Consider the following 144,179-nt stretch of genomic DNA (forward strand, 5'->3'; position numbering starts at 1 on the left):
GTCTCTGAGTACTTTTGCAGGAAAAATGAAACCCTGTCCTGGCCCCGCTGCCATTTGTGGGTTTGGAGAGCCCTGTATGGATGCATCTTAAACCTGTTAATCAGGGCTGTGACTTGGAATTAACAACATAAAGATTTTATTTTTTTTAACAGGGTGCAGAAATAGCAATAAAAAATGTAAAATATGTGTGTGAAAATCAGAAAACTTACACAAAGTAAAAAAGTGTAATTTGTTCTGATAGAATGAAAAGCTGCATTTTTTTCAGGCAAAGCAGGGTGTGTTGTCCTGGGATATTGCCACGTCTGGGATGAGTTGTCAGCACAAGGCTAAATGCCTTGATTTCCTGGCGAGACATTTCTTGGCTGTTGTATTTGAGTTTAAACTAATTCTTGTCTTTTTCAACATGCAGCTGTTCTATGTCTCTGACTAGGAGGTAAAAATAGTACTCTACATTTGTGAAACACTTTTATCACAGCCCCCGAACAGATTCTTGTAACACAGCTTGTGAGGCAGGTGTTACCATTACCATTTTACAGTCAAGACCACTGAGACTCAGATTTCCGAACATGTTTATAACATCCCAGTTTCATAGCTGAGAAGAAAATCCTGAAATGGCAGTCTTTCATCTCTAATTCAGCATACCAGCCCCAAAGTCTCCTCTCTGCCCAATCTGAATTCACTTTTCGGTGTCACAGGTAGAAGAATAGTTGCTGCTTTATTTCCTCTAGGTGGTACTTTGCATGTTCTTTTTAACCTACATAAACTTTTTAAATCCCACTTTCCACTGCTTCATTTAGGATGCAGTAGAAAGCTTTATCAGTATCAAGACCTGATCCCCCCAGGCAGGGTTGTAGTGGAGCTGCGAAACTACTGTGGAATTTGAGGCCATGTCACACCTAGGAAGATTCAAGTTCATAGTCATCGTGAGCCTGACAGAATTGGAAATTTTGATCTTGTCCAGCACAACTCCCACCTTCACCTTAGAACCTTCTGAAATTTAGGATTAAAAATAGTCTTTACATATCTTCTGGTCTTTTTTTTTTCTTTTCCGTTTTTTACTTCTTCGTAACTCTTAGGTTTATTAACTGTCTCCTCCTGGTGACCGATCTTGCATCTTTCAGTTTGTGGGATGAGAAGGTGACTGGCTGAGGACCATATATTCCATAACCGTATGATTCTTCCGGGACAGGAAGCAGCCTGATCTCATGTGGTTACAAAATGGAAGGTCCCACTGCCCAGACATCTGACTTCAAAGAAGTTTTATAAATTTTTATGTGGGCTAGAGACTGATATTCCAGTGAAGGATAAAGATCAGTTCCTTAATCTTTGTGAGACAAATTTTGACTTGATTACAAATCTTAGGTAGAGGCTGGAGCATAGCTGTGCTCCTGCAGAAACACATTTCCTTTGCTTTTGTTACAGAGGAGATTAATCTGCTGTAGCCCTTTACCTCATATTTTACTTTCCTCCAAGCTTCAGGTTAACTGAAGGCCAGTTCACGGGGTGAGGAGGGGTAAAGAGTTCAGTCACAGTTCTGACCTTTTTTAGCGCTCCTTCCTAACATTCGGCTCCTCTTCCTATTTCTGTGTATAGAAAGAAGAAAAAACCCTGTTATTTCCCCCTTAATGTTGTATACGGGTAGCCATGAAAGTCTTTCTACTTTCTTACCTCCCTGTCAGAGACTGTACTTTTGGATCATAGTCTTCATCTTTTTATGAGAGCATCAATTGGTGCACTAGTTACATTCCGGTGTTTCTTATTTTGGAAAAATATGCTATGAATTACTTTAGGACAAATTAAAAATTTGATTTTGTGAGATATCAAAGAACCAAAGCTGTTAGTAATTGCACAGGCAGAGAATGTGCTCCTCTCAGGAAGAAGCCAGGTGCAGGCACTTCGTACCTTTTTGATACTCATTTCCAAAGAAAACATTAGATTTAAAAAACGGATTAAAACCTGGATTTAAAACTGGATTAAGTCTCCTCTCCCAACTGCTTTCAAATCTCATTGTAGTAAAGGCTATTTCCTGAGTATTCTGACTTCAGACAGGAATAGAGATGAACGCCAGTATCAAGACAAATTTAGAATATTGTTCAATATTCTTTGTAGTGTAAGGGGATGTTGAACAGTGTATTCTGGTTATCCATTAGACATTATATCTCCCAGTAACATGTCAGAAACTGAGGTTTCATTTACTCAAGCAAATCACACACAAATTCTCAAATGTGTGTGAGTAGTTGAAAATCTGTTGGACTTTTATGAACTTGCAAAATAATTTGCTTTTTGGTTGATCAAACTGGAGGAATATCAGATCCAGTTTTTTAAGGTAGAGCTGTAAGTGCCCAATACATGCTTTTAATTCAGGATTGTGGACTGCATGTTTAATTTTCTTCCTTTTCAGAATGTTCTCCGGTACTCCGACATTCCTCAGAGGTAAAATTCATTGCATTTGAATGATTGTCCCAGTCTCCATACCTCTCTCCTTGAAGATGTGCTGCCAGTGAGACCATGATACTGCTGATTTTATTGTCACATCTGTAAACAATTTTCAACATAACACAAAGTATTATTTTAAAGTAACATTTTTCAGTTTTCTATTTGGAATTTGCTTGTAGGGCATACCCTGAAACTGCCCCCACAGCCGGATCTAGTGCGCTACCACCAGACCAATGTGAACAGCTTCATTTTAGTTAGAAAAACCTTTGTACAAAGATGAAAACATTGATTAATAGTTTTTTCTTTCAACTAGCACAGACTAGCCCAGACTCAATACAAATATATATATACTAATGTGCAGAAATAGCATATAACAAACTTTGCCACAGTCTTATCACAATAAAAATATTTATATGCTTGATGAGTCATATAAAGATAATAAGCAGTAATTTCTCTCAGGTTGAAAGCAACACAGTATATAAATCTACTGTGTAACTGGAGTGTGTTTTATTAAAGGCAGGCACTAAAGGAGTGATGTGTTGGCTGCCCTTCGTGCTGTGCACATTCCCAAATAGTGAGCTCAGGACTTTGGAGTGTGCAGTTCTTTCCACAGAAATTCAAAAGCCGTCAAAGCGCTTGCATTTCTTCAAGTAAAAGATGAGCCATCTTAGGGTAACTTCATTTATTTGTCTCAGTGTTTTTTTGTTTGGCTGGGGAGAGACTGTGATAAGTAATGTCAAACCTTGTCCATTTAAGGTAAGATTTTTGGTTATATTGTTAGCTAAGATAAGGAATGTAACAGTGACAGGTGTTTTTAAAATGTAGGTTGCTTTCTTCAGGGGAGATATGGAAGTATAGAAGAATCAGGTATTTTCAGATAGAAGAAGCTGCACTGAAATTGTAGCAATTGCGTAGATAAGGAGCAGAACATTTTTGTCTTAATGCCCTTTATTCACAGCTCCGTCGTTAGGCCATATTTTTATCTCACTTGCATTAGTGTAAACGCAGAGCAACTCTGTTGTCTTTGGCAGCGTCACAGTTTTTACTTGTATCGCTAAGGTCAGATTTAATTGTCCGTTTCATATCTGCTCTTTCAAAAAATAAATATTGATTTAAAATATTTGCTTGACAGTATTTAATGGAACATCTGGTGAGTAGCTATGATAAAGCCCTGGAACAAAACTTAATTTCAAGTGATCTATTTATAAGTTTCAAATGATTTATTTATAACTCTTACAGAAATTTTCTTCCTTTATTTTGTGCTTTTTTTCAAACTTAGAGAAACATACTCTTTAAATTCTCTAGCATTTATTTGAGAAACAAGATGCAACTAAATTAAGAATTAAGACAGTTGTTTTGTAAAATCTCTTTGTTAACATTTTTCTATATTTTTTACTTTCACTTTTTAAAAGCAAAAGTCAGGAAAGAACTGTTCAGTGCTGTGCCAGTGTAGTGCCAGTACCAGAAAGAGAAATCTGAAGCAGGAAGTGAGAACACATATGTTAAACATACAATCAAGTCTAAAGAATTTTTCTTTTTCATGAAAATCTTTGTTTTCAGGGGTCCTATTTACATCTGAAAATACTGTGTATGAACAGTGTACAGTGCCTTGCTGAGATTATGTAATTAAAAAACAAAGACTGAAATGAAAATGTTTCATAATGTTCTCTATGGTGACACATATTTCAGGAATTACTTTTAGCATTTGTTTATGTGATGAGTCAGGGACATTCCCTTATTTCTTACCCAGGTTTGTCACATGGCATTGTGGAAGAAAAAAAAATACTAAAATATGCAAATATTATTTTAAAACAACATTAAGAGGTGTGGTAGTCTGAAACTACTTATACTACTGTTTTTATTATTACCCTTTCATGTGACAGTATCCCTGTGAATAATGTCTCTTTATTCTTTCCTCTACAGAAGCATTTAAGATATTTTTTAAATGTTTGGTTTGTCTGCAAGTCTGTTTGGGAGGGCTTGTGTGCATAGATTAAAAACAGGTGCAAATATTTCCTGTGGAACTGTTTTGAGAATATGTAGTAAATGCAAAAGCCTGCTCCTTTCCAGTGAAAATAACTTTGTTAGCATTTGAGATGTCTGTTGGGTATGGTGATACCTAAAATGTGAGCTTCCTAAATACAAGTGTTTGCATTTCAGGCCTCCAGTTTACAGTGCTCAGAGGCAGAATACTTTACCAGAAATGTTGGTAGTGTTTTCAAAACTTGCAGAGGTTACTCTTTACCTCTGACATACTCTTGTGAGCTATGGCTAAGGAGAAGACATCTAACAGGACTCAGTCCTGCAGCTGTGTAATCTTAGGTCTGTCAATTACTGCTTGATAAAGTTTTTTTTTTAATATAAAAAAGATTTTGAAGGAAGATCCATGGAGTAATCTGCTTCATTTTGGCAGACTGGGCAATTTTATTTATGTTTTATGATCAATTTAATTCCCCCTCCATTGTTTGGTACAACAGGGCACAAGGAATGTTGGAGCTGTGGAAGGACCACTCAAGGCAGAAGAGAAAAATAAATCTGCAGATATTTCAAAACAAAAAGAACAATGCCTTGTACCATGTGATGTTCAAGCTAAAATTTTACGAGGGGAAAAACATTACATGTGCAGTATGTATTCATAAAGAATACTCTCAACGACAAGCTATGCAATGCCGTGCTATGTAATCCTTCGCTGTGCTATGCTATGCTGTGCTAATTTACTTTTTAGTCTTCTTGAGCACATGTGACAGCCTTTGACCCAGCTGCTCAGGCTGGGTATTGGTCAAAAGAAGGGTGCAGCGTAAACAGCCGAGGTGCCAAAGGTGAGCACGTGCGACAGCTTTTGACCCAACTGGTCAAAAGAAGGGTGCAGTGTAGGTAGCTGAGGTGCCAAAGGTAAAGTATAATCTTGCTAGTCTCTCTTTATAATCACTGGAGGCAAATCCAAGCAGCAGCTCAGCCCAGCTAAGTCTGTGCTGTCCTCTGAATGTCTGTAGCTCTCTCCATTGGAGAGGAAGAGGGGGTGTCTGTCCCTCATTTAGGCAGCATAGTTAGATGCTTGAAATTAACTGGGAGGAAATCTATACTTCAGCCTGCCTTTATAGAAGATGTCTATATAGAAGATGTGTTGGTATTCTTTGTTTGCTGCCTTCACAAACTACCCAGCAATTGATGTAAACAGCCTCAGGATATTTTGTCAAAAGTCTTGTCTTTCCCATATAACTTTTAATATGTATTATTAATTGACATTAATAATGTCAAGCTTACTTTTTGTATTTTTAGTATCAGGGCAAAATCCAGAACCGTGAGTATGAGTAGCGAAGCAAATGATTGAAATGTAGGATGACAGGAAACCTAATGTATCTATCTTTTACCATTTACATTTGTATTTCTATAGTAACTATTAACTGGTTATCCAAGTAGCCCAAGGATAAGATGAAATTCTCCTTTGTAGAGGCAAATCAGAAGAATCGTCATGTCTTCACTGCAACCAGTGAGTCTGAGGTTCCAAGCATCTTTGGATTTAATCTGTGGTCTCAGTACTATTTAGGTCTCACTTTTAGGCATCCTGAAGTTAAATACCTTTAGTATTCTCTTAGGCATCATAAATAAGCATGCCACTTATTCAGTAAAGAATGCTTCTAAATTTATGTTAACAAAGTGGATGAACATATTTCTTTTAAAGGAAATTTGCAAAACTCTCTTGTTGAATATGCAAGAAGTACAAAAAAAATGATAAGAAACATGATGGATGATCAACAGTCTTCTTTGGATTACCTTTCTAATCAGGTACATTTTTTATTTATCATATGGATTTTTATTTATTTAGCACTACAGTTATTGTCTAACTGGAGAAAATTAAGCATTTATAGTGCTATTGAAAACAGTAGAATTAGGGTCCCTAGTACTGTCCTTTGTACTTTAGGTAGGGTATGAGTGTGATTTCTACAAGGAGTGATTAGCACCACCTGGTACTTAATTTAGTGGCACACATGACAGTAAGACAAGTGATAGCCCATTCCTCCAGTTTGCTGTATGTAATCCTGTTCTATTTGTGCAAATAACATGTATTATATTACCATTAAACTTGATAGCATTTTACAAACACCATGCACTCAGCAGAGACGAAAAGCCTTAATCAAACTGAAGGACTTTTCTTGAATTAAATTGGATTGTGCCTAAAAATGATGCATGCAAAAATAAAAACTCAGACCCATTCATATATTACAGTTATGACTCACTAACACATCACAAAAATGAACTTCAGATTATAATTATCTAGGAGTCAAAGAGAAAATCTTTAGAATTCAAAATTTCTCATTGCAATCTATTTAAAGATCTTTTATTTGAACTTGCAGGTGAATGAACTCATGAGCAGACTACTTCTTTTGAATTCACAAGTTTTAAGAAAGCATTTAGATCCACTTCCTTACAAAGCAGTTCAATCTCATGGTAAGTTTTTTTCCCCTTTAGTCTTGCTATTTTTGCTTTTTATCTCTGTGCATATCTTGACAGAGAACTAATTAAAAGCAAAGGTAAGCAATGATGACATTTACAGCATTTATTATGTGTTAGTATGCACACACAAACTTTGGAAAATTTGTAACTGTTTAAAAATCTCATCGAAAACAGTTCTTTAAATAACTTGCAAACTGATAATTCTAGGCATCATATTTAGCAACCTGTTGATTTTTATACAAAATAGCTAATATGATCATCAGTTCATAAATATTCTGATGTTTCTAAATACTACTTTCTTTTGTAATAAAATAAAGTGTACTCGGCATTTGCAAAATCCTTCTTCAAATGGGATGGAATCCACCTGTACGCTGAACTATCTTTCAGTTAATCTTTGCAGTGTCCATCTCAACTAAAGGAAATGTTACCTCTAAGCAGTCCTATTGGCATTAGAAACTGCTTGCTTGAATATGTTTAACAGGGATCTGACTTAACACTTGGAAGCAAAGGATTTTTTGTATATACGAATGATGTAAAGGCTTTTACAACTTTAAATATGAGTATTTTCAAGAAGCAGTCATCCTTCTCTAGATTAAATGTCTTTTTACTCAGTAAGAGTATTACCCAAATAAGAATAAGATCTATAAAATAAGACCCAGATATACAATCTTTATGTTCTATATAGTGTCAGTTAAGATCAGAAAGAACCTTCTCTAATTCCTATTTATTCCCATTCCTATTTATGCTTCTTTCTGACCCTAATGGAGTTGAGAGAATTTTCATTTATAAGGTAAATTCATGATAAAATATGATTTAAAAATTTTCGTGACAACAAAGTGCAGTTTGAAATCATTCATGCATTCCTAATAAAATGTATCCTCTCTGTGCTTAACCTGTATTTGTTTTTTTTCCAAATACTTTGCTAACAAACATCATCAAATACTTTGTTCTCTAGGATTGGATTGCACTGATATTAAAGATACTGTAGGTTCAGTTTCAAAAACTCCAAGTGGTCTGTACATTATCCATCCAGAAGGATCAAATTATCCTTTTGAGGTAATAAATTTATCTCACATAATAGTAAAAATTTGCTTGAGAATATGCATTATAGTATATTTAACAGATCTAAAGTATTTTCCTTGACTATTTCTCCACAGATGAATAAAAAGTGTGTTGTCATCCAAATGTGTCTGCTTTTATTATAATTGTGAAGACTTTCCCAGTTTCTGCCAAGAAATTTGTAGAAATTAACTAAATTTATAATTTTTCTTTATATATAACAAAGGATGAATCCCTTTATCCCCAGCCAGTTGGAACCCTACAAAATACTACAAAAAAGAGCTCGAACTCATTATGAAAAAGCTTCAGAAGTATGTTAGGACCTGAAAAGAAAAAAAGAGCTTGGTTCTGCAGTCCCCCAACAGAGGAGTCTGTTATACTGTTTGCATAGTATAGGGAGCTTGGGGAAAAGATCTGTAGCTCATCAGTAACTTCCTTCAAGATAAAGGATAGGCAAAGGCCAATGCAAGCATTCACAGAACAATCATATTAATAGTTTGAAGAAAATGCTGTCTGCCTCACCCGCAGCTGAACCATAGCACAAATGCATTTGTTTCAGAATTTCTTCTGGATTGAGGAGCTTGTCTCTGATAGAGGGGGTCCTGCTGAGAAAGTATTCATACCTCATACAAATTACTTTTACTGAGAGACAGTCTGACTAATCTATGAGAAAAGTGATTTCTTGGTCCACTTGTAGCTTTTAGCAGATATATCTGAAATGATAAGGTTCCTTTCACTTCAAAAGTATTTTTGACACTTTTCCACATTTAAAGTTACTGCCAGTGTCTAAAGACCTGGGAATCAGTTATGAATGGAAAGGTTCCTTAAGGAGAACAAGAAACAAAAGGAAAAGTCATAATAATTTGATTAAAACCATAGAGTAATAGTAAATAATGAGAAGAAACTTCTGCATGCATAAGAGCGTCTCACTTCTTGTCTGATAGATGTTACACAGAACTGAAAAGTCAATGCCAAAAAGTTCTCAGAGAACAATACCTAAAAGATGTGTTCCATAAAGAATGTTACTTTAAGAAAACTGTTTAGTGCAAATCCTTCCATGTTTGAAGCACAAAAAGAGTACAAGAAAAATGGTAGATGAACAAAAGAATCAAGACATTAATACACATACAATAAATCACAATGCATTTTAAGAGGCTGATAGCCAAGAGTTTGGGAAGGTTTGAAAACTAGCTAAATAACAAAAATACACAGAGGCAGAATACTGCAGCAGGAAACTAAAAAAACAGAAAAGAAGGCCAGCATGAAGTAATTTATTTCAATGAGTACCCTTTCAACAGCAAAAAATAAGCTGCCCCTTAAGTGTAATTGTAACTAAAATTTTAGCCTTTAGAATTATTTGCATAAAGGTATCAGATGAATTAAGACAGCTATTTAGAAAATTTGATCCTGTCTTCATGTTTTCATGTTTGAAACCTCATGTTTTCAAAAGTGAGCTCAGATTTGGATGCCTAACTTGTGCTAATTTAAACCTGAATTCCAGGAGCTCTAAGAATATCTATTTTCAGCCAGAGCTGCAGATTCTCATTATCTCCGAAAATTAGTCCCAAATGGGCTTCTCTGTGAGCATTCAAACATGAGGCAATTAAAACCAATTTTAACTTCTGGAAAACTGAATTATGATCATTTTCTGATACATTTTTGATGAGTAAATGTAAATCAATGATTTTTCACAGTAGGTCGGAGAAACTAAATGATTGTTTGGAAATATGCTGCTTTATGCATGCTAAAGATGGAAAGGGAAGAAATATTCAGTAGAGACATCCTTATGCCCATTTCATTTAAATTGTGCCTGGCACAATCACATTCCTCGTACCTTGCATGATACGGGATATACAGCAAGCTGTAACGTTGATAAAATACTATGAAGCTTTCAGAAAAAAAAAACATTGCATCATTTCCAGCACATAAGGGATTAAGAAACTATACAGCAATGACATACCTACTCATATTCTTACTTGGCTGCTGTATGTTTAGTGCCAGATCAAAGTAATTGGCTGATAACCTTTCATGTACAGCCAAATCTGATCCTTTCAAGAGGTATCAAACTCCCATTGATTTATATTGGATCAGAGTTGGATATTGTGACCAAGTTGGCTCTTGTCTGTATTTCTTACTCACGCTGAGAGGAGTAGCCAAGCATGCAATCATCTTCTCAAGACCGTGGATGAGACAATGGGATTGTTTTTAATGTGTTTTAGGTATTTGTATCTAAGTATTCATTTTGGAATCATATGTATTTCTTTTTATTTCAGTTCCACCCTCCTTGGGTGACTGAAATTACCACATGATTCTCCTGGGATAAAGCCCATCATCTTCCAGTTGTTCTTTCAGGCACATGATGTTTTCTATCATTCATTCAGATACTTGTGCTGCAAGGGCTGTTCAAAGCATCCATGACATTGAGTTATTTGAGGATCCAAGATTCCCCAGGTTGTATTACATCACATTGCAGCTCCATACTGGTTGAGGAAATCTCCAACTCAAACAGTCTAACAAGAACGTATAAGAAAGTAATGCAGCTTCATAGTTCAGTTACTTTTCTTTGGGATTTTTGTTAAAATATTTGAAAGGTATATTGTCTAGCAAAACTCTGAATAGTCCACTTTGTTTTATTTAAAATGTTATTTTCTTTATTACAGCCGCTTCAAGAATGCTCTAATCTATGTCTGTTTTAGGTTTTGTGTGACATGGATTTTCAAGGAGGTGGATGGACTGTGATTCAGAAAAGAACAGATGGAATCATTGAATTTCAGAGAACATGGTCTGAATATCTGGATGGATTTGGTGACCTATCTGGTATTACTTTTAAATATTCTAAATGTTTTGGACCCAAGGATTCTGCTGTCTGTATATGAGCTACATTCCCACTAAATTGTGTGGGATTTTTAGTATTACAGAGACTAGAGGGGAAAGATCCTGTTTCTTAAAAAACTGTTATTTATACTTAGAGTTTCTTTTTCACCAAATCAATTGCTTGATCTTCTCAATAATGATTATTGCCCTAGTGGAATCTTTAGCCATGCCCCAGCCTCAGACTCTTTCTCACAAGATACGTTAAAAAGGTTGCAATATTTTCTTTCTGAAATAATTGAGAAATTATATTGCCTCCAATTTTTCAGATTTAAAAAAGCCTTAGTTGCTTTTGATCACACTTACAAATTATTTTGTTCAAGCAGAACAAATCAGTGATACTTCACCACAGGGGATACAAAGTTATAAACAGAATTGAAATATCTCAGTAGCTAATATCAACACGACTGTCGTTTTATTTTTTTCACTGCCACCTTTCATCCAGCGAGTCCAAAGACAGTTGCTTTTTCAGGAATTTATCTGGGATTGCAATGAAAGCACACAACTTTCAAGCTATACAGGCAAGCACAGTTCATATGGGGCAGTCTTATGGAAAAAAGTGTGATTTATAGAGGCAGCAAGTCTTGAGCAGAGGGTTTGAGTTTTGTTGCATTTCATACAATGATAACATTAATCATTTGTCAGTATTGCCTTTAGGAGTGCTCTGTTTAGTCAAATGGAGAGCACATCCAATTTTCGTACCCTTCCATGTTATACTGAAGATGGACACTCGAAAGTTACCATGTGGACAATTTTCTAAAATGCTCACAGGGAAAAATGGTGCACACATGAGAATTCTGTCCATGGATTTTACCAGTGAAGTAGGGAGACTTCTCTTTACTTTTATTAATATTCCAAAGGACCATATGCCTGTCAGACAAGTTTTATTGCACTTGGTTCAGGAAGTAAAGGAGGAAAACTAGAAGAAACCATTTTCTTTTACAAATTCTTTCTCTAGAAGTTTATTGACTATACATAATATTTCTGTTGTAGGGGAATTTTGGCTTGGACTGAGGAAGATTTTTCATATAGTAAATCAAAAAACAACTAGTTTCAGTCTTCATGTGGATTTGGAATCTGAAAACGACAAGCGTGCTTATGCATCATATGATGGATTTTGGATAGATGATGAAGCATGTTCTTTTAAAATCCATTTAGGGCGTTATTCAGGAAATGCTGGTAAGATCCACCTTCTTAGTATTTTAAAAGTAACTACTCCCTTTCTTAAGGTGAAAAAAAGCATTCAAAAAGTAATATTTAATTAGAATAATTTTAAAAATGATAGTTTCTAATCTGTTTTCTCTATTTATATGGTATTTTTGTGCATAATGAATGCTTATGCAGGTAAATGATTAATGATGTAGTGACTGGTTATGCCAACATCAAACTGTATATAGTTGGAAATCACTCTGTCCTATTACTTCAAGGTCTTCAATGGAATAATAATTGAATGAACACTCCTTTAATACAGAAATTGTAATAGATTCAAGTTCAGAGAATATATATATAATATATATATGAGGTTGTATGTATGTGTTTGTGTGTATCTATCTAGTGGTCCAATTCTTTAGATGTCCATTACCTCATCCCCAATTTGCTGATGTCAGTGGAAGTCATCTTGATGTTACTGCTTTGCTTAGTTCAGGGATGCTCAGATAGTGATGTACCAAGGGCAGAATAAGAAACTGATCAGAACAAATGAGGTCTACAGCATGCAACAGTTACTGGCTGATATATGAACACTGTCTCCCATAACATCCTCATAGGCAAGATCAGCAAGCGTGGGCTAGATGAGTGGACCATGAGGTGGATTGAGAACTGGCCGAATGGCAGAGCTCAAAGGGTTGTGGTCAGTGGCACAAAGTCCAGCTGGAGACCTGTAGCTAGTGATGTCCCCCAGGGGTCAGGACGGGGTCCAATCCTGTTCAACTTACTCACCAGTGACCTCGATGAAGGCACAGAGTGCACCCTCAGCATGTTTGCTGATGATACAAAACTGGGAGGAGTGGCTGATACACCAGAGGGCTGTGCTGCCATTCCGAGGGACCACAACAGGCTGGAGAGATGGGCAGAGAGGAACCTCATGGCGTTCCACAAAGGCAAGTGCAGGCTCCTGCACCTCGGGAGGAATAACCCCATGCACCAGTACAGGCTGGCGGCTGACCTGCTGGAAAGCAGCTCTGCAGAGAAGGACCTGGGGGACAACAAACCCTTGTGGCCAAGAAGGCCAGTGGTATGCTGGGGCGCATTAGGAAGAGCATTGCCAGCAGGTTGAGGGGGGTAATCCTCCCCCTTTACTCAGCCCTGGTGAGACACACCTGGAATATTGTGTCCAGTTCTGGGCTCCCCAATACAAGAGAGATATGGAGCTACTGGAGCAAGTCCAGCAAAGGGCTACTAACATGATTAAGGGACTGGAGCATCTCTCATGTGAAGAAAGGCTGAGAGAGCTGGGCCTGTTTAGCCTGGAGAAGAGAAGACTGAGGGGTGATCTTACAGGAAGCTCCATCTGAATATACAGAAAAACTTCTTTACTGTGAGGGTGACTGAGCACTGGAACAGGTTGCCCAGAGAGGTTGTGGAGTCTCCACCCTTGGAGATTTTCAAAAGCCTTCTGGACACGATCCTGGGTGGCATACTCTGGGTGACCCTGCTTGAGCAGGGGGGTTGAACTAGGTGATCTCCAGAGGTCCCTTCCAACCTCAACCATTCTGTGTGATTCTGTGAAAAACAGAGTATTAAATTACAGCTGCAGACCTTCTGTGTTAATGTATAGGTATACTACTAGCTATACTAAATGTGTAAAGATTCTTGTTAACCATCGCACCATGTCTTACCGCTCTTTTCTAATTTTTTGCTTCATGTATATTAGTATGAAAGAATGTTCACCTATTGCCACAGTGCTGGTGCCTTTTTCTAATTGTGTTTGTAAGAAACATTATTTCTTTGCTAAGATAACAGAATGAGTAATCACTGACCTCTGTGTTTTAACAATTCAGTTTTATTCAGTACTCATTCTGGGGCTTTGGGCAAATCACTGGAATATATGAAGTTAACTATGCTTTCTGTTTCCTTATCTTTTCTTCCACTGTCTTTGAGGACAGAAGGCTTTACCTTCATAGGTAGTGTGTATCATTAAAAATGACATTAAAATAAAGATGTTTCATCAAATTTCAACTTCTTCTATACTTCTTAGTATTCTGTACTTTTTCTTTCTTATATCTTCAACACATTACCAACTTAATATTTGGTGATGTCTTGAAGAGCCTTTGAGAAATCTAGCTTCCTAATAAATTCAGAGGAAAAGGTTGCAAGGTATGCGGTAAGAAAGAAATGTGTTTTTGCACAAATGACTCTTTTATTGTCATTCTGTTTTATCTGTTGTACTTAGGTGATGCATTCAGAGGATACAGAAAAGAAGATAATCAGAATTCAATGCCTTTCAGCACATTTGATGTTGATAATGATGGATGCAGGCCAATGTGCACTATTAAAGAACAGCCTGTAAAAAGCTGCAGTAACTTCAGTGATAAAACTGGATGGTGGTTCAACCAGTGTGGCCTTGCAAATCTTAATGGTGTTCATCGCTACACAGGTAGATTTCTTGCGACTGGGATTCACTGGGATACATGGACAATGAACAATAAACCAGTCAAAATTAAATCAGTTTCAATGAAAATTCGGAGAACCTATAATCCATATTTCAATTAACCTATGAAATAGAAAGATATCTCCTGCCATTATGTGGGATAATGTATCAGGGTAACATAAATGCCTATCATTTTCAGTTAAATAGTTCACTCTTAAAACTTTATTAGCTATTTCCGTAACATAGTTATTCATTTCCATTATGGAATGTCAGTTTAGATGTTTGTAGTTTCCCACTTGAGTGAGAAGGGCACAAGAATAGAATTTTGGAATAAGGATGAAGCTTAGAGTGTTTATCAACTTTTATTCAGCTGCTTCTTAGGCAGTCTCAGAGCCACTGGAAAAAGTGTAAGAAACGCATCACTTGATTTCATACTACAAAAGGAGAGTAATGTTGGCTTTTGAACATATTTTTTCTATGCTATCTGCACATCTGAATTGCCAAGAAATTGCAGCAATTTTTTTTAAAGTCATATACCTGCTGTTTCTGTCATTATATTTTGGAAAAATACCTTTTCTTCACCTTAGCTTAATTTTCCAGAACAAGCACTTCTTTCTATACTCCTTCTCAGACCAGATACACTGACTTACGTTAGTACATATGTAAGGTTCTGTATATTCTCAGGACCTGATTTTTAAACAACGTATGTATTTATATACAAAAACTATGGTCTATTTTGTACTTAGGTTTCACAATCAACATGTTTCATAATCAGTTTTTTGCTGTACCATTAAGATTTATCTTTTACGCAGTTCACCAACAATGAACACGTTTTCAAAGAAAATGTGTAAACATTTCATATAACCTTTGGAGTTTTAATTTTTGGAACTATGGGCCTGATCTTGTGTCCTTCATTCTGACTGGCATTCACTTTGTGAATGTTCATGTAATGAATAAAAGACTGAATTTGTACAAATCCATTTTAAATTAAGTAGTGTGAATTGTTTGAATTTCTCTCAGTAAAACTGGGATAATATCAACAGAAATGTGAATGTGCTCAGTACAGCAGTGTTTCTAGAACTGGTATCCCTTCTGTAGGAGTTATGCATGGCTATTTCTTTTCTCTGCTTCAGTTTCCGTAGATCTGCTCTGTAGCAACGTGGAATTAAATGTGTTAAAAACTCTATAGGTTTCTTCTTCATCGTCTCACACTTTGTATAAGCATTAGGATAGTGAGCATAAATCATCATTAGCTCAGAATTACTACGTTTTAGAACTTCTTTCCAAAGATACATAAAACTACAGGAGGAAGGATAGTATGTATACCCTCTTTGTCCCTCTCTCTCTCCAAGCATATTAAGAATGCAATCCCTTTCTAACAGCAACATGGACCCAGCAGCCTGGTAAAGGTAGATACTAAAAGGAAAGAGCTTCTGCATTAGAGCAGAAAAAAAGCATTAGAGCAGTATGTGGCTCTTTAAAGACAATTAACTCTGGCTGCGAGCCTGGATGTGGTCACTGTGTCAGGGCTATTATGTCAGAAGGAGTCCCTTGCAGTGGAAAGTACAAGTGGCTAGATTTGATGGAAATTTAGTGGTAGTGATGAAAGCCTGAGTCCTTGATGGTGGGACTGGTGCTCTGACAACCAGGTCCAAACCTGTGAGCAGAAAAAGATGAGTCTCAGTAGGGAATCTGGATGTTGAGTTTAGAGCTAGAGACTACTGACACTCTGAGGGTCCTTCTGAGTTCATTAGAATCCCTGTTTAAAAATGAAGGTGGTAAATGAAAACTGTAGATGTGTCCTGGCAGATCTTACCATGTTTAACAATCAGATTTAATTTCTCCTTTGTCAACATTAGTTAGATTAGCTGGCAGTAACAAGTCCCAGAGGAGAAGGGCTTGAAAGCTTGAAGAATTATTCTTGCAAACAGACATTGGATCTTGAATCCAAGTCAAAAGTGTAAACCTATACAAGGAATGAATTCAATTCTAGATATTAGTATTTGGGGGCCAGGGGAATGCTTATTGTTCCTTAGAAGATGAAAATGCTTCCAAGACTATTTGCAGAGACTCTTTTGAATTGAATAGATAGGCTTTAATACCATTACGCACGGTTCTATTAGCAAGGTCACAGGTAGACACTGTGTTCTCCATGGCTTAGAGTTCCGTTGCTTTGTGCTAAAGCTAAAGCGAATCCATTTTGCCTCAATCTGGACTTATGTCTTAATTGTGCTGTAAGATTTGAATCTACAATAAAGTGCAAATAGGATGAAGTCCAAATTGCAAATGCTACTCGGTTTTTACTCTTTTAAATCATTCAGGTATGATTTTTTGAGATGCTGTTTTTAAGAAAGATGGACACTGCTCTATTCCTTTGTGAGATTAGAAACCATGTGTGAAAATAGAGATTGTTATTAATTTCTCCTCTTGTATTTGCCATTTTATCTACCTGTCATTATCACACTTAATGCTCCTATGACATCTACAAGTAATTAGAGAACAATTTATAGTATTTAATGGATTTAATTCTTTTCATGGAGTCTAGCAAGTGAGAGAATCTGAATAAGGTTTCTATAAGAAATTCTTAATCATGGGAATCTCATAGTCTGTCACTGAGTATGTTGAAGTGTGAGTATTGATATAATCTGTTTTTGTTTTAAATTCGAGTGTATGCAGAGAAAAGCAGAATGCTACAAATTCGCTGGCAGATTGCCTGGTGCAAACAGCCATTTTAATTTGGAGACAGATTTAATCTGAAATACAGCAATGAAAATAGGATGTTTTCCATGTGATAGATGGCTGCTGTCTTCAAAGGTTCATTCCATTTCCTCTCTTTGAATAAGACAACTGTGAAACAAATAATGTTTTAGTTAAACAGAGAGAATATTTAAGGGCATTAAACTGATTCCAGGGGCTTGTGTTTAATATGTACAGCTGATGGTTCCAAACCATACATAAGATGTTTGTGATCATATGTTTAGGTCTAATAATCTGGTAGTTGTTGCCCATACAGACTTATTTCAACTAAATAAAAAGGAACATGTAGGGTGTAACATATTTAGAGAAACTGACTGAATGTTCCAAATAAAAAGTAGCTTGCTTAAACTACACTTAATATCTATTCCAGGAATGATAGCTCAGACTATGAAAAATTGTCTTTAAAGGACATGTAATCTCTAATGTTATGAAACAGCATTTCTTTCTTTTGTTTTCTTTTTCCAAGAGCATGTCTTCAATTTGTAAATCTCGGTTTGATGAACTCAAATGTTTTGACCCAATTTATGATGCTACAGTAATATAAATAAATGACAACATGGTTTCCATGGCCTGAGTACTACTGACGTGGCATTGCAGGGTTCAGTGTATTAGACATCTGGAAATAACAAAACAGTACAACCAAAGGCATTTTACTTTCCGCTTAGAAAGACCTTAATTGGATAGTTAAAGATCCGCCAAACTACTCAGATTACTTGCTTCTTTCTTTGACTAAATTCTGAGATTTATTTAAAACTTTATAATCAACCATGTTTCATTAACAAGAATAAACATTTTCATTTTATTACTGGTCTCTGTTATAGAACATATTTATAAAAAATACACTAACTGTATTGATGCTTCATTACAAAATACATAGTGCAGCTTACGTGCATTTTACAGTTGTAAGTAGGAAACTGATTCATAGCTTGACTCTCCATTTTAGTTGTTTGCATGCAGAAATTCACACAAGTCTTCTCAATTATTAAGGATGGCTAACATGATGTGTAATTAATAGGTAATTATTTAAACTACCATCTCAAGAATTGTAGCTTGAAATTTATTATACTGGATGTTGTGCAAAATTTGTTTGACACAATCCTTGCCTTGAAGATGCTGCAACCTGAAACACGTGATATCAAGAAATTCTGATGCATGCCACTAGTGGATTAAACCAGCACACAGCTCCACTGCCAGTGTACGATCCTATATGAAGTACAAAGCTATATGAAGAAGTTTATGAGAATAAAGCAGTATATTCTCTTTCCCTCCTCCCCCTGTCCCTGATACATAAAGGTGATTTACATTCAGGTTCTCCCCTTTGTTTTTTGTTTTTAATGTCCAAGTCCAATATTCTTTTCGTGAAGGCGGTGAGTATCTGTTACATATAGCTCATAATGTAAATGCCCAATTCTGTAACAATAGCTTCATGTGGAAACTGTTCAGAGACTAGCCTGTGTCAGTTTTCCTGTTTACTTGAAAGTATACAAATTAAGCCCATAGCTAGGCTAATAAGCATGAGCTCTCATTTTCCCCTACCTAAGGTTGGTGGATGACCCAATTAAATAAAACCAGTACTGACTTGTCCTGATCTTCTGATAAAATAGCAATCTTGTTTTGCACCAGTCATCCAGTAATACCAGTCCCAAAAGATACTGTCTTTATCAGCCTTCACCTTTAATAGGAACCTGGGCAAAAGCTAGTAGCTCCCTGTTAATCCTGTGGTCAGATGATGTTGCTGGGTCTGTTTAAGGGACTGGATTCCATTCAGACTGATACAAAGCCAGGAGAAAAAGTTCATGCCCTTTAGATGATCTGTGTGTGTGTGTGTGTGGACACGACACTGTATAATATTGATCCTTTAACAGACATTTTCTGGGAATCTTCACTATAGCCTTTCACTCTCTCCTTGTTCTAGCTACCTACTGCATTTTGTCATGGTGCACGTAAAGAACTTATAGACAGAAGTATTCATTATATGGGGCTATAAAACAAGGTAAAGTTCATAGATTCATAGAACAATTTAGGTTAGACAGGGCCTTTGGAGCTCCTCTAGTCCAACTCCCTGCTAGCAGCAGGTCTAATTAGATCAGTTTGCTCAGAGACTTGGCTATTCAAATCTCGAACACCTCCAAGGATGATCTCACAACCTCTCTGGGCAACGTGTTTCGGTATTAGACCACCCTCATGGTGAATCTTTTTTTCCTAACATCTTACTGGAATTTCCCATGTTCCAACTTGTGTCTGTTGCCTCTCGTCCTATCGCTGTAAAGAGTCCAGCTCTATCTTCTTGTGTATGTCAAACTGCGTTAAGTGATCCCTAACTCTGTATTCCTCTACCGTGGGTACGGCTTCACTCCCTCAGACTCTGCTAGTAAGTTTGGGGGACCAGGGAAGCCTGAGGACAAGCCTTACCAGTGAAAATTGAGGCAAAAAAGGCACTGAGTACTTCAGCCTCTTCCATGTCCCTTGTCACTAGGTCCCCTGTCCTCTTGAGCAATGGGCCTACCTTCTCCTCACCTTTTCTTTTGCTGCCAATGTACTTATAAAAAGCTTTGCGATTGCCCTTTATCTCCCTAGCCAGTTTCAACTCCAGCTGAGTTTTGGCTTTCCTAACTCCACTCCTACATGGGCAGGCAATGTCTTTTTGTTCCCACAAATAGCCTGCCACTGCTTCCACCTTCCGAGTACTTCTTTTCTGTGTCTGAGCTCGGTCAGGAACTCCATGTATGTCCACGCTGGCTTTCTGCCATGCTTCCTTGACGTTCTGTACTTTGGAATGGGTAAGCACATATATGCATTTTGGGACATTTATCTATATTCTAAAGCTCTTTGAAGAAAAGAATTCTGATTGTGAACTTTTAGTAGCAATTAGTGTAACAGAGTGGGAGCCACTGGGGGCCTAAGGGTATTACTACATTTCGCCTATAAGAACTCTACTTTTCTAAGAACTGATTACTCCCCTTTCTGGAGAAAAATCTGACTGGAAAGTATATAATAAGTCTACGATTAAAAAAAATCCACAAGTTCATTGCAGTGCCATTATTTGTTACAAAAGTGGTGACATCATCCAGATTACAGAACTATAGGCCAGCAGCAAACAATGACATCATTTTCATTTGCAAAGTCAAGTTTCAGCAACAAGTCTCTAGTGCATAGGGAAATACATATGAACTCTTCCTGTAATTATAGTAAATAGAATGACTTTGCCAAGAATGAAACAAGAGGATAGGATTGTTATTTTCAAACTCAAAAGCCTTAGAACTTGATCTTCACATAGTTTTATTTTTTCCATAATTCCAAAGTTCAGAGGTGACAAAAAAGTAATGTGGCAATGGCAAAAAATGAGCACACATCATAAAATACATCCATCCTGCTCAAGTTAGGCCCCTAGATAAGTACCAAAATTGCAATGTGGTGAATTTTGTTCCGAATATCTGCCTAAATCAGGAACTTCAGGTAGGATTCAGTATCCACAGTGTAGGCCCAGACACACTTGAAATTCAGCTACTTAGTCCTGAGCCAAATGGCAGTGATTCATTTCTTCTGTCCTGTTTCAATTTCCCATAAAAGCATTGGAGATCCACATTTTTAAATCCTCCAGAGAAATTTCCAGTGCTTTACTCCCTTCAGTAACTATAACAGAAAAAGAAATTTTAGTGCCTTCATCCACTCAGGATCATAACTTCTCCCCTCTTGTGAGGATATGTTTGGATTTTATTACAAATGACAACAGCAATGGCAATATGTGCTCCCTCTTTGAATAAAGGCCTGCAATTTCAGTGTCTACAATACTTGGACATAAAGTAGGGATTACCTCAGTTTCCGAGAGTTTAAATCAAGTCACTTGTACCTAGAAGGTGACCTTGGCTGTAAGTTCTTGTTGAATCTGGACCACTCAACAGTTGTGAATGCACAAGATGAGAGGGAGACCAGGCAGGCAGGCTTGCTCCTTGGAGTACAAATGAAGTTTATTTTAGACAGGCACTGGACAGAAAAACAGAGACAAACCTAAGAAAAGAACACACCTCACACCTGAATGCTCTGTTTTATGTGCTCTTTTCCAGGCTGCTGACACTCGTATTCCTGATGACAATGTGTAACGGCTGGCTTCCACATTGGGAATAGAGATTGCTTTCAGTCAGAAACTAGCCTAGTAGATAGGACATGGCTCTGCTGGACTTCTGGCTGAAGAGTTCCTAAAATCAGATGTTCCATTTCATGGATGACTGCTCTGACCACAGACCTGTTGGGCAGAAGATAGTCACCACCGTGGTCAGCCATGCCACAACAAAAATGCTTGAATGAATCTCTTAAAAAACGATAGGAAATGACAGTTTCTGAGCTGGATACTGAACTACAACATAGGTTGATTTTGAGAATGTAGTTCTAAACCACAAAAGGTGATTTCACTCCCAGTGATAGACACCATTAGGTTTTGTAACACCGTACCTTAAACTGAAGGCAGTGAACTGGAATGATGTATTTCTTTCCTACAGAGGAAAATGAAAATTGGCTTCTGATGATAAGAAGAGAGTATTACTAGTCCAAGTCTAGTAATGATTCAGTAACCGAGTCACTGTTCAAAACTTAGGAGAGATTTAGGGGCATAAAAAGTTTCAGTATATAACATTCTTATGGCAGCAGGTGAAATTTCACACAAGTGAGTTCATAAATGGGTAGAAGGGATAATTACAGAATTCTCATAGATGAGAGAGATTCAGGAGTAAAACAGTAAAGATGAACTTGGAAGGACAAAAAATATACCTGTGGTAGAATACGTGAAAAAAGAAAAGAGAACATTGCCAATCTTCCTTGCTTACAGATGGTTTTGAAACTTGAAGAGACTCCAGTGCATAAAGCAGAAACTTCAAACATATACAGCAGATATTTAGAAAAAAATGTGCAGAGGCTCTGCACCTCTCTAATTGCCCTGACAAACTGCTTCCAACTCCTCTGATAAAAATGAGACTGATGTGATGAACGAGGTAAAAATGCATTGCTCACTGCTAGCATTTTCCTAGCCAAAGCCAAGATATGAGCACTATGAAAGAAACAACCAGTGTGCCACAGGACACAGACATTATTTTTGAGAAATGAGGCTACTTGCACATTGACTCTGTAGCTCTGAATGGTTAGAAATGCAACACAATCCCACACAGTTGCATTTTGAAGGATAGATGACATCTGCTTTAAATGCTAGATGTTGCAAACTAGACTGTAAGCATAATACACAAATGTTTAATAACATCCTCCAGCTTTGGCAGGATTATTTCCATAGCAGAAGGCATGTTCCAATTGCAGATAAAGTGCACGACACTTTCCTTCTAATTGTTTTTGAAAACCTACGAGGACACTCCAATAAAAGAAGTTGTGAATGAAGAAAATAGAACAGAATACAACTTTTTTTGGCTTGATCAGTTGTAGCATTATATTTAAAAGCAATTTTCAGCAGAAACATGGTAAAGAATAACTTTTCAAACGCATCACTACTAAGAAACCTACCAGAGAGTTCATGGGACCAAGAAATAATGTAGACAGAAATGGTGTGCCTGCATCTTGTACATTGTGTGTAGTTCTGGCCACTCCACATTCAAAAGGTTACACTAGGATAAGAAGTACAAAAAAAAAATGACAACGATGACTGAAATGTTAACTCTCTATGTTAGAAAACAGAGGATATAAGAGGGAGATCCATGATATTTACTGTTATTTATTAATGCTTATTATGTTAATATTTATTAATGTTAATGTCCAATTTGTTAATGGCATGGAGAAGATGAATCTTTGCTCATTGCTTCTTGTAACAGTGTTAAGTGGCTCCCAGTGGAATCTGCAGGCAGCTGCCTTAATGCAGAGGAAATCCTTTTCATATAGTATGTGATTAAATTGTAGGACTCATTGCCATCAGGTATTTTGGAGGCCAAAAACACAAGTATGTTCAAGAACGGACAAGACACAATCACGATTCTTTAAGCACTGTTAAATGTAATGCAGACTCCAAAGGTATGATCCATTTCCTAAACATTAGACTTCCAGAAAGTGAAGAGGTATAAGAGAGAAGTCACTCTTTAACTGCCCTCATCTTACATCATTTTCTGAAGCCTCTGAAACACCCACTGCAAGCCATGGTCTTGGGGTCTGCTGCAGAGCGACACGCTTGCAGTGGGGGAAAGATCTCTTTTTAACAAAGAAGAATCAAATTCTGAAAGAGAAGTAGATAGCATTATTTCCAAGCACTTCTTTCTTTTTCAGGAATAAGTGAAAATCTTGATCTGAACGTACCAAGAATAAGTAAGATATAGCAGACCCAACATGCACTGCGAGGGAGAAGAGAGAAGAAGAGAAAACCAATAGCTTTTTTACTCTGAAACAAATGAAGGTATGGAGAAGGGCAAGGACAACTGTGCACACTGAGCAATTTACAATGAAATGCAAAGGAAAGAAACCAAAGCAGCCAAATCACCACATGCTGTGGCTTGACTGAAAGAGAGAATTGTTGTGAAGGCTACGGTGGAAAGTCCTCTTCTGATGGGAGAAAAAATAGAGCCACTGTGCTAAGCTGGTGTTCAGCATTGAGAGGGGACTGCAGTAGGTAAGGAAGTTTTGGTGTTTGGATCCTTCTCCTTGTGGGCAAAAAGAATGAATTCACTGAAAAGAAGTGAGACAAAATAAACACATATTCATTCTGTGTAAGGAAGTGGAGCCATGTAGGGTGACATGACTTCTTTGCTCAGAACGATGCTCTAACCAGTGTAGGAAATGGTAAGATAGTGCTCTTTCGAGCAGCTGCTCCCCCAGGATGAACAACAATAGGTAGCATTTTTGAAACTTAGCTTTAATTAGGCTAGTAGGAAATAGGACGATTTGGAAAACATTGCAGATGAGAAGATGCAGGAGAGAGAAATGAGCCAATACTTTCCACAGGTAAAGGTCAGAAAACCAGCCTCAACATAAATTAGCCAATACATAACTTTTTTTTAACTTGCATACATTAGGACAGGATAGTATTACGTATAGCTCATGGCTTCATACAGATCAAGAATATTTTGTGTTAGTGATGAGTCAGTAAAATTGGGATGCTGCATCAGAGCAGCGTTCCTCCAGCACTGCACTGTGCTTATGCAGAGGTTTCCATCCGCAGGTACCCTGAAATCTTCTTTGCAACTTACTTTCTGAATTTGCATACAATATCCAGGCCTAACAAATAACTATTTGAGCTGCTGACCTCATCAATGGAAAAAAAGAGGTTTGAACTCTCATACGCTGGAACTTTTAACTTCGGGAAAGTAGTTACTCCCCTTCTCATCAATGCAGAGAGAAAAACATGCACATCAAGAGGCTGAGTCAGATCTTAAATGGATTTGAACTGCCCTGTGGAGATGTTTGCTTGTCTCTGTCGATCGTGTATGGAGCCAAGGGAGCCTGTGCTTCTTACCTGAACTCCTCAGGTCAGTGCCTAGGCCTGGTTAGGATGAATTAGGGTCCTGGTGCCTGGATACCTCTGGTTCATTTGCCTACACACAGGCATCGGTGCCATCCAAAAGAGAAGCCTGCTAGACAAACACCGAGTTGGCTTGCATGCATTTATTTTCCGCGTGTTTTTCTCCATTGCCTAAGTTTTTCCCCAGGCTTAGAAGTCTTTTTTTTTTTTTTTTTTTTTTTTTTTTTTTTTTTGGTAAAGGACTGTCCTTGGCAGGTGGCTTGCAGACAAGGCTATATAACAAAAACAAGACCTCAGAAGCAATTACCAGGCTCAGCTTTCAGGCCAGCAAAGCTTTGTTACAAACACCATGCAAAGCCTAGGAGTTTTTTCCAGGTACACCCCTTTCTTCTCTGTCAGCTAAGGAGAACTGCCAAAAAACTAAATTTCACTCGATTTAGAATGGGAAGAATGTCGCAGCACGGAAGATCTGCCTGTTTTGACCCAGGGCTTTAGGGATGGAGTCAAAGCAAGAGGTCGGTCAGGCTCAGGCACAGAGGGGCCACCCAGCACCGGCCCCGCTCCACAGAGCACGCACTGCTACGGCTCTGCCCGACTGCATTTCGGCAAACGCCAGCAGTATTCCCTCGCCGCAGGCCCGGGCCGCGCCGCCTCACCGCACCGGCCCAGCGCGGCGGCCGGGGCAGCCCAGGGCCCCGCTGCACCGCCTCCCGCGAGGGCGGCCCCGGCCTCCGGGCCTCGGCCGGGCTTCCCCTGCCGCCGGGGCCCGGCGCTCCGGACGCTGCGGCGCGCAGCGCGCCCGGCAGGGGGCAGCAGAGCCGCGGCGTGGAGCCCCGGCGGCGCTTGGCGGCGCTCGGCGGCGCTCGGCTTGGGTCAGCGCGGCTCGGCTCTCCTCGGCTCTCCTCGGCTCTCCTCGGCTCTGCTCAGCGGCGGGGCTCGGCTGGGTTCGGCGGGGCTCGGCTGGGTTCGGCGGGGCTCGGCTGGGTTCGGCGGGGCTCGGCTCAGCTCGGCACTCCTCGGCGCGGCTCGGCTCCGCCCCGCGGCCCTGCTGCGGCAGGGGTGTTTGCTGTCCGCTTTCCAAGAAGTGTTTTTTGTTTTTTCGCCCTCAGCCAGCCTGGCACATATTATCCTCTTGCTTGGATATAAATTGTCCTTATATCCCTTCATTGCATCAGCCGCGGAACAATACCGTGGAGGTTATCGTTTCCGCAGAAACCGACGGGCAGCCCGTGCCGGCGGTGCGCCGTGCTCCCTGCGTAGCCGGGGCTGGGCTCGGCGCCGCTGCCTTTCCGTGCGCGCACGGAGCTGCCCCAGAGCAGGCCGCGGTTACCGGCGCGTCAGGGCGCTGTGGTTTTTACGCGTTTCTGTTTTTGTTGTATGTTTTTATGTTTTTAAATTTACTCTGCACTGTGCCCATGGATTGCTTTAAAGAGATACTTGATATTTAGTGCCAAGGGGAGAGGGCCTCACTGCAGTAAATCCTCACTGGTAATAACTGCACTGGATGTGCTCTGTATGTGATACAATGCGGGTACAGAACATTAATAAAACAGAGTATAGAAATGTCAGTGCACTGGTCGTTTCCGGGGTGTTCGGACTGTGCCCACCCGAACCGCTGAAGCACCTGCTGGGCTACACGTGCAGCCGGCGACGGAGGCAGCTGTGGCTACTGCCTGCTTCTGGGTGGGAGATGGATCTCCGGGGCAAGTACTGGGGTGGGTGGGAAGAAATGCGTGTCTGTCTGTAGAAAGTTTGACAGACGAAACTATGAAATAAACTCCAAGAAAACAGTAGACACACCCCAAGCTTGGAGTCCATGCAGGACCTCTGATGAGGAAGGGAGAAAAATGGGAAGACGTGCAGTGCTCAGTGCCGGATTTATCCTCTTCCACCCGTGGTGATGGCCGCTGCAGACAGTCCTGAAACTTACTGACCCATGAGCTACTTGCTAAAGGAGGTGACACAGCAAAGACTCATTATAGTTCTAGATATTTTCTTACCATTCAGATTTTCCTTGTAAAATCCATTTATGCAGGCCAGGCAGTGTAGAGTAAACTTGGGGATGATTTTTCGTCACTTTAGCCCTTCCACTGCTGGCTCCCTGCATCAGTGCTCCTAGGGTATGCAGCAAAATCAGGCGGACTGGGTGCGAGTCTGTGCTCAAGCTGAGAGATGGTTGTTTCTACATCATCTACTGGAGTACTCGGGAGTCGGAAAGCTTCAGAGAGCTTGCTGCTCCACTTTCGGCCCAAGGTCTTGCTCCGTGAGTGCAGTTACATCAGGCATGGATAGCGCCTAGCGTGTCAGAGACCAGTTCACCAGCACACATTTCAAATGGGGATATATTCAAGAACAGTGCGGAGACTTGGAGTCCAAGCAAACTGGAAGCAATGGCAAGGGAGAGTTTAGGGTCCTTAATCTTGATTTTTGCAATAAGGACATAGTTTTAGTGTGGATTAATAGGTTGGCTTCCAAAATACAGTCTGCAACTGCTTTGACATGGTGAGACCAGAGCAGATACAAGCTACAAAGAAAGATGATACAGAGAAAGAAGACAAAGATGATTCAGACTAAAAAATCCTTTAAAATAGATTGGACAGATTCATGGAAGATGAATGTGCCAAGGTGATTACATTCAAAGACATTGACACCGGATCAGAAGACTCCTGGAACAGAGGTGGCTGGGAGTGTATTGCTTTATGACTTCTGTAGGCATCTGCTGTTGGCTCCCATCTGAGATGACGTGCTTGCATGGACGGACCTTGGGGTAGATGTTCTGTAGTGTGAATGTGTGAGGTCAGTACTCTTGATTTAGATGTTGTAAGTGCCCAGAAGTTGCATTTATACCACAGAATCAGGAACTGCTTCCTAGGTCCTAAGGCGGACAGGTACGGCTTGGCAGTGCCTTAACTCCTCTTGCATAGAGCTTGGGTGTACGCTAGACCCTTCTTCATCTTATGATTTTCATGCAAAAGTTACGTGGATTTCCTAGGCAGGAGTTACCACCTACTCTGACCAGATCAGGGCAGTTGGCAAGCCAGGACTTCAGTATATCCGCACCTAAGTGCAGATGAAGACGACGTCCCCCTCTGCTCGCACCTCTGCTCCTGGCCCGTGCGCAGAACGAGGGGCTGTGACTCGGTGCACCAGTTCGAGCCTGCATTTGATGCCCAAAGTCGGCTAAAGCCAGATGGTGCGAAGAGCCCTGGTGTGCCGGAGAGAGGAGTAGCCGGTGTGCTGTAAATGAGGCCATTTCTTTGTGCTTGTCAGCCTCGCCGTGTAGACAGCCTTCAGGCTAAGACTGTCCAGACACTGTTAACTCTAGCTGATCAGGTTAGTCCAGGCAACCATCTGAGATTAACCTTTGTTTCTGAAGTATTTAACTGGGTAATTTCCCATAAACTAACACATGGACACACTACTCTGAGATGACAATCCCTGGATCTTCATTAAGTTTGTATTACAGTTCAGGCAGGCAGCACTAGGCTTATGCAAAACCTTTTGTAAATTTTCAGTGGCCAGGAATTTAGGAAACAGCTAATACATTATTTTTGCCTTTGAACTGCAGACGAGGAAACAGTGTAATTGCCAGTACCAGCAGAGACCACTTTTAGGAAGTTGTTTCATGAATGTGACAAATATGTATTTATAAGTGGCCATATGAAAATACCTCCTTTGAAATAATTTCTTCCCAGCTTCCTTTTCTACTTTCCCTATATCCTTTCTTGCAGATTATACTTTAGTTTCACATTTTTTTTCAACAATCAGTTGACAACAAACCTACCTCTGACAAAGCCATTCAATTGAATGAGGGATAGGGAAACTATGAGACATACAAGGAAATGCAGTTGTTGTTTCCAAGTCTCAGCTGCTGTATAGTATATGGCTACAAATAAGAAATTGCAAAAACATCAGTTAATTTTGTACAATTAGTAGATATAAAATAAAAAGAATTTTATCTTCTGCAGTTTTGGTAAGCAAGAGCAAATGCATAAATTATGAAACAGAACTCAGGCTGGACACAAAAGTAAAAAAGAGTATTGAAAAAGTAAGGGTTCATTTTGTATGTCTTCTGCTTATGACAACAGATTGATTTTTATGTTTTTAACTATTTTTGCCCCTTAACACTCAATAAAGCCCTGCATTGTATCAAGATTAAGTATACTGCAAACCATTCTCTACATGCAAATATGTTCTGTACATGCAAACCATGCTCTAATTTAATTGTAATACAACTACGTAGATCAACAGTGTGCTAAAATGCAGGAAAATAGATAGAATAGAATTCAGCAGACAAGACTGTAGAAGCTGGAGAGGTCGCTGTAGTATTACAGAGTATTTTGATACAAGGCATATTAGATATAAAATTTTAATAACTTTTTCATGATAAGAATATTGTAATCAGAAGAAAAGGGCATACTTTTTATTTTTTATGAAATATTGGAAGGAAAATAGTTATCTAATTGTTTAGGTCTTTTTTTAGTTTGCTTTACTTTCTTTAGATAATATCTTTTTAGAAGCTTAAACATACAATTTGTGCCTTTTCTTCTCTGTCCTTTTTAATTAATTTAATTAAAAGACAGAAGCAGAAATAACTTCACTGTAAAAATGAATGATCAATTAGTGCTTATCTTTCTAAAACACCTTTTGTTCAGAGGGCTTTCAAAAAATGTTCAGGTGTGACCTACTGTACAAGTCACTGTTTTTGCCACAGTGTATTTAAAACAATCACTTTACTTCCCAGGGGAATACAGACACCATGGAGATGCAGTAAATCAAGCCGCTCAGTAGGCTGATGGTGACTTCAGTAGTAACCCAGGAGTGGCAGCACCTGCTTTGCAACCAACAGTACGAACATCTTGCAACGAGCATCTCACAACAGCTCAGTTCTGCAACGAGGAATAGCAAATACCATGGGATTTCAAATGTATTCAACAAGGACCTGTCTTACAGGAGATAATACCTCCTGGGCTGCTTTTACTCTTTTCCTGCTTTGGAAAAGATGGTCTGCAATAGTGGGAATACTGAGCCAGCATAGTGTAACACTGGTGCTTTATGGTCTGGAAAGCACTGGAAATACAAGTTTTCAGTCAAAATTTTACTGGCTCATTTTTTTGGATAAAAGTTTACAATTTTATTTTTGGGGAAACATCTTCCTCCTGCGCTCCTCGTCCACGTCCTTACAGAAGGATGCCCTTCAGGAGCCCTAGCACCTATCTTGGTGCTGGCTCGGTGGCCTTGGGTGCAGCTCTCTGGGGCTTTGGCTCCAAAGTTCCTTAGGTTTCCCAGCTTTTGTTTTTTTTCTCATTGCTGCCATAAAACTGTAATCTCTGAGCTGCCGGGTGCCCCGGTGGGTTGCTGACAAGGGGGTCAGTGTGGGGTCCTTTGCTGTGGGGTTCAGCTTTGTGGAAGGAGTTCCCTCCATGGGTCACTGACCATCTCAGCAGGTGGCTGAGAAATTTCCCTTGGTCTGGCCAGACCCAGACCATAACGATGGCGTGTTGGGACAGGCTGTATTCAACCAAAACACAGGAGAGACACTCTTGAACTTTTTTATTAACAAACTTTTTAGTTTGGAAGTCTTTTTTAAAAATCAGTCTCATTATTTTTCCAGTGTAGATTTAACCAAGCGCATGTCATTTTGTCTTTCTCTCCAGACATTCCGTTTCCTGTGGAGGTTTCTCTCTTCCACAAAATCGTCATGGGTGGCCCCGTTACACCACTCTGGAAGGACCCCGGGCAAGGGGGAGCACAGGCACTCCCCTGAGTGCAGAGCAGAGCGTCGGTGGCATCGGTGGGCGAAGGCTGATGGGACTTACCGATCCGGCTATGACATGGGCTACTACTGCAGACTACCCTGGGAGGACGCGCTGGCGTCACTCCTGGCTGGGGAAACCATGGCCTGGGGAGGCAGAATGGGGAATTTGCCATGGGAATTTGCTCTTTGCTCTCATCGGGGCGTGCTTTAAAGCCTCGGTCAGCAACGACGCTGCTGTGCCTGCTGGTGCTGTTCTGAGGCACGCTCACGTCCATGCAGAAGCTTAATTTGGCTGCCTCAGAAGCAGCTTGGCTGGTCGGCACGCACACCGCCGCTCCTGCCAAGCCGGTAGCAGAGAGCCATCGAGGTCCCCTGCGCAGGGCAGGCAAGCTGTGCGGTTTTGTGTGACTTTAAAGGGACGTAGTCTGTAAACTAGCTGAAAGGGGTAAAAAACAGTACCTAATCGCGTTCTGACATTAAATGTAATCGCACTGAATTCAAATGAAAGATGGATATGGTCAGAAAGTTTAGGGAGGATATATGTGTTTGGAAGCACTAGGAAGAGAGGTCTGCTTTCAGGTTGTCCACTGAACTATGCTGAATGAGTTCAGGAAGTAAAAGTATCCCATTCTGAATCATAATAAGATTTGAAAATGCTATTCAGAGCATGCAACTGAGAGGAACCAGAAAAGATACTAATTCAATTTAGATTTTATCTATGTAAATCCCTAGTAAATCCATTCTTTCCCAGTGAGAGGGTTTTTTTAACAAGAGGTTTTCTCAGAAGTGTTCCCAATTAGCCTATCTTAACTCCTGTTAGCATCTTTTTCATTAGTCTGTGATTATGTAGAGGATTTATTGCCATTGCGTGCTGGAGTGAGGCAGGGGATTCTATCAGTTTATTTTCCCATGTAATACTTGCTTATTATAATCACCAAAGAAAGAGGCAGCACAATTAGGCAAATCGGTTTTATAAAACAGTCTCTGTTGAATAATTCTGTTTCTTATCAGCAACCCCGATGTAGTGAGAGAGCAGCACACATGAGGTTGGACGTGCGGTGGAGGCTCTGTGAGGGGGGGTCTGTCCCTGGCTTCGGACAGACTTGTCCTCTAGAGCAGTGCGCTTAGTAGCAGCTACAGCATTTTCAGGCTTAGGAATTAATAATTGTTCTTGGATAAAGTTTTAAGATATCGAGCTGGGGGGAGCGGTCTCAGGGTACATATTGGTAGGATATTAATATCTAAATTTAACTTACTTTTTTTAAAAAGAATAAAAGAAATCACTTCAAGCTCAGGACTTTTATTGTATACAACTAGAAAAACTGGAAGTAAAATACAGAATGCATTGAAAGTGATAGATAAATAAATACCCAAAAAGAGCTAGTTCAAGAACTTTGTCTCGTATTTATTTTCCTATAACTGCAGGTGGAAATATGGTCGTGTTGCCTCAGTGTGATTTCTATGACAAATGTGATTTGATCATATAGACAAGCCAAAGCCTGAGGCCAATGCATTGAAAACATAACTCTTCGATTTATACCCATAAATAATCCTTAGAGAGATCTATAAATAGCAGTTTTATAAAGTTATTGTCTTGAGACAAAATGTCTATAATTTTAGATTTGAATCTATTCTGCTAGCTGCTAATTTCTCTGACTGAGCTCAGCTTTTTTCTTTGTCCTTAGTTTGGCAAAACCAAAAAAGGGAGGAAGAGAGTAAATTTGTGGTGTGACAGTGATTGAATCTGTTTGCTGTCTTGCAGTTGCAGTCCCAATCTCCTGAAATGAAATGGAAACCTGCGTGAAATTAGGAGATTAAACAAAGCCAGTAGAACAGAGCCAGCTTTTTAATGGCCTTTGGGCTCTGGTGGATTAAGGTAGGTACCCGGGGAGATGCTCACTCCTTCACTGGGTACATCTGTATGGGGGATTCGGGGACAGCAGACAGCACCCGGGGCTGCCCCGGGGCCGGGCGGGGGAACGGCTCCGCGCTCCGGTGGCTCCCCAGGGCCCCCCACAGCTTCGGCGCCAGGGCTGGGACTAGCTGCAGGTTAAGTTAATTATATGTTTACCCGAATCAGTGTCTGGCATTTTTCTGAAAGCTGAAGTCTTAGTTTAGGAACCCAAGATGAATCAATCAAGGCAAAAGATCTTTAGTTAAAATAATTAAATTTGGTACCAGACATATTTCTGCAAGAGCTTCCTTTGAGTTTTTATAGTGTAGCACTGCATTGTTATAAAGTGAAATCTCTTTATGCTCTTCCTTAAAGTACTGTTGAATCTAATTAATTGTGATTAAGCTACTTTGCTGAAATAACTGTATGATGACTTAAAATGTAAAAGACTGTATATTTTTGTTGCTTTTGAAGAATGTACACCACAAGCCTTCACATGATGAGCTTGTGATAACTTTTAAAGTGTTGCTTGAAGAAAGGATCAGGTTAATTTAATTTCGGGGCTCTAATAAAAGAACATTTAAATGGATAGGAAAATGGTGCAGTTTATTCAGGGACAATCAAATCTCATTTTGTTGACTAGTTGATGCTGTTCATTATAAAGCCTCTGTCTTTTCTTACATCACAATTTACAGTTACTGAGTAAACAGTCCATAGTACATAGTCTCTATACATATAATTACACTAATAGGTGTAATTAATGTAATCAGCAACAGAAATAGTCTCAATTGTTTACAATCCTTCTCAAATCACAACAAAAATGGGAGTACTCAAACTCTACATTTAACTTTTTCAGAAGCTAGCCAAGAGCAAGAAAAGCTTACAAATATGTATCACTAAATCAGACTAAGTATGTCCCATTTCTGATGGAGAGAGAGTTACAGGAAAAAAATCTGTGGAATATGGGTTCTTCCTCTAAGGAGTTTTTCCAAGACAAAGATATTAATGAGGGATATAGGAGCTGATTTGTAAAGGAAGTTGTTTGTAATTAAAAGTATATGGTATGGTAAAGTGTATTCTGGACACACTTTAGGGATCTCCAGAGGTCCCTTCCAACCTCAGCCATTGTGTGATTCTGAAATCCCACCCCTCGTACGGCGCAGATACTTTATTCCACATTACTCGGAGAGGAGCTCCCAGCTGAGTCGCAGCCACGAACTCCCCCAGATGGGAGGTGTCGGAGCGGCTTGGACCCCCGGACTGAGCAGGGGCCATCCGCTTCTTCCAGACACGGCAAGAAAACTAGTACCAGTGCTGATGCACCTGTCCAATACTGGACAGGCCGGAGCACCGCTGTCAGGTTGCAGCTCCCGAGGAAGTAGATCCTGAAACTCGAGAGGAAGGAAACGCTTTCAGAGTCTCTGGGGAAGCCTGGGAAAGAGTAACAGTTAAGACATGTCCTCCTTCTCCTTCAGTATGAGTTATGCAGAGCGACACCTGTGTTACTCGAGAGATGTACCTGAGCTCTCCCACGCCAGGAGTGCTGGGAATGCTGGTTGGGTGCACGGCTGGATGTGGAGGGAAGGAGAGGAACACGTCTGTGCCTGTCACCTGGGACCATCAAGCCTTTTGTTGTCATGTGTTGGACTTGGTGAGCTGCGGGACTGGGAGCTGGTGCTTCCTGTGCGCTTGCTGGTGTTTATGTGCCCCGAGCTGCAGTTCGCGACCCTGGGTTGGGACTGACCTTCTCAGCACATGCTAAACTCGCAGTGAACTGATGGCACAATATGCAACAGAGTGACTAATCTGGGGCATTTTTTCTCTAAGGCCAATGTACTATGCAAAATGCACCTATGTCCACTGTATCTAATAGATTGTATGCTTCTACTATGGATTAAGATGTTGTGCTGATACCGCTACCCCTTTGATGGCAGAAAGGTTGTCCATAAGGTCTTGCTTAAATAACTGTGAAATTTCATAGCCAGTGCAGAGGAGATTTTGCTTTTTCAGTCAGTGCTGTTAGAATACTTCTGATTGTTTCCTCAGACTTGAACCCAAAGTTGTTTTCAGTAAACTCATATCAGTTCTGATATAACTGATTCTATTTTCTGATATGTGTTTTCCTGTGATTTAGAAGTAGAGGAGAATGAATACATTAGGCCAAAACAATTTCTGTATTTATGAAAGTTCTTCCACTTGTTTGTGTCTTCACCTCCTAGAAGAAGTGTCTGTAGTGGAGGAAGTCATTCATGAAGTCATGCCAGAAGGTTTCTTTTGGCCTGTCAAATATTTCAGTTATTTGAGACAGTGTTATCATCAGTCTGAGTGACACTGTTGACAGGCTCTTGGAGCACTTTGTTGAGTTTCATGTTTGCTCAGGGCAGAGATGTCATTTGACAGGATCTGCCACAGAAGTGTAGCCAGCAGGTACAGCTACAGGCATAGGTGACCGGTGTATTAAAGAAGTAGGGCAAGAAAGGATAGTATGTGCCTTGGAAAGGCATTGAGTATTGATCCACAGCCTATTGAGGTCAATGGAAAAAAAAAAAGTCTTTAAAAAGCAAATTGCTTTTGTAAAACTATTAATAGGCAGATCTGCAAGGATTATAGCTTAGGCATCTCAGAAAAGATGCAGAAATAGCCAGCCTTAGACGACACGCAAATCCCAAATTACAGCCTTTCCTGGTCCTTGGGCTTCAAGGTAGCACAGCAAACTGTGGGGACGTTACCCACTTTGAGCCACAGGCTGGGTCCTCTCCTAGAGACAGATGTTGGCAAAGAATAAAGTGGAGCTCATTCTTTTAATTTTATTGGGTATGATGACTCACTGGTGACTCAGTATTGATCACTGAGGAAGCTTTACAGAAATATGTCCATTTGAGAATAATTCCCCAGTTATCAGTTAGCCAGTTCTTAATCCATTCTTTAGTTGGACTACGTTTAACTGATATTTCACACTCCTAATTTTTATATAGGAATGTTGCATACTACCAAATTAGGTGCCTTACAAATTCTGTTATATTTTTGCTGTTGCCTGTATAAATCAGTTTCATAGTCTGATAAGAAAACAAAATCTAGTTCGTTTGACAAGATCCATTTCCTTTAAAACTATGTGGACAGGTATTTTGTTATTTCTAGACTTTAATTCTGTATTAATCAGATCCTTTGTAGGATATTTTGTATTTTGTCTGGGAGTAAGATCAGGCAAACTGTCATCTAATTCTGTCAGACATCCTACTTGTCTTTTTTTAGTATGTCTACAACTTTTGCGGACTTTTAGTCCTATGGGATTCCCCTCATATTCCAAGCTCTATTACAGCAAGCCAGACAAGTAATCCTCAAACTTATCTGTGATATGTGGATGTAAAGTTAATGAATCTTGTTGATTTTAAAACAATTCTCCGTGAGTGATGCTGTTTAACATCTGCAGTTAATAATGCTAGAACTTACTTTACCATCCTCCTGTGATATAGCTATTGATTTTACCTGGAGGCAGCTGCATTTGCTCCCAGCTGCTTACTTGTTACTGTACTTAGAAATCAGAAGGACAGGACTTTCCATGTCTCTATGTGTACATATAATATATTTATGTATTGTATAATATACCTATATAATGTGTGTATGTATAATACCTCTGTGTGTGTTGAGAAGACCCAGAAACATGCGGCGTAAAACCACAGACTCTCAGAATGACTGGGGCTTGAAGGGACCTCTGCAGAACGTTCAGTCCAACCCCCCGATCGAAGCAGGGTCAGCTAGAGCTCAAGGCCTTGCCCAGTTGGGTTTTGAATATCTTCAAGGATGGAGACTCTACAACCTCTCACGGCAACCTGTTCCAGTGTTTGACCATCTTCACAATAAAAGACTTTTTCTTATTATTAAATGTATTTTCCTGTATTTCGGTTTGTGCCAATTGCCTCTTGTCCAGTCACTGGGCACCACGGAGAAGAGTCTTGCTCCATCTTCTTTACGCCCCCCATCAGGTATTTATGCACATTGATAAGATCTCCCTTAGACTTCTCTTATTCTCAGCGTCTCCTTGTATGACAAATGCTCCAAGACCTTAATCATCTTTGTGACAATTTGCTGGACTCATTCTAGTACATCCATGTCTTTTGTCTACTGTGGAGCCTAGGACTGGACACAGCACTCCAGGTGTGGTCTCACCAGTGCTGAGGAAAAGGGAAGGATCGCCTCCCTCGACCTGCTGGTGACATGCTCTGTAATACAGCCCAGGAGGCTGTTGGACTTTTTGTTGCAAGGGCACATTGCTGGCTCATGGCTAACTTGTTGTCCCCCAGGATCCCCAGTTGGAAAGCCCCCAGATTGTCCTAGTGCATGGCGTTATTCCTGTCTAGGTGCAGGACTTGGCATTTCCCTTTGTTGAACTTCATGAGGTTCCTGTTGTCCCATTTCTCCAGCTTATTGAGGTCCATCTGAATGGACCATCTGGTCCGTTGAACTTGATGGCTGAATAGAACCATCTGGTGTATCAGCCACTCCTCCCAGTTTTGCATCATCTGCAAATGTGCTGAGGGTACACTCTATCTCATTATTCAGGTTATTAACGAGGAAGTCAAACAGTATTGACCCCGGGGCGCTATGGACCCTGGAGGACACCACTAGTTACTGACTTCCAGCTGGACTTTGTGCCACTGATCACAACCCTTCGAGCCTGGCAGTTCAGCTGGCCTTCAGTCCACCTCACTTATGTAATATGTACTTCATCAGTTTCCCAATGAGGACATGATGGGAGACAATGTCAAAATCCTTGCTAACGTCAAAATAAGCAGCAACCATTGTTCTCCCCATATCCATTGAGCTGGTCATTTCATTGTAGAAGGCTATCAGGTTGGTCAGGTATGATTTCCCCGTCATAAATCCTTGTTGACTACTCCCAATCACTTTCTTATCCTCCATATGTTTGGAAATGGCTTTCAGAAGGATTTGGTCCATCACCTTCCCAGGGATCACAGTGACGCTGACCACACCTGGAGTGCTATGTCCAGTCCTGGGCTCCCCAGTACAAGAATGGCATAGACTTACTGTAGTGAGTCCAGCAAAGGGCCATGGAGATGATTAAGGTCATATTTGGAGCATCTCTCATATGAGGAGAGGCTGAGAGACCTGGGACTGTTCAGTCTGGAGAAGACCAGGGTCAGGGGGATCTTATCAATTTATATCTAAAGGCATATAAATATCTGAAGGGAGCATGTAAAGGGGACAAAGCCAGGCTCTTCTCTGTGGTGCCCAGTGACAGGACAAGAGGCAGTTGGCACAAACTGAAGTACAGAAAATTCCATTTAAACGTAGGTAAACCCTTTTTTTACTGTGAGAGTGGTTGAGCACTGGAACAAGTTGCCTGAGAGACTGTGGAGTCTCCATCCTTGGAGATATTCAGCACAGGCCTGGACACAGCTCTGACCCTTCTTGAGCAGGGGGGTTGAACCAGATGATTTCCAGCAGTCTCTTCCCACCGCAACTATGCTGTCATTCTGTGGTTAAAGTCCCCCGTAAGGACCAGGGCCTGTGAACATGAGGCTTCTTCCAGTTGCCTGAAGAAGGCCTTTTCTATTTCTTCTTCCTGATCAAGCAGTCTATAGCAGATACCCACTGCAATATCCCTCACCTTGGGCTGCCCTCTAGTCCTGACTTGCAAGCTCTCAGCTGGCTCCGCACCTGTCCCTAGGCAGAGCACCATGCATTCCTGCTGCTCTGAAGGGTATCTTCCCCTCCTCGCCATCCCAGCCTGTCCTTCCTGAAGAGCCTGTACCCATCCATCGCAGCACTCCAGCCATGTGAGCTGTCTCACCACATCTCCATGATCCCAGTGAGATCATAGCCCTGCAACTGCACAGAGACTTCCTCCGGTATGTTCCCCATGCTGTGTGTATTAGTGTACCGGCACTTCAGAGAGGCACCTGGTTGTACTGGGTCCCAGAAAAGGAATGAGAGCTTCCCCCATCATGATCTCCTCTTGGCACTTTCTTATTTACATGCATATGCTTGAGGTGGGCCCCGTTGAGCCCTGTTTTGTTGATTACAAGGTCTCCCTTGTCCACATCTGCTTGCACCCTTTGCTTGTCAGCCCCATCCACCACTTCTCACTTTATTGTGGATCACCATCTCCCTCCCCTGTCATTCCTAGTTTAAAGCTCACATCTAACCGGACACTCTTGAAGTCTTGTAATTATGGACAAGCAAAGCAGATCTACGTAAATCTCCTGAAAATCCCCTTGGGAAAGAAAGAAGCATGTGCATTGAAATGTGTGTGTTTTTAGATTAAGAAATGCTTTTTTTGAAAGAGGCCCTTCAAAAACATGCTAACTGGTAGTTGAGTATGCTTTATAGCTCATCCTAGTCAGGATTAGGTTGGAATCAGGTCTTCTGTAGCAATATGTGATCCTTCTTGCTGACAGATTTGGCCTCAGCTGATCAGCTAGGACCAGGTATATTTGTAAATTGGATAAGGCTTTTTTTTTGAAGAGGGAACTGACTTTAGAAAATCTCAAATTCCTTAGATAAAAACCAAGACAAAAATATTATATAAGCTTTTAAAACCATTTCTACAAAATATCCATTGCTGTAATTACTTATGCATGTGAGTATAACGAGTCAATTAATTCCTTGAAGTAACAGCATGTTTCCTTGTTTCTGCACTTGCACTTCTATGCCACTATTTTATCCAGAAATTCTGAACGCATTTCAAGGTGTTTTCTTGTTAGCTGAACCTCTTTGCATTGTTCTTAGAGAAATAAAAAGTAATTTCTTTTACGGATGGGGAAACGTATCAGTAAATATAGTGGAGCTAGACAGAAGTTTTTCTGATCAACAGTTTTTTATTTTCTAAAGCTGGTTGAAGCTTGTTTGCTGTCTCAGTTTCTATTTATTTGCTAGTTTTTCAGCTGCATTCTTCAGTAGCTTTTCAGTAGCTCAGTGTGACCTAAGGTCTGGGACCCCAAAGGAAATCTCAAAATCTATTCTGGCATGTGGAGCTGGAACCAGCATCAGGCACAGGAAAAACAGGCAATTATTGAAGAGGTGGCAAAATCACAGCAGTAGGAACAGGCCCTGGAGCACATTTTCTGCTCCAGGGAGTTTAGCTGAACCCCCGTACTGATCAGCTCAGTGCTGAGACCGAACAAAACCTGGGTCCTTGTGCACGGGCCGTGCACGTATTTGTGCACACACCAGTCCAAGCCCCAGCGTTGCTGCCCCTGCTGTACTGGGGCTGGAGGGCTGCTGGTGGCCGGCACACCGCCCCTGCCCTGACTCTGCTGCAGCAGTTCAGGATCAAGAGCTGAATTTTCCTCTCATAGGATGTTTTGAAATGCTGACTTTTCAGTTTGCTTTCAAATTAATTTATCCTCCTGTCCCGTGCCCTCAGCACTTCCCATGGAAGACAGGGCAAATGATGTGGGGAGGAGGAGGCTGAGCTGGGGCAGGACCAGATATGCTAGAGCTTGGCATTAAAATATCTAGAGGTGAAAATGAAAGGAAACTGGTAGTAACTGATTGATTCAGACAAGGTCAGGGAGCCGTACTTGCTCACATATGTCATATTTACCTTTAAGCCAGCAGCCAAACATACTCAATTATTCATGCTGGCATGAAACTGTTCACTAGATACCCAGTGTCTCTCTGTCCCAGGAGCAGCCCTTTTCAGCTCGCTGTTCCCCCAGTGCTCTGACAAGAACTGAAACCATCTGAACCACATCAGGACAATCTCCTCCTGCTTGGTAGCTAGCTCTGCTTCTCACCTTTGCTATCTTGTTTTCTTTCTTCGCTTTCTAGTTCATCTCTGTTCTCAGGCTGACCCTCAAAGCCAGTCCCTGCTCAAGGGAGGGCGCAGAAGTAGTATTTGGGAGAGCAAGTCATGGGAGGAATGTGTATACTTCTGTCAATGAGGAAGCTCAGGTAAGAAGATTTTCCTTCCAGGATTATCGACCTGATCCAGCTCTCAGTACCCAGATACTGTCTTTCCTGTATCTCCTCAGAGTTGCTAGCCCAGAAATTAATTAATTCTGGAAAACATCCTCCGTGGGATTAACTTCATGACAGAGAAGTCCCTGCTTTGCACTGATGATGATCTCATTTGGCAGATGTAATTCAGACCATTTTAAAGGGCTTGTCATGAACCTGGGAGCCCAAGGAGAGTCATGAAGGCAAGACAGTGACATTTTTAAGAATTAATATGAACGAGAAATGGAAAATCACCTAACGGAGAGGAGGCAGGAATCTGATCCATGCATCGGGGAAAAAAGGTACAAAGAAAGGAGAAGAAGCACAGGAAGTCGAAGAGAGAATTGAGCAGAAGGTAGAGAGCTGCAAAGGGTGATGCAGAAGTGAAGCCCAGGACAGCACTGTCCCTGAAGAATCAAGAAGGTGAGGTCAAGAGGTTTGAAAACTGGAGAGGAAGCCAGTGCAGGGATGGAGAAGGGCAAATGTGATGTGATGTACGTTTGTAGCTGTGGGTAGATAGAAGCAGGATGTTGTTTTGATTTCTAAACTGAAGCTTTCACAGAGCTTCAGAACAGAAAGAACTGGGCTATGTCTTTGTTGAAAAAGCTTAGCTAACAAGAATGCATCGCCATGAAGATGGCTAAGCAACACAGTAGTGCCAGTTATAGACACTCGGAGTTAAATGATATCCTGTTATGGCTTTTTTACAGGGTATGATAGATAAGTTGCCATTTTAAAAATTATTGAGGCTGGCAGAATATTCCTCATGAGTTCTCATTTAACTTTACACAAATGAGGGAGTTTCCTGTCACTTTTATTTTCCTTGAAGGATTGCTCTGCCCTGTCCACCAGATTTATGCCTGAATGAAAGCTTTTATATGTTCACTCATTTACTTGAACAAAATCTGTCGTCAAATCCCAGAACTCCCCAGACAACAGGCTCATGTGAACAGAGCATGCCGTTAGAGACCTCCCAACTAATGCTGATTTGTTAAAATACCAGTGATAACTGGAAGATACGTGTACAATATATGAGTCATTCCTAACTAAAATGAGTAAGGCAAGATCAACAGAAGGGCTCATGAAACTTAAAATCAGCAGGTCCCTGAACCAAACAGCTTAAAAAGTGGGGAGTGAACTTTATATTGCATTATAAAATCTGTGCAGTAATGCATATACAATCCATCTTTGTTTCCAACAGTGCTTTAATAAAAGACTGTCTCAGTATGATATATAGCATTAAACAGCAAAACTATGAGATTCTTTTCTCTCCATTTGACTGCTAAGGAGTTATAGGAAAAAAATAAAAGATTTGCTTTCAGAACTCACTTGAAAAGAAGTGGAGCTGATGCATGAAAACAGGAATGCAGCTACATATAATAGGAGTTCCAGTAACAGAAGCTTTTGAAATACTAATAGCAATCTTATAGGACAAGAAAAAGGAGAATTTTTTTTAATGCTAAAAGTCATTAATGTAAAGGTTTTGTGAAGTATACCCTTCTTTGTATAGGTATGTATGAGTGTATATAAATAATTTTATCCAATGATCAAAGGTGGGAAAGTTATAAAGTCAAGTACCTGAAAATATATGACTGCATGTCTAAATGTTTAATTATGTGATTGCATATTCTCTTTACATAGGTACCCTGCCTCATTCAGTGCACAAGATGGACTGTGTTCAACTGGCCAGTATTTTGCTTTATATTCATTGTTCAAGCTATGGCTTTGTATGTTATTTACTATATGTGTCTCTGAAAATAAAATTAATTACTTCCTGGTGGTGTTTCCATGGCAATCATCATGTGGAATATAAGTATTTCTAACATACTAATTTAGTTTCACAAAAATATTGTGAAATGAAGGACTGATTTTGTCCCCATTATACATCTTGGGAACAGAGGCACACAGAGATGTCCACTGAATATGAAGCCTTCTCAAAATAATTTCTATTGTATAGCACAGTTTATACTTAAACCACAGATGAAAATGCTCAGCCCTGCAGAAAAACAGATCCCAGGGTTGCTAGTCAGGTATCTAGAAAACATGAAACCTGGCATAAGTTACCCCTCATGAAACTCTTATGTTACTTATCTGTATTCAAATTAGCATTTGGCCGCAGATTCAGGGATAAGATCAGTCCTTTAGGGCAATCGGTGAGCTGATCTCTGAGGCTCTATACGGTGAATGAAGAGTGCTGCAAACCTATGACTGAGTTCGTAAGAGCCAGTCTGTTTAGCAGGAGTGTATCTGGAGCAGCCAGGAGAAGGATGTTGCTGAATCTGGAGGTGGAAGGGGGAGGACTTAAACATTTTTTCCTTTTGCATGTGGTATTGGGATTCACAGTCTAAAACTCTTTCCCTGGTCTTTTTCCCTTGTCTTTTTAACTACAGACTACTAGCTCGTGCTTTGTTTTCAAAATGGCATCTATTTTTACAGGATGATACAAGTGATTAAAGAGCTCCAGCAAACAGGTTGCACTCTCCAGCCTGAAAGGGATCATTCCTGTATTTTCCACTATCTTGGTTTCTGTACTAAACAGGTTTAAATCCAAAGGCAACATTTCATATTCCATTAAAGCTTCTGTTTCAGCTTGAGGTCATTCACCCAAGAACTTGCATCTACTTTGATTATCTTCTGCATTGTAGTGTAATGGGTGTGATTCTCCGTTTGAGTCCTGGAGAGGTCTGCGTGCTTGGAAAAGTAGCTGACCAACATTCCCAGATGTGAAAGACCACACAAAGCCCAGAACAAGGTGAATCAGACAAATGAGACCAGTCTAGACAAGTAGGCACAAGTGAGTGGGGTGGCGCTCTGGAGGAAGTAAGCAAAGTAAGATCCAAAAACATAAACTGGTTTTGAGAAGGACTTTGCTGATGCTAAGAACACAGTTCATGTCAGAGAGAATAAAAGATAGGGCCGTAAATATCACACAGAAATTTATGACACATTTTTAATTTATTCATACTGGATTCTGCTTCACCAAAGAGAATATCTGCAGTAAAAATGTTGAACGTCAAGGAGATTGCTGTGGAAGACGAGAGGAACATAAATTCCTCTAAGTCTTGCTATGAGGCTATGACAACCATTCTGCTTCCAAGCAAATGTCAGCCATGAGCGCAGTCACAAAATGGGCTGGGGCACAGTAGTCACAGAAGAAAGGAGCTGCATATTATATTTCGTCAATGTGAGACACTCTTTGCAGAGAGACTGTGTTAGCAATGGTGGGCAGCCATTAAGAGAGACTTACAGCAGGAATGCGAAAGAGAGCTCTTTAATCTAAAAGCAATTTATGTGGAGTGCTTCAGCACTGTGATACCATGTGTGTAACATTCATGGAGTGCAAATCAGAGTGCATTCAGTCTAGGAGCAATGCCACCGACCAATTGTTCGAATAACGTTCAGTAATGTTCAAACTGTGAGACCTGGAAGGTGGAAGAGGAACCAGCTGTGCAGGTCCTCGTGTCCTCAGTCCTGCTCGTACCAGTGAGCTGCTGCAGGGATGCAGCTGTTTACCCTTTCAGCTCTCTCTGCAGGGTCAGGCTCTTGTCTATTCTGCCATCAAACCAACCCAAGTCACTGCAGGCACTAATAAACATCACCAAGCATGGATGAGAGCCTCCAGGGGTGCTGTGGGGTGGATCCAGAGACAACAGCTGCCCAGATGCTTTCGGCTCTGAGTTACATGCAGCACCGCATCGTTACTATCTGCAATACGAGCGTGACTCCTCGTCACATCCTCAATGATAAACTTGGTGTGGGCTTTGCCATTAAAATAGCTTTGAGAGCAACCTGCTACGTCATTTGATTACTTTGCTGCTGCTGCTGCAGAATGGGACATGGGCGATCTCCAGCGGGGACAGGTGAAACTGAGTTTCTGGTTGGATCCTGTCTGTATGAGCAGTTTCACCCAGGCCGGTTACTGATTTAAAGAAACAGTGATGATAAGCACAAGTAAAATAAGTAACCTTTCTGTGAAAATAAATATGAAATATCCAGCCTTTGTCTTGCCTAACATTGTCATGCAAACTAGGTGGAGCAAAAATGTGTGGGTAGCCAGTGCTGGCATAGATCTCCTGCTGAGATAATTTGCTAGTATGCATTGTGGAAATACACAGGGCATGATTCTGAATTTTGTTGGTCTTACAGTGGTTTCAGTCCATAATTTTTATTTTTGTTGCTACACTCTTACTATGGTACAAGTAAGAAAAAAGAATTAATAATAGGGGACTTTCTCCTTTGATTACTTTTCTTACTGTAAAAGGAAGTTAAAAGAAAAAGTGTTGTTAAATCTCATAGAAATAGAGAAGAAAGATCAGCTCTTGCAATTCTTAGTGTGAATGGCTAAACTGCCAAAGTTTTAAGAAATATTTACTGGATTTTTGGAAATTGTAGGATTTGGTGACTGGTAATGTCTCAAGAAATTTTTTGTGTTCTAATACAATTTAATTTTCCCTCCAACAGTAACCCTCGTTTCACCTGCCTCTTGCTTGCTTTTAACTTTAACAAGGTCCCCTTCATCAGATGCACATTCTAGGTACTTTTCTTGAGTAACTCCGGTGGTCCCACCTTTCTATAAATTTTACTTAACAAATCAACAATATTGGATTGACCTGTTTCACTGTAATTATGAAAAACTGCACCTGTGAATTTGATGAATACGTTAATGAGGCCCCATTTCTTGCTAAGCAGTTCCTGAACATACTGAATTAGTATTACAGAGCATTATTCTTTGCTTTCACTTCCTGTCAAGAGTAGCAGCAGTGTGATTTTATGAAGACTGATACCCAGTAAACTGGGTAATTTCTAGCTCTGCATAATAATACCTACTGTGATTTACAGTGAATCACTTTATGATTTATACCAGCAACATGTTTTCTAGCATTTCGACCTAGAATAGTAGCTCCATATAAAGCTGGAAGCAGTGCAAAAATAGTGGTTTTAACAGATGACTTTGATTTCTCCAGTGTGAATGTTGGACAGTGATTCAATTAAAAAAAAAATGCTCCAGGAAGATACCTTTAATATATTTATATGCACATCTTGTTATTGTTTAATATAACAGGCTTAAATTGAGTTTAAACTATTGTGCAACACTGCATACTCCATTGCAATTTCAGCAACTCCTGAAGGCAGAAATCTTAGCAATAAATATGCATACATAGACATATACAATACACACAGAATATACTATACAATAAAATATAACAGGCTGATAGTAGCATATCTTTCACAAACAAAAATGACTGTCTGATATTAGAAGAACAGAGGTATTAGCTCTTGATACATAATATTATTTTTAAATATATCCATATATATATATATATATAAAATATTCTGGTTTCTTGGGTGAAGGTGAGAGATTACAATGCAGCCGAACAAAGGAGCAAATCAAACTACTGGGAATACAATTTGTTAAAGGAACTTACATGACCCTCCTTGTTAGGATTACATCTGAATGCCTTGCTGTCTTTAATATATTCTTCCTTACCATGTACCTGTGAAACAGAGGAATGCTGTTGTCCACAATGGACAACAGCAAATGGAGAAGTTGAAATACAAAGGTAGGATTTAGATGGCTTAAATTTTTCTTAAATCTTTGAGCTTAGTGTCATCCACTGTCATGTACTGGATGTTCATGAAGGCCCACAGACAATCAACTAGAAAATCAGTCATGGGGAACTGAATCTAACTGACTATGGCCCTAAGTGACTTACCCACCACATTACAAGAAATCTTTGGTAAAGAGAAGGACTCAAGGGTTTGGTTTTCCAGGCTCACAGTCATGCCTTTACCACTGCACTACCAAACTTAACTTCACCCCAAAAATCGGAGGCTCATGCAGTTTGTTTGGATCCAAGTTCCTTATGCAGCTTCATTCAAGTTTGGTTTATACACATGATGGTTTCAAACACAGAAGTCCTTCCATGAATGCTAGAACTGATGTGAACTTGTGCTTGGAGGCTGAGGTCCTGTGTGAGTGCTCATATTTGTAAGAGGGATTGAGCCTGTAGCCGTTCTTTCAACAGGGGAAATGGGAATTATAAGCAGTTCTAAGAAGTTCTAATATATTCAAATAAGCTCTAATTAGAACTTACAGAAATGAGTTCTAGTAAGAATTTTCTCCCTGGCTGCTTAAATTTATAATACCTGTGAGCTCGTTACTGCTGTTGAATTTGATTGAAGTTGGCCAGTGGGTTTAAAAAATATAGGAGGACAGAGACTGAGGAAGAGGGAAGACTGACAAGCTGATAGAGGCATAGATGAGTGAGTATATAGGTGAGTATCATGCACACATAAGGAAGAACTAGGCAGCAACACTGCATAACAGGTACGTTGTTTAGAAGGACCAAAAAGCTGAACATGAACTAGCAGTATAATGCCACTGTAAAATGTTAAACCTTGTTAGGAAATACATGGCTTTAGCAGGACTCTCCTATGTAAGGCACCACAGATTGTTATGCCAGTTGGTGCTGGCATGGACTCTTTCTGTCTCATATGCTGTCACCTTTTAACATGCTTTTGACAATTTAAATGGATTCTGTCAGCTTTGGGTAAAATTAAGAGTGGAGAACAAGCAAACTGAATCACATGAAAAGTATTTTCTGACTTGCCAAAAAAGTGCATGATGGAAAGACCAGTTAGGAGACCCACCCAGGCAGGGCCAACATTAGGCATGGGCAAAGGCATGGGGCGGTGGGCAGCTCCTGCCTAGGTAGACAACTCTCCCTAGGGCAGGAAAAAAAGGATGTAAAATAAAAGCAGAGTGAACTGTGTAATAGTGGTACTACTACTGAGGTTGATGAGCTAGCCAGGAATTTTCAGGAAAAGGAGGATATGCCAAGCACCAAAGAAGGGAAAAAACACTGGAAGGAAGGAGAGCGAGGGACAGAGCAGGGTGCCAGAAGACTGTGATAATGACAAATGTAGCATCGCAATTTTGTTATGTTGTACTACATCTCAGCACATTTTTCCTCTTCTCCAGACACAATATCTCTCCCTTCTTGGTGCACTGTTGTACCTCAGCCACAGTGTGACAGCTGAACTCAGGGCAATCATTTGCTATTTGACTAAAAACATACTTCCTATTCTTTTCTTCCATATTCCTATTTGTCTTCTTCAGACAAACTGCAACATCCTTGAACACTTGCTGGTTCCATTTTCCCATCAGTCTTGAGTTCTCCTGAAAAGTCAGCCCGGTGTGTAATATCAGTGGGAGCAGGTGAAGGATAGTTTGGGTGGTCTGGTTCCTCTGCATCACCTGGTCACTGAGACCTTTATCTATCTATCTCCACTATTCTGATTTTATATTTGTCTGAGCAGTGGGAAATCAGGCCCAGAGATCATATTGCTGAATTCAGCAATAAGAAGGTAATTTCATAGCAGATTCTCACTTTCCATGTGTCCTGGGGTATTTTCCCCCATAGGACAGGCCTAATGATAGGAATGCAGTTGAAAATTTCTGTGATTACTTTCAACAGATGAAGTGAGAGAATTTGGTCCTGATCTTACTCTGGTGTCATACCATCAATTTCAAAGAGTCATTGGTCTAAAATTGGTGTGGCTGAGCAGTGAGTCAGGACCTTGGTTTCTGTTTGCTTGATAAGAATGTCAGATGTGAGAACTCAATGCTATGGAAAGACATTAGCATAGAAATGATAATATTAATTTTGTGCAAAGGAAAGAAATTTGGGAAAAATTTAAATGATCTTTCAATTGGAATTACAAAAAAAAAAAAAAAAAAAAAGCAAACTTTGATATGTACCACACAAGGATTTTGAATGCCAGCAGCTAACAGAGGGTAGATGAAGAAAGCTGAGATTAGATTTTAGCATTTTGAAGTTAGATAATGTAACTACACATGTTTCCCAGCACAATAAAAAAGGACTTACTTTCTTAATATGAAACTTTACTCACTGGAACTTCAAAAGAAAATACAAACTTCGTTTTCTGTTGTTTGTAAATTGGAACATTTTTGCCCCAGTGATTCATATTACATGAATAGAGGGTCTTAGATATACTTCTTTTCTCATTAAAATAAAAGCATGAGCTTGTGTCACCCACCGCAAGCTATTTAAAGTTTCTCGGTATTTAAGGTCACTGGTTTTCAAACAGGAAGCGGAGGCATGCTGTGGGAAAAATCTCTAGTGTAAATGTTTGAAAAATACTGACAGAGTGTAAAGATCAACCACACACAAAGGAATTAGAAGTAAACTCTTTGTATGAGTGTGTGTGAATGTGTGTGCACCAAATCACAGAAATTCAGCATCTTCTAAGATAATAATTTCTGTGTTGTTATTACTATGATTCCTATGTTTCTTGGTAATTAGCCATTCCTCAGTAAAGATCATGGTGGATTTATGCTATTTCCTGCTATTATTTATTCACACTCTTTGTAAAGTTACTGTGTAGAGCAATATTCTGACGAACTCCTGAGTCACCCCTGAGGGAAATCTAGCTCTGCTGCCACATAGCCTACATTCCTCTGGCAAAATCCTTCAGTCTGACATGGCTGGACTACTGTTCGGAAAGGCATGAAAGATTCATGGGGCCAGAGAGAGGCAGCACAAACAAGAGGAAGCCTGACTCTGGTTAGCGAGATGGGGACCCCCCAGGGAGAGGAGGAATCCTGGATTTGATCCTGTCTCCTACTGCTGACTTTCCAAAGAAAATGCCTAAGCAGATTCAGGAGAAGGGATGGTTCTTCTTAGGCACTTCCCATCCCACCACGCTTCTGAGCTCGGTTCCTGCTACGTGCTTTCTTTCAGTCTCCAAGATTCTTGCATTGCTCTCAATAACAACCAAGGGAGTTATTATAGGTTGTATTAGCTTTGAGGAGAAAGCTGGTTTATGAAGTCCCATCCTTGCCAGCCCCTAGCTGCTATTTCCTCCCTCTGTGCTGCTGCTGCCCCAGCTGTGCCTGTACAACTGCCATAGGACTGCACTCCAAACTGATGTTCTCGTTAACCGCTGTGCTTTTTTTAGGCTTATTTTTAACCCATCTTGTTTCAGTGGTCGTTTTTACAGAGCTGCTCAACAGTTATCTCAATATAGCTACTTGGACTGCAAGCTGTGGCAGAGGGGAGGAATTGGTGATTCACCACGAGGTGAGTCGTGAACAGCAAACCCTCAGACCGAGTGATCTGAACACAACAGACCCAGTTCCTCATCCCCTTCCCCGGACATTCAGTGTAGCTGTCTGATTCCAGCTCAAGCCTAAGGAAGCTGCTCTTGCTAAAGGGATTATGCACAGTCCTGGCCAGCCACGTCGCTGCCATTGCAGCTTGCGAGGAGGTAACAGTCTTCCCTGCCATCTTCAAGCTCAAAGAGCTTTATAGACCCTGCTGGGATTAGCCGTGCAAGACCTAGTCCCAGGGCAAAGGCACTGAAGGGATTATAAGGGGTGCTGAGCAGCCAGCACCACGGCAGTCAGACCGATGGTGCTACCTGTGGGCTCGGACTAGGCCTGCTGTTGCCCAGTCACGCTTTCAGGCATCCTCCTGCCACTCTTCTTAAGGATAAGAAGTACTTTTGTTATTTTCCATTTGGGAGTTAATATCTCTGCTCAGTCCTTGCTGTCAGACTTGTGATTTCATATTTCTTGAGCATCCTGGGATAGAGGTTACCTTGTTTATACAGTTAAAATCCAACAAGTGAATTCTGAATTTTGCTTGCATCTAGGTTTGGTAATTTCTATTTTTTTCTTCTTATTCATGCTTAAGATTTTCACTTTGCCTCCAAGCTCAACTTTGCAACTCTATACTCAGGCAAAGCATTTATTTTGGGAAAATGCTGAGCTTATTTATTATCTGCCCCTTCTCATTCCCCAGAAGTCCCATTTTTCCCTTCCTCTGTGTTCATTTATCCCCTTGACTTCTTTAACCATAAATTTCTTTCACAGTCAGCCCTTTCTAAAATCTTGTATAGACTCTAGTCTTTATAGACTCCATTTATACCTAGTATCTTTTTTCATCTTAAGGCTTCCATACAAATAATTTTTCTTCTCTCACCTGGCATACAAATTCCAGACATATCTTGCCTTTTTGACAACATCTATCTTTTACGTATCTGCTGCCTTTTTAGTCCTCAGGTATATGTAGACTTTAGAGCACACTTTGATGGAAAGAATTATTAAAGATATGGAGGTGAATGGAAAAGGCGTTAAAATGCTGCATGGAGTTACCCAAGGTACACTGTACCTCATTAACCCAATATCTTTATTTGATAAGACTAATTACTGCCTATACAAAAAAAGTGACATTTAATCTATCTGGGCATCAGGACAACACATGATAGAGAGTCACCATCGAAATTACTGATTAAATGGAAGAAGATGGAGATTAATGCAGAAATCATAAAGCGGGTATTGAATTGACTAAGTCAAAATGGCAATGAGTGGAGCTGAAAGGCTAAGAATCAGCCATGAGGGATTTTACTAGTGGAATTCTTCAAGGATGATATTTGGGATTGTTTTCTTTAATGTTTTCTTTCTTTTTTGATTCATAACCTGGGGACACAGCGTTTGAACTGTAAGAGTAAACCACTTTACAAAGTGGAGAGTGATTGCTGACGTAAAGGAGGAGCAGAGAACAGGAGGTATGGGATGGCACTGGGCATTATTATCTGTTTGAGGAGGACCGCGAGTCCTCCCTCTCCCCACTGCTCTGTTACATACCAGTGAGGCTCTGCCTGATACTGCTTCTTGAAACAGTCTGTCTTTCTTGGGCACCTGTTTCAGCACCTTCAAAAACAGTCCATGCAACTTTGCAGTGAACAATCTCTGCACACTTCTGGAGGGACTCCTGGTATGGTGTGGAGGTTCAGGATGCTAAGGATTCGGGCAAAGCTCACTATTTAAGACCTCAGCTGCTTGAAGAAGAGAAGCTCTTTGGTTCATCAGCCATCATGAAATTTCTTTTAACACTACAAAAACTCTGAATGAGAGTTACATGACTTTAAAATCCTAAAATGCAAATCTTAAGAAATCAGCTTCTGCACTTGAAGACAGACTCTGGAAAATGAAATGTAAGGTGCTTTAAAACAACCTGTAGTCTGGTACAACTTCAAGGTTACTTTTGCCCTACTGTTAGCAGACCTCAATATCTAACTTCCAAGGGAATTCATACACCTTCCGTTGCTGGATCTGTTTTTTGATGTCCCATACTTACCCTTGCCTCCCTGAGGCTGATACCCATAACACATGAAGATGCTGTTTACTTAAAGGTCTTTGGATGAGTTTCTACAGGCATATTTCTCAGCAGCAAAAGCCTTATCCCAATCCTAACTCCTACCCCTCCATTGTACTGATAAAAATGTTTGTAGTGACACAAGGGAAAATGGGTCAGAGCCTATTTCTTTATTCTTTCAAATCCTCTTCCCTGGGTGCTGAAGGTTTTTGGCGAATAAAATCTATTGGACATTGAACAAGATGCTTTTTTATTTCTGAATATTGTTGCTGCCCACGTGCAACAAAACGTGATTCTTATAATTGGAAAACTCATTGGTCCTTTAAAAAGGACCTATACCAAGGGTGACTGATGATGAGGGGTGTAACTCCATGACCTAGTCAAAGAAAGAGTAGAATTTGGCGTCCCATTCCAAAACAAAATGAAGGCAAGTGTTTGCCACTTGGTAAGTCTTTGAAGGATCAGCTCACCTGGGTATATTCAGTACTGTTCTCCATATCACTAGTATATATCATTAATATACTAATATACATTGATAAATCCAGGTTACTTAAAATTTTTGGTCAAAGTTAGGACAAACAATGAAATGTTTACTATTTCCATGGGGGCATGACCTGTCTTTTATGCTCAGTGAGAACAACTACAGAGAGCAATCTCTGCTGACATATGGTGATGTTATATAAAGCTGACATATTAGTCTATTAATTTCTGCTATGCAAATCTCTGGAGACTGATCCATTACGTTAGTGGCAAGCAGCTGTGTGCCAGCCTTCAGCTGCTCTCCATGCTGTAGCTTGTTTCCCAGCATCATTTCTGATATCCAAAACTTATGTGACGGTAGGAAATGTTGGTGCTATTTTGGTGTGAGACTAGGAAAGAAGATTAATCTCCTTCAGCCCTTAGAAGGATGGCATTATATAAGCATCTGCATTATTACTACTTTAATGTGGTTCTACACTTCTGCAAATACTAGCTCTGGATCGTCTTTCATATAGAATACTATAAATCAAAAGCAGTGCAATTATAGTTACACCAGTGTAAAACTGTTGAAAATTAGTAGATTCACTGTATATTCATGATTACAGTTTTAAGAAAATTCACTTTTGTAAGAAAAAATGTTTCACAACACTTTTTGGCCATTTGGATGATGCTTTAAAGTTATCGAGTTCAGATACAGAAATGATGTAGATATAGAAAAGATCCAGCTATAAAAAAGCTATAAGAAAAAATCCAGGGTACATATGTGAAAATTCAAAGGACTGTAATATTACTTTATAGGTAATTATTTCAACACCAAAAATAATTATTCAACATATTCTAAGTAGTAGAAGCCTGAAATAGTAACAGACAATGCACAAAGAGTAAGTGCCTAGAAATGTGCACATACTGAGGCAAGAGGGAGTTTCCAAAATAAAACCAAAAAAATGGGATTCCATCAGAAAATTTGAGATTTGAAGTTTTTTTGTACTCCATTTTTCATTTACTAGTAGCTAAAGCTAGAACCTCTTTTGTGGCCGATTTTCTTTTTTTAATGAAACCCCCAAACTTTTTTGTGGGAAGAAAGGAATAATGTTCTCAGCAACTCTTATATTCCCTTCTGATTTCCTAACTATATTCTTATAAATTGCATAGGGCATAATGTTACACTCAGCTCTATTAGTAATGCTACTTAACACACACAAATGTTTTAAGAAGTGGACCTGGCAGGACATATTTAATACAAGCCATAATTTACTATTTTTTGAAATAAAAGTCATTCTAAATATTTATGAAGCACAGTAAGAGATGTTAAAGGATAAATATAAGCAATTTTCTTTATGAATGGTCTTATACCCAAGAAAGCTAAAATCACATCAATATTATAGGTTTATTCTTCCCACTTTTATGCCTTTCTTGCTATTGTTGTTTCAAAAAAAATGTAAAAGATTAAACTATCAGAAGCTGAATCTATCCAATTTCCTTGAAATCTTTTCCCTACTAGCAATATATGGCATTGTAAGTAACACCAGAAGAGGAAAACCTTTTTCATTTTCCTTTAAGGAATTTTCAGACAGAAGACTCCCATGGCATAATTCAGAACATAAACTCTCCAAGTCGTGGCTGATCACTTTTCCAGCTCTTGAGCCGGGTGGTAACACAAAATTCTTCCTGGAAGCCAGTAGCTTGCATGGACATACCAGCAGCACAGCTCTCTAGGTGGCATCCAGATGCAGATATCAACTCTGTCTGGCATTTGGTGCCTGACGGGCTTCACATCACTGGTGGACTTACTTGCATGGGTAGTCATTCAAGAACTTAAATCAATGCTGATTTACAGCATTTTCATTGGTTTTGTACATATTCAGCATCTCACAGCAGGGACATAGGCCTCACATACTCTTTCAAACCTACTGGGATATGCTGAGAGTGATCACAGCGTGTCTAGTGTGCAACTTCTTACCTGTGAAGCATATGAAAAAAGCTTCATTCTGTGTCCCTATCTGCTGTCCCCTGATACCTTAGAGCAGGAGGAAACACCAGCACAGCTTACGTAACCTGTCTGGCTCACTGAAGCCTGAGAGAGTGAGAAGAAAACTTGTCATCTTTAGTCGGTGAGAAATGAACCAGTGCCATTTCCCTGGAACAGGGATTAATCCCTAGTGGAAAAAGTCATAGGCCAATGGTGACACAGTCCTTGAACTAGCAAACACATGAGCAAGCACAGTAGCAACCAGTGTCCTCGTTAATCAGGGATTTAAAGAGCTTGGAAGACTATAAAATACTTCAATAGTTTTTTCTCAAGGAAACTCTTGTGCTCTGAAGGAAATTATTGTCATCTGGCTATAGGAAGAGATAAATATTTTTGAAAACAATTTGGATTTGCACAAAAAAGAAAATTGCATTAGCACGGACAGTGGCTGTTTGGACATATTGTCCAAAATGGCCTTTCCTCTTTCTAATGCACCTCTTGGAGTGCAGGTTTGCTATAGTGAGCAGATGCCCCTGGAACCCATTTGCTTGTTAATTTGGATTGTGTCGACAAGACTGCTGAGAACTGGTTATTTCTTAAAGCAAAACATATGCTCTGCAAACCTCACCCTTTCTTCTCAAGCTAATGCACACAAGGGGTTTTATTCTGAACTAATTTTGGGCAAATTTCTCTGCAGAATCACCTAATGCTCCCATGGAAGAGCACAGAAAGCAGCAGTATTGGACCTGTGGGCTGTCCATGGTTCAACCTTGATAGTGTAGCCAAAGCAGAGACCTTTTGCACTCATAAAATAGAAACATGCTAAGCTGGATTTAGTTAATATTTGCTTGCTTTGAACTCAGACATAAGTACACTAATATAGTACATGACTGGTAACCAAAGTATAAGTATTTTTGTACCTGGTGGCCCAGTAAAAATAGTATTGCTGTTGCTAGTAACAGGCCACGTGCCTTATGCTGTGTCTTACACTAACTGTGGCTTATGTGGGCTGTGCAAGCTTGTTACCAATTTGTTTAGAGAGCTTGCTGTGTGAACTGGAACAGGGTACCCGGTGTCTCCTGTCAGGATGTACAGATGAAGCATGGGATAACAGCAAAAGCCTTGAAAGTATGGGCAGGTTAAAAAGAGAGGCTCAAGGAGTACCAACGACTAGTTGATGGTCACCTGCTGTTCATTGAAGATGGGCAACTTTAAGAGCTGGGAAGATATGGCTTTTGCTTTAAGATAAGAAGATGCAGCTAAGCAAGAAAAAAAGGCAGTTGAGCAGTGTGATAAGGCACTTGCCACAGCCTGGAAAATAACCCCTCTAAGCATCCTGCAGCATGTAGTTCAGGGGCTGGGGCCGCGGGCTGAGAATTACCCAGAGACCAAAACCTCTTATGGAAGGAGGCGATCTCAGAGGGGAGGGGAGAGGACAGAAGCCCAGCAGCTGCCCTTGTCAAAGAGGTCTCAGGCCTGACTACCTCTGCCTGGGGGACTCAGACCATTGAGGTCCAGAGCCAGCAGTGCTGGCTACATGTCACTGGCTTCATAGCACTGTATAGTCACAGCTAATTCAAGAGAAGACTGTTAAAGACTAATTGCTTTGATATGTAGTGATAACGATTGATAATGAGTAGGAACTAATGATTAGCAATGCGTATTGTTAATGAATGTCAGTCTAGTAAGTGTTTTGTTCTGAAGTTTAAAGTTGGCTTGATTTATTAGTCTTCTGAATACTCCTGTTGCAGTGATCCCCAGTTTGCATATATATGCATATATTCAGTTGCAACAACAGGCATACAGTGAAGACGCATTTGGCAGATATTATCATCTATGGACTTTCTGGTAGAAGTGTTAATATTTCCTTGACTATGGTCCTAACTCTTTAAGGTTAGACAAGATAAGTATAATGACCTGCTGTGACTTCTGCATGACACAGACCAAAGTACTTCTCCCATTATTGTTCCATGTTATTTGTTCATCTGTAGATGGAGCAGGCCTGTGTTACAGAGGTGAACTTCAGCTTTTCTTTGCTCTATCTTGGAAATGAAGAAATGTATCCATCTTACTTCTCCATTATCAGGGTTTTGCAGAACAGATGATTCTTACGCTGATCTGGTTGAACTTTATCTTATTAAAGGACATTAATGGTAAAAACAATTCTCAACCAATCTATACTCCTCCTCCCTTTCCCCTTCCCCCCTCTGTTTTTATTTTTCTTTCCCCCTCAGAGACTATGTATGCCATCAGCTACAGATTCTGCTAAGAAATATTCATGCATGTGAACGTGGCTCAGCATCCTTTGAGCAGCATCATATTTGGTTTTTTTTTCCTGTAGGATATGTGTACTACACATGTATGTACTCTTGCACACACACACACACACACACACACGCACACGCACATGCACACACACAAATATGCACACAAATATGCACACATACTCACCCCCATGATTAGCTAGTTCTTACTAACATTTCTGATTACATCTTCTATAAGACAGTTTTCCCAGGATAGCTTTCTAGGACTGACTCTTTATATCCAGGACTGTCAAGGAGCTGGAACCCCCAAATAGCCTTTTTATTGCTGATTACCTTGCTCAACTTTTCCAAATCGTTAGTAGAGTTTAGTTATATATGTTTCCCCTGGATCCTTTCATGAAGAGTATAGTGCATTGTAATACCTATGCACTTAAAAGCCACTGCCAGGGAAGAAAACACATCTTGTTAGGAAACATCCAAGGACTGGCATTATTTTTCATTGTAAATCAAAAAGTATATTGTCAGTCTGAGGAAGAACATCAAGGATCTTAGAGAAGAGCAGCCAGAGAGTTCACAGTTAGAAACAAAAAGTTTAAAAACCTATCATGAAAGACAAATCTCCTTTAAACCACTAAATACGCCTTCTTTCCATGATGCCTGTAATATTTTTCCCTTGGTAAGCAATATGGAAAAGTCTATGGAATTCCAAAGAATCCTTTGTTTTCAATACATGCAAATTATTTCCTAGACATTGCGAGCTGAAACCTACATTTCTGATGCAGATGTAATTCACAGAACAACTGAATTACAGAGTGGAAGGCAGTAGAGTTTGCAGTCAGATAGGGCTCAGCCAATGGTCGGTCATCAGGGATGGAAAAGCTCCATCCAGCCTCAAGCCTTTAAGACTCTTCCAAAGAGGGAGTGTATGAGCTTACACTAAAACCACTGGCAACAAAAATGTTCAGCATTTTTATTCCTAACAATGAATTTAAGAGCTTCACAGGGATCTCCTGTCTTTCAGAGGGGAGGAGTACTATTCAAAGTATTAGTGAAGACCTATTAAATAGAACTGCTGACGTGCAGTGCTCAGTATTGTTATTTCTGAGTGGATAGTGGGGAAAGAGGAATGGACAGATTGTGCTGCAGGAATAAAAAAGCAGTTTGTTGTTCCCAGACAATGGAATTCCTTATGAATATGTTGGTTAAATACCATCTTCTTAACTTTGATCTGAACCTCTCAAATATACATCTGCACAGAGTCTTGCCCCTGAGATTCCTGACAGGAATCAGGACTTTCCCAGTTTTGCTAGTGCTGTGTTTTAGTCACATCACCTTTTTGTACTTCAATTTTGCTAGCTATAATTTATTTCCTAAAGGTCTGTGAGGATTTACGTTTGTCTCAGTGCTTTGAGATCTTCAGCTAAGAAATACTGTAGGCTGTTGTTTAATTACTGTTATTAACTGATCTCAACTGGAAATTACTTGCTTCATATTTTACAACTCTTTAAAGACATTCTACACTAAAAGCTGCCTTTAGTATCCTGAGAATCAGATATTGGACATAAGGTAGGAAAAAAGATGCAAAGGAAGAAATGTGGAAATATATAGAGAACTTAATTTAATTTAGTCTCTGATTTTCTATGCTCTCATATTTCATATCCAGAATTTTTGGTATAAATAATTGACAACAAAAGTTAATGTATTCATTCACATATTATATGTGGAAGAAGTAATTTGTGTCTGCAGGATACTAAAACGCCATAAAGTCGGAGCATTTGTACCTTGAAGTGCTGTTCCATTACAGGTACTCCGTTTTGATGTGTCTCAGCTTATTGAAGGCCTACTCCTAGGAAGCTGAAGAGTGCATAACTCAGATATTTACTCATTATTTGAAGAAGAGGAGGCTTGGTGAGAGCTTTTCCGCACTTAAATTACTTGTCTCACTTGAATTATATAAGCAAATCTGAAGTAGCAATTTTCCCTCACCTGGAAATGCTAAACCTCTCTGTAAAAGCATTTTATAGTGGAACAGTAACACCTATAGCAAAACAATATACGACTGTAGAGGGATGTCCATTCCGTAAGCAGCTTTACTGACTGACGACACATCTGTCCTTCTGATAAAGGTTATGGCCCCTACAGCTCTTCCTGCAGGGTGATTTATCTCAGTGCACTGCAATTTGCTTCGAGCAAAACTTTTAAAAACAGTTAAATAGAGGGTTTGAATCCTTCTGACTGAATAGACTGAGGAGAGCACCCACCCAGGCAATGGAGGCTGTAGAGACAGTTACCCTCAGTGGGCAGAGGATGACCGCGACCAGGACACAACCAAACTTTCAGTGTCACAGCTGGAGCCAGGAGAGGATGCAGTAAAGCTCTGTGGCTGTGCTGCCCTCTGTATCTCACACCGGTACAAAACCTATCTGACAACCCACCTGCATTTGCCTGGATGGGATCTTTCTAAGAGTGGATTCTTACAAGTGGTTGAATTAACTCCATAATTAAAGGTGAATTGATACAAGGATGAGAAGAAACCTGGCGAAATACTGTGAATTGCTATTCATTGTCTCTAAGTGTTACTTCACTTCTCAGATGCTTCAGCTACTAGACTGACTCTGAAGTCAGCATTACTGTTGCTGTGCATCTCAGTTCTCAAAGACTAAAATCTTCCCGTCTGGTATGGGGTCTTATCATTTGTCTTCGTCTCCATCTTTTAACACCAACAGAAAGTGAATTGACTGCTGCATGAACTGGAGATTGGTGTGCAGTAACTCTGTAGCCTTGAATACACTGGCAAACTGCAAATGTAATCATGATCAACTTTATTTAAAATAACAAGTCTGAAATAATGCCTTGGCTTTACCAGCTGCTATTTCCTCTGAGCTAATTTAACATTCTGAACCTGTTATCAGGCATTTGTTCCAAAGAGTTTTAGCGGCATTAATGGTTACAAGCACAAGCGTATTGGCTTGCTATTTGCTGTCAGCGTGTCTAATGGGACTCATAGGGGGTGTGCATGAAATCTCACTGTTGCTAATGAGGGCGGTAGTGCTATGCTGAGTTTTGGTATCCCCAGAGCATAGTAATTGTCTAGGTTGTAAGTGGTGTTGTAGAGGTAGTGCTATAGCATTACTGCCTGTACTAGGTACATTAGCAAATGCATTGCATCTGCTGTGTGTTCTCTCCTATTTTTCCTCACAAGGAACTGAGCACAGCCTCCGCTGATATAAATTAAGATAACTTTCATTACTTTTGGTGAGAGCTGGCCCTTAATGACTACATTCATATGTGTATTCATCTAGCATATATTGCTAGGTTTGGCAGTAAAAAGAGGAGTCAGTGGGCAGCTGGAATATTTCTGCTTCTTGTTAGCACTGCTGACGTGAGAACTGGGCATCAGATGCCAGGAAAGATTCCAGAGGTCCCATGGTCAAAGTTGAGATGGTGACAGTATATAGGGGGATACTGTAACAAACTTAGGCAGTATTCTGTCTTTATTCTCTCAAAACAAATGTCCAAGATAAATTGCCTTGTATAGTTGCACATCTTCTGCCTCCTGATGAGTGTGCATGCATGAGGGGAGCGCTGAGACACAGCCCCAGTGCATTGCAGCTCAGCAGCTCCCACCACAGAAGAGGACTGCTTGCAGCCTTTGCAGTCATTCTCAGCGTGAACTTTGTCCAGAGCTGAACCTGGTCTGTGCCCCTCAGGCTTGAGAGGCCTGGAGGATATCTGCTTTAGGGAGTGCAGCCTGGGCTTGGTGCAGGCTCTCCCTGGTGCCCATGCGATGGAAGGGTAACGTGCAGAGACCCAAGCTGGCTTAGCATGAGTGGTACAGACCAGGCGTAGTATAGCTGCAATCAGGCAGTATTACCTTAATATTGCAACCGAGCTGAACACATATGCCAAGAGCCCGTATTAATAGTACAGTGATCCATGGGCAACACAAGGCTATAGCTGGATCTTAGCTGATCAGTCCACCTGGCAGTGCTGTGCTATTTGAAGAATATCTACCATAGGCTGCTTTTGTGGGGAAAATAGATGTCTGTCCTTCTCCTCCACCCTCTACACTCTGACGATGTACCTGGAGTATTCAGCTCCCTGTGTTTCTGCTGAGAGAAGAGGCACTACATGGCTTTTTAAAATGATTTTCATTTTAAGGTATCCAAGAAGCCAAAACTAACGGACATCTTTTAATTGAGCCCTTGCAACTCCCAGTTGACAGCCAGCAGCTGAAATATGCAAGAGAGAGCGTCCTGCTTCCTCTGAAAGTTAATTTAGTTCATTTGTGGTACAGTAAGAAGGTGAAAGTCAGCTTTTTCTAGCAGGCTGACTTGTCAGAGGAGGATTTAATTCCTAAATAGTAACAGCAAATGATGGCCTTCACTACCGAACAGTGCTTGGAGCTGGCTTCCAAAGTAGAGGTAACACGGGAAAGGGAAAGAAAGTAGGACAGTCATTAGATTGTTTCAAACACTTACTGGCTGCATGGTGACGATGAACACTAAAAGCTTTTGATAACCGCCTAGCTGAGTTATTTTTGTTGTTATCATCTTGTTTCTGCCAAATGGTCTGTGCCTGGCCTATGAAGAATATAAACCACTGGTTCTCAGTGTTTAAGGTCAGGAGGGATCACAGTGACTAGCTAATGTCATAGTCTAAAAAAATAAGCCAGATGATTTTGATTAAAGCACATCTGTCTTGTGGCCAAAGACAACTGGTTCTTGATAAAATTCTGTGAGCTCATTATTATCAGATTTCTGATCCCCACATATAACTAATTTCATGCTGATTGACTCTGTGTCTTTGAATTAATAATGTTATGTTAGGCACCTAATCTCTCTCCAATGCAGAAGTGTGAGGCACCTTAGGGTGTTTCTACTCCAGCATCTTAGTTTAGGTTGGGAGTGCACTTTAGAAATGAATCCTGGTCATCACCACTTACTGTGCTTCAGTTTGCTTTGTGCTTTGGCCTCAGAGCACACAAACTCAATTCCTTCCAAAGAAACTAAACTGGAAGATGTGCTCCAAGATCTCACCTAATGCCCCGTGCCCACTAAGGGGTATTCAGTTCCCAAGGCCAGACTCGTACCAGTCTGAAGATAAACTTCCCAGTGTGCAGTTGTTGTGCACACTGGGTCTTCAGCACCAGATGTTCATGCCCACTGACCCACTTCCATCGCACTGCACTGCTTTTTAATGGCAAACTCCTAGGACAGGATTCAGAACAACCAGCGCCCAAAGCAACCCCTGGTCCCCATGCCCACAAGGGAGAAGCACAGGGCTTAATGGAGAAATAGTAAGGATAATAATAATAATAATAATAATAATAATAATAATAATAAGGGCAGGAGTATGTATGGAACTGTACTTGTCCCAAGAGCCTCTGTCTGCCTGAGAACTACAGGTCAAGACCTCCTCCAGAAATAAGTGCCCACATTTTTTCTTTTAAAAATGAGAGAAAGGGTCAGTCTTCATAAAAGAAAATAAAACATAAACTGGGTGATTGGGCCTTTGCTGTTGCCCTCTTTCTTCAGTAGTTAGGAGGTTAAAACACATGCTTGTCATTCAGAAGATTTTTAAGGTAGGATCTGAAGTTTTTCTTGTAGGTACTCTTGCATTTGAAAGATTTTCTGTGTGTACTCTTGTCTTAAGGCTCAGTGGACAGGCCACTCGCTTTCCTGACTTTGTGCCTGCATCACATATTTATTTTGTGTCTGCTGAATCATTCAGTAGAGATGTTAGACATATTAAACGTATTAAAATTAGTAATGTGATGCAAATTCATTTTATACCATTACTACTAATTTATTACTTTAACACTGCAACTTCTATTACTTGAAAATGTACTTAGGGACACCTTCATTATGATAAAAGCCTAAAAATAAAATTTGAACAGCTGGGTGACTCATTAGATGGGAACATAGTTTTTGCTTCCCATGACCCATCTCCATATTACATTGAACTTGGAGGGTCTCCCTCCACATTTTCTAATTATTTTTCTGGAAGCCCCATTATAGAAACTGAAAATAATCCACCAGTTTTGGTCTGAGCCCAAAAAATGCTGGAGAATTGTTCTGAAAATGGAAAAGCATCATTTTGACCTTGCAGAATACAGGGTGCACAGAGAACAGCACAGCTGCATGTTGCTTCATGCTCTGTTTATGAGATTGTTTATTCTGCAGTAACCCAGATAGAGGGTTCTTTGAATTTACATTTTGAAAGCTTTTGAATAAACAGGCTGTTTGCAATTTCAAGGCAAGAAGAAACCTCTCTCCAAGGTACAAAATCTTAAAGCAATAACAGGCTTGTGTGCTAAGTTCTCCTTGGTAGTCTTCTGGTCAGATTTTTTTCTCACACACAGTGATTATACATCACAGCATTAAAGACAACAGAGTTACAATTATATTACATTGCTCTAGCTAGAAAGTGAGTGAGCCATTTTTTCTTCTTTTTTATCTGAAGGACAGGGCAAAACTCTCTCTCCAGATAGGTTTTATAGTAAAACTCAAAATCCAGAACTGAGTTTCTCATATCAGTTTAATCCTTAATTCTACTATATGGAAGAAAAATGTATCAGTGGCATCACAGTGCTTTTTACGGTTCTTGCACAGAGATGGAGCTAAAGTTTGTCTAAACCAAAAGCTCTGGATAATTCCAAACTGAGATACACAAAGCTTAAAGAATCTTGTTTTATGGATGTGTATTCCTGTATTTTAAACCTGTTCACTACTGACTAGTCTAATGTTTGAAAGTCCTTAAGTTGTTAGCTTGAACTTAAATTTAAATGTGAACGTCAGCCAATAAAAGATGTTAATAAGCACCTCTGCACTGTTTTTCACAGCCATGGTGCTGACTACCACTAGCTGCTGTGATTTCAAATACTGTAACTGCTTAGGCAGCTTTAAATGAGTTACTGCAACTTAGTGTGTGATGAAACCACTTCCATGAAACTCGTTACAGCATGGCCTGAAGGGAAGCCTAATTTTGACCGTATTTATAGTAGTAAAGTCAATGGTTACCTTTACAGAAATGTAAATGAAAATAAACCAGCTCCCTTCTTAAGTTCTCACTTTCAAATCATGTTACAAAAAGTGACATGAAAAGAAAATGAAGATTCTACAGTTAATAAAGTAATTGTAGAAATGCAGCATGAATAATATGAATCAGGGTATGTATTAAGACAGGGAGGAAATTACTTTCCTACCTCACAGAAAATTTTGACACATTGAAAAGTTTCCTGTTTGAAAGTATCCCAAAAATTCTTAATGTTTTCATTAGCTAAACTTAAAAATGTAATTAGCTTGAGACAGTGGAAATATTTGCTTTGAATTTAACACTTCTTTTAAAAATATAACCTTTTTAGCTTAAAATATACTTAATTTTGGAATGAAAATAAATTGACTTAAAAACAGAATTTTCATATAGAAAATAGGATATTGTGGCAGTTACAAAACAATTAAGAGACAGAAGCACAACATTTTATTTCCATCAATTTTCCATAAGATTCATGCCTAAGATAAAGAGAGATTTTTTGACAAAAAACAGTCATTGAAAAATTCCTGATCAATTCTGGTAGATATATTCCACTTTCAGAACACCATTCATTCAGTGAGTCAGTTTGAATCATAGAAAGAGTAATTTTCCAGAATCTCATTTCAGATTCTGTATTTTTCTCATGTTGATTCTACTCTTCTGGAGTATTTAACTTGTATGACGTATATTATCGGTTGCTCTAAAGACTTGGACGACTGCTTTGAATTACCATATCAATGTGTTCTTCATGCACAGGCAATGCTGTTGGGAGAGCAAAAGCATAGCCAGTCGGAGCATTTTGTCCTCCGTTAACAGACACTAGCAGCAATGTACAAGTCTATAGTATGTTTCGTTTTTTTAAAATCAGAATCAAATGTTGACACTTGATATTTTGGGCTGATTTTCTAGTCATTCTTTGCCTCTTTCAGTTAGTATAATTTGGCCTGCCTTGAGCTCAGGTGCTTGTTGTGAAGTGTTCAACATAAAGTTGTGGAGCAATGGCACTACATAGATGCTGAGAGCTGAGGGGTATAAAACTTGTTCACTTGTACTCATAATACTGCTTGTGCATGTGGAAACTCTTAACTGTTCCTCAGTAAAATATTGCATAAACAAGTGTTACAGTTTTTGGAGTCTCAGTATTAAATAGAAACTAAAATGCTTATTCTGAGATTATGTCTGGAAGGGAAATATATGAGTGCAGAGACTGAAGTGACCAACCATATCAGTGTTGACAGGTTATCTCCAGAGAGCCCCATAATCAGTAGCAAAACTCCTGTGAGTTTAGTAAGACTTGGATATAGCCCAGCAAGAATCAATACTATCCCTAAAGCACTGAAGAAAATGTTCATGGTCTTTGGGGGCAAGTGGCCTGGAAACCTGGAATGTCTTCTTTGTATGGGTGTAAGAGCCCAAACCAGATCAGCATAAAAGCTTTTTATAAATAAGCATTTCCTCTGACCCATCATCCTGTTTCCTATGTAAATTCTGACTGAATCATTAAATCTCCCACTGTTCCCACTCTCCAGCTAAATGTGAAGTTGAAGACAGGCACGGTGTTCCCACCACTCAATATATGTTTATTTTTTCAAATGCGGAATTTTAGTTTGTCATGTTCCCTTTCAGTGGATGAGATTCCTTTTCCTCTGATTGCATTCCAGCTTGACTTAGGGGGTATAATACTCTATGGTATGGTATAATGGATTCTCATGTAACAGAAAATAGATGCTACTGTCTCTCTGTGAAAACATCACTGGTTTGGGAAAAGCCCAGAGAAGGATTTCTGTCGGAAACAAGTCTTTACCAGTCTTTACAGAACATAGCAAGAGTGGGTTGGTGACCAGGATGGACATAAACCCTGTATCTTTCTAGATACGTCACAGAGTCATCTGTTTGGTTTTAATGATTTGTATATAATTTGTTAAGTGATAGCTTCTTTATTAATCAGTGCACCATCTTGATTATCCATCTTAGATCCCCCATAAATAGCAAATAAAGAGAGGGAGGCATTGTAATTCAAAAGGCAAAATCTTGGTCTCCTGAATTTCCTAAGATTTTTTGTAATGTGAGATCAGTGTGACCAGGATTTAGGCTTTGACATTAAGGCAGGGTTGCCAAGCCTTGCCACATGCCCCATGATGAAACTCAGTTCTGTTGCTTAGCTTGTTACATTTTAGATTAGAAGAGAGGGCAGTGGTCTGTTCCATAGCCTCCTAAGTTCATGGCTTAAAAGTAGTTATGGGAGGTGAAGAGACTGTAGAAGGTAGAAGTATTCTTCAGAAGAAACTCTGGGTTTCAAAGTAGACAAGTACAAGTCCTGTTTGGTACAGTTCATCCAAATACAAGTGTTGCCTTAGTTAAGAAGGTGCTAGACTCTGTTCAGCAGTTACCGTGTACCTTAGTCCCTGGATAATATGCAGCACTGTTGTCTGGGCCATTTTTTAAGCTCCAAGTAAATGTAAAAAGATCAGGAGAACTTTTTGAACTTATACTGGCATGCTTTCAAAGCAGGTGGAGAGGACGTTCTTTGGAAGTGACTTGTTCAAATCATGCCCTTTCAGGATCATTAACCCTATCCCATAGGCACAGAAAATTTCAAGGGAATCTGAGGAAACGTCTGAATTTTAAACCCCTCAGACAAGTCACTCTTTGATAGTGACCTTTTAAATCACTTTATGAATTAGAAATCGCAGTGTTTTGCATAGAAAGGAAATGTACCGTACACTTGAAGAGGATCACAGTAGGTCGTGGAAACAGATTCTCTTACCCAGGGGAGCAATTCCCCTCTGGCTCACAGTCTCCATTTGTAAACCCCATGTGGCCTGGATGTCAAAACACTTGGCATCTCTCCTTTAAATGATTTGTCATGATTGCTTTTAAAGTTCAAAGCAATTGTTCATGGCCTCCCTTGAAAACCCACAATAAATATTATCATTGCGGATGAACTTGATGGTCTTTGAAGTTGTTTTGATTCTAAAAATGGTAGTAGGGCCTATGCATAATATTTCATTTCCCAAAATTATCTTGTATACTTACAGCACAAAAAATATGTACAATTGCTTTTTTTCACCTGAGATTCATTACTCAAGAAGTACTGCAGTAGGCTACACTCTGCCATCACTTTGCATTCCAGTGTGATTTTGCACAGGGAATTCATCCTGAACAGCAAACAAAGCCAAGGGCCTGATTCTGCATCAGTAAAACCAGAAACCTTTACAGCTAGGCTCAGCAGGAGCAGTATCAAAGTATTACGGCTAAACGCTGGATTGTCCTTTGGTGGCAGGACCACTAATACTCCACCTCAGAGGGAAATCAGCAGAGAGCTTGTAGTGACCAGTTTCTGAAGGATGAAAGCTAGGAAACAGATCTTAGGGTTTTTTTCCTTGTATGAAAAGTAACCTCAAGAGTCATTGCAGAGTAAACCAGTTTGACAGCAGGAGGAATAACTGTAGGATGAGAACTGCTGGAAGGAAAAATGCAGTTATCACTTTTTGGCACATAACAAAGCATCCATGAGAAGGAGTCTGGGATTCTAACCCACAAAAGGCTTTCTTTCTGTTTTTTGTTTTCCTTTCAAACCAGCAGAAAGAAAGATTTAAGCCTGGAAAGCAGAACAGTGGGAAGAGCGATTAGAAAAGCCTCAGTTATTAAAAGGAAGTTTAATCTATAGCTGTTTTGTGTATTGTGATTAGCAATATTTCCAGCCCCAAATATTGCACAATGATGAAACAGGACCTTAGTCATGAGAATGGCTTAAAAGTTATGTTTAATGTATGTATGAGAACACCCGGAACAAAGTTTAAGCTCGTCAAGCTTAAACAAAAACCACCCGCACAAAGTCACAGGAGCTTGGCAACACTACATTCTCTTGAGATGTCCAAATTTTGCTTTGTCCTTCCTAGTTTTCTTTTATGCAATTTATTTTGCCATAAGGCAGCTAGAATTTCAAATACTATCTGACAAAAAGTCCTGAGGCTATAGTCTCATTTTGCTAAGTAAATTAAAGTGAAATATTGGTGCTATGATTGTCTAGATGCATTTTTTGCTTTTTGCTTGTTTTGAACTAACCTACCAGGGTTTCTTGTTTCTTCCTGTTCTTAATTTGTTTTGATTCTTTCTTAGAATTCATTGCTTTGTTTTTTCCACATTTAGTTTTTTTTTTTAATTATGATTTTGTTGGGTTTCATTAAGAGGAACCATTCTATCATTCTGTCTTGTTTTTTGAAGTAAAATGTGCTTTATTTTGCATGAAAGACACTGTGTAGAATGAAGCTGTTGTTCTGTACAATTTCCCAGTTGGAAGCACTAGTCAATCTCAGTCTGATCTAATCTTCTGTCAGACATGTTTAAATAGTAAAAAAGGCTAGGTTCAATTTTTAAGGATCTCCACTAAAAAATGTAAACAACTTCAGCTTGTGCTCCATCTTCAACAGAAAATTACATCTTCTGAGTGCCTCAGGGAAAACAGCACCCATATACAGGTTATGTTTTTAAAGAAAGGTCTTAAGGAAGATAAAGGGCCCTTTTATCTTGGGGAAGGAGAGCAGAGTTATATTATAGTTTTGGAAAAACAACTGATTGTGCTAGAACTGGGAAGGAATGATGTCATCAAATGAGTACTCCTCCAGATGAGATTTACTGATGACTTTAAAGCCACAACCTTTCTTCCCTGATTAAGTTTCACTAGGTATTCATTGCCCAGCTCCTAGACGGCTCAATATCTTATTCCAAAAGTACTACCTGTTTTGCCTGCTTGTTCTCTTGCTGCTCCTTTTACCGCCTCTGGCCACTCTTCCTATTGCTGTTTCTCACCACTTCCACAGTTTTGCTTTGCTGTTGCTTTTCCCACTCTGCTGAGCACTTCTCAGCACTGCTCCCTTGGGATGCAGCTGCATCAGATATCAGGTGTGGGTCACAACACAGGTCTGAGCTCTAGCCCGTACCTCTTCACATTAAAGCCCTAAATCCAGGTTTGACTACAGGCATTTTGAATGGGATTAATTTCAGATAAGTGTCTTTGTAAGAGACAGAGGAAGTTATGCCTGAGCTAATCTTTCTTGGTTCCCTCTATAGTTACAGAAGAACTAAATACTAGTAGAGCATGATTCAGCCCATCCTGACTGGTAGTGACGTTCAAAGTAGGTGAGAAAATTTTCACCAAATACCATTTTGTCTCTGCTGACTACAATGCGGTTCCAAAAGCGACTATCTGAGATGTAAACCTCTTTGTTGTATATGCCTAAATTTAGATGAGAACAGAATCAGGAGAATATTACACTCTCTGGTTTTTCTACTAGTGGAAGGTGACTGGGAAAAAGAAGGATCCTTGTCTAGATGGGCCTTTTGTTGGACCCAGTACAGCTATTCTCATGTTCTAGAGGAAATTCACCTTTTGTGGCCAAAATTGCATATTTGTAGCTTATATTCAAAAAAGTGGCCACAGCGGTCTAAACTGAAAGATCAAAGCATGTGCTGTGATTTGCAGAGTGAGTATACTCCTAGGGAGGTATAAATGTCATATGAGACCTTTACTTCATCCTTCTCACTGAAAAGAATCTTTTCCCCCTTCTGTTGTTTCTTACCTTGTTTTAGGCTCTTTCCTTCCACTGTGACAACTGCATCACTGCTTGGTGTTGCTTCTTCAACTCTGCCTTGGAGCATGATGTCCAACAGCCTCTCAAATAAGAATATAGATGTTATATTCATCCCATCTTTAAAAGTTACTATTTTAACCATAAGTGACCAATACCATATATCACATACCTGAAATTAAAACAGATGGAGAAACGCTGAAAATGAAGCAAATATCAGCTAAGAAAATCCCTTCCTCGTCTCCTGAAACCATAAAAATAGCGACCAAAGAAAAATCAGGACAAGCAGACAAATTAGTATCAGGTGAATTACATGAAAGGAATAAATTATGTAGTGATGTTAGCGAAGGTATCAACCTTTCATAAGAAGGTTTGAAGTGATACAGGTAAGTTATATTTCATTAGAGCTGGGTTCTGTTTTCATCTTATTTTAAATTCAAGAATTCTGAAAATCAAAAAAAATATTGTCTGCCCGTGAATGGGTGGCAGCCACGGGGAACTGCTCTGCCTCTGACTGTCAGTAAAGAGAACTGTATTCGAGCGCTGCAGCAAGAGCTGTGGCATTCTCTAAGTTACGAGGGAGCTAAAGGGCTGAAAATCAGCTTTGTTGGAGAGTTCAGTTTGCTGCAGAGCGCGGTGTGCACACGGGGTGCCCGCGGCACCCGAGTCCTGCACTGACGGGGTGGCCCAGGAACGGGCCAGCCGCTCTCTGCACTGAGGAGCCCATGGGGCAGTTCATGACAATGGGCGAAGGGGAGACAAGGTCACTGACGGCGGGGGCTGAGAGAGGCAGGACTGTTTAGGTTGGAGAAGGGAAGGTTCTGGGGGGGCACTGGGACACTCCTATTAATAAATAGTCCAACCTCCACTTGAACCCTCCAATGCAACAACACAGAGTTCAAGCAAGGCAGCAGCTGATTCAGGAAAGCAGAGTGATCCCTGTAACCAGAACACTGAGGAGACAGCATGTCTGAAGGAGCTCGGCAGGATATTTGGGGGAAAGAGCCAGCTGAAAAGCAAGCAAGCAAGCAAGCACGTGAGGTGCGCGGGCAAAAACTGTCATGTCCTTTGGGCAGCGAGAAGACTTTGTTCTCTGCTGAGTCAAGGGGACGTCCTCAGTCTGGGACGAGATCTGACGGCGAGTCTAAGGTTTCAGCTGCCTGCTTCTGCTCAGGAATCTCTTGCCTGGCAAGGCGAGCGCATGGCCCCTGTCAGTGGTGGTGTGTCACTGCGGTGGTCTGTGTCACCCCGGCAGCGGTGGTGCTGCGCCACAGGGGTCGTCTGTGTCACCCCAGTGTTGGTAGCGTGTCACAGTTTATTGGCAGTGTATTGGAGCAGTACCTCTAAAAAGGGAACAGATTTTCCCCACAGTCTCCTAGGCTGAATTGCTCTAAGAAATACAGGGAGTGTTGTCACTGAGAAGCTAGCAGTTTACATGCTTTTATGTCTAGTACATTCAATGTTCTTTCTGAAGAGCAGTTAATTATAGTGAATCTATTTTCTATTACACTTGGCCATGGAACAATTGAAAAGCTGGAGGAAACAGATCTGTGTTCCAAAGAACTGTTGAATTACGTTCTATGAATTTATGGTAGATGGAGCATATATATAGAACTGATTACTCAGGCAGAGGGCTGTATTTAGGAACTCCATTAGTTGTTCTGTTTTGCAGAAAATAATTTTTTATCTGCACTTGTAATATTTAGCATCTTTAAAAGGTTCTTTCTTGGAAGTTATAACACGTTCATTTGAAGATGCTTTTCTGTAAAGATTATAGGAATTTAGAACAATCATATTATGAACGGATATATTTTGAATGTTATGAATTCACCAGTGATGCTGCCGGAGAGACCTGGAAAGTGTCAGGTGTGACTACATGACTCTGGGAGCAAGGGCTCTGGTGGACAAGATCATGGGGGCCCAGGTAATTTTCTGCTCTATTGTACCAGTTAGGGGGAAGGGTTTGAGGAGGAATGGACAGATCCTGTGAGTCAACAATTGGTTGTGTGGTTGGTGTCAGCAATAGCGTTTTGGTGTCTATGACCACAGAACCCCCTTTGAGGACCAATGACTGCTTGGATGAGATAGGATCCATCTGAGGAAGTGGGGCAAAATCATCTTTGCCAATAGGCTTGCCAACCTGCTATGGAGGGCTTTAAACTAGGAATGGAGGGGGAAGGAGAAAATGACCAATGATCAAGTGAGGAAGTAGTGGATGGGCTTAGCAAGAAAAGGGTGCAGGTTGATGTGAACAGAAGGGACCTTTTAATCAATAAAACAGGACGTCATCATGGCACCCTCTCTGAGGACTTTGAGGAAGAGATGGGATCCACCTGATAAGGTTGGGCAAGAGTATCTTTGCCAACACACTGGCTGAACTGCTGGGGAGAGCTTTAAACTAGGCATAGCAGGGGAGGAAGATGGCAATCCACAATCAAGTGAGAAATGGTGCACTGGGTTGGCAAGCAAAGGGTGCAAGGTCTTGTGTACAAGAAAGACCTCATAATCAACCAAACAGGGCTCTGTGGGGCCCACCTCAAGCATATGCACACAAATAAGGAAGTAGTGAGAGGACAGCATGATGGGGGAAGTGCTCTAATCCTTTCTGGGAAATCAGCACAACTGGATGCCTCTCTAAAGTGCTTGTACTCTAACATATACAATATGGAGAAAAAAACCAAGAGGAATTAGAAGTCTGTGTGCAGCTGCAGGGCTATGATCTCATTGGGATCATGGAGATGTGGTGGGACAGCTCATGTCTGGAGTGCTGCAATGGATGGATACAGGCTCTTTAGGAGGGACAGGCTGGGAAGGTGAGGAGGGAGAGTTACCCTTCATGTGAGAGAGCAGCAGGAATGCATGGAGCTCTGCCTAGTGACAGGTAAGGGGCCAGCTGAGAGCTTGTGAGTCAAGCCTAGTGGGTAGCCCAAGGTGGGTGATATAGTGGATGTCTGCTATAGACTGCATAATCAGGAAGAAGTAGATGAGGCCTTCTTCAGACAAATGGAAGAAGACTCCTGTTCACAGGCTGTGGTCCTCATGGGGGACTTTAACTGCCCTGATATCTGCTGGAGGGACAGCATAGCAAGGTACATGCAATCCAGGAGGTTTCTGGAGTGCATTGATGACAACTTACTAACACAGGTGATTGAGGAGCTGATGAGGGCTATCTTATTTGACAGGACTAATAGTTAAAACACTGTTCAGCAAAGTATTCTGGCACATGTAAATGGACTCGCAGGCTTGATTCATGCTTTTAGTTATACATATAGTCACTTATTTTCCAATTCAGATCATACATTCTGGGTTCCTCTACCCAGTAGGAAACCCTCTATAAGAGGGTTTTGTTTGTATGTCATAGCAACACACTTCAGACATGTCTTTTTGTGAGTATCAACAACATATTCACAGAGATCAAAATATGGCTACTGTGGATCAAGGTCACTTGAATCATATCTCCCCAGGAGACATGTTTTAAATATTTGTCACTAAGCACCTCACAGATGTTAAGTTTATTATTCATCCCTCATTTTTTGGCATTATCATTTATTTCTTTGTAACAACTGCAAAAAACAAAAAACAACAACAACAAAAAAAACCTCATCATTTCTGGCAGTAGTTGGAAAGTTATGCAATGAAAGACCCATTACCAGATTGTCCTACAATTCATCATGCCTAAAGTTATTATCACATAGTTCCTCCCCACCCTATTTTGTGGCAGAACCCCAGCTCTGCTCCTTGGGTTTCCCGTCTCCCCACCCCCCAGTCTCAGTGGGTACCTGACGATTCCTCCCATTTGGACTGCCTTCCCATAGGTGCCCTGGTCATCCCCACCCAGGAGTATTACCTGCCTGCAGGCTTGTGAATGCAAACTAAAATCTATTGTATTCCCCCTAGCTGGTAGGCGGTCTGAAAGAAAAGCCTAAGAGGGTGAATTTGCATGTATCTTTGAAAACCAGTGATAATATAAATGGGAATCTCACTGTATTTCCATAGAAGCCAAAAGCTAATGAGCTTATTTACTCTTGTACAGAGTTGTACACTTGGAATAAACAGAAGTTCAGAGAAGAGTTAAAAGCTCTCCTGATTTTGAGATCAGCTCGTCCACAGTCAGAAGAAGATGCCAACTACTTGAAGTGCCTCACAGGCATACTCAGGTGCTGAAAAATACCACACTTGGCTGCTGCTGGAGCCAGTAACTTCCATTACGAAGTATGACAGCATGATGATCTTTATGTGACTGTGTCTAATAAACTGAGATCAATAGTGACATTAGTCATGAGGCAGCTGAGTGACTGGTGATGCCCAATAATTTTTTCAGGTAATTTGATTCTCGCATTAAGAGTCAGATTTTCAAAAGAGTTCATAGCTCAGTAGCACCATCTGCAGCTCCCACAGCTAAGACCAGGCTTGGAAAACTGCCTCTGTGTGGGCACCTTCTCCCAAAGGCTTGGAAAAATTCACTAATACTGCACTCATGCTAATTAGTCTTCCTGTGGATACAAAAATACTTTTGTGAACAGAACAATATTAACCTAGCAGAGAACTTAGCTGGTATCTTAGCTTTCTTATGGCTAGCTTGGGAATATCTAATCCAGCATTGCCCTGGACCATATAGAGAGGATTTTAAATTTTGCATAATACAGTTTGGCTTCTGAAGAGCTTCTGAAAGAGAAAAAGCAGTTATGTAATTCAAAATTGAAGTGCATTAACAGATTTATGTGGGGAAGTTTTCACAGTGCCTTTGCTCTGTGCCTATATTAAACCAAGTCTATTAATAGGGTGGAAATGTTATGGATAACTCCCATGAACTTTCACATCAAACTCAAATTGAAACTGTTCTAAGGTTAAAAAAAGGCTTTCTGTGTACTTTCTGGGACTTGTTTTGCTTACCTCTGTGCTTCTTGCTTACTAGACAAAATGAGAAATGGAAGGTTCAAAATGCAGCTTGAGAAGCTGTTCTCATGGTATGCCCGACCTACAGGCATGTACAGCCTACAGCCCGACCTCCTGCCTCCTGGCAGCCAGGACCATCAGAAATGGCCAAAGGACTTAGTTCTGCTTTGTAGAAGAAAGGGCTCAGCACATTCCTGATTAGAATTGGTAATCACAACAAATAATTAATGCAGAAAATATAGCCCTATTTTTGTTGGTAATTTTATGAGATGGGTTGATTGTTTGAGATTCAGTGACTATTCTAGCCAAAGTGTTTCAGTCAGGAGTTTGAGTTCTGCCAGTGATTCACTGGTTATGATTGCATGTATTGCTTCAAGTGTTTGACACTCTAAAATTATATTGAATAGGAAGATTATGACAAGTGGTGAAGTCCCTCCTGTGAAAACCTCTCATTTTAAACCTGAAATTTGCTTTACACCATGCTGATCCATCAGTTTTTTAGGCTGATCCATTATCATGAAAAATCTTTTGCAGGTACTAAGGTATATGTTATATGTGTAAATTTAGTGCTAAACATTTATTGGGTCAAGTTCTTCACCCACAAATAATTCTTCACCCCACAGTTCAGCAAGTACTGTAATTCTTGGGCTACATTTTGTTGGCATTTGGCTCCCAGGTGTCATCCAGGAAGACACTAATAGATTTTCCAAAATGGGTGAATTTTCTGAGATTAAAAACTGTCTATTGCTGTGATCATTATGCCAACTAATCAGCAGAGCTAAAATGATGTTACTGAAAAGATGCACAACTTTGCAAACACTGAAAGTTCTCAGGCTGCTGTTTCAATCTGCAGTCCCGTTTATTCATTTTTCCAACACATAATCCCAAGTTACACTGAGAACTCTGCTTGTGCTGATCACACACATACGTATCAGTGCACTTGAACATGCACACACAGTTTTACAGAGGAACAATTATCTCTTGTTTGTTCCCCTTGGCTTTTGCATGAGGGATGGTTAGTGTTCTGTTTCAGACACTTCTAGCTGGATATCCCTTAGACTCGTTAATCTGTTCCACTTATGTACTTGATTAATAAATTGCTCTGCTAATTCAAATAATCAATTTAAATTGTATCATTGTGAAGCAAATGCTGTTGAAGACACTGTCTGGTCTCCTCTCTGTGGGGAGACTGGAGGATCGTCTTTGCAGAGAGCTGTCTCTGTGGCATGCGATGTGTATAAAGCCGTATCATTCAGATTCCCAAATCTGACCATTGTCGTATCCTTCCTTCTCATCCACACTTCTGTTTTTAAGGTTGGCTTGACTTGTAAGTCCCATTCTGTCCATATTCCTCAAGCTAATTTCTAATACTTTTTCTCTTGCATTTTATCCACTTACCCAAGAAGGTATTGGCATCATCCAAGAACTTCTCCAGACGTACCATTCTTGATCTTTTTCTCTCACATTCCCATCTTTACACCTGTGTGGTCTGTCCTATAGACTTCATTACCAGCACAGAAAACATGAAAAGACTGTCAAAGAAAAAGAAAAAGAAAATGATAGAACTGATGCTAGCAGATTGAACAGAATGATGGTTTAGAAATGTTTTATTTTTATTATCATGGTTTTGCTTTTTAATCATTTTTTCTACCTTTCAGATTGTCTAGATTTGACTTAAAATTTCTTATGCTTGTTTTTTAATTTGAGATGAAACTTGATAAAATGTTGTCTGCTCACTGTTGTGATAGAAGTTGTCTACTCTAATTTAGATGGCTCTTTGAAGCTAGCAAAATTGAACTTACGATTAGTGAGTGGCAGAATTAAGGACTAAATGTTGCAGATAAAGTGGATCAAATCAAAGTGATCTTCTGTAATTCTGATTTAGACTATCATGAGAAACTGACTGCTCAGTATAGGTAATGACCCAAAAAATGTTTCTGATGATGCTTTGTAGGCTTTATCTGCAACAACACAGGAAATCAAAACATGTACACAGTAAAACAGAATTTTGAATTCTCAGGTAAACATGAAAACAACACAAAGCCAAGAAAGACCTAGAAACCATAGCATTGATTCAAATCTTGATTCAAAATCTTAACTCTTTTGTTTTGGAGCATATTTGACATATGTCTTGAGGCATAATCGGCAGGAAACATAGCACAAGATCATGTAATGTCTTTTTTCAAATGAAGTATCCTAGAACCCTGCTCTCAGCTGTGCTATAAATATAACGTTAGCTGTCCCTCCAAGAGGTGGTAAAATCTCGGAAGGAGAACTGCCTCAGTTCAGCACTGTGCCTGGCTTTGGCAGTGGCACAATCGTCCATATTCCGCAGAGAATTCAGGTTACCAAATGCTTCCAAGGCAATGCCTAGAGGCCTGCAGGTCCAATTCGACAAATCACAGACAGGACTAAAGTAGACAATATTATTTGCATCCATGAATCTAGTTGACTTCCAGAAGATGTTTTTTTAGGGATGCTATGAATGCTTGGCATAGACATTACGCTTTAGCTTGCCTATCAGTAAATAGGAAACAGGAAATTAATATCGGTTTTGTTAATTAAACACACTGTCCTTAGCTCGGTACCCAAATAGCAACTTGGCTACATACAGTAACTCTCATATGTTACTAAGTTTCCTGAAATAAGGCTACGTGCTGGATGACTCTTGCCTTTGCAACAATTTCCCTGTTTGTTGATATTAAAATCTTCTTGTAGCTTCCCAGGAACATAAGTATTATGCATTTCAGAATGGCATGTACTAAGCAGAAATTCATGCTGACTTTTGAAGAATCTTCAACACAGTGAGGATAGCCCAAAAAGTAGTTTTTCCATTTTTCATGTGGAACTACAGTTATAAACATGAGAGAAGCATTTATTAAACAAAGCCTTTTCTACCCCAGTGTCAAGTACAATTCCATGCAGTTTGAATTTCAGCTGTAAAAATTTTTCATTACTAAAGACTTTATCTTCTCTGGAAATCAATGTAGTGTCTGAATGATATGTTGTGAGAACCCATACCAATAAGGCATGTTTTAACAGAAGCGTGCAGTGTTTAAAGGGCTGGGCGTCTGACTGGGTCTTTCTTAAAAGTGACGGCATTTTTTAATGAAGATAATTTTGCATGTCTTTTGCCTGGCAGTCCCCGTAATTAGATATTTCAGTACTTACAACTTTCCTAAAGTTAGACTACAAATTTGAGGACTTCAGCCATTTCTTCCTTTATGGACCTACACAGTTCCTATAGTAGGATCCCAGCCAAGGATTTGAAGCCCCTGTGGCATACTGTAGCACAAATAATATATCACTAATTAAGTGATTCTGGATAGCAGGAAATTTTTGCAGGCTGCTAACTGTAGAAAGAGGAATCATTACAATCACAGATAAGCATAATGTAATTAGGACACTATACTCAAATACACTAAAAAGTCCAGTGAAGTGTCTCGTATACAACCAGGCTGGACAAAATATCCTGTGGTTAGAATCAATCCCATACTGGCAAGCAGATGAAAGCTCAAAATGCCAGACTTCTAAGATTGGTTTGTTCATGTTTTTGTTCAAAATCTAAGCAGCCAAAACTAGAGCAGTTTTTCAGTATATCAGGGATGGGTTGCCTGCGTGTCCAACCACAATCCCTTCATAATCATGGCACCAGTCAACGGGCAGAAATATCAGCAGATAAAGCCATTCTGCACTACTCACTTCTAGCCAGAGGTTCTAGATGACCACGACAGACATGACGACTCATTTTCCTCTGGTCAGTGTATTCAGAACTATGGTAGACATTTGTCCATTGCTCGGGAAGAAGAAAAAAATGTTGCATGATTTCTCCATCACCTTGTCCTCCTGTACAAATCCAACACAAGTGTCCAGTATGCATGAATCACGCTATATTTGGCTTCCAAATTATTTACTGACATGCACACTGTGCAAGTTCACAAACTTTTTAGTGGGACACCTGTAAGTACATAACCTTCATTAAATATAAATCTATAAATTTTTTAAAGAATTGAAAGAAAATATATGATGCTTAAATTTCTTGGGGAAAATACTAAAAAAGCCCAAGAGAACAAAAGTCTTTTGTCAGAGGCCTGTGATTGGCACAGAGTTAGGTATCACTCCTTTGTTAGTCCTTCTAGGACATTCACTATTCTGATGTCATAGGTACATTCTTAGTACACAGGTCATGTGAACATGACTTACACAGCTGTATTTTTAGCTTGAATGAATACATATTTTATGAGAGGAAGAGCTTCCTTCACAAAAGAGCTTGCAAATGATGTGAGACTTATTTTTTTCCCACAGACTGTTACACATAGGTTGCAGACATCAAGAGTAACAAAAGCTTTTAATTCAGCTAGCTAGGACAGCTGCATGAGTTAAAACATGGCTCTAAGTTCATTGATACTTGTCTCTGCTACCAGATGTTCAACTTGTTTGCTCTGACACTTACTCAGAACTCTGTAAATTAAAGAATAATCTGTGATTACATTGTACTATGTACTTTATTACACTAAAGATTGTAGCAATTTCCTCAAAAAACTGTACAATAGTTGAGGACCAATTATGGCTCAACATATGCTATGTTCGCTTTGTAAACCTTTTCTCATGCAGAAGATGGTTCAATTAAAGCTGTCTAAATGATATTTCTGCTGCCTCACTGATTCCACATGAACATAATATCCAGCCTAATGCTCTATGTGTATGTGCATTTTGACTCGCAAATAAAAGAGAGTCAGGTTCACAGGTCTCAGAGTGCTTATATTAACTTCACGCCATACATCACTCCTCCTCCTCTCCCACAAGGGAAATATAAATCTCCCCAGACAGTCCCAAGGGAAGTATAAATTAGAATTTCTTTCAAAATGACTTTCCAGTTTTTACTTCCCTGCTTTCTCATTTTTTTTACCCTGAAGCTCATGAAGTCCTTCTTTCTGGGAGTGGGCAAGGTTTTTAAGTGGGAGAAGGGTAACAAGGGTGTCCTGCTATGCTTCAGTCTTTTCCCAATATGATAATGGTGCCCTGGGATCTCATCAGTGAATTTCACAATATTTAATGTAAGAAATCCAGAAAAAAATACAGTCTCCAAGTAGGCATCCTTTTAACAAAGCCTAAGACACTGAACAAGTCTACACAGTAATGTTAATTTAGTCCTGCCTTAATGTGCTGGGCAGCAATACCACAAACTCACTAAAACACCACAAAATTTCTCATGCTTTGACCCAATATAAATCAGGAAAGTTGAATCTTTACATTGAATTTGCTATTTGGATGTGATAACTGCAGATATCCAAGGAGGAGCTTCTCACATCACTTCTCAGCTCTAGCAGATGGTCCAAGGACCCCTGGTGCCCTCAGTGCTAGGGCACGTGGGTTAGCTTCACCCACCATTGCAAGCAGGGAACAACTGCTTAATCTGCTGCTATTACGTTCTGCAGAACAGCAACGCCTCTGGGTGCACAGAAGAGGGGAAACTTTGTTTGGACTAAAGAGAAATGTGAGAATTCAACACGTTTGGGAGAAATGCTAAGCTCTGTGATTGAGTGAGCCACTCTAGTGGCACATACTTTTCTTTTTATGCCTCAAATTAGGACCAGGCACATAGCTGGATGGCCCTACATATATGGTCACTGTGCTCAACACGACCACTGAAAATCTCTTCATATTATAAAATTTTGCTGGTGGATTGGAGGGAATGAAGGTGATGGTAGTGAGGGTGATAAGGGAATTGTAAAACTGATAGGATGTTTTAACTCCAAAGTATTACAGATGTATCCTCCACAGATAAATAGTGCATCATTCAGAAAATTACTACTCCCATGTTGCAAATCATTAACTCAGATGCAGGGCGAGCAGTTGTCTGTAGGAATAGAGCATTATTAGATAGGGTAATTTCTCCTTCGTTTATGTTATTACATTTAATACTTGCAAAATGGATAAAGAACAAAGTCTGCATTCCTAAAACCTTGCAACTTCATTTTAGATGTGAAATGACAATGAGAGGAATCTGGCGAAGAAGGCAATAAGTGGGGCTAAGGCAATAAGATTACATTGCTAAGCAGCATGTGCATTTTTAGGTAGTTTGGGGGCTTTTAAAATGTTTTTATTGATTCACAAATAGTGTCCATCCCAGAGTTAAAACTTTTAATGAAACAACAGAAGAAGTGGCAGTGGGAGAACTGACAGCAAGTTTCATGCGGGTGGCATAAAAGGAAGGAGATTTTTGGTGGGAGCAGAGAAACTACATTGATACCAGCACAATTGGTGTAGCAGGAGTTTGTTTTAGTAAAAGGCTGGATTTGGACAGAGCATTAGTTATATGAAACATTTATGGCAGGGACATATCATTTAAACCAGAAACAGCTATTTAGACAAAATGTTGTGGGTATGAAAGTCTAAGCTTGAGCCATGAGTCTAAAGGGAAGCCAGCTAAGAAACTGGCTACAACCTGCAGAAATGATTACTTCAGAAAAGGACTGATCAGAGCTGGCTATAGAGAACATCTTTAAAAAAGGAGACTGAATTCATCAGGATTACATTTTGTAGCAACCATGGCTGTTCAGGCAAGTCCTTCACCGTCCACATTACTGATCACATTCATATACAAGAGCAGAAAGATGCAAGACTTCAGGTACACGTTCAGAACAAACTAAATCTGCTGTCATGGTGATCTCTTCATCCTGAATTGGCACAGAAGGGTCACCACCAGAAGGCACATTAGGGACCTCCGCAGGTGTGCCAGAGACTTTGTGTCCAAAGGGCAAACTTAGGTTTTATGACTTAAACCTTGGAAAATACTGTTCAGTCCTTGAACATCGAGTCTGCCATATTAGACAGACCTGTTTTTTCTAGCTTTTCTTCATGTCTCAGCAATGACAGAGGGTTGAGCAGAAGATATAAATCCACACATAATTCAGTGCAAAATGAAAAGCTACACTAGTGAAAGAAAAATAAATTCTCACGTATAACAATGAAGAGAAAGAGATAGAGGCCAAACAAAATTTAATAGAAAAGTTAAATGTTCCTCAAAATAACCAGTGACTTACTAGTGCTGGAAACGGCAAGGTCCTCGTGAGTACCTGTAAAGAAACTGCTCAGTCAATGTGAGATTTGCATTGTATGATACTGTTTCCCTCCTTCCTGCCTCTGCCTCTGATGGATAACTGCTGACAGTCAGTTCTTACAAATGATTACCAATATCTTAGGAAGACACCTAAAGCTGAAAACATTATAAGCAGTCCAGAGTGCAGTAAGAATAGTTACATGGGTCAGGACCTGCCAGTGTCACATTTGATTGCTCATATTCCATTCGGTATTAAAATTGCCTGAATATAATGCAACATGAAATGATAATGTTAAATACATTCAGATGTGGCTGAAACAGTTAATTTGTGTGTCTTTTTAGGGCAGAGTCCTATTTTTATGCTATAATACTAAGAACAAGGAAAATAACTTGGAAACACTGTACTTCTGGAAATGCAATATTTCTGACTTGCTCTTTATTTGTAGATCTACTTTTCTTTAATATACTTTAATAATCATGAGTTTATAACATCAAATGATCTAAATTTTAAAATACCATGGGGACTTTCGTTAGACCAAATTACCTTATTAGTGTTAATCTGAGTGAGCAATACCAGAAGTCCCATTGACTGGTTTCTTTCCTTTACAAAAAGTTTTACCAGGCAAAAATGTTAAGCTGGTAAGATACAGTTAATTTAGTTTCTGTTTGTGTCATAATCAAATGGCTACTGTTTGCATTCTGCAATTGGGTAAAAGATACTTAAATGGACAACATTTGTTGTCTTCCAGGAAGTGGTCATCAGAGGGGCAAAAACCTTCCAGGATGTATTTTTTTTTGTCGTAATAACCTTCTCTAGTGACAGCAGTAGCCTCCTTGGAAAAGGAGTAGGGGAAGGAAGGAAGAAACGTACAAATAAAGGAGTATGGGCCTTGGTTTGCAGCATGACAACGCTGTTTCAGATCAACATTATGACTAAAATTTTTTACCCATATTTGAAATTTGGTGCTTTTTTGGAAGTACAGCTATTGGGCTTGATTTTCAGAAATTCAAAAAGCATATAGTTCATGTCACTAACAACTACAGTTGTCCAACATTTTATAATGTAATAATTGTAATTATGAGTATTTTATTACAGTTATATATTTATTATACAAACATGTTATATCTAAACATTTATATTTAAATATAATTATATTTATAACTATAGGTTAGGCTAAAGGTCCATCCAAAGCTGAGGACTCCACATTTTAGCGAAAGGGACTCATAAAAAAAGAAAAAAAACAATTAAACAATTGACACTTGCATGCAAAGTCTTCACTGTGTTGTGATACTATACAGTTTTGTATATAATGGGAATCTTATTCTTCCATCAGAAGTGTTCTGGCCACACATGCAAACGCACCCCCTACAGTTAGGTTAGATAAGGTAGTATCTATTGTCATTTAGCATCTGTTGGGCTGTTAAATCATTTTCTCTGTATCATTGCAAGACAATTTGCAAAGTCTAGCAGAATCTGCTGGAAAGCATATTGCTAAGCATATGGTGTATTGTCTTTATGCATTCTTCATTTGACTTATCCAGAATGGCTCACTCTTTAGCCAGTTCACTGGAGTCAATTGCCTCTATCCTCTCTACTAATTCTATGGGTTTCAAGCATTTTTCATTTCTGGAACTGTAAATATTTTCCAGGGAATCTATAGACCCTAAAGTAGCAAATTTACATCTTACAAAAATAGACTTACTTTCCTTAGGATGTAATATCACAGATATTTTTTCCAACAGGAAAAATGTTTAAGGAAACCTGCACATCCCTCCCAACTGCTCCTTGTTTTCATGTTATGCCACAGTTTGCCATGTTCCTGAGCTTTGCCTATATAACAGATTGTTGAGTCACAACAATGCCAGGGTTAAAAATAAACCTAGCAGCAGAAAAGGGGTTTTGTTTGTTTGTTTTCTACCTGTCTGTTCTTGTTATCTACCTGAAATAGTCTTTCTTTCCAGGATGCACCGACCTTCACAGAGCCTTCTAGAGATATGCCATGGAAACCAAAAACTTTGTGATCACCTCTTGACTAAATGATCTCCAATGATCTAGTTTTGTACAATGTCATATCATTATTAGCAAGAGATTATTAGCAAGATCGTAGCCTGTATTAGTAAGAACTTAGCCAGCAGGTCCGGGGCAGTGGTCCTTCCCCTCTGTTCAGCCCCCATGAGACAACACCTGGAGTGCTGTGTCCAGTCCTGGGCTCCCCAGTACAAGAGAGACATGGACCTACCAGAGAGAGTCCAGCAGAGGCCACCAAGCTGGCTGGGGGCTGGAGCACAGGACGAACGAGGAGAGGCTGAACAAACTGGGCTTGTTCAGCCTGGAGAAGAGAAGGCAAAGGCCTTAGTGCTGTCTACAACTACATCATTAGAGGGTACAGAGAAGACAGAGCCAGACTCTGCTTGCAGGTGTATGGCAGTAGGATGAGAGGCAATAGACACAAATTGGAACATGAGTAATTCTGATTAGATGCTAGGTTTTTTTTTTTTTTTTTTTTTTTTACCATAAGGGTGGCCAAACACTGGAACAGAGGCCCAGAGAGGTTGTGGTATCTACATTCTTGGAGGTGTTCAAAACTCAACTGGGCATAGCCTTGAGCAACCTGACCTAATTAGACCAGCTCTGAGCAGAGCTTTGAACTAGATGACCTCCAGATATCCCTTCCAACCTGTTATTCTATGATTCTGTGATCCTATGATTCTGTTAAAAAGCTATTAAGAAAATATTTCCCTTAATGAAAAAGGTCATCTTTGAAAACCAATTCAAAGGGTGAGACTTGTTTCACCTAACATTAGCTGTCTAAACCTGAGGGATCTGGTCCAAGCCAACTGTGTAGACTCCATCATGATCCCTGATGATGAAGAGGCATCTCTGTGGGGTGATTAATCTCATCCTAGTTTAGAAGTCTAAGACATGTGAGGTCAGATAACTTTTGGGAGTGCCTATCTCTCTTCATTATGATTGAGGAACCTAAAAGGCTAGCTTAAACTAAACTCCTAAGTTTCATATGGCTCAAAAGAATCCTACCAAAAAATGAAAGAACATTAGGTATTTGCCAGATATGGAGAGCAATTGTTTATGACTGGGATTAGAGATCTTGCAGAATACAGGAAGAATGCTTTCAATAATATGAGGCTTTTTATTTGCACTGCCACAGCTCTGCCACTGTCCTAGATACGCACTGGTGCCATGTGTCTATGAAGATACTTGAGATCACATGAAGACTTATGGCCTTCCACATGGGATTTTCAGAAATTCTCTCAATATCGCCTAGTACCGGTGCAGCTTCACTGATACAAATGATGCTGTGAATCACAAGCTCCAAGTATTATCATCCACATCACTTTATAACCTTCTCATAACATAGCATGGTTGGGAAACACACTTGGAAAAGCCTGCATCTCTTAAATATGAGCACTCTATCCCTTATATTTTGAGAAATTAAACAGAAACTTGCATCTAAAGACAGTGACTACAAGAATGCCATTGAAGTGAAATCAGCCTAAGCTGGCAATGAGGGACAGTACCCATTACTGCTTACTCTGGGTGCTGGACACTTAACATGCATAAGAGGAGCAAATTTAATCCCATCATTCCTTGCAATAGTTGAGGTCTGCTTAAGATGTGGAATTTTTGTTGACTTATGGAAAAACATTATTTTCTACTCCTGAATTCTACTCTCAGAAAGAATCTTTCTACAGCTGTAAGAAAAATCCTAGGAATTCTTATTAAGTAGAAGTTATAAGTGACCACAATATTAAGAAGTTAATAAGCCATGGGCTCACTTTTTACCTTCTACCATCAGTCAGAGGAACACTAGATAAGGCCAGATACCAGCCTTAGATCTTTCACCTGTAGGGAATTAAGAGATTCCTGGCTGTGTCAGATTTGTCTGAATCTACTTTAAACAATGAAGTTTAAAATGAAAACTACATTTGTTTTAGTGAAGATTCTTGATTACAACATTAAAAGTAAGGTTATGAAAGAAAAGTAAAACAGAAAACAGTTAAAAATGCACTTATCATCTGTGTCACCTCACAGCCATTTCCCCAGTTACTCCAAAGTTTGTTGGCCATAGACACTTAAGTGTTGATTTAGTTGCACTCAGACTCCTATTTGGGGCCTTTCAGTTGTTTTTGCCAAAGTTAGGATTTTTGCTTAAAACTGGACACAAATGAAACTAGAAACTGTGTCTCAAGAACGCAACAATGTTCTTTACATTTTTTTTCTATAGCTTTGTTTTGCTACTTGGCATCTAGGAGAATGTCGAACCAGAGGAGTTGAGCTTAACTAAGAATATCTTCCCTTTTATGTCCCAGGTGCTGATTCATCAATCAGTATTTTTTTTTTCTCTCAGGAAAATGACAATTGAATTACAAGCACAAACTTTTATTGCAACATTTTGCAAATTCAGCATTATAGGATTTTCCTTGGGCAGCAGGTCTGACTGTCTTTTGGTTTGGTAGCATTTTAAAGAGGCCCAAGGTGATATATTAGTACCATAGGTGAGGGAGCTCCCTCCTCCTCATTCTCCTATTTCCTGCAAACATACACAGACATGCTATTAAATTTAGAGATCATGCAAAAAACTTGTTTTTTTTCTCTTTGCTTCCCTCATCACCGTGATCACAAAACAGATTCCCTGGAAGCAGACTTTCTAAGGTAAGTTGTACTGAAATGAACGGTGAATCTCTTTTAAAACATTTTGAATGAATTAGTATAACTCCATTCTGAAACACCAATTCATCACTAGACAAATATCTCTAGTTTCCTTTCTGTAATATCAGAGATTATCTTGCTAGCAATACATATAAAAGGTATAGATCTGAAAAAAAGTCCAGTCCAGCTCTTGGATGCTTGATCATTAGATATGGGTGTACTGGTCACACAAAAATAACACAACTTCTGAACACTGACATCAGAGCAGACATTACATGGAGCTACTTAGATGTCCTTTTCAGTCATTATTACTTGCACTGTAAAGCAATTGAGTCATATTTTTTTGCTGTTCTTGAAAACACAGGTTTGAAAATAGAACATTGAAGTGACTGGTCTAATAGCGTACAAACCGAAGCCACCAAGCCACTATGAAAAACGAGAAGGAAATGTCAGAACTGTATGATTGACATTTGAGGTCGACTCCCCACACTACTTCTGCAATGCAGGCCAGAGCCCTGGCTTGCCAAAATAAGTGATTCAGGCATGTTTTATCCGAAATACAGATAAATATGGATATCCAAAATTTGTAACCTAGATTATCTGCATGCAAAGAAAGATTCCAGTTTATTGTGGGTGCTGCTAATCATTTACAGGTACCCGATAAAGGTATTAGTGTTGCAAAATAACTGACGTTTGCCAGCTGCTGCTCTTCAGATAATTGCTGCGTTAATGTGCTGCTGGCTGAGCGCAAGGGCGAGCGATCACGCAGCCGGTGGTGGTGCAGGGCAGGAGAGGAGCGGAGAGCTAGGAAGCGTTTCAGCCTTTCTTAGCACGCGGTAACACACTCGCCCTCACTGACAGCTGTAGGCATAGTCCAGCTGTCTGCTACCAGCTGAAAGGTCATATAAACACCTACAGGCACTTTTCCTTTCTTCAGTGTTTGCATAGCCACCTGCCAAGTTGCAGAGGGTGGATGGTACCTGCGAACTGGGGAAAAAGGCGCCTGTTTACAGAACAGACGGTTCGGCGCGATGAGCCTTACCGCGCTCCCTCCTGCTGCCCTTCCCTCTCGCTGCCGCTGCCCTTGCCCTTGCGCGCGTCATCGCCCTGCGCCTCAGCACCAGCGTTCGTACGCCGGATCCGTGAATCACACCAGGGAACAAACCTAGCTTTTTTTTTTTTTTTACCGTATTTTCCGAGGTTTTCTTTAAAGCGTAGGGTGATAATGAGCGGCCAAGAGGGAGAGAGGAATGTGAGAGTAACTTATACCATTATCTCTCCCAAAGACGTGGTAGCTTTAATCCATAGCCTAAGTGTGGACTACAAAGCACTGGAAAAATTAATGTAGAAAACAGGGAAAATTAAATTACTTGAAGAAAAGTAGTCCACACTTGTCTCACCATGAAGATAAGTTATTAGCACTGGGAGAGCAGATGGTTTTGAAACACAAGGTTAGGAGAGCCAGGAGAGAGGTCTGGACTTAGCAGTTTAAATGCTAATTAGATTAGAATTAAAACCCATTAAAAATCCTGATTCAGGCAAAAGTGAACATATTCAGAGCTGTTTGTTACATTTCTTCTTATTCACCTTTCACTGAAAAACATCAGTTTCTCCCAGGCTACCCAGTTCCCAATTACGACTTCCCAGGCTGGAGAGGCAACATTAGTAAACAAAGGAGCCTTGCAGAACAGCTGGAATGAGAAATGGAAAGGAAAAATACATGCCTAATTCAGAGAAATAGGATTGTTTCTGGTTCTACTCATCTCATTTGGGAATGTGGTTAAGTGCAGAATTTATTTACAAATAAAAATACTGATCTGGTAGAGGCGGATATTTTTACTGCTATAAAGAGCAGCCAGAATACACAAGAGTTGCATTTATATATAATTTGTCATTTGGCTTCCCTTTGAGAGTGCACAGAGGAATCCTGAGACTTTTGAATTACTAATATATCAGAAAGCACCTACACAGCCTCAAGAACTGGGCTCATCTAGTGCTTAAGACACCACACTCAAAAAAAACTTGCTTCTGTTGAGCATTTGCTAGTTCAGCTTTTCAGATATTGTGAAAATTAAATTTGGTTGGACAGATAAAAATCCATGGCATGTATATTAACTATACATATAGAGAGAGCAAGACAAAGAAAATTAATGGATATTTATAAAAAATAAATTCTCATATACAGGAACGATTTTTTTAAAAATCAGGAAGGGGAGAAATAACATCTTATAGTTGCTTTCTTGTTAAAGGAACAGTGCAACATGTGCTCTCAAAGTAGTAAACTTTTTCTTTTGGGGGAAATTAGAAGTCATAGGTGTTAGGGTGACAAATCAAACACTTCATGACCTGCCCAACTATTTGGGTCTTTTCATATCTTTAGAGATAACAGTGTTCCTAGCATTTATAAGAATTGATAAGGATATCAGTAATTTTGGGCAAGATGGATGTGACCATATCAAAATACTGGATTTGCTGAGCCTTCTCTGTATGGCACCACCTGTTTTTATTCTGCTACAGCTTTCAGTACTTGCTGTTCTTCACTTGACACATCTATGTAAGTTCCATCAACATTAATGAAAATTACGTGTTCATGTCAGATTGAGTCTCAGTCTTGAAGACTGGAAACAATAGCTTTAATATTTCCTGCAAAGGTGTCTGGGGAGAAGATAGGTTTAGCTCTACTAGCTGCTTCTTCCCTCACTGCTCATTATAACCATACATCTACCTCTTAATATAAATTCTTGTTTTCAGAGCCACTGTATCCTTACTCAGAGGGGAAATTAATCAGATTTAACCAGCAGTAGTATTCATAAAGTCTGTAAAATATGAAACAATGTATTTGCTGTTTTGGGAAGTCTTAGAAATATAATTTAAGGTAGAGACAATCCAGCACTTACAGACAGAGATTTCTCAGAAGAAATTACAAGGCCTGACCTATAACAGGGCAAATCCAGGTCTTGTGATGTAGTCATGGGTCTCATGGCTCCTTATTTATTCATGGCTGCAACTGCTCCTGACTATTTCAGTGCCAAAAATCAAGGACTATTAAGGAGCTGCATTGCAATTTATTTATCATTTATCTACCCCTTTTTGTTTATCATTTTCAGCTGACATAAAAATGTAGGAAAGTTTTTTTGTAATCTATTGCAGAAACTATGTATTGACAAAATTTTTCGTATCAGCAGCTGGCAAAAATGTTTTTCACATTCACTCTGGGTAGGAAGCAGGCTGTCAAAATCCCATTTAATTTGGTATTTAGACACTTAATGCCAAGCTGTGTGCATTTGTTCTCAACAGCAACCTAGAGTTGCTACTTTCAAATATCACCTAAGCAGGCACCTACGTACTTACCCTGAAAGCCCTCTGGGTATGAAGCTTTCATGGTTCAAACATGCTCAGAAGTGCTTGCTCTGGGAAGATGAGCACATATGCCTTGCTAGATTTCCATCATAGTCCAGGTTTAGGTAGACAGCCATCTACAATCTGTGCAGCTCCTGGAAGAAGTACTACTACATGTATTTTTGCACTAAACTGCTAGTGGATAAAGCACTCACTGGCACTTTAAACTTTCCTCGGTCTTTGGAGGTTTCATTCCCTCTCCCACCTCTGAGAAACACGCCCTGACCACAGCCCTGTGGGATGCTCGGAGTGGAAACGCTTCCTGCAGCTCATCAGGGAGCTGCGCCCGGGAGCCGGGGGCGCAGGTCACGGGCCAGGGGAGGAACGGGAGCAGGGATCCTGTCTCTAGCCTGAGTCTGGGCCCTCCTGGGGGGTAATATTGGGAGTGTGGCCTTAGTTCCCAAAGCCATTTTGTCTGTAACCCATAACAATCCAAGGTTAAATGCATGAGCATCCCAAGGAGCAAAGAATATGTTTTCTTTGCATTTCTCTCTGTGTTCAGTGACAGATTCAGAGTGGGGTAGATGCAGCACTAGAGTCTACTGGTGAAAACCATGTGCGTGCTCAGCCTCCCAGTGCTTAAGGGTTTGAACCACAGAGTCTGATTCTACTCAAATGTCACTGAACGGCTTCACAAAGCTCAGGCTTTGTTTTTAAATATACTTCTGATTGTGATAGTTCTTTAAAGAGGAACTGGATGTTTTTGTTCCCTGCTTTATTAGCCAAGATTTACCTTCACTGTTGCCAGCACACTGTTGCAACAGTTGAGATGTCACCACTGTGTGACTTGTAAGAGGTCAGGAAGCTTCAGAGTTTATATGTTATATATAGTGGTGTGTTTAAAGACAATTTCCTCTGATAGCCCACCTCCCCTTTCGCTGTATGATAAAGTCCTAACTTTTGCAAGTGTTGAATGTAATACTCTGAAAAAAATAGTAGGATAGCAATTAGAGAAAACAGATTAAAATAACTTCCACTATAAGATGTGTTTCCTGTTGCTTACATCCTTGCATTTTATCTTTTTTCCTGCTTCTTTTCTTTCCTGAATTGTTAGGGATTTGTATTAGTTAGAAACCACTTTCCCTACATAACTCATAGCTCCCAACACTACTTGCCTTTTAGTAGCAAATTCTCTGGCATAGTCTTTCCACATTTTGTTAACCCTGTTTTCACAAGAACAAACCAAAAGAAAAAAAAGGAAAAGAGAAAAAACAAACAAATTAACCAAGCAGCCAAACCCACTGGCCGAGCAAAGCAGAAGGTAACTGTGATCACTTACTTTTGGTTTTTTTTTTTTTAGGGGAGAAAAAATATTTTTGAACAATGGAAAAAAGTGAGAAACCCCCAAATCATCAGTCGTACCCAGTAGTAGCACTCTCCTTCAAGATTATGGATCTGGAGGCCTGTAAATCCTCATGCTGACAAGGATCTAAAACGCCAAGCTCCTGCTTCCCTGAGCACACTGGTCATTAGGCTGTTATAAAATCTATGACTGCACTTTAAAAATAAAGCAACAATGACTAGATTTTGTGAGGAACCAGAGCCAGTTAGGGGCTCTCAGAGGATATAGTGTCACTTCACCTCACTTTTGGCTAATGATCAGCTGTAGGCAGGAGTTCAGAGCCCAGAAAGCTAGTTCAAAGTGTGAGCTGATGTGGAACAAGAGTTCAGGATCCCCAAAATTAAGCAAACTTTTTTTGCACCCAGCAACTTTTTGTGCTTCCAGGATTAATGGGGCACTAAGCAAAGGCTTTCTGGATCACAGTCCTGGCCTTTGGATCCAAAAGTTCATCTAATTGGTCTTCTAGAGTTCTTCAGCCCTTCTCTTAATTCCCCTCTACCTAACACCTTCTTAGCCAGTGCTCCAGCCACAGGAGTCCAAAGCACACTGGTCTAGGGCTATGCCCACGCTGAGTTATTAATACTCACCCTCTGCTCACTCCACAGCAATGGCATATTAATCCTGACTTGGAAAACTTCCAGCTCTCTATATGAGTACTGCAAAGCAGTTTAAAGAAATGAGACCTGTTTAGAAGCTGTGATCTGATCTATTTTGGGGAAATCATTCCAGCTAGCCACAGGGTGGCTATTATCTTCCACTGCTCAAGCAAGAAGAAACAATTAAAAAAAAAAGAAAAAAGAACTGGTAACACTGGGGAGGAAAATTAAGTAGCTGTAGCAACAATTTAAAGAGAAGCAGCTCAGCAGAGATTAAAAGAGAATTAAAAGCAGCAGGCCCTACCCACTGCCCAATTTTAAATCAAAGATGTGTGTGGTACTTGCTGCTGAGATTTGTGGGTTTGAAAGCTAAATTCTGGAAGAAATATGTTTGCCTAGTTGAGTGAAGGTAATTACTCCTTTGAAATTAAAGACATGCCCAATCCAAAACCTTGGATCCATGAGTGGCTGACAGCGCTGGAGATGTTTCAGTGTAAACTACAAAAAGTAACTTTTCTTTCCCTGAAATGAACCCCAGATTTTGCCAGGGACTGTCTTGTGCTACACACTTCAGGTGAACACTAGAACGGAGTGTTTAAATTAAATTCCAGCTACTTGCTTCGCTGAAGACTATTACATCCTCTTTATTTTTTTCAGATAAACAGAGTTTACAAAACACTCAGCTTTGGCTTATACTCTGTTCCTACTTATTGCAGAAGAAGCTTCACTGCTCCTATAAATGCAGAGCAAAGTCAGACACACATCAATTTGTAATACCTCCACAAACTTCAGTGGGGAAATATCTGGGCCAAACAGGACTGCTACCGAAAAAAGAGACCCTTCAGACATTTAAAAAAAAAAAAAAAAAAAAAAAAAAAGCAACCCAGCAACCCTGCACCCCAAGCAAATAGCATATACATGGTGAGCCTGAGGACGCACCCCAGGTGAGAAGGGCAGCTCATGACTTACAATCTCCATGTAGGTGTAAGAAACTTAAAAGTTGCCTACAAATCCATTAAAATGTCTTTTCTCACATAAACTGTCTTTTCAAATCTTTTACAAAATTAACTGCAGGTCTCTAGTTTGGAGCGTGTCACTCCTGGGCTATTGCCACGGCTGCAAACCCCAGGTACCCTGCTGAGCCATGACTGCTCACGAGATGGGCATCCACCTGGGTGCAGGTCAGCAGTGTTTCGCTCAGCAAAAGTACGCAGGATCTAGATGGCCTTTTCCCTCCCCGTCATTTGTTATTTACAGTTGCCTTGGCTTTGGCTGGAAGGAATTGGATTGAGTTGATCACTTGATTTCCACACTGCACTGGCATTCGGAAAAAAAGAGCAGCTCTTTTTTTTGGCTGCTACCCATTTATCATCTTTGTTCCAAAGTGATAGGTTGTCTCCAAGTCATGTGGTAGAAATGGTTCAGTCATCACCATTTGAGGCTAATTAAACTGACCAAACAGTTTGGATTTACATAGTATTCAAGCTAAGTGTCATGGTGCCGTGCAGGCCGGTGGCTCCTGGGGCTGGTGTCAGTGGGGGCTCCCGATGGGGACAGAGCCCGTCCCACCGCCCATGAGAGAGCAGGGCACTGGGGGCAGCCCCAGCCCTGGCATCGGGCACTGCCGCGGGGCCGGGATGAGGCTGGGCTGGGGGCCGCCCTCCGCGCTGAGCCGGTCTCAAACCCAGTGGCCAAATGTCCTGACAGCAAGTCTGGTAGGAGCTGAATTTTCTCCAATTTTTTTCATTCCACAGCCTTCCCCCCCCCCCCACCCCTTCTCTCATAAGCAACAGAGGTTACTTGAAGATTTCCTAAATCACTCCCTCCATTTCAAGCATTTTGGCCTTTGGTGGTATTTGATTTTAGAGATAATGGGAAATTTGTGTTCCTGAGATCAGATGAGGTGAACTTGACCTTCATCTACAGGCACAGAGTTTAGTTCGTCTCCTCGGTTTTTTTGCATTTGTCCTTCTGTTAGGCACGATCAATAAATAAAGCCTCAGGCTAAAACAAACAAAATTACCGGCAGCATAAAAGAGAAGATGACAACAATATAGAGAAATAGCTTTCTAGTTACATTGCTTTATGGATTCTTTTGTTTAATCTCACATAGAAATACTTCTTTAACTAAATTGTTTACTCAAGATCATTGAAAATTGATTCCTAATCATTTAAATTGTCTATTATTAAATTTTATTGGAACTAACAAACTAACTTCAGTCAATTACTTCCCCACCTGAAGAACAGCTCAAAAGTGTGCTTTGACAAAATGTTGGTGAATATTGTTTATATTCTCCATTTGACCTATTTCAATTCTTATTTCAGGATTTAACTCATAAGACATGATGAAAGCCTTCTAACTTCTGTCTAATGGCCTCAGCAAGAACTGATTCCAAATGGATTCTCAAAGAACTCTTGAATCTGTTGTTTTATAGCACGAAGCTGATGTCTGAATAAAATCAAGATATCTGTAAAATAATTACAATTCTCTCCTGGACTAATGGATCTTTAAAAAGTGCGCAAATGCCATCTTTGTCAAACATGGTTTCGGTTAAAACCACTTAGCGATTTAACAACACATAAAACAAAAATAAAATAGTCATGATTTATACAAACTATCGTTGCTTAGCTTGTCCCCCACACATTTTTTAGAGTTGGTAGTGACAGTTTATAGATATCTCCTTCCTAAATTTCCATAATTCCTGATCATCAAGTGAAACATGTCTATACAAGGTCACTGCCTCTCATAAATGAAAAGTTGTCATTAAAAAGCCTGGCAAGAATAATCAAGCAAGTAATCTGATCTCTCCAAAGTTAATGTATTTAGATTTTGATAACCAACATTTGGTTGTAAAATTGTTATATCAGGAGATTATAAAAATCCACCATCAAAAACCTGAACCTTTCAGCAGCAGGGGTTCTTATTCCACATGACTGTAAGTAGCCCTTGAAGTCTGCAGTGAGATTCTGCGTTTTTCCCTTTTTTTGCCTGACATGCAAGCAGAGAAGCTGTTGCTGAGCACCTGTGCGTGCCAGTGTCTCCATTCAAGCTCACAACATAGGCATTCAGGTAGACTCCTTGGTGTTACTAGATAAATGGGAGGAGACTGAGAGTATGTTGGTTTTTTTCATTTGAACTGTAGCCATTTCATTTCGTAATGCTGACCTTGCACTTGACATCCTACTGTCACTGCCTCTCAGGAAGGCCCGGAACCAAAATGTCTAGAAACTCAAGTGCAGTTTCATCAACTCTTAACAACATATCATGGTTTGCTGTCAGCAGAACTAGTTGAAAAATGAGGAATATTCCACTCTTTTTAGACAAAATACAGAAGAATTCAACCAGTCTGGCCTGTGACTATAGTCCAATAACATTTGTCCTCACCAGCCATCTGGGTAAACTTCAAGGTGTGGGCTGAGATCAGCAGTGTGACTTGAATGTACCTTCTTGTCCTCTTCCTCCACACTGATGCTGCTTCTCTGGAGGCAGTGGGAGACCTGTACTGGGCTCCTCTGGGGTGGGAGAGGAAACTCTTAGCATGATATTTGTATCAGGTCCTCTTTACTTGTGTGCTTGAGGTTTAAACTTTCCAAGTGTCATGTTCTGAGGAGTGTATGAAAATTTCATTCATGACGAAAGGGGATGATTTTGTGGTAGCAGATGGAAAACATGTTTTGTCTTGGAGAGTAAATTTGGAGGGGGTAAGGAACCAATAGCTGGCTTTTAAAGTAATGGCTGTGTGCTTTCAAGTGTTGTGTTTGTGACCCTGCTTGAGAAGGGTGGTTGAACTAGATGATTTCCAGAGGTCCCTTCCAACCTCAACCGTTCTGTGATTCTGTTGCCCAATGCATCTTCATCAGGGCATGTAGAGGCTGTTTCCGTGGCATGAGAAGTTTCATTCTGTTAAATCCTGCTGCATTTCTTCAGCTGATTTCCTTGCTCAGCAAGATGTGCAGCTGTGCATGGGCTGCTCAGGGAAACCCTGTACAGCTCAGAGATGTCAGAGTTGCAGTCTTCCCCATAGCTTTTATTTGCATTTGGTTTAGGAAATAAATAAAAAGAGAGTTTCACATCTCCTTTCTCTAGGATTCTCTAAGCACTGTTAGTGCTAGAGCTGGAAGCTTCAAATGCAGCTCTCTTCATAGGCACTATTATGTATCTCTAAGGCTTTGAGACATCTGGTTTAATAGCAAGATGAATTACTGTCAGCCATTTAAATGGTGGAGAACAAAGAGCATGTCAAGGATGGTGTGAGAGCCTCTTTAGCACTTACCTTTGAGTCAAAATTATTACAGGCTCTATAAAGAATGGCTTGTCTACTGGCAAGGTCACTCACATTAACTTTTATGAACTGCCACCAGTTCCTTGAATCTCATGAACTATGCAGTCAAAGGAGAGCAATAAGCCTCATTGATTCAGTGTTGCAACCTGTAATGATAATATTCACAGCATTTATGGGATCAGCTTGGTTTTAATTAAAGATTATTGAAAATAATGCATAGCAAACTCTAGAGAATGTGAGTCAGTAAGTAAGGTCGATAATGGGCAGAGTAATACAGAACAAGCAGACAAATCACTGGATCTATATCTGATTGTCTTCTGTGCCAGAAAAAGTGATTTATTATTTTTGAATTGCATCAATGAGAATTCCACAGGCTCAGTCTCTCTTATTAGGAAACTTCAGGAAATTGCTGAACCACTGTATTTTTTCTTTAGGTTATTTTGATCCGCCTTTCCTGTGTTTCTGTCATTCTCATTGTGATTGCAGCTTATGCAGACATATCCAACCTAGCTTTAAATTCACTAGTGTAATGTCAGCAATGCGAGGCTGCAACACTTAGCCAGGTAGCTGTCGGGAGCGTGGAGCGGTTAGCCTGTGCTATTTGTTGCTGCAGCCATACTGCCAGCATTACCAAGCTAGCCTGCTTTAATCCAGGTTAGGTACATTTGCATGCACAGCGGTCAATGTTTTGATATAGGGAGTGCAATGCAATTGCCTTAGCATAGGCATTGTTTATTATTTGAGAGAGTTTTCTACTAAACCTCCCGATGGCTCGCCTGAAGGGCGCGGGGCTCTCACCGGTCCTGTGCAATATCAGCCCGCAGGGTAACGGTGCCGCAGAAGATTGCGGTGTCTCAGACAGCACCTATGAATTGAGCACATGCTGGTCACTGGTAACTGAACTGAGCTCAGAGTGTGGAGGTAGCCTTTGCTGAGGAATATACTGGGAACTGAACCTTTGTCCTGTGAATCGATCTGCCCAGAGAAGCTTCTGTGTCCATTCAGAGCTTTTGGTAAAGTACTAAGAGGGGGTGACACTGCTATTAGGGAGGAGAGCTAACTTGTGGTTGTAACAGTGCTATCTCATCTGCCACATCAGCCAGCTACCTTTAAGGGTCAAAAAATTACAGTCTTTTAGTTTATCTAATTTCTGTGTGAGCCTAGTTGTCGCACTCCCCATACCTAATACAAGAGAAACTTCATCCTATCTCACAACTTATGCAACACAACCATGATATTCAGCCAACTTTAAACTTTTAATTCTGAATTTTTTCTAAGTCATCGTTCTCAGTTAGAAATACATTCTGTGGTTTAGGCTAGGTCTAGAATTTCATGTTTATTCTTTTCCCCAGTGTGAAAAATAATCTGTCAATTTCCACATGATCTTTTACTCAATTTGAAAACATGAAGTCACCTCAAAATCTTATCATTTTTCCTAACAAGAATAAAGGCAATTCTCATCAATTGTCTTCATAGTTGGCATAATTAAGGCCTACAGTTATTATGTTAGCCTACATTGGCATATGAAATAATAGCTCCAAAAGCCTGTGTGCTACGAACCATCTCACTGAAATGTGACTTTCTAAAAAAGCAGCTACAATTAAATTTTATAAATTACTGAGTAATAACATGCATAGAGGATTAACTTGTTTTGCATGAGTAAACACTAAAATGTTTGGATTAAACAATAACTGTTTATTTAACTGTTAAAAAGGTAGCAATTCTTTTCATGGGAGCTATTTCTTTTCTCACGATTTTTATACTGTGCTATGTTGAAACAACTTCCCTGAGAGAGGGAACACCATAATTTTATAAAATTTCTTGTTGAGAGTCCAAAATCCAAATCTTTATCATGTAGTCTTTCAGAAGATTCTTACTGGTATTTGAAAATATCTGATAAAATTACACGAGAAAGACATGCAACGAACATATCATTTTATATAAAGCCCTTGATATCATGAAATTTTGCGATTTCCCCTTATGAATTGTTTATACAAAAACCTCAATATAATATCCTATTTACTTAGGGAGAACTTTGAATGTAAAAAAGTGAATTTTGATCACTAGTACAGTACAAATCAATGACTGCCTGGGACAGAATTGAAGACAGAAATTTTATCTCCCATTTCCCAGGTTTTCTTTTCTATTGCCTTCACCATGTGCCATTTTGCACACCTACTTAGGCAAAACAGCAGCATAAAGCTGTGTGATTGCTAATAGGGAAAGCGTTGAGGCTTACATCTTGGGCAAAGCTGAACAGGATCACGGGATCACACAGGAATGTGGACGTGGCCTCCTTGAGAGCCCGACTGCCAAAGCTCCTAACCGTACCTTAATCTGGGAGCATATGCTGAGCAGGTAGCAATCGCTTTTCTTTTCTGAAGTGGAATTTTATTTGTACTGTCACTGCAATCTCAGCAGAGTAGCTACAGAGCTACAAGCCCCTTCACTTTAGTCCTGTAAAGCACAAGTGGACAATGTACTCAAGATAACAAATCTCCCGTATAAACATTGCCTGGCACCTGGGAGTGGAAAGGGTATATGATCATGGATTCTTCCTTTTTTTTTTTTTTTTTTTTTTTTTTTTAATAAAAAGGGACTTAAATGTGACTCACAGATGATAAGGATAGTTTTAAACTAAAAATTGAGCAATTAGCTAATGTCAGTTATCTACTTCATTTGCTGCTTATGCAGTGATGCTGGTGCTTTACGTGACAGATAATTATTGTCTAGCTCTAGTCATTGCTCATCATTGTGTGACAACCATTTTCTGTATTTATATGAAGTTAGTGTTGGTCCCGTTGAGATATTTACTCTCTCACAAGAATACCGGTAGAGCTAAGTCATAGAACATAACCTTGTTATTTCGTCCAATATTACCTAGGGATATCTAAAAAAGGCTTCATACGAACTCTAGCCCTAAAAGGCCCTTAAGCACCAACCTTGGTGAAATTATTGCACAACGTTTTGCTGCTAGGAACTTCAGCAGAGGTGAAAAATGAAAGTCTGCCTGTATGTGGAGAACTGTTGCTATTTGCTTATGAAGTAATTGCTGACATTATGACTGGGAGCAATGACGGTCTAGTGATGATGGATGGTCCAAAACCCAAGCTTCTCCTCTGCCACTGACTTACCTTGAATAAGTCACTTAAACTCAAGGAGCAATTTCACAGCCCAGCAACCTGCAGCTGCCAAAAGGGACTGTCCTGCTGCTCTCCCTTCTCTCGGCCAAAGTGCTAGATAAGAAATTTGTGGAGGGAAGAGAGGGGCAGTGGCTGCGATGGAGTGCCGGACCCTTTCTGGTTCACTTCTGTAGCAGAGGCTGACATAACTAAGAGCCATTTAACTCCTTCTGCAATGGAAGGGAGATAAGAGCATCTCTGAAGGAAGCATGGACCAGAGAGGTAAAATGAAGGTGGCTTACAAAAAGCTACAGAGACAGCCTAAAAGAAAAAGCTGAGGTCGATGCTGAATTATTTTGTATACAGGAAGAAAGCCAAGCTCTGGCAAGTGAGTATGTGAGCAGACATAAGCCTAAGGCATGTGTCTGTTCAGTGGGAGACAGGATAGGGATGAGCAAGTTTAGACTTTTTTTCTTCTCTCATAGGTACACTATTATTAATTTTAAAATCTGTCTCCATCTGAAGCTAATCAACTCAATTGCATTTAATTGTAAACTGTTTTGGGGAGAGCATATACAGCACTGCAGATTTTATCCCTGTAACAACAAGCTGTATCAGCTTGTTGAAAAGATGTATTCCCATGTATTTGGAAATTCACAATTTACGTCTAAAACAATGCTAAATATTGTAAAATACATAGAGGCTAGAGTGAGAATTCTGAAATGCTCCTGGGCTTATTGAAAGTAAATAGTCCTATTTCTATTATGCAAATCTCACTAAGTATGATAGCTAGTATATTCTACAAAATATTCCATGTGCGGATAGCAGCTACATCTCTTCTCAGACAATAACAGATATGTAAGGCAATATTTCCAATCATTTATCTCATATGCAGTTGGCAAATCAAGAAAGAAAAGAGAATATCCTGGACACCTGGCATTTAAATGGAAGGAATTTTAATAAAACAATTTTTTTAACTGCAAAAGGCTTTTACTTGTAATGGGAAAATGAGTTGTTAGGCTCCAGGAAGGTGGTTTTCAAATACCAGTACAAAAAGGGCAATTCATCACTCCTCAGAAGCGCAGTGTTCAAAGTGCACTGGAACAATGTTGTTTATCATCAGTTCAGCCTGAGCTTTTATCACAAATAATATTTGAAGGGATAGACAAAATAATAATGAATTTACTCCTTGGGACTGTGAACTTCACAAACGAATAGATCTAGGTATTCCAATATGTGTCTATGCTTACTAAAAAGATAGATAAAAGAAAGTCACAGTTCAGTCAAATTTTTGACTGAATCGAGCATGATGACTAGAGTTACAAATCTTCCCAAACAGCAGAGCTTTAGCAGTCTATCAGCAGTTTGTAAACCCTTGAGGAATACTGACGACATAGCTGTGAATGCCTGTGTGCTTGCTCATTAAAACTTATATACATCTAGAAAGCAGACGTGCTTTTCACAGATCACTTCAGTGACTGTGATGGTTAGATTTTGGTGAAAAGAGGTGGATTACTTCTAAGCAGTATACAGTTCCTATGTCCTATATGTGCTGAGACATATAATGGTTTACAAATAAATTGTGGTTATGTCAGGAGCTCCACTGCAGGGCCACTGTTCAGGATGTCAGGTTTCACGCCAAGTTCAGTGGTGTTGTTTGAACTTTATATGCATTTGCATGCTATGCATGATTCTCCAAAAGAGAAAACTACGTAGAGAACTACAGAGAAGAGTTTCTACAGTCCTCGCAGCTCTACATTGTATACATACTTTAAATTTCTTTAGGATTCGCACAGAAAAAGAGTGCACCTTTAAATCAGGATATAGAAACAGAAATGGTAGGAAATTCCATCTGCGGGAAATGGAAATGAAGTGTTAAGCTCTTCTCAACAACTGAACATAGTAAATGCAGAACTCTAATTTCTGAGCGTACTTTTTCTCCCTAAGCATTTTAAAACCACTTCTCAGCTGAGATTGTCAAAGTTTCCTCTTTCTCCCACCTCAAACCTGTTTCCAGTTGTGCTGAGCAGGCTAGCACTCATAGTCACCAGGAGAGGAGATTACAGTCTTCCCTAGTCCAGTTGAGCTCCTAACTGCATACACAGCTGCAGAGGAGGCTTAAACGACTCAGGTGTATCTCCTTAAATGAGATTTTAACAGTTGCTAATGGCTCTATGAAGCAGTCACTGTAAGCTTAATTAACGTGCAATTACTTCTCTTCAGTAAAATGGCTAAGTTTAGCACCGAGCAAAAAAGAGTATTGAAAATGCTGCCACAACATCAGTGAAATTTATTTTGCATTGACAGAAAAATAAACTGTTGCTAGAAATAAGTTACTTGCTGATTAAACTTCAGTATCTCCAGGCAAAAACAGGAAAAACTCAGCTTCTAATCAGCCTAAAGTAAATTACCATAAATAACAGTTAACAGTAAATAAACCTAATGATAAAGTGGCTAACTTTAAACCATTTATACACAAGAGGTAAACAAATAAAACCCCAGTCATATCCTAAAGGATTTGCTCTCAGATTTCAGAACATCTGGAATTGCTCAGAGTTTCCTCATACAATATAAAGGATAGATGTGGAGAAAGAGAAGGAGGGAATATGACTAGTTTCAGTCAGAAAAAGAGATTGTCAAGGTAGACTCAAGCTTTCCTTTGCTTCTCAGATAGCTGTAGGCATAACATTGGTACTAACAATAAAAACTAAAAATATCTTAGTACTTTGAAGGGACCATTAGCTATTTTTGCAGCGATATTTTTCTGGCATTCTACTTGCATGGTCTGAGAGTAAACACATGAAGAATAACCTGTAAGGTTTTATTCCTATGTAGGCTGATCTGACCTTGGTGCAAGGCCCTTCTTACCTACAGGCTGTAAAATCGTTACACTAAGTTTTACAGTTATTATACAACCACTATAGAAAAGATATCAAAATCAATTTGATAAGGCACAGACCTTCATGCAAAACTCATTACCAGGTAATTAGCATAATCAACTGATTTTTTTCAATTGATCGATTCCCCAAAAACCTAAGATGTTTTAATTGCATTATGATTGTGCTACTCTCAGACTCCTATGTACTCATAAAATGCACTTCAAACAATAATATGCTGAAATTATAGCCTGTGTTTCTGTAATTATTAAGACTTTTCATGACAGGAAATCAGCACCCAAAATCTTCACAGATTTCTGAAGTTCCACAACAGAGGTCAATTATCCAAGGGTTGTAAGATATGAGTGATGCGATTTTCCCTTGTTCTTCACTGAGACAACACAAAATTTAAACTTTGGGGTCCTGTGGAGGGACTAAGGACACTTGAAGTTACTTTCGTATCTTCCTATTTCTGTCTGGCAGCAGAGACACAGTGAAATCTTGAATTTAATTCAAACAGGCCTAAGTGGCTGTCTAAATTATGATGGCTTGCCTCTAGTTTCCAACATCCAGCAATAATGTTTAGACCAGGACTTATAGAGGGACCTTGTAATTCAGCAGAATAAACTGCAGGGAGGAAAGAAATGAGAAAAAGTCTTCCCTAGCTGAAGTATGTAAGAGAAAAATTACAAAATCTATATATATTGTGTATTTTTCTCTGCAGAAATAAATGAAGATGTAGGTTGTATTATATCATGTTATGTTATATAGCACTAGACTTCATAATATTGGACTTGTAACTTTATTGTTTCCCAAGTTTCTCTTCAGGTGAAAATGAACCTGCAACATTCAAGTAAACAAATCCTTTCAGAGATCTATCTGTTGCTCAAAAAGTAATGGGGAAGGTATGCCTTGGGACAAGAGAAACAAGCTCTTGACTTGCATATGAAAAGTCTTATTTCTGGCAGCATTACTCATTGCATTTGTAATGGGTACCTTTCAGCATGCTGTTCTGGCAGGAGATTCTTGGGATTTGAGAAGGATAAACAGCTTAATCTCCCCAGATTTCTTTGAAATGGGCAGTCAGTGTGGTGCTCCAGGTAACGTCTTTCCCCACGCACTAGCTGCGTGGCCCCGCGGCGGGTGTTTGGCTGTGTGCTCAGAGGACCTCCCCAGCAGGAAGCTCACCTTGCTCTGCTTCTTGTAGGGGCTCCCTGGTCGGACATCACAGGCCATCACGGACATCACACTTACTGGGTGAAAGCAAGGAGGCATGGGGTTTTCTGGAAATACTAGGGATAGTATCAGCTTACAGCAAGAAAGAAAATCCCTTTATAATTTTGTGGTGGCGAGAACTTAAATTTCCATTTACTGCACTGGCTAACAGCACACTTGAATCCAGCAGAGCTTGCTCAGTTAAAGCTGGTAGTAGCCCCACAGGGCACCATGGGATCAGCCTATGTGAAACACTTGTTTAAATGGACTAATATGAAATCAGGATTTCAGGGGAGTGAAACACAGTAACATCCTGGTTAGACCTATTAGCAAGCTATGCCAGGTTTTTCTTTAATATATTAGCTGTTAATCTTCCACTTGGGATGACTCTTCTCTGTGCCAGCTGCAGCAATCCAAGATATAATTGCTTGTGAAGTGGCTAAAAAAGATAGAGGATGCCTAGGTGCAAGCTGTTCATGGGTAGGAGGCTGTTTTCCAAACAGATTTCAGGCCAGATCATGCTTGTAGACAACACTGAAGCAAGAGAGAGTGAAATGGAGTAACCTGAGGAGGGGTGAATTGGACCAATAAAAGCTGAAGGTGCTAATGTTGTAGGGTTTCTGTAAGCTATAAGGGGGAGAAGGATGACAGAATTTGTCCAGATTTTTTAATGTACTTGTTAACAGTCATAGCTGGGAAGCTACAGTGCTGAGAAGCAGTGATGTTTCTCTGACCAGAAATTTCTCTGATCTTTGGAAAATACCTGTTACTGATGCAGCAGAGGAAAATATATGCTGCAAGAATTGATTGGATGGGAATTAATCATCAACCACTGCAGTAAGTAGGGAAAAATTAGGTTCCTATTTGGCATCTCTGCATATGAAATGGGCTATAATTGCAGTGACTAATACTTCTAGCACTGTTGCTCTGGATCTATGTTTTAGCCAGAGGTACTTCAAGGACTCGTATAGTGTTGACAAAGTAAACCTGGTTTTGGGCAATATACAGACACCCTTACTGGATATTGGTAGGAAGCATGCATTTAATGCTCCTAGGCTGTATTGGTGGCCCTAGTTTGTTTCCTAGGCTATTCCTTGAAATGATATGGGATAAAATTATTGTAAAATCTGGCTGCCACATGGTAATGTTCTTAATAAAAAAAAAAAAATCACTGCTGAATGAACAAGCAGGTATGTTTGAGGCTGGAGTATCTGGGGAGGACTGCTGTTAGGAGTCAAGCTGGCTTCAAGAGCAAGTTAGAAATAAGATTAATGAATATGTTTAATCATGAAAGGCACTGATCGTTATAGCAAGTACAACCTTTCTGTTAGCATCTGACTGGAAGCAAAAAGGGCCAGGGGGTTTACAGGGATTTACAGGGGTCACTGCTAACATGCTGATCTGTGCCTCCTGGCAAAAGCTTAAAAAAAGAGGAAAATTAAACCAGCGTTTGATACTAAATGAGCAAATTTTCCTTCTTTGCAAATTTGAAAAATGGGCTTAACAAATATTTTTACTAAAGGGAAAAATAGAAGTTTTCCTCCCTTCCTGTAGTGAAGGGCTCATGTTTCGGGTCTCCCTGGGCCGTGAGTCCTGGCACAAGCTGCGCTGGTCTCGTAGCACAACTCATGCTGCTGGTGGTTGCTGCTGTCGCCCCACTGTCCCTGCTCCGTGTTGCTAGCCTCCTCCTCCGAGAGCTGTCTCGAGGGCTGTCCTCAGTGGGCAGGGAGAGGGGGTTATTGTTATTGCGCTGGGTGCCAGACATCAGTCCTTCCTCTGCAGCTGCGTAGGTTTTAGACAGCTCCAGCAATGATCTCAAACAGAGGTCACCCAACCGATGCTTGTACTGAAACCCTGACATAATCATACCGATCTTCCTGTAACAGGGAAAAGAAGAAAAACAAAGCTTCCATTAAGGATGTGCTTTCTTTTCCTTGGAAGTGTTCACCTCTTAGTTTGAGTACTTTAGAAAATCCTAAAATAGCCAAGCCAGCCAGGAGCTTTGTGTGTTGCAGGGGTGGAGCAGAGGATGCTCACAGACCAAGAGAAAGCACTCGGAATACAAGAGAAGGAGCCAGCAAAGGAAGAGCGTTGGCTACTTAAAGAATTTCTTTATGTGAAGTTTTTAAGAATGTCAGTAATTTTTTTTTGAAAATCAGTAGCAAACTAAGTGTGTGTTTCATGATTGTCTATAAACCAGAATGTATGTGAGTATGTCACAGGAAACACGGCCTCTTATACGGTAGGTTGGCACGCTCCACCTATCTGTAATCTGCAGGAAAGTGAATCCTTTGGCTGTTGTTTATAAATACCTCAGAGGGACATGCTTCAAGGCGAGAGTAAGGTAAAGGGATATATAATAGCAGACAAGAATAAACTGGCAATGACTAAACTTAGGCAAACAATCCAAAGGCTTTTCTTAAACATGAGATCAGAGGAGTTTTGGAACAGTCAGAGCAGTGAGGACAGGAATAAAAATGAACCTATTTTTAGGTGAAATTCCATAATAAATTTATGAAGGGGACTATATGACATGGTACATTCAATAGCCTAAGTGTAATGGTTCAGGAGGTCTTCTGCAAGCCTGTGGTCAAATGATTTGTAGTAAAGGATTTGTAGTAAAGGTATTCCCTGGAAATGGTTTATTGAGCAACTCCACAGTATGCCATATATCATTTTTATTGATGAGAAATGTGTCATCTGTGTAGCATTTACATCCAGTTATTTATACAGAACTTGATTAAAAACTTGATTTTAAAGAAAGCAGGCTGTTCCAGATTAGCTGTTTTGAAATCAAAACAGAAAAAAAAATCATTATTCACAAAAGAAGTGAAGAAATACAGCTAAGTGTCTGCAGCCCTTCTTGTCCTTGCATCACTAAAGGTGTTTAGTACTGAATGTTACTGAATGGAGCAAAGAACTGCATGTTCATGTGCTCTAAACTGAAGCCATTGGCTGTACTCACGTACATGGAAAAATTGGGAAGTGGGCTTGCATGTGTGGATACTGAGGCACAGAAAAAACAGGTCACCTCAGGACAGATAGGCTTGCTTTAAACTCTTCTGTTAAGGCCTGGAATTGAACGCTGAATAGGACTGTAATTGATGTATATATTTTTTTTCACGGTAGGCTAAATTGTTTCTTGAAAGGCCCATAACATATGTACAATAGATGCAAAGTACTGCTTCCTGAAGAAGTCTGAAGCTCTGAGATGCTGCTCCTGCTATAAGAAGTAGAGAATAATCTTTCTTAAGAGCTAACTTCTGAAAAGCCTGAGACAAGGACCAGAGGCCTTTTAATCTTGTTTTGAATGGACACCAACCCTAAGGAAGGTGTTAGCATGTTGGGTATCTCAGCTGGAAACAGAGCCTGTGGGGGGACCAGGAAAACCTGATTTTCTGGAGTAAAGACAGAGAAAAAAAGAACCATTGGGCTTAGGGTGGGGGAATGTGTGTTGATCATAGCCTCATTTCTTGGTAAGAAACTACTAGAAAACACAGTAGCAGCACAGCTTTCTGTGAATATCAAGTTAATCGAGGAAGCTTCTTTTTCTATGTAGTTTGTTCCCAGAAGAAAACAGGAAACATATCAGCTGCTAGGAAGTAATGGAAATCATGATTTGGGGTTGTTATAAAGGAAATTGTGCACAGTATGAAGCTGAGGATTGAAGGATGCAGATATCTGGGACCTACCTGGAAGCCTAAAGGGCCTCCAGTCCTTCCAAAGGATGCCAGTGGCAGAAGGGCCAGTAAGGGCTGTCCCATCATCTTTTCAATAAAAGGCTCTTATAAAATGCTCTTTGATTTTTTTTTTTTTTAATTCTGACTGTGCAAGTAATACTCAAATACTTAAATGTATTTATTGATTTAAGTGCACTGGGGTGTCCTCATTTCTATGCTGGCTGCTGAAATGTTTACTCTATGTCTAGAGGATGGTGATTTTTTGCCATAATTGGAAAAAGGTTAGATTGCTTTATGGAGGTGCTATGGCTGATACCTTGCACTAGTAAAACTGCTGACGTTGAACAAACTATTAATTAAGGAAAGCTACCTCATGGCACTATAAAGCAAACAGAAAAATCTTGTTGGGGCATAAAGGTTTGCCCACAAGAAAACAGAATAAGGAGAAATATAATGAAAGTAAATGAAAATGTAAATTCTTGATTTCAGTACTAGAAAAAGATAATATTATTTCTCTAAATGTTAGGTTTTTGCTTTTACTCCTGGTATGTTATTAACAAAACAAAAACATCTCTCAATCACTTCGCTGTCAGTGGGACTGCATGAACAGGAAAAAGTCCAATAAACTGGACTAAGAGCACTGGCTGAATTAAGGATGTGGTTGACTCCTGTTTCATAAGGCATTATTGATTCAGTAATACATGGATTCAGGTTCACGTCCCTCTAGAGTGGCGGATACCATCAGGGCCTAGAAAATTACATTTAGAACACTCTTTTCAAAACCACTTACTGATTTTTCTGGTTCAGTTCGGATTAAACTCTACAAATACGTCAAATGTTCTGTATAATAGCAGAGAAAGAAGGAAGGAACTGATTTTGCCTGTGGCAATTTACTTCATTAACACTAATATAGTTATCTTAGATCTAGATCAACTGCCCTAGAATGAATAAAATATCCAAAGGGGATTAAAATGTATTTTTTTAATCTCTGTCACTGTATCATGTGATAAATACAAGAAGCATATTTCAGTCAGACTTCACTGTGGATCCTCTTGTGGCAAAATCTGGCCTCCTGTACTCACTGTGCAAATTGTCTGGCAACATGATGCCTCAGCGCGGAGATGCTTTATGCGAACAGAGGGCTGCTTGGGCACCAGGCCTGGCAGAGTAAATGGGGGATGCCACATCATCTACACTACATTGATGTCAGAAGACCAAAATTAGGAGTTCAGGTTCCATGTGTAGTCATGAGAGAGAGGGAAATGCCTCTGCAGAGGTTAACCAGAACACCTTAGTTAGACGATTAACTAGTTTGACAGAGCTATTAATTGAGAGATAGTCACTGGTAGGTGAAATTCAACTCTTATAGCTGTACCAGCTGGAAAGAAATGTAAACAGGATGATATCAGTGCTTTATTTCAGAGGGTGTGCAGCCCTGCCACTATACAAATTTTAAGCAGTTCTGTCTGTACGCTGTGGAATCAACAACCTGGAAATTTTTTGCAACATCATACCTTGAGATGTGTTCAGGATAAATTATTTTAGATGGAAATGAGTCATACTCCTGCAGTGAAATGCCTTTCTAAAATTGCTCAATAAGAAATAATAGAGACTCAGTTTTATGGTGATGAAAACAACACTGAGAGAAAGACTGCTGAGGGTAAAAGATCCTCCAGCTTTGACATCCTTGAGATGTGGAGAAGATTTACTCACACGTCACTCTGAATCTGCAAGCAGTGGGTTGCAGCATGAAAGCAAGTATTCTGAGAGTAACTACTTCCGGTGGTGACTTTTTAAACTATTATTTTTAACAGCTCTCAGTCATCAGGACAGTGTTGTGGTTAAGAAATTAGATTTGTTTTGAATGCCAATAGGAGAGGTAGATGCAAAGACTTGCACTACAGGAAAACAGAATTAACCCTTCGGAAGCTGCTGTAATTTGCCATGTAAGCTAAGACCCCCCCTTCAGCCTGAGGCTGACGAGATGTGGAGGGTGCTCTGACACTGCAGAGATGACAGGCAATGCAGGATAGAAGAAAAATGACCGAAGGTAAAGGAATCAGCACGTATGTGCCATGTGTAGCTCCGGGACTAGATTAGCCTTTTGTGGGTGGGCAGGAGAGATTGGAAGGGAGAAAAGGTAATAGCAGCAACGGATTATATTATTTGGCTGGTGTTTGGAAATGACAGCAGTGTGCACAGCATGGGCTGGGGGATTGAAAGCAGTGTCCTTAATTCAAAAGAATTAGGCCTAGAGGCAAAAGGTTATGCTGCAGCAAAAGACAAACAAGCTAGAGGCCTGAAAACACACAGGACAGTTGCTAATTTTAAGTTGGATAAAGAAAAAGAACCCAAAGTTGTGCCAGACACAGTGATATTAGCACTGCAGTGAAGATAAACAGTTGAAAGCTGGACTGTGCAGTGTTGATCTTAGCTTTTACAATAGAGGATGTGATTATACAGGTAAATAACCATCTGGAAAAGCATCTATTTTGTAACAGTCCTGGGAAAAAAAGTATGTTAGATATGAGTAAAGCTCCTGGTTTCATCTCAAGTGTGGTCACTGGCAGGGCATTAAAATGACTGAGGAAGAAACTGAGAACATTACAGTAGACAAGACCTAAAACAATACCAAATAAAGCACAGCTATCCAAGTTAAGAGCTCTAGGAATGCTACAGCAATAACAAGTTATTGTGGGTGGGATTCAGGCTGAGATTAAAACACCTCTGTGAAGAAGTCAGGTTTGCAAAGGTTTGCATAGGCAGAAAGTGTCTAAGCTCCTATTAAAGTTAACATAAGCATCAAGCTCCAGGCCCTCTCCAGTGAGACATGGGTTTCTTACAGGTCACGTTTCATAGCTGCAAACCCCATGTGAATGTGTCCAGTATCCCAAAGGAGGTACACAGTGGGGAGGATTTATTTGCCTCATCATGAATATTTAATACTGTTGTAGGTGCTATGGTTTATTTAGCCTAGTCTCCAGAAGTTATACCAGGAAAATATGGATTTCTAGTGGTTTCTGTGTCATATCTCCTAGTCCTTTGTGGATGCTTTTGGACACAGTTACAGCATCTCAAATGGCACTAGGGGCCCAAGTTTAGGGAGCTGAATATTGCCCCTAGTAGCTGGGCATGGTATTGTGCAAAGACCCTCAGATAAAATGTGGTTCTTATTTTCTTCAGCTGCTTCATAGGATAAAATCCAGACATTTAGCTCAGCATAATACATTTTTTTATCTCTGTCCATACAAGAAGATGAATCAATACTGGTATTCCATTTAAAAGCAACAGGGCAAAGACTTTTAATACTTTTCTCTAACACCTTAAAAAGCATATGTAAATGCCATGCACAGATTGTAAAAACTCTGGGAGGAAACTCTGTGTTTTAGTCTTGCCTCAGATAATAAATGGCAATTTTTTTTAAAAAAAAGGTCAAGTAAGTTAAATATGTTAGAAATTGGTGCAGGGAAGCAGCGTGGGGCTGCCAAGCTGCGCCCTCGTGCAGCCCAGCGTGGGGCCAGCCCTGGCGCCCCCGAGCCCCTGCACCCACCCAGCGTGGCAGGATTTCTCCTGCATTTCAAATTTGTTCTTGGTGAAGTCAGGCAGCACTTGAAATGCTACTCACCTGGTGAAAAACCAATTTCATCAGGATAATTAAGTAATGAGGCAAGCAATGCTTAATGTATTAAAAGAAGACATTTCATGTGCTGTAAAAGCACTTTATATTGTTTCCTGTGGTATACCTGCAGTTTATTTTAATGAAAAATCCAGGTGCTACAAATTATATGCTTAGAGAATTTTGCACAGTGAAGAAATGGATTTCAACTCTTAATTAACTAACTACGTTTAATGAAGACTTGATATTGGCTTGTTAGACTACAGATACAAAATTAATTATAGTTTATAAATCACTGGCCATTCTGTTTTAATGTAAGACATTATGAGACAATCTTAATAACTTAGTACCAGAAAAGAGGTAGTCTGCAAACAAAACAAAACAAAACAAAAAGCTAGTGTCTTGATCCAAAAAAATGCTTATATACATGTGTACACTTCACTGATATAAGTGACTACTCAAGAGGTAAGGCAATAAGGATGTAACAAGAAAATTTCAGAGAACTAATTCTGCAATAAAATACTACAAATATTGCCAATCCAAGAGACTTCAGTTTCAGTTGAGCTGCACAGGCCTTTCTGTGTTCCTTCTTGTGTTGCTTTAAATAAGGAATCTTTTCATCTCACTTAAAGGAAGGCATCAGTGACGTGAGTTCACAGCTGGGCAAACTGTCTGTATTTTCATTTTCAGCGATGAAGATTCCCTAGACTTTAGTATTAGGAGAAGTGTACTCCTGGACCAATTTAATTCAAGTGATTTAATGGAGGGAGAAGGACTTTCACAATGTTCTTTTTCTATGTTTTCACCTCTGTAAGACAAGGTGACTCATGTTTGGATCTTATATGTTTATTTTTTTCCCCTACTCTCAAAATGTCACTCAGACCTTTGCTGATAGGACCTGGCACAGTGAGCTAGCCCAGTTTGGCCTTTCTAGTCCATTATTGTATTTTGGATTACTTGGACCACAGGGAGACGTTTTTAACTTGTATGTGTTTCCTACTAATTTTTCTATTCTTTTTTTTTTTTTTTTTAGGTGCAGCTTGCCATCTGTCTAGTCTGAGTAATCACCGGTGTGCTCTGGTAGTGATGCTAGAATTCACCTTTCCGTTAAACTTCTGCAGAGGAGAGCAAAATTGATGCAGACAAATTTAAAGACTTCTAAAGATTTTTAATTTCTGTTCTGACATAGACCCACCATGATTCATGAGAATAACCTAATTTTCTTGGTCTGGCAGTTCCAAGGCTTATTTTATTTGTTAGCAGATGGTAGCACAGCTGCAAGCAGAACTAGTCTGCCTGTGGTTTAACTCTGGTTGATCTTGACCAAAGATCACTGCAGCCTTGTTACAGCAGTAGAGTCTTTTCACATTTTGCAAGTGATAAATCAACATGTGGATAATTGCCTGCTGTGGAATTATTCCATTTAGCTCACCTCTACCCCAGATAACTCTTATACCTTGTATAACTCTTATAGCTGATTATAAGAGGAGTAGCAGATGGCTACTTCAGAGAAAAAAAAAAAACACAAGAAAGTGATTCCTATTAAAAAATGAGGTCTGAATTTTAAAGCAGTTGATAGTATCCCCCTAACTACTGCACGAAGAATTCTGGAGAACTTTGTATTTCTCCTGATTTACATCCACATTTGCCTTTGTGTCCACAGAAGTTTTGGAAGGATATGACAGCCCTGTTTGCTTTCTTCCTGCTGCAGGAGGATGAGTAGTAATCCTCCTTTTGTAAAATTTGTACATTGCTCTCTGGTACTTCGTAATTTATTCTAAACTTCAAAATTGCAATTCTTTCCAAAAAGGCACCTCATCTAGACCATAACATGTTTTTTTGCACTTACTGGTGCTGCACATGAATCTGTCTGACATGTCACTTCACTCACTTTGAGCTCCTCGAGAGGAAGTCTGGGTATTTTCAATGGCTCTTCTCTTCAGCCATCTGAAATGAACATTTAGCTGATTCCAGTAATTCAGTCTGTAAACTATTCTTTGTTATAATTTGCTATAAATAATGACCAAGGAGATGAACTGGATTCGTCAGTTATATTAAACTTTAGGGCAGGGCAGACATGCAGCACAGATATGAAAATATGTACTCTAAAAGCCTGAAAAAGCTCTCATAAACCAGAAGGTTTATTATGAAAGAGCACTGACTCTCAACACAAACGTATATTACACTAGCAAGTATACTAAGACACAAACTTTTGCAAGTCCTGATGTTCATCTGATAACCTTTTAAATAGTTCCTGAAGAAGTTACAACGCAATGCACTTCATGGCAGTGTGCAGATATAGGGGGTGCTTGGAAACACCCTCCTTTCACAAACCATTTTGTCTTCTTCTGAACTATCTTCAGTATTCAATAGTTTTCCTTAAAGTACAGTTTTCAAAACTGGGCACAGTATTAGAGCAAAGGCTTTACCAGTGGAGGGCAGAGAGTGTGGACTACATCACGCGTCTGGCAGGCCATACTCTAATACACTCTTTTTAACAACAGTATGATGTTCCCATGCACTTTTCAGCTTGTGACCTTCCACCACCCCTTGAGGTTCTAATAGACTACTTCTAAACTATTTCTAATGGTTATTTCCCTAGCTGGGTTAGTAAAGTGGCAATACTTAAACAAATACCTTGAACTTATCCCTGCAGAGTTTCAGCCTTGTTTCTCAGACCCCTTTACAGTTGTTCAGATCGTTTTGGGTTCTAATTCTGGCTGCCAAGGCGGTCATTTTTTCTCAGCCTCTTGTCATCTGTAAAGTTAATAACATATACTTTCTGTTCAGATACCGATGCCCATATGGTAAATGAGGTTACTGAATAGTACTGGATCCAGGACATATCCCTACTGAATACTACATCCCTCCATTTAGAAAATGAACAAAAGATAACTACTATCTGAATGAAGTTTTGTAACTACTTTTGTGTCCAACACATAGCAGCCTTATCACATTTTAGAACAGGGAAAGATGATCCTTGTTTTGCTTATGAAATGCCACATGATAACTGACAGGCATGTCAAATGCTTGTGTCAAAATGATCGCTTCTGCTTACAGCCACAGGAAAAGCTATGCTGGTTTCACAGTATTTGTTCATAACAAGTTTGAGTTGGTATGTCTCCATTGAAGTGCTTATTTACTGATTTTTAACAGCATTTTCATGATAAATTAAGTTGGTTAGTTTGTAAGCCCCTAATTCTTCCTGTTTAATGACAGGCATGTGTTTGCCCTCTTCCTCTGTCCCCCACAACTTCTCAAATAGAGCACCTACTTCTCCTGAGACTGCTTTAGTGGGGTCTGTCCAAGTCCCCTAGAATGGTATTGATCAAGAACGACCTTCCTGTACTCCACTGAGGCTCAGCTGTAACTGCAGAATAAAAAGAGACCGTGTGAAGACATTACCTGCATTTTATCATATCCTGCCTGTATGTGTTTTGTGTAAGGAACCGGAGCTATAGTGATGGCTGGTGGTGTGGAAAGACTGGGTTCTGCACTCACGCAGCTGCTTTTCTGCCACATGCCCATGGGTGCAAACTGCCCTAGGGAGTACTGGTGTGGGATCTAGCACCGCCTTCCCCGCTCTCTTTCTCCTAAAAAAAAAAAAGCAAAGCTCCAAAACCAGGAGCATGTACCAATTTTGCACTGCAAAGATCATATTGCTTTGCAAATACCAACTGGATTCTCTTCTGAATTAGGAAGTAGTTGCCTGAACCACCATGATCTAACTGTGAATTCTTTACTGACTTTGTGAGAAAGTAGTTAGAAAGCAGTTTGATTTATTTAATTTGCTGCATTATTCACTGTCTATTGACCATGGAAAAAGATGATGTCCAATTAAAATACAATTTCTTTTAGACATTCTCAGACAAATAACTGCACAGAGGAGACCTCTTCATGCTTGGGGAAGCCCCTTCTTTTTTCTCTCTTGTCTGTCAGGGTATGGTGGGGCTTGGGGGTTTTGTTTGTTTGTTTGTTTTTCTAAATGAAGATAAATCAGCAAGCAATGTCAGCTGGTCAGCTAAACTTTCTCTTCCATCTTGGCACCTGTGTCTTCAGCCCCCCTTTCATACAGCATCCTGGTGTTAGTATCCTTCCACACTCACTGCTCCAAGCTTTCTGTCGCCTTTTCTTTAAAATAACACTACCCTCTTCTTTTTCCTTTTAACCAGATGTATCAGCAGAAAACCTTCCCTGCCTCACTCTTCTACCTTTCCCCAAACTGTGAAATCAGTATGTCAGTGTCCAACACACTGTTCTTTGTGTTCATGTCTGCTGTTTCTAATCCTGCATCCTGATTTATCATTCTCCTGGATCCTTTAGTGCAAGGGTTTTTCTGTTACTCTTTTTGTACAGTCTCCAGCACAGCAGGCTTTGGTTTTGGTTGTTCTGAGTGGTCATTAATAATAAGAAAAAACTTATGGAAATTCAAACTGAATGCAAGAGTTGGGCTATCTGAATTTCACAGAAAGAGCGTTAGTGATTTTTCTTTCACTGGCTTGTGTCTTTCCTCTTCTGGAAATCTTTCTTCTGAAACACTAGAGATTTGTGGCAGCTTTGTAAAATTTGTGGTGACCAAATTTCATTGTTTTCATAATTTGGGGCGTTAGGTTCATATTTTAAGCAGTAAGTTTACAGCCTTTTTTCTTGTTTTCCATATTTTCTACATTATCTTAATTCTAAAGCAATCTTTAAGATGAGGAATTTTTTTTCCAGAGGCAGCAGGAGTCTGGCGGGAGCTCATCAACTCGTATGCAGGTTTGGGCTATCTTTGGAGAAAGCGAGATTACAGGGGAGGAATTATTCATATGTTGAAACAAGGAATGGCACTTTTACAGGCCTGCTGTAGTCAGTTGTATAAGAAACGTGTATCAGGATGATACTCTCCTGATTTTGAGCAACAGAAGGAAGTAAAACAGCTGCTCCGAAGCAAATTTTCAAATATACGACATGATATATTCACCGAATATGGGAATTGCGTGTCTTTACCTTCCACGTCACTGACCTTACGATAACAAGCAGGAGATTCTTTGGCAATGAAAAATATTTTGACCTTAGGAGATACATCACCAAGGGCCTAGAAGAGCCAGCAAAAGGCTGACCTTCCTTTATAAAACTGATTTTGAATGCCAAACGCCAGTGTATTTCTAAATGAAAAACAGGCTGTCCTGTGGACATTCTTTCTTTCATCTCCTTCCAAGAAATGATATTAGAAACATAAAAATACAAATGCACTGAGTTTCATATTCTGGATCTGTGAAGACCTGCCAGAGAAACAGATATCCTGATGACAGTAGTCTTCATTTAGGTCTGCGAATGAACGGCCTATGTTTGTTCTGTTTGTCTGAGTATGAATATGAGCATGTAGAGTGGATGTTACTGGAATTTGGAAAGTTAGATCTTGGGAAAGCTTAGAAGGAGATTTGTATTCCCTTTCCCATGCTATTGCAAAAGTCTGGGTGAAGCTTTCAGTGCAGCCATAACCAACTTATGAAGCACAATATACTATATTTCTGTTCATCTTGGCATATCTCCATTTATTAAAGGAAACTTCAAAGCAGCATTCATGTGTTTTAGATGCCTTCATTTCCTAGCAGGATGGAGAGCAGCCATGGAAAGATATAGTTTCATTTAACTACAGCCAGCGAAATATTTTGACAGGACACATTAAATATTGTTTCTTTGCATTTGGATGAAACTTACTTTAGGGAAAGTAAAAATGAGAATAAAATGAACTGCTTGAAAAATTCCAGACCTAAAGAAATAGTTTCACTGCTTCTTCTGGAGGATCAAGCTGAAGACGCGTTCTTCTGTTGGACCCCATTCTCTTCTTTTCCACTATTATAGTCAATGCAGCTAAACATATACAAATCCTAGGGTGCATTTCAGTTGCCTAAACATATGCAGCAGTTACAGTATGAGATGTCTTGTTTAGCTTCCCATTAGAAGGGTGCTCTGTAGGTGCGGCATATTCTGTTGTCAAATACTCCATCCCCATGGCATATCCCCATACTTTAGGGCATTGCAAATAGCTACTTGAGTTTAGGTGACTGAACTGAGCCCCTGATGACTCAGTTACCAGTATTTCTGTTTCGCTACAGGAAACTCTTGGACTGATATATGCTTGAACTGCATTTCTTCTGTTATGGTTATACAGACTGGTGACTCACCCTCATGCCAAGATTTGATTTATACAGCTAGATCTCTCTCCTACTTGTCAAAATCCATCTGAGCTCCCCTGTTGCAGTAAAAATCACATTTAATAATCCTTCTTTTCATGATTTGGATGTTATAGAGCAACATTTCATCCCATTCCTAATACTCTGATCTTCAAAGTATCTAGTTTTCCTACATCTGAAATACGAGCCTTTTTTCCCTTTAACAATGTCAAACAGCTTTCTCATCAGGAAATTTCACTGGTACGATTTTTAAGCTAAGGGGAAAATATAAGAGATTATTCCTAAAGCCATTCTTTAAGAGACCTCATCAGTAATCTCTCCAGATTGATATCTCTCTTACTGTTCCATATTCTTGTGTTTTAGTCTTGTATCCATTCCTTAGTTCTTTCAGTAAACTTCATCTTTTTTCCAACTTAAATATTTTTTCCCATTTATTGTCTATCAAATACTTATCTGAAGTTCAGACAAAATCAGAACTATGATGTTTCCTTTGTCTAAAAAAAAATGTATCTAATCAAAAGAAGTGTCAGGTTTGTCTGGTTGTGTACTTCTAGTAATATTATATGATATCTTGTGCCATATTAGAGTTTTTTTCATTTGATAGAGTACTATTTCCTTAGAAGTCCCTCCCTCTCCACCTCACAAATGTTTGCATGTAACTGATTTACAATAATGGGTCTTTTTCCAGTACTTTTCTCTCAATCTTTCTTGCACATAGGTATTACGGTTGCTACTCCTCCTTAATTTACTGTTAGTTTGGACTTGATCTAGACTTTAAACAAATCTTTGATTCCACATATGTTTTTCTTGCCAAGATAGCTGAACTCATTTTGGTAAAAAAAACTCCTGATGGTTATTACATCACATGACTACTTTACATCTTACATGCTTACATCTCCTGTGAGTAGCAGGTCACGTAGCTCTTGAAACTGTTTATTTGGCCAATTCAAGAGCTGAAGATGGTGTGTACTTTTCAAATGTCCAAATGTCCAATACGAGTGTGCGTGCCTTCATGTTGGTTGCCTGATCAGTCAAAATATGTGTCAATGAATTTGTGTGAACATATTTTCTTGAGCAAACAGAATACATTCTGCTATTCCTAGCTTTTAAAGTTGAAGTACATTTACCCCCATTCTCAATCTAGAAGAACCTATGCTGCAGTCTTTCCAACAAATTCATGTAACTCCACATACTTATTGAAAATAACATTCAGTTTCACAGTATTTGAATGCTCCAGGGTGGAGGAACGAGCTGACAAATCGATTTTGTATAAAAGTTAATAGAAAATACACTGTCAGTTGTATAATACAGAATATGCAAAATCAATCATGCTTAACTGAAGATGGTCATGAAATTATGAAGTATTTTTCATACAGCTAAACTATAAGATAAGGGTTGTTGTTAAAAGCAAGAAGGCATCTTTCAAAAATTTAATGTTGTGTCCAGATGCTGGAACGTTTGACCAAACAAAACCACACAATTAATCAAAAAAGAGCTTTTGGAACAACTTGTGAGAGATTTAAAAAATGCATCTTTCAATCTCATGTCAATAGATGATCAGCGAGCAAAACAGCACACAAAGAAGATAAAATTATAACAGCAAAAAATTGTTATTCTTTGCATTCATATTCCAGCGGAGGAGCTCAAGGAGATTCCCATTCTTTGCAGACAATATGTCAGAGGATCTGTTTTGTATCAAAGTATTGGCAAATAGACAAAATGAACAGTAACTAATCACTGCTGTTAGACGTTATGTGTCCAAGAGACTGAAGGAATGATAAGATGGAATATCTGAATTATTTAACTATGGTCTTCAACCATTAACTTAAAACATTTTTGATACCATAGGTCTAGAAGGTGGCTGATAATCCACCAAATTTTAAATACTCCAGGGGAGACTCTGGGAACTATCAGACAAAGAATTCATGGACACAGATAAATACAGTACACTGTGGAAGAGTGAACACAGCTTTTGTAAGGAAAAGTCAGACCTCATTTGTCTATTAGAGTTCTTTGAAGAAGTCAGCAAGTGTGTTGGCAAGAACAATTTATTTGATATGGTCTACCTGGATTTCTAAAAGATAATCAACAGCTAGCCTCAGCAGAGGTTCTTCAAGATGAGAAGTTGCTGAAAGAAGGAAATAGACATGTAAGACTTTGTTCACGTAGCATTTGATTGCTTAAAATAAAATCCAGAGTAAAAGTGGGCTCAGTAGAGTTCTCAGCATAAGCTGAGTGTAAGCTGTATGTCTGTGTCTATGCTATCAGGTATTCATGACATTTGTCTGAACAATTTTCTTAGAGTTTTACAACTTGATTATGATTTGCACAAAATGACATTTATTTTGTCATTTATTCTTCTTCCTGCTTGAATATTTCTTCTCTCCATCCAAAACAGTTCACTCTTTTTTAACCTGTCTTGGTTTTCTTTTGCTATTTGCTCTTTTCGTTTCCAGGTAAATCAATGTGCTGCTGGTCAGGCTATTTTAATAGGTTTCTTTATTCAGTTACATGTTTTCCTTATCTTTTTACTGACTCTATAGACTAGAAAGAACTACCTTAATGTTTTTAACTATAATGACTTACTGATAGCCATGCCTCATCACTGTTCTTACTTGGAAGCAATGACTGACAATTAAATTCCATTTTCTTTCTCACAGGCCAGTCTAACTTTAAAATTGCAGGATTTTTTTTTTAATTTCGGTCGCTCTTCTGGGCGACTAAAGTAAAAAGCCTTTTTGCAGACAGATAACACTTCTGATCCCATGTGTTATGGCTTCTAAATACTTCTCTTGAACAGCAGCTTCTAAACAATCCAAAACATAATCTTTTATAAATTTTAATAAAAATTCTGTTCATAAGCATATCCTGAAATTCTGTGTATAAAAAAATGATTCCACTTCACACACTACTGTCTAACCAAATTACCTTAGCCAGCACTCTTGAGGCCTTTTGGAAAAGCCTGTATTAAAGGTAAACATGAAAATACAGTTCCTGATGGAAAGAGCTTAGAAAATAAATTCTAACTGTATTCCTAATTTGCAAATTAACTGATTTTTTTATACAGCTTGTTTAAGTCAAGACTAAAACCTCCCTTGGTGTAATGACTCCTTCTGTCTACTTATACCAGTAGGTAGTTTATTTGTTTTCGTATTCACGGCTGCAGTTTTTGAATCCAGTAATCTTCACTAGTGGTAAAGTGCTCATGGTCAGTCTGTGTGCCAGGAGAACCACATCAGAACATCTCACCCGAGGTGCCAAAACATGTGTGGTAAGCCATCGCTGTCTACTGATGGATCTTAATGAGATCTTATCAATGTGTATAAATACCTTATTTAGGGGTGGGGGAGGGAGTAGAGAAGACGGGGCCAGACTCTTCCCAGTGGTGCCCAGTGACAGGACAAGAGGCAACGGGCACAAACTGAAATACAGGAAATTCCATCTAAACAAAATATGGTTTTCCTGTGAATCTGGTCAAACATTGGAACAGGTTGCCCAGAGAGGTGGTGGAGTCACCATCCTTGCAGCTATTCAAAACCTGACTGGACATAGCCCTGGGCAGCCTGCTCTAGGTGACCCTGCTTGGACAGGAGAGTTAGACCAGATGATCCCCAGAGGAGATCCCTTCCCAACCTAGCTGTTCAATGTTTCTGTGATTTTCTTATGTTTTCCAGCCCAAGAGAAAGCAGTCCAAAGTAGGGCAATTTTCTTATTTATAATATATTATGGATTTTCTTATGTATAATCTAATAAAAAGAGTCTGTATATTGTTTCCTCCAGACATAAATGTATAAATACAGAAGATGAAAAAGGGGCTTTATTTTCTTCACATGTGATAAATACATGGACTTTCACATGTTAATGTGATTGTGTTTCTTATTTACCAGAATGTTTATTATCCTTTATTATATCTATTGACAACTTGTATTGTTACAGGTGTCCAGCTTCAATGTCTAGCTTAGTCAGAGATACCAGAGCACTTACTCTAAGAACAGCATCCTTATTTCATTTTTCATGAGCCTTTGATGTAGAAACATTTGAAGAAGTATTGTTATGGACATGGGAGAAAAGGAAAGAATATTTTCTCAGTGAGCTAGGCCTAATTACTGAGGTCAGAAATGTTCCATTTTAGATTACTCAGATTGTTTGTATTATGATCTTTTATGGTTCCCAGTTTAGCAAGACTGTACTTGTTCCAAGATAACCATTTCCATAATTTGAAATATTATTTCATCTGAATGATTTTAATAGTTTATATACTTAAAAAGTATACATGATGTTAAAATGAGGAGCGGAGGAATTTTAAAAAATGTGTCTAAAAGTTCTTGTATTTCTGGTATATTTCCATGGATGTCATTTGAGCCTATGTCCTGCGAAGGGGACTTCAGTCTAAACCTGAACCTTTCCAGCATAGTATTTTCTTTTTCTTTATCCTGCAATTTTTATGATGTGTCTGATGACTGTAAAATCTCATAGAAAATTTAATGACTTAGCTTCCTACACAACTGGTACAACTTTTAGCTATTTCAAGCTAATTTTCCTAAAATAAATTAATCAAAAATTAATCTTGTTCAAAGATAAAAACTTGTATAGAAAGCCAAAGCAGAGAGGCAGTCAGTGGCTGTGTCCAGTAAATAGAACAAAGAAACAAGCAGTTGCTCAAAGTACATATTTCAGATCGAAAGGTCATGCACAGAGAATATGTGAGAGTTAAGAATGTGGTTTCATTTATGCAGGTTTAAGACCTGAAACTACAAATTCTGCAAGAAAGATGTCTCTCTGGTTATCCAGCCCTGTTAATACACCAATAAGAAAATAATTTAATTTGACAGCATTCAAAAACATTTAGATGAGATCTAACATTTAAAAGATAAAAAATGGCAGCCTGTCTTGTAATTAGCTTGCAATCCAAAAGAACAGTTTATAACCTGAAAGATTACTGTAATACCCACTTTAAAGTACTCTAAATTGATGCATAACTCAAACATAAAAGCACTATGATGAAAACAATTGGGGTTGCTAAGAGACAAAAATACCACCAAAAGTAAATCACTCTTTTCATTTATCTGTTTATTCAAACAATAAAGCCATAGTGTTCTTGTACCACTATCTCATATATGCATACCAAACTCTGAGGTTGCACCCTGAGAACTTACAATTCAGGCACATATATTCATAATAATAACATTCCTTCATATAAGCATTTCACAGTTTGAAAAAAGGCTAAGGTTTCAATCACAGGAATTCATGTTCACCATAGATATCCAGTATGTCTCCAATTATACATTGAAACGGCTGCCATCTTAACTCCAGTAAGAAAGCTAATAGGTCTATGTGCCTTACACCTGAGGAGTAATTGTTATACAGTACTATTTTTTTCGCAACCAGGGAAAATTTTGCTTTCAATCTGTAACACTGTTAGACATTGAACCATATTTAGAGGGCTGTAATGAAAGCTAAGAACCAATGGAAAACAACTGATGAATAAAATAATCAAATATAAATTATTGCTTAACATGCATAATTTCAAAATATTAAAAAAAAAAAAAAAAAAGAGGAGAAGAAAACTGCCACAATATTCTCTGTGCATTTATCTTCTCTTGCTTTAATCTGAATTCTCTCATACTACGTGCTGACACAAAAAACCACTGCAGTACTGCAGACACGCCACCAGTTCAGGCGCTTCTGAATCAAACGAGCTGCAGCCGAGCACCCTTTGGTGCTTTTCTGCAGACCCCGATCACGACAGCTTCTGAGCACCTCACCGCTGTATTGCTCTGCCTCTAACAACAGCACTCTCTTCTATGAGATAGGAAGAGACTAGGATTTTTAATTTTTTCTAGGGGGGAGCTGAATCTGGCACAATCAAGCTTTCAGGTGCTTCGCAGATGAAATCCCCTCTACCTGACTGTGTGTCTTACATCCCTGTTCAGTGCCTGGGGAAGAAAAGTGGCACCCCAAAACAGGGAATGCATGAAGCTGAGAGCTGCTAAAATATATTAGCTGGAAGACGCCTAAGGTCTGCCTGTGGGGAAACATTGTAAATAGGATGTGTATTAAACGTCACTTCTCCCAGGGCTGAGGTGCCCTGTGCAGGACTGCAGGAAACTGTTTCTCTCCACTTGAGACACCTCTCAAAGTCCTTCCTCTTCTTTCTTTCTAAAGCAGAGCAGGAACAGTTATTTCTTTTTAAAACTGAGTCTTCAGTACTATGCTGCCGTTCTTCTGCAGTATCTTAGCACTTACTCAGAAGGTGGCATCCTCAGGTTTAATTCCCTCTTGTACCCAAGAGGATTCAAACCTCTCTCATCCCTAGAGACATCCTCATTTTAAGCCATTCTTGGGCTATGACATTTTCCACTCCTCCAGGTTTTGGTTCTTCTGTGCAGCAAGCACTTCCAGACTCATTTGGCAACACTGTCAAACACAGGTGGAACGTGATTTTCTTACCTACCCCACTCAGGGGAATGTAGGGAATTTAGTTGCAAATACATTGTGGCTTTGCTCCTACTAAATTAAATGGAAGCAAGAACAGGTCCTATAATTCTCTAAACTATAATTCCCCTACTCTGTTTCCCAGCTTTGGTTTATCACTAATTACAGTCCTCCACACACAATTATAGGTCATGATATTTTAACCAAGGCAGAATTTTCCGTGAGCGAGAAGTTGTATGCAGCTGACGATGGTGGTTCCTAGCCCCTTTGTGTGGTGAAGCTCTGTTAACAAAGCAGCATACAACCTCACATTATGAAGTGCACCAAATTGGATATACTGGGGTTAGGGGATAATTTTAGACCTTTTACTTGGATGCCTATGTCAGGGGCCCAGAATCTCTTTGTAGCACGTGGAACCTTTGGAGAGCAACTGAGAGACGTTGCATAAGGAGCTGTCCCGATCCAATATTGGGGGGGGGGGGGTTCGTTACGATCCCAAGGACGAGATTAAGACGCTAAAACCGGTCAAATATCGTACAACCTTTTAACTTTATTTTCCACGGAGTGGGGAGAAAAGGTGGGGGGAGAAGGCGAAGGGGAGGAGAGAGAGAAAGAGAGAGAGAGAAAAGGGGGGAGAGAGAAAGAGATATCACCACCCGTGGATCCAGCGGCGTCCCGTTGGTCCTCTTCACCCTGGGTGTAAATTTTAGCGATGCGCGTGCAGTAATTACAACTCGAGCAGGGTCCGACCCTAGGTTCCCGCTGAAAAGTTCGGAATGACACACGTGCGGTAGTTACAGCTCGAGTTGGGTGCCTCCAAAGAGGGACCCCGAACAAAGAAATCCCTGGGCAATTATAGCTTTTTCAAATTAAGTTTCCCACCCCTCACGCGGTAGTTCAGACCAATAGTAATTTTTGGGTCTGGGGTCTCCTGCTCCCTATTGGGTCTCATCGTTGTTCCCAGGCAGGCTGCTTTTCTCCCTTATCTTTACTGTTGCGGTTTCTGCTGACAAATGTGTTGATTCCTCGGGTTCTGCCCTTCTTTCTCAGGGCCCTGACAAACAGGTGTTGTTCCAGCAATTAGCACTGCCCCAGCAGTGACAATAGGTGTTATCTTCCAAGGTCCTGAGGAAGAGGATATAATCCAGACCCCCCCCCCCCCCCCAATTAACACTGTTTCAGCAGTGAGGGGAGGCTTTGTTTCCCAGGGTCCTGGCGCCCAAGCAGGCCTTATTTCAAAGCCTTGACATCCTCCCTCCTGGAGTGTGACGCATAGGAATGCAAACTGCTTGTAACTCCCTTATCTTTCCAGTCTGCACCAGCTCTGGGGCCCTTTCTCACTGAACTAGGGAGTGCAGCTAAGCAAGTTTTATAAAAGTTGTGTTAAGCGGCAGTAATTTGCAGTCCAGGTCCCAAAGTCTCTGTCCGATCGTGGTCCGGTTCAGCGCAGGCTCGGTGTGTCCCGGGTGGTCGCAGGGAGACCATTTCAGGGGTCGCAGCAGCTCAGTCCTGTTTCCGCTGGGAACAGATGGCTTGTTCGGGGTTTTGGTTTGCTTGCACCTTATGTACCAAGAAATGTTTAAGGCAAAAGTTCACTCATCTGTCCGCCACACCACCCCGTGACTTAAACATTGATTGGTACGTCTCCTTCCTGAAGTCTTCATAGCCTTCGTCCATGGTGGTGATATGAGACAGAGATCAGAAGGAAATATAGAAAAGGTAGAAGCACGCACAATAAACAGAGGTCTTGCTCAATGCAAACTTATTCTTTAACAACTTTAACAACATATAACTTCACAGAACAAACATCAAAATTGAGTTAACAAGGTAAGTGATTGTTACAACAGGTAAACAAATTGCATATTTGACACAACATGTCGGATTAATTGAACAAAGCAAGGAATTATACAAGATAAGAACATTAAAGCAGCAACTGCACATAACAAATACAATATTAACTGTTTCACTCACAGTGCCCCCAGTAACCAGGACCACAAATCGCCACTCCAGCCATTCCAGGTTTGGACAGGGACGTGGGCTATTTTTTCTGATATCTTTGGTTAACTGGAGAGCTACTTTGCCTACATGATCTATCTCTAAACAACAGTTGGAAATATTCAATTTCCCCCACACCCCTCCCTCTTCAGCTAACAGATAGTCTAAAACCATGCGGTGCTGAAGGATTGCCATGCGCATCTGTTGGGACTGCAGAGTTAAAAGATCTATTGCATTTCGTTCCCCAGCTTTACTGAAACCAGGGGTTCGGCTGGGGAATCCAATTTCTCAACCCCTGGTCCCTGTCAGTCTGAATCTTCTGTACCAATCATGAGCAAATCTGCCTCTGGAACAGATGCAGACTGAGGTTTCCAATGATCTGATTGTCTCTTCGGGCACTCATTTTTCCAGTGCCCCTTCCCCCTGCAAATTGCACATTGATCTCTCCTCAGTGGAATTCTATTTCCCAAATCCCCTCCTACTCTATGCCCTCTTCCACATCCTTGTCCTTTTGGAAAACCCCTTCCCTGAGAGGAAGTTTGTGCCTGGGCAAATGCAGCTGCCAAGATTGCAGCATTTTGCCCCTTATCTTTCAGTTTCTCCTTTTGTTTTTCCTTTCCCTCTACTTCTTCCCTCTTATTGTACACCTTATATTAACATCCCCGACATACCATCTACTTTCTGAAGCTTTCTCCTTATATCTGGTGCTGATTGTCCTACCTGTCTCTTAATTGTTTGATTCATTCTTTCCACTTTTCCACCGGATTGTGGCCTCCAGGGGGTATGTCAGGAGGCCACTCGTTATTCTCCCATTTTTGCGTCCCACCCAAATCTGCCTTAATGGATTGCGTCTTACAGGCAACACTTCTGTCTCCGAGGTTATCAGATACCTTTACGCCTAACTGAGGTCCGCCTGTTTCTGGTAAAAGGAAAAACAAAGATCTGATAATCCCTATATAACAAATTCCCGACCACCCCGCGGGTAAAAATTTATATGCTGTGTCCACAGATCCAATAATGCCCCTTCTTAGCTTTGATGCTCTGAGCAAATGGCCTGTCTATCCCTGGTGGGAACTGAAAGTAAGTTGTGTCTCTGTTGCCCAGAGGGCTGACAAATGTGACCGTCCCATCACCTATTTGGCCGGTACAATACCAAGCCCCAGAAGTGCCTTCCCATTTGCAGGTTTGCTTGTAAGGGGGATCATTGGATCGTTGGAGAGTTAAAGTTTCATTTTTGTTTGACCAGTATCCCTCAAATCCCCGATTGTGCCCCGTTTCATCGAGCCACGTCCATAAGTGGAGATTCCCGTCTTTATCGAGTGGCTTACGAGTGAGTGTCCATCGACATTTACTTTCCCCCACTTCAATCCCTCCCTCCTGGGTATGATTTAAACAATATTGCCCCATGGCTGGAAACTGAATTGGCCAGGTCCCACTGTCGTCCCATGTGTCGTCCGCGGTTTCGCTATAATTGCTTACGATCTGGTCTGGGGTGAGGGGTGTGGATGTCCACGGCCAACTTGATAACCCTAGCGGTCCTCTGCAAACCCAGCAGTGGCGTAAATTGAAAGTTTGGCTTACTGCTTTCGCCAGCAACATGAACTCGTTGTTCTCGAAGGGATTAAATGGGTTGGGGGAAGGTAGAGGGAGTGGTCGTTCGTCGCCCTCATGGATGCATCCTTGAATCTGGATGGTCCAGAGCAGTAGATGCATCTTGGTCAGACCACCACCTTTGAAAACATAAATAAGAACAAACTCGCTCCTCGGGTCAGGAGGAGGGAATAATCCATTTTGTGTGAATCTTGTAGGTTTTCCCACTAGCATCTTCTGCTCTCCGAATATATTTATTATTCTATTAACCTCCCAGGCATTTTGCTCCCAAAAAGGAAGCCATTCCAGGCAGCCTTTGAACACCATATGTGAGTCCGTGTAGATGTGTACAGGGGAAGTAGCCTGGCTTTTGCATTGGGATACGCTGCACACTGCAGCCAGCTCTCCCACCTGCGCACTGCCCTTTCCCTCTGTAATGATCTGCTCCTTAGTCCCCACTTGGAGCGCCACAGCCCGGTATCTCCAGGTTTTCCCTTTCCGCTTTGAGGAAGCGTCTGTGAACCATGCATTTAGGATCTGATCGGAAAATGTGGGAGCTACTTGAATTACAGAGGGAAGTTGGGGGGTTTCTTTATTCAAGTCTGCCTCATCTTGTATATTTAATACTTTAGTGGCTCCCTCTGTTACGGAGAAGATTTCACAATAATGCTTTATTTGTGCATACCATTTTTGTACAGAGGCTCTCTGAGCCACCCCGTCAGGGGGCAGGGTCCCTGCCAGGACTGCTTTGGTCACCTTAAACGGACCTCGGAGAACTATGGTTTGCTTTCGAATAGCTCGTTCAGCCTCCCTTACAGCAAGGCTGACTACAAACAGCCCCTTCTCCCACAGGTGGATAAAGAGCCCAGTCTGGGCAAATCCCCATTCGATCTGGATAAGGTCGGTGGGGTGGACTGGCCCCAAAGCTTGGTAGGCGTTTGCCTCAAAAACCAGCAGCTGCAACGCCTCATCGTGGACCGAGGTCCGCTCCCAGTGAGCCCTTTTCTGTAGTAAGTCATATAATGGCCTGGCAACAATTGAAAAGTCAGAAGTGTGCTTCCTCCAAAACATAAGCAGCCCTAGAGCATGTTGCAAGTCCCTTTTGGACTCCAGCATTTTAACTGAGTCCTACGAGGACAGGGTATCCGGGGGAATGCAGGTCATCCCCCCCCTCCACCAGATTCCCAGAAATTTTACTTCACTGGAGGGAGTTTGGATCTTTTCGTGTGGAATTGTCAGCCCTATCTGCTCTAGGTGAGCAATAGTGTCACGCTGCGTTTTCTCAACATCCTCTACCTGGCTCCCTCCCACGAGCACATCATCTATGTATTGATAAATTTTGACTCCCGCCTGTATGGGGACAGTTTCGAGCTCTTGTGCTAGCGCATGATGGGCTAGCGTAGGGGAGTGCTTGTACCCCTGAGGTAGCCGAGTGACCGTGTATTGCTGTCCCTCCCACGTGAAGGCAAAACGCTCTTGGTCCTCAGGCTGCAAAGAGACCGTAAAAAACATGTCTTTGACATCGATTGTTGCCGTCAGAGGGTGGGACTGCTCCTGGATAGTCGCTATTAATTCAGCAATGTTTGGCACAGCTGCCATCAATGGGCCTGTATTGTTATTTAATTGCCGATAGTCTATGGTTAGTCTCCACTTACCCGTTGGTTTTCGAACTGGCCATACAGGGGAATTGAAGGGGGACTGTGCCGGGATCACAACTCCCTGTTTTTTCAGGTCCTCCAATACTGGGGCAATATCCTCTCTGGCTCCCAAAGGTAATGGATAGGGTTTTACATTAGTCAGCCGGGAAGGGGGGAGGGGAGGCGCCGCTTGCAGCAAGCGCACTGCCACACCGAAATCTCCGGTTGGTCTTCTAACCTCAGGAACACCGAAAGACCACAAATTCCCCTGGGTATCCCGCCGCTGTTTCCCCTTCAGCACTGTTTCCCCTTCAGGACGTCTATGCCTAAGAGGTTCATTTGAAAAGGCCCCACAGCCACCATGGTGTCCACAGGCCTCTCTTCCCCTGGTAACCACAATGTTACCGGGGTCATGGGCACAGTCTGGGTCTTCCCCAGAGCACTTAAAACTATTAGGTGTTTGGACGGGACCGAGATGCCACACCGTTCCGCCTCACTCCGTGTTAGCGCTGTAATTTGGGCCCCCGTATCGATTAAAAAGGTTACAGGCCTTTTCTTCGGCCCCACCGCTACGGTGATGAACAAATCTCCTTTGTTATTGCAGGTGAGTTGTTTTATAAACACCCGCCCTCCACCTCCCCCCTCACCCTGAGGGGGCGGAGGAGCCAGTTTTCCCACTGCCCTTTCGTCCTCCTCAAACTCCCCCTCCACGTTTAACGCCGGTGCGGGGGGTTGTTTCGGTCTGGGCGGGGGTCCCTGTCCGGACCATCTCCGTACCAGGAGCTCTAGTTTTTTGGTCGGGAGCCCGTCCATCAAGTCTCGGGGCACACCTCTTTGCAGCCCCAACTGCCATAGTCCCTGCCGGGTCAGGGATCTTTCTCTTCTGGCTAAGTCTGGGCTCGTCCCAGAAAATGCCAGAGACTTGCTTGCTGGCTCTGCCGCCCGCACGGCCATAGTTTCCACCCTTTGGTAAGTCCGGCCGACTGGCCCGTATTTCCTCCCATAATTAATCAATTCCTGGGCTACCTCCCCCCAGGTCCACACCTTTTTCCCCAGCCGCTGATGCTCCGGGGTTACCATCCCCTCCAGGGCAGCAGCGATTCTCTCCTCGCGGGGTACATTTTGGATTCTCCCCTGCAATTGGATCCCAATAGGTTTCAGGGAATCAGGAAGTCCCCGTATTAGGGGCGTCATCCGCTCGGGATCTACCGGCAATAACATCGGAGAGCTCAGGTTTGGCTTGAGTTCTCGGTCATACATCATTTGCAGACAAGCTGCCTTTTGTACACTTTCCAGCAACTGATCGACGGAACCTGTTATAGCTAGGGGATCCCCCCTTTCCAAAGGGTTCAACCCCCCCGCCCAATATGCAGCCCTCTGAGTCAGGGACCACGGGGCTCGGCGATCGCCGGTTGTCAGGAACACGCCTGGGCCCCAATATCCCTCTGCCGCCTGTTCAGATAGCAGGATTCCGTCCCCCCCCGACAGGGATACCCTCCACACATACTCGGTTTCGGATTCCCTAGCCGTTCTGGCAAAATCCTTTCGCAGCTTGGCCAATTCGGTAGCTATGAAAGGGATTTCTTTGGTAACAACCTGGGGGCGGTTGTCGCTATCATCCTCGTCTATATATTCTGTTTTGACTAGTGGGCACATATGGGGGGGGTCGTCTACGGCCTCCTTTAGTCTTTTTAGGTCCCTTTGGGGGTAAATTTGGCGTACCCTTTTTCCCTCAGGCAGCACCTCACCTTCGGCAAGGGTGTCTGCCTCCCTCAGGAGCTGGTTTCTTAGCTCCTCTTTCAATATCAGACCCTGGTGTTTCTCCTCCTCCAGTGCCCGCTTGGCTTCCCGTAATTGTTCTTGCAGGGCTGTTACCGCCGCTTGCAGCGCAGCATTCGCAGCCTCCGCCTGACAAGGTGCCCCCTTCTTCTCCTCCACCGCAGCTGCTAGGCACGCTCCTAACATGGCACAAACAATAGCTTTCCCTTTTCCTCTCTTAACTTTAGCTTCTTTTTGCAAGACCGCTATCCGGTCCACTACACTTTGCAATTGGGACCAATGGTCCCGTGCCCAGTCTCGTCCTGAGGGCGAGGGGAGAGAACAGTGTATTTCCAAAAGGTCATATAGTTTCTCGATTTCTCCACAAAAGTCGCCTGCCTTCTGGGCGGCCATATCCTACAAAGGGGATTTCGTCCCGGGAGGGCCAAACCTTAAATGAGTCCAAGTTTCCCCTATACGCTCCCAGGAGGCCAAACTGTAAGCTACTACAAAAACGTCCTACAAAGGGGATTTCATCCTGAGGGGGTCACACCTTAAAATCCAAGTTTCCCCTATACACCCTCAGGAGCCAAACCACCAACTAGTATACTAAAGATCTCACCATTCACTCCTTCCTTAAGCTTCGTTCGTCTCCGGCCTCTTCCCTCGCGGGAGAGCGGAACCACGGATCGGAACTCCGCTCTCGCTTCGTACTTGTTCGTACGTCTCGTTCACACACACTCGCTCAGCACACCTTACGGTTGTACGACACTCTCGTCTCAAGGGATCCTGTCCGTGACGCCAATTAGATGTCCCGATCCAATATCGGGGGGGGGGGGGGTTTCGTTACGATCCCAAGGATGAGATTAAGACGCTAAAACCGGTCAAATATCGTACAACCTTTTAACTTTATTTTCCACGGAGTGGGGAGAAAAGGTGGGGGGAGAAGGCGAAGGGGAGGAGAGAGAGAAAGAGAGAGAGAGAAAAGGGGGGAGAGAGAAAGAGATATCACCACCCGTGGATCCAGCGGCGTCCCGTTGGTCCTCTTCACCCTGGGTGTAAATTTTAGCGATGCGCGTGCAGTAATTACAACTCGAGCAGGGTCCGACCCTAGGTTCCCGCTGAAAAGTTCGGAATGACACACGTGCGGTAGTTACAGCTCGAGTTGGGTGCCTCCAAAGAGGGACCCCGAACAAAGAAATCCCTGGGCAATTATAGCTTTTTCAAATTAAGTTTCCCACCCCTCACGCGGTAGTTCAGACCAATAGTAATTTTTGGGTCTGGGGTCTCCTGCTCCCTATTGGGTCTCATCGTTGTTCCCAGGCAGGCTGCTTTTCTCCCTTATCTTTACTGTTGCGGTTTCTGCTGACAAATGTGTTGATTCCTCGGGTTCTGCCCTTCTTTCTCAGGGCCCTGACAAACAGGTGTTGTTCCAGCAATTAGCACTGCCCCAGCAGTGACAGTAGGTGTTATCTTCCAAGGTCCTGAGGAAGAGGATATAATCCAGACCCCCCCCTAATTAACACTGTTTCAGCAGTGAGGGGAGGCTTTGTTTCCCAGGGTCCTGGCGCCCAAGCAGGCCTTATTTCAAAGCCTTGACATCCTCCCTCCTGGAGTGTGACGCATAGGAATGCAAACTGCTTGTAACTCCCTTATCTTTCCAGTCTGCACCAGCTCTGGGGCCCTTTCTCACTGAACTAGGGAGTGCAGCTAAGCAAGTTTTATAAAAGTTGTGTTAAGCGGCAGTAATTTGCAGTCCAGGTCCCAAAGTCTCTGTCCGATCGTGGTCCGGTTCAGCGCAGGCTCGGTGTGTCCCGGGTGGTCGCAGGGAGACCATTTCAGGGGTCGCAGCAGCTCAGTCCTGTTTCCACTGGGAACAGATGGCTTGTTCGGGGTTTTGGTTTGCTTGCACCTTTTGTACCAAGAAATGTTTAAGGCAAAAGTTCACTCATCTGTCCGCCACAGGAGCCTCCCTCACTCCCTCGCTGCACACAGTACCTGGTCTCCCAGCTTCGGCACAAAGTTAAATGCCTTAAGTAAGGAGCATGAATACTCCTATTTTTATTAAATGTAGTAGAAATGACAAAAAGGCCAAATTATCTTGTGATGATGCCCTAGTGACCTTTCAATGCAGTGTCCTTGCTGTAACAGAAGAGAATTTCATCTCATAAGATTACTTCCGCCATTTGCCAAGAGAAAAGTTGGGAATAAATGAGAACAAATGTCCTAAAATAAGGAAATCTTCAGGATTTTGCATCAGATTATTCTTTAAACAGTGAAAAGCTTCCTTGAAGGCCTGAAGCTGAACGTTCCAGCTGTCAGAGTTGTGTCTCCATTTGGCTGCTGGGACTCAACCCCGTCATGAAGAGAGTATCCCAAGATCCATACCATCTCCAGAGCATTTGTATGTCTTAGCCACAGCACTTAGCATCCAAACAGCAGCTTGACTGCTTTTTTGTGATACGATGTGTGTTTTGAAATGGCAGGAGGCTGGCAATGCTGCCAGGCCTGGAATGGTCACTGACATGGTCACGACAGGATGCTCGACCCATCTGTTGCATGTTCCCTTGCTGGCCGGGAAGAGCAACCTCCCTGCTCCCACCTGGTCCTGTTGACTGCGGACACAGCCCAGCCTTTACAGCAGCATCAGAAAAGCAGGTTTGGTTTGTCGTCCTGCTCCAGCTGCCATGAGCATGTGCAGGGCTGCCCAGCTGGCACCCCAGCACAGCACCCATCAAGGGATTTCTACACCTTTCCCATTCCCAGGGGGCTGCAAGGGCAGGATTATCCTCCCAGCATCTTCACCGTGTCCTCTGCTTGGTTTTCATTCTTCCTTTAGCAAAGAGGAGAATAATTATACTCTTTGGTGCTTGCTGCAGATGAAATGATGTGGCTAAAGAAGAGGTAAACTAATCAGCTGTGATCGGTGACAGCTAAACTGAACTCCTCTGTCTGTGGTGGACTTTCTCACATAGCTCAAGACTTCAAAGGTGAAGCTTCAGTCTGTACTGAAACTGAGGCACAGTTTCCTACTAGCAGGAATTTAGTGACACGCTTACACTGTGGTACATGAGAATTTATACAGAATTACCTTTTTCTAAAGCTATTGTAACTATAGATATTTGCATGAGTATGCCTGCTCCCTTTTCTATCTCTATTAAATTTGTGGATCCTTGCATAACTGTGGCAGATTGTCACAGGAGTATGGTGAAAAAGAAAATATATGTTATTTTGTGATATGCATAAATTACTGATGACGATATCACTCTTTTAATAGTTTTCGTATCTCAGATCCTTTCATCTGTGACCCACTGGACCTTACTAGGTCATTATTCTCTGTAGCATATTTCTGTGTAAATGACTGAATCCTAGCATATTTGTGTGTTTTTCACTGACAAAAATCAACACTTCTGGTTGAAGGGGGAGTAGGAATGAAAAAGTGACAGTCTGAAAAACTCATAATTTCAAATAGTATTTCCCTAGTAGTAGCTATTCTGGGGATAAGGTAGGGGGGAGGAAATCGGCAGTATAGGCTAAGTGAGCTGTAGGCATGAAAATGGAGAAAACTTTTTATACCATGTAACTTTAAGTCTGCCTTATTTTAATATTTAGCACATGAATAGGATCCCTTTATACTGCTGGGGCTGCTGAAATTCTGCACTCAGCATAGCACTCTACAGCAGGAGCGTTTCAACTGCCTTTGTTTGCAGCAGACGCAGACGAAGGCGCAAACAAGCAGTTTTTAATTCTGCAGTTTCACATTTATACAACTGAATGCAAAAATGCATAGTTCTTTACTGAGAAGTCAGGGCGGGGTTTTTGCAAGTTTGCATGCGGTAACACTGTAGGGAAACTTGTGCTAATGCTAAGCGGGTTGGTTAGGATACTGGAAGCTGCATATCCATCCTAGCGGGGTACGCTGGCTCACATGGAGCTCAGTGACTCCTTTTTGGACCAGAACCAGCTCAGTTTAGCTCAGCTGAAAAGTAAATTATTTTCCTACTGAAAGCAGGATCCTCATTCACAGTGGTCTCTTTAAAAATCTTACTTTTGCTTTCTGAATATTACGGGATACCTGTGCTACACAGTTTCTGTTCAAGGTGCATGTTAGTAGAGTGATACTTCTCCTTCGTTATGGCTATAGCGCTCCCGGGCCAGCACAGAGGAAGCGTATCATCAGCACTGACTGACTCGTTTTACAGGTGAACATATGCATACCAGCTGGTCTTCATATCTATTACAGTAGGCTTTTCATGAAATTACTGACTTCAGCCTTACAGAGTTGGTGACAAACAGTAGGTTTCTTGTTAGTAAGTAGTAACGTGTTAGCAAACAGCTTTTTCGAAAGCTGCCTGACTGGGAGCCAGGAATTTGAATAGCCGCTCTCATTGGCAATAGAGGTAGTTAATAGGGAAAAATAATATTACAAAGGACAGATACTCTTCTCCACTCAGAGCTTTCACCATTCTTGACTTGTTTGTTATTGATAAATGGATTTTCCTTCAAGTGGAATTGCCCCTAAAATTGTATGCTTAACACATACTTGGCATAGTGATTTTTCCTTTATACAACAAAGCAATGCTGGCTTAGGAGAACCACACTGTCATACAAAATGCAGGAGGGATCTGCATACACTCTTGGATATTTTACAATAGAGTCATGTAGATATGAAATCTGTCTGTTGTAGACTGAAAAAACAGAAGCTCAGAAATGCCTGCAAGAGTGAGCTTTGCAAAAGAGATCCCAGCAACTCATACTAGCTTGTAGCAATCAAGTCTGTGGTCATACTCAAGAAACCTCAGCTTTGATAAACACATTCATTTTTTTTGAGGTAACCCTTTCACAAAACAGAAGAATAAGAGGAAAAAAGTGACTGTACTCTATTAGAATTTACATATGGTAAAGCTATTTAAATCAGAAATTACTTTTAATCTCACCAAATACTCATGAGCTACAGTTTCTAGCAATCTGAATCAGAAAAGGTCAAGCTATGAAAAGAATGGAATATAACTGTTTTAGAACAGATAACCAAAAATATGGTCAGTTCTTCATCACTTGGAATCTTTAAATCAAGATTAAATGTCTTTGAATAGGTGCTTAATTTAACTATGAACTGTTAAGATGGGTGCAAGAATTACTCAGTGAAATACTGTATCTTGTTATATATAGAAGGTCAAACTAAATTTACATAATAGGATATGGCCTCTGTGAATAGCTGATAGCATCGATAGTAAGAAAAAAGTGATCTGAAAGCACTGTGAAAGTGAAGGAGTGAAAAGTGAGCAGCTCTAGGGGTTAATTTGAAAATTTCTGATAGAAAATAAAGTCTTGGAAAGGTCACATGAATCTTTGTAGGAAAATCTTCTCATATGTATAAAATATGTGATATATCACACATTATACCTTATTTCTTTGTTATGTAAATTAGTATCTTAATTTCTGATCTGCAATACAGATAAACTTTTTCATTCTCATAGAATGGAAATTTGCCTTTCTGATATTATGCTGCTTTAATGTTACTGAGAAGAGGAATTAAGCAGAAAAAATATAGTTAAAAACTTTATCCCTGAATGAAAAACACTGTCTTGAATCTACTGATTGACTTTGAAAGGTTTGGTAATATAACAGTACTTTCTGTTTGTTCTCTGTGTTTTTACACAGTTAGTAATGATCAGTGTCACGGAACAGCCATGACTTTGTTTTTAATAATCATCTCAGTGATTCTAGGGTTTTTGCCATGCACTTGCTTTCCTTGATAATTTTCTTCATCACTAACTTCATAACATGCAAAGCAAACATACTAGTAGATATATTCACTTATGTTATTTCCAGGGCACTTAAAAATGACAAAAACATATAAATTACCCTAAAATAATTGCATGTACCGCAAGATCAGGTAGTTGTGTGAAAAATTTGCATGTGCAACTACTCTGATTTTTCAAATGACTCTACAAATTCTCCAGACTAAGTGTCACTTCGCTGCTGTAATTGCATGTGAACCAAGGCACAGAATTTGTGCCAAGGTGCACATGCTCGCACACAGACAGACAGACAGACAGACATTGTAAAATGGCAGGCGTGCTCCCTTATGCAGGACAGGGCGCTGGATGCAGACTGGCCTGAGGGAAAGGGATCTCTGCCCTGAACCACTGCTGGAAAGGCATGGGGAAGGAGACAGGTATCCCTGCCCCTCCACAGGTCCTCTCTATCCCTCCACAAATATATTTAAAGCTTTCCAAGCATAAGAGGGAAGAGAAAGAATGCAGATACTTTGTTAAAGTTTTCCCTAAGAATTAATTAGATCATGCTTCCTTTGTTAAACCATATAGATCAGTGTGTTTCAGAGAGCTGGTGCACTTTTAATGCCAAAAGCCAGTCCCATAGTTTGTTACTGAACACCGTATACCCAGAGCAGTCACTGGGCCGAGCCTACAGCTGGCTGGAAAGTATAAATGCTCTTTGGCCAAAAATTTCAAGATCTTAAAATTGATTTTCACTCCGTAACAGAATGGAATTAATATAAATATATTTAATGGAAAACTTGAGGCAAGCCCACCATAGCTAAAAATCTTTAGTATTTGCTTGCAGTATGGGAGAAAGGCTTTAGTGCATGATTTAGAATAATGATTTGAACCTAGATTTCTCATATTGCAGGTAGATGTTAGATTATCGACTCTTCTGAAACTGAAATATCAGTGTATCTCTCCCTTCTTTCTCATTTCCCTTATTTCTTTCTCTTTAATTCTCTCCTTTTCACCAGAAATTTCATCCAAGATGTAATAAAGCTTTTCAAAACAGAAAACTATATGAAACATTTTGATTTCATTAAAGAACCAGTTTTCTTCAGCTCCAGTTGAGATTGCAAGAGTATATTCTCTCCAGGTCTTCTGAGACCACCATCTGTTTTTTGACAAATATGACCCAGCAGAAAAATTCAACTCTTGCTGCTCTTGACACATCCATTGATTGTGACCTTCAGGGCACTCTGCTGCTGCTCCTGTTAATGCCAGAGTATCACTCCTTTTAAAAGCCAACAGCAAGTATATCTACGGTCCCTCAACAGCAACTTCTGCTTTAATGAGCTGAGACAAAAATAAAATATTTGAAGACATTGCAGATCAAAACCAAAGGAAACAGAAAAAGACAATTAATTTATAAGCCCAGTCTATTAGAACTTGCAACTTCAATTTGTATTTTTAATCTAGATGAAGTTTTCTTGCTGTAATTGCCTCCTGATTAGGTTTTCTCTTTTATTTATGTTTCACTACATGCACACATACACATATAGTATTCTATTTTTTTAAATGTTCAGGTGGACAAAAATTTTTAATGAATCATTTGATTATACCAACAGGATGACTCTACTGTATGTTTTTTAAGTCAAGTCTAATGTTTATCTTTCATATCCATGTAAAGCATTTCTTCCAGCATGTTATAGCTAATTTACAATAGTTTGATTTTTAATTTGCTAAGGGAATACTGTTCTTTGATCAAGGAAATTAATGTGGAGAATGGACTATCAACATTAATAGTCCATTTGTACAAGTATATGAAGTGTGAAACTCTAATGAGTAAAGGGCTACAAACAGTCATAACTGACTATATTCAGGGCGTGAAGGTGACATATACAGCCAATGCTTTCCTTATGAGGTAGGAGTGTCAAGGTGGATGTCATCCCAGCCATGAAAACACAGTTACAGCTGCCTATAACTATAAACTTGTCTTGAAATGACTAAATTTCCTTCAGGCCTGCTGAAGTTTCCAAGAATGAAAGATTTAGCTTTTTACAGAAAAACGCAGAGCACCTGATTGAGCCTTTCCTTAAATTAAGGGTATAGCACTTCTAAATGGAAAGCTAGGAAAGAATGAAAGATGTGCACGGAAAGTAACATTTTTTGCTTAGAACCTTATTTCAACAATTTTTGGCTCAAAGCCTTAGTGGGTTTCAATATTGCTGCTGTTTATACATGACAGGTTTGCTTCTTGATTGTTTATGCTCATCAGTGATAAAGTTGAACTATTTTGTCTGACTGATTTGCGTTCATCTTTCATGAGCAAGTAAATTAGGTAATGTACATTCCAGCATTTGCACGTACAAATAACAATGTGTGAAAACTGCAGGAACAATTGAAGAAGCCTTTAGATGAAAGAAATTTAATGTTTAGAAAAGGTTCCCATTATAACGAACTGAAGTTTTGCCATACATTGATGCCACAGAAAAATCATTTTGAAAATCATCTGAAACGAAAGAATGTATACTTTGTTATGCAGGAATGTTTTATACCAATCGTGTGTGTCTGGAAAAGGTATTAGTAACTGATAAGTGACAAATGTAATTTGCTAACCACTTTAAAAGGATTTGGCAACATCAGGCTGGAGAGATGGTAGTTCTTCAGGTCAATGATTTTCTTTAAAGTCTTGTACTACATTGTAAATACAGATGGAATTCATATTTAAATTATTCTGTGAGAATTTCATCAGGGTGGAAATATGGCAGTGGGAGTTGGGGAAGAAAGAAACTCTGAGCAGGATCCTTCATATTTCCTTATATTAGGAATTTGGTTGGCTCAGATGGCCTCAGAAATGGCTTTGCACAACACTGAATCCAGTCTCCAGAAAGCCAGGGGATATGAAGCTGTCTCTGTGCTCTGCCATATCTGCAGTTAGCTTGCAGTGGGTGCCCGTGCTGACGGGTGGCTGCTGGGCCAGCGTGGCCAGGACTCAGACGAGCGGTTTTAGGGGCCGCAGCTGCCCGTTTGGCCTCGGCACATCGGCCAGCCCTATTTTAAAAGCCCAGCAGAGCCACACAGTTGGTGTGTTTTCAGAAAATAGTCTTCTGATGAAAGAAGTAAGTAAAATAACAGAAGGAAGACATTTTAAAAGGAGTATAGGAATTGCGATGAAAATTTCACTGAGAATTGCTGAAAAATAATCTTGCTTTGTTGTGGCAATGTTGAAATGTTTCTTTTTTTAAAAAAATGAAGATAAAGCATAAATTTTATCATCCTTTCACATCAAAAAGAAATATCACACTGAAGTTTTTCAGTGCTTTCCAATTTCCCGTTGTAGGAAATATCAAAGTTTTGATCATGCATTCTGATTTAAAATCTCAGCTGAACGTAATTTTCTCCTCAACCTTTTTCAAACAGTTTTTTTAACCAGAAGCCATGTTAGATTTATTCCTGCTGTGACAGGAGTGACATCTGAGAAGAATTTACCCCCAAACCTATGAGCAGTTTTAGCAGTCTCCTTTTTCTAGATATTTCAAGGCTAAATTTATTCCCCAAGGCTAAAGCATATTAGGCTGCTAAGAGATATATACATGTTGAGGAATTTTGATAATCCTCTAAATTTATTTAAATACTTACTTAAACTACTTCTGAAAATTCCGTGACATGCCTATTTTACCCCATTAGACACACGCATGCTTTTGAAAGCCAGATCTTTAGTATTAATGGTGCAATTAATAATATGAACACTTCTTTAAGCTCACATTACCCAACATGTGTTTCTAATAATGATACATATAATTTGGCATTTCTATATTTTGTAAATTGTACATTATTAAATGTAGCTCATACAAGTTCTGTTCAGCAGTGTGATCTAGGTATCTGGTAGTTTCTTTATTGAATTGAGGCTTTGAGTATCTTTTGTTTCTTAGGAGATATACATAAGAATATTATCTTAATAAAAACAGATGTTCTTTTACATTTTGACAATTTTAAATCCTTTGAGTGTCAAACCTGTTTTTTCTACAGTTGGCTGGCAGCAAAATCATCTCTCAGATAGGGGGATTAATTCTTTCTCTTTTAAAAAATACCAGTTGGGCACAAATTGAAATTTTTTGAAAGCCTGAAGAGCTATTCTTTTATTGATGATAATAAACATTATATAATAAAAATAAAATGATTATCTTATCTTGTATGAGCCCTTAAATACTGGCTTAAACTGGGCATGCTGAGTAATCATTTGGTATATATTCCATTTTTATACTGAATCCAAAAATTAAAATAATATATTCATTGAATGCATTTTTTGTTGAGCCCTCAATATTTTGATATGCCCATCCCTGACAATGGAATTCTCTGGTTCAAAAATTTTGAGCTGAAATAATATTGTAATAGCTTATAGGATGACATAGGAATGCAAAATCAGAGCTGTTTGAACATTTGATATTTCAGTTTTGCAGCAAAATTTAAAACAAAATGTACTCATTTCATTCAATACAAATGGCCTCACTCAAATGGAAGAAAAAACCTCTGCCAAAACCAGATATGATCCTGTTTGTCCCAGTCGTTCATAATAATCAGTCAGGATGTGAGAAATGCAGGATCAATTTTTAACTCAGTTACCAATGTATTCTTAAAGGTATCTTCCTTCTCCTATGCAAGTGGCCAGAGAGTCAGGGGCTGAGTTATTCGGAGACTCACCTGCTGTTGACGTTATTCTACTGTCGGAAAACAGTTAAGCATTCTCTGGAGCACTTAACGGGCACTGAGATGCAAGTGTCTCCCTTTTGCGAGGTCTGAACTACTGGGGTAAAGCATCATTCACTTTTCCTTCCCCCTCTCCTCACTAAGCATTTTATAAAAAAATCTGAGCCATTCCATCAATGAAATGGAAATGTCTCTTCAAGGATACCTGACTCTCTGATGGTGATGTAGATGAGGATGGTGGAAAATGTAAGCTTACTTATATACAGAAGAGGAATGGAACATGGGTCTCCCACATTCAGAATGTGTTCTGTAACCTTGAATTTTGTGATTCATACAGAGCATTCAGTCCGAGGCTGACACCTCCCTTAGGTGCCAACCTGTGACCTATGTAACCAGGCTTGTATCAACGGGATGTCTAGTCATATGGAGCCAGTGGAGCCTAGAGAGCAATTCACCTGCCTTTACAGAGGAATTTAGTGTCACGTCCTTGATATTGACAGGATACTGGCAGATATAACACAAGGCCAACAGGAGAGCCATATCGTCCTGGAGGGATGACGGGATATGGGGAGGGATATAATGAAGTACTTCAGCTGGCACTCAGTTGGGTCTGCTTGAGGAACTGAATCAAACCCTCTATGTCTATCTGGGAATGATCTCGCTTCTCTTTGGCCTCCCTTGAGCACGACAACTGTTTCACTAACTGTTACGGGAACTGAGATACAAAACTCAAAGGTAGACACCTATGTATACTCATCTAGTTTTAGATGTTTTAAACTAGAAGTAGATCCCACTCTCCAGCTTTGTGCAGGAGCTCTGTGAATCTGTCCTCCAATTTTATTTGAGAATCAAAGTTATTCAAGGGATTTGACACAATTTTGTACTGGTAATAGAAACCACAGTGTGATGAACAGTAAATTCAGCTACAACATTTTGTCATGTCCATGAAAAGTGAACAAAAGGCTGAAAATGAACTCTTATAATAAGCAACTGTTGAAAAGTTATTGGGAGATGCATGCAGAGGAGTAAGTATAGTCTAATTCGAGATCTATTTTTAATCAGAAAAAGATAATCTGTAGCACTTCAGTAGAATTCAGAAAGGATGCTAAACTAAAAAGTGTTGCTAATACTAATCAAGGAAAACACACAGAGAAGACACTTTAGAAAGGAATGCATTCGAAGATCAGGAGACATCACAGAGTAGGCTACAGGAGAAAGTGAACGTCACATCTCTTGGATCTAGTAGATGAATAGCGAGAATTAGTGGTTGGAGCTCTCTGTCATGCAGGACAGTGGGCGAACCAAAAAGGTCTTCGGCCTTCCAAACTGTCACCTGTGCTTCACAGTGAGAACTGAGTATTTTTAGGGAAAATCTATATCTTTGAAAATAGGGATTTATTTTCATTGTAGGACTTTACGAATCAGTTCTAAAAATTAGGATCATAACTGATTGTTTTACTCAGTTGACTCTAAAGAAAAGGCCTTCCTCATTCTGCTAACGGAAGTTCTGATGTAGATGGTGCGTAACATCTGAGGCACATAACAGAAATATACACTCTCATCCAAAACACAACACTCAGTTCATTCACCCAACAAAAATCTACATATGGATTAGTTTTCTGCCAGGTTAGTGAGCTGTATCAGCTTACAGAGGGATCTGCACAAATTGCCAAAGGCAGCAAAGAGTGGAAAGGAATACATGGTCAAGGGGTGAAGGACTGCAGAGCAGATAGTACTAGAAAAAGGTTATGCATTTGTGCACATAACCCTTCAGGCCTGAAGAAGTTAGCTTCTCTGCTTAACTCTGCTTAGCTCTTTGCCAAATGTTTTAAGAAGATGATTCTCTGGAAAAAGTGCCACAGGCAAAAGGCAAGCACTCTTGGCTCTCTCAGCCACGCTCAGTCCGTCCTCTTTACGTGAGGTGGGATATAGCATAATGTCTGCAGAATAAGGTGACATTTTTGCATTACTTGGACAGGAATCAAACATTCATAGAAGAATGAAACATTTTGGGTTAATCTAAAATGAAGTTTTTTGGAGTTTCAGAAAACATGCTAAAATATTATCATTTCACGTCAACTTTGTTTTAGCTGTTTTTTTTCTCTTCATCTGGGCACTGAACTAAGAAGACATTATTCATATAGCTGTACTTTTAAAGTCACTTGTTTATTTTATGAAGCACATACCATCACTGAGGAAAAGTCTATTATCTCTAGTCCTTTTTAAATATTATATCATATTCTGTTTATAAAATCCAAGCCAAGGAAAATAATCCAGAATTTGAGTATTAGGATATATCCAGGATAGATGAGTATTAGCATCTCTGGTTTTGCAGGTGGAATGCCTGAAACTCCAGAGATTATGAGACTCACTCTTGGCCACACAAACAGCCCTAGCCAAGTCGGATTTTGCCTCAGTTTTCTAGCTCTTGGCATAATGCTCAATGGTCTCTGCTTCCTTTTCTATAAGAAATGTAATTACAAGAGTTTATGCTGATAAAACTTCAAGTACACTTTATCAAATGAGTTTGTTTTTCTTGAGGCATGGATCTGCAAAATCAGCCTAAACAAACAGCAAATAGGAACTGATTTACATCGAGTTTTTACTAAAGTCCTCCATATTTTTATATTATAAATTTTATTTGATTTTATGGCTGTCTGCAACTGAATAGGAGTATAGGCCTAGTTAATTCAGCTCATAAAATACAGAAAGCATCAGATTTTCATCTTACCCTATGGAAAGGTTGTTCATTGTCTGGTTTTCAAGCAAACAAAGGTTAGTGAAGCATAGAAGCAACCTCTTGTTAAGTCTGTCACATACATTTCTTTATTCTTGTTAGTTTTACCTCTCACTGTAGTATTTCCATGATCAACAATTTGATTTATCTCTCTCAGCTGCTGTTCTTTTCCTTTACAGGCAAAAACATTGTCTACAGGCTCTGTTCCTTTTATGTGTAGTATGGCTTGCTTATTTCTATTTACGGGATGCATTTTAAATTGTCAAATGAAAAAGCGCTTCATGAAGTACTAGAAAAACAAATTGAAATGAAATGAAGCCTCTGTCAGCTAGTGGAACATCACATTTTAGGAATGTTTGTTTAAAAAGGAAATATTGGGTTTGAATTTCCCAAAATACATAATTAACTGAAATGTAAGTGTAGTCTGCTCCTCTTTCAAGACACCACGACAACCAGCAGGAAGGGTAGGTCTGCCAGAGACATTCCTGCTTAATCATGGGTAAGTCACATCACTTTTCTTTGTCTCCATTCATGGTTATAGACTGTAGATAATTTGGATCTCATAAATACTTGCCACGCTTAGAAACATTTCCTTGTAATCCTTTCTTAGAAGTGGATAAAGAGTAGAGCCCAGATAGAGCCAGATAATTTTTTTCACGTTAACTTTTTATTTAATGATCTTTTTTTCAAAATCAAAGCTTTTCAAGATTTACTATAGTTTCCATAGAAAAATCCATAATGCTTTACATAAAAAATTTGCTATAACTTTATCAGAAACTTTTTTCTCCCAAAATGCTAAACTAGAAGCAAATTGAAACCCCAAAATATTTATATACTATATATTTTGCATCTCAAATTCTGTATAATGATCTATAAGTCTCACCTAATTTATAGAGATTGTTTGTGTAAAATAATATAAATAATAATAACAAATGATGAAGATGAAATTTCTCAATTTTTTTTGCCTTCAACAAAAAGTTTTAGCAGCATCAAAAATACTCATCTACATCACAGAACTATAAACATATAAAGGCACTAAAAAAATCTGCAAAAAGCACAGAGTCTGAAATAGTTTTGAAAAATCTCCTGAAAATTATCCTAAGGGACTGAATGCTTCAGCAATTTGGGAAAACGAGCAGGGAGAATGAGTAGTAAGTTAAAACAGACTTTTGTATAATATTGTCATCAGAACGCTGAATAGTTGCATAAAATTGGTGGAAACAAATGTGTCACTGAATAATGAATCTATTAGAACTTGATTTGATACTGTTGTGTTGATGTGTTGTCCACAAGTCTATATACTAAAAAAAAATGGGGCTGAGCTTATACTTCAGTCAAGTCAACGAGTTCTCTGTTCCTGCTTCCGCAAAGACCATGTGCAGCTCTGAACAGCGTCGCCCCTGGCTCCCAGAGACCAGAGGAGATGATTAGCAAGCTTCAACGTGTATCCCATTAGGGGACAAATTAGTCTGTTTGGAAGTGGGATTCCTCTTTTAAGGAGCAGGCCTACACTGGATAATGGATATCGAACTAGGGGACAATTGCTATTACCTATCTTGGGTTGGTTCTCCCTTCACCTAACCTCAGCTCTCCAGTCTAAGTTGTCTAGGTTCCCTCTACAGTCAGCTTTTGAGACAGGTACTTCCAAGGATACTTCAGCCTCCTTGTCTCAGACACCTACCTAAGTGTCGTTATAATCTCTCTCCACTTGCTGTACAAAAGTTCGATTGCTAGATGTTGGGCTTTTGTTGGATAGCCACCGTATTTCTGTTAAATCGTTCATTCCAAAATTATATTCTACTCAGTTTTTGTCCACATTGGTATGATCCTCCCCAGAACAACTGTGGTGTTAATGGATTCACCTTTCCCTGGCAGAAAGAGATTGCCAGGAAATGACCAACCTATGGTTGT

The 144,179-nt window shown here is 40.2% G+C and overlaps 1 protein-coding gene and 1 long non-coding RNA gene across 2 annotated transcripts; one reads left to right on the forward strand and one right to left on the reverse strand.

The window, feature by feature from the left end:
• Nucleotides 1-2,919: 2,919 nt before the first annotated feature.
• On the forward strand, nucleotides 2,920-17,969 carry ANGPTL5 (angiopoietin like 5). The gene is made up of 8 exons (XM_026109436.2): nucleotides 2,920-3,192; nucleotides 4,914-5,061; nucleotides 6,119-6,222; nucleotides 6,792-6,885; nucleotides 7,847-7,947; nucleotides 10,647-10,767; nucleotides 11,815-12,000; nucleotides 14,213-17,969. Exons 1-8 carry the CDS (start codon nucleotides 3,094-3,096, stop codon nucleotides 14,530-14,532), a joined length of 1,173 nt encoding a protein of 390 aa, XP_025965221.1. The 5' UTR covers nucleotides 2,920-3,093; the 3' UTR covers nucleotides 14,533-17,969.
• Nucleotides 17,970-62,323: 44,354 nt separating this feature from the next.
• On the reverse strand, nucleotides 62,324-86,499 carry LOC135327174 (uncharacterized). Its single transcript, XR_010387323.1, has 5 exons — nucleotides 86,415-86,499; nucleotides 75,039-75,172; nucleotides 68,917-68,988; nucleotides 68,736-68,827; nucleotides 62,324-66,613 (listed from the first exon to the last, which is right to left on the reverse strand). It is a non-coding gene; the product is annotated as an uncharacterized LOC135327174 (long non-coding RNA).
• Between the last annotated feature and the right edge of the window lie 57,680 nt (nucleotides 86,500-144,179).

Source organism: Dromaius novaehollandiae, chromosome 1 (assembly GCF_036370855.1).
Source record: "Dromaius novaehollandiae isolate bDroNov1 chromosome 1, bDroNov1.hap1, whole genome shotgun sequence".
Lineage (NCBI taxonomy): Eukaryota > Metazoa > Chordata > Aves > Casuariiformes > Dromaiidae > Dromaius > Dromaius novaehollandiae.

Bases quoted from the DNA above. Each gene is read 5' to 3' on its own strand.
- ANGPTL5 (XM_026109436.2), top strand. From the start codon at position 3,094: ATGAGCCATCTTAGGGTAACTTCATTTATTTGTCTCAGTGTTTTTTTG. The intron at 5,062-6,118 runs GTATGTATTCAT...TTTCTTTTAAAG, and splicing joins GGAAAAACATTACATGTGCA to GAAATTTGCAAAACTCTCTT. The intron at 6,886-7,846 runs GTAAGTTTTTTT...TTTGTTCTCTAG, and splicing joins CAAAGCAGTTCAATCTCATG to GATTGGATTGCACTGATATT.